The 144,179-nt window shown below is 41.5% G+C and overlaps 1 protein-coding gene across 1 annotated transcript; it reads left to right on the top strand.

The window, feature by feature from the left end:
- The first annotated feature begins 5,007 nt into the window (after positions 1-5,007).
- Positions 5,008-121,241, top strand: PAPSS1 (3'-phosphoadenosine 5'-phosphosulfate synthase 1). Its single transcript, XM_055434612.2, has 12 exons — positions 5,008-5,220; positions 21,448-21,562; positions 26,980-27,215; positions 32,845-32,983; positions 40,576-40,694; positions 60,152-60,265; positions 63,225-63,336; positions 65,648-65,853; positions 67,269-67,404; positions 79,394-79,662; positions 101,827-102,056; positions 120,539-121,241. The coding sequence occupies exons 1-12, from the start codon at positions 5,161-5,163 to the stop codon at positions 120,675-120,677; spliced, it is 1,875 nt and encodes a 624-aa protein (XP_055290587.1). The 5' UTR covers positions 5,008-5,160; the 3' UTR covers positions 120,678-121,241.
- Positions 121,242-144,179: the final 22,938 nt, after the last annotated feature.

Here is a 144,179-nt window from a genome sequence, read left to right on the forward strand (position 1 = left end):
TGCCAGCCCTGTAGGGCTGAGTAGCACCCCAGCCATATTTCTCTCAGCTGTTCATTGTGGTGAGAGCCAGCTTCAGTCCATTTTTACTCCTCATTCTTTATGAACTCTCCTTCTCCTTGGAAGCTTGTAAGGATTTTCAAACAACTTCAGAGCACTGGGGAACAGTGTTTGGAAATTTCACAGTGCTGTACTTTGTGTGCTTGATATTTATCTGTTTAGTTGGACATTCAGGGAAGGTCTGAAGTCCTTCAGTGCCAGGAAATTTTGTTGAATAATTTTCTTGGTTATTTCCTCTGGTGAGCTTTCTCTTTCTGCAACTCCTAGAGTTTGAATCTTAAAATTTCTAGACTGTTCTTTCAGTATTTCTCATCTTTTGGGGTTTTTTTGCTCTGGATCTGAAAGATATCAACACCTTTCTTCCACTCCTGCTATCTTGTTTTTAATTTCCAGGAGCCCAATTTTGTTTCCTGAATACTTTTGGCATTGCCATATTATTGGTAAATCTTTCAATATGTATGTCTAAAATTACTCCTTTAATAATAACAATGCTTTTATCACAACAGAAAAAGTTAAGTCTTTAACATCAAGAGTCTAGCGACTCTTTAAATTTCCTGTGTTAGAAAAGATTTTTTGTTTGAAGCTGTGTTCAAGTAAGTTTATGTATTTCAATTGCTTATTTTTCATGTTATGTTTTGATGTTTAGTTCTTCCTTGTTTATTTTTTCCAACCATTGAGTTACTGAAGAGTCAGGTCATTTATGATGTAGAGTTTTCCACAGTTTGGACTTGACTGATTGTATTTATGCTGATTTTACATCTTCTTCTTTCCTCTGCATTAACTATAAATTGATGTAACCTGAAGACTTTATTAGAATCAGATTTGACTTTTGGGGGGGCATTAATACTTTCAAGAAGCAAACAAGTTCTAATGTTCTTTATTTTTATGATTTAGCAGCCATTGATGATCACTGTCTTTATTATTTCATTTAATGGTATAAAATGATATTATAAACTTATATTTCTTTCTGAATTTATTAGCTGTATGTCTACAAACGAAAAATTGCTCTCATCAACTTTTTCATCACCTGACTTACAGTTAGTGTATGGTACAATTAGCAAATGTTTAATATTTTCCTTTTGTCAGTTTTCAAAATAATGAGTAGGTTTATTAGCATCTTCCAAGGATTACGATGAGTGCTTTTTAAATTGTCATCATTATGAACATCTAGATTTAAACGTATTTGATTTGTTTCAATACCTTATAGATTTTACCCTCTTTAGTCCTCTAATCGGAGAAGGCAATGGCAAGCCACTCCAGTACTCTTGCCTAGAAAATCCCATGGATGGAGGAGCCTGGTAGGCTGCAGTCCATGGGGTCGCTACAAGTCAGACATGACTGAGCGACTTCACTTTCACTTTTCACTTTCACACACTGGAGAAGGAAATGGCAACCCACTCCAGTGTTCTTGCCTGGAGAATCCCAGGGATGGGGGAGCCTGGTGGGCTGCCATCTATGGGGTCGCACAGAGTCGGACACGACTGAAGTGACTTAGCAGCAGCAGCGGCAGTCCTCTAATTGTGTAATTTTATTTTTAATTATTTATTTTTGGCTGTGTGGGGTCTTTGTTGTTATGCAAAGGCTTTCTTTAGTTGCAGTGAGTGGAGGCTACTCTCCAGTTGTAGTGCGAAGGCTTCTAGTTGTGGTGGCTTCTTTTGTCATGGAACATGGGCTCTAGGTGTCTGGGCTTCAGTAGATGTGGCACACCGGCTTAGTTACCCTGAGGCATATGCAGTCTTCCTGGACCAGGGATCGAACCTGTGTCCCTGCATTGGAGGCAGATTCTTCACCACTGGACCACCAGGGAAGTCCCTAATTGTGTGATTTTGACAGAGGAAAGCTTCTTCTGTTTGGCTTCTGAGTCCTTTTTACATAATCTTACTGTTTTTTTTTTTTTTTTGACAATTCCTTGTTTTGGATTTGACAAGTTGTTTCAGGCTCATTTTCATGATGCCTGAAATAATAAATTTGAATTGCTAGAATCAATGTAAACTTATGATACATTTTACCTGAAAAAGTCCATAAATATTGACTAACTCAGAAGCATTAAACACTCCTGGAAGCCTAGATTGTGATATCTAAAAAACATTTACTTCTGAAAACCAGGAATCCTGGGTCTCCTTAGAGAAATGGCTGATTCCAGATGTGGTGTTGTGTTTTCATCTGAAGCTTGGGATCCTCTTCCAAACTCATTCTGTTATTGGCAGAGTTCAGAAATTTATTGAAATTAAGTTCTATGTTCAGACTGTAATTGGAGAATCCCACAGAAAAAGCTATAAGGAACCATGGATAATTTGAGGATCAAATTTTTAGAGACACTACTCTGACAGCAGTGAAAAGAATGGAGTGCGTGGGCAATAGAAGCACAAGATGCCTATATACAGAGATTAGTTGTGATTCTTCCTGGATATGGGGAAGGCCTAACACTAAGACAGTAGCAGTAGGGTAAATAAACAGGGGACTGGTTTGCTAACTATTAAGGATGTATGACTATCAGCATAACTGATGCCAACTTGGGCATGTACACATTCCTATCCTTCCACTGACCCTACCCAGGACTGTACTCTGCAGTAAATCATTTTACTGTCATCAAGAGCTTTGTAGTTAATAGATACTATTTAATAATCATTAGGATCCAGTGGCTTCCCTGGTGGCTCCGGCAGTAAAGAGATAACCTGCAATGCAGAAGACCTGGGTCTGATCCTGGGTCAGGAAGATCCCCTAGAGAAGGGAATGGCAACCAACTCCAGTATTCTCGCTTGGAGAATCCCATGGACAGAGGAGCCTGGTGGGCTGCAGTCCATGGGGTTCCAAAGAGTCGGACACAACTGAGTGACTTTCACTTCAGGACCCAGTGGCCTCTATGCTATCTTAGTCCCTGAACAATGATGAAGACCTTTGCTGACATATTCCCAGAGCCCGGGAGACTAGTTGCTGCTGCTGCTGCTGCTGCTGCATCACTTTAGTCGTGTTCGACTCTGTGCGACCCCATAGACGGCAGCCCACCAGGCTCCCCCGTCTCTGGGATTCTCCAGGCAAGAACACTGGGGTGGGTTGCCATTTCCTTCTCCAATGCAGGAAAGTAAAAAGTGAAAGTGAAGTTGCTCAGTTGTGTCCGACTCTTAGTGACCCCATGGACTGCAGCCTACCAGGCTCCTCCGTCCACGGGATTCTCCAGGCAAGAGTACTGGAGTGGGGTGCCATTGCCTTCTCCTAGGAGACTAATTCAGTTCAGTTCAGTCGCTCAGTCGTGTCTGACTCTTTGTGACCCCATGAATCACACAGCACGCCAGGCCTCCCTGTCCATCACCAAATCCCGGAGTTCACTCAAACTCATGCCCATCAGGTTGGTGATCCCATCCAGCCATCTCATTCTCTGTCGTCCCCTTCTCCTCCTGCCCCCAATCCTTCCCAGCATCAGACTCTTTTAGCCGTCTATAAATCTTGATTTAGGAATGCACTTCCTGTTTCTAAGCACTACTCCCATTCCCTTGGCTTACTATAAAACTGCCCCAATGGCCCCTCAGCAGAGTATGCAGTGCATCTGCAAATGCCTCTGGATCATAGTCCTTCTGATCCCATCCTGTAAGTTACTGACTAATAAATCTTACATGGACTTTCCTGGTGACTCAGACTGTAAAGAATCTGCCTGCAGAGCTGGAAGCCTGAGTTCCATCCCTGGGTCTGGAAGATCCCCTGGAAAAGGGAATGGCAACCCACTCCAGTATTCTTGGCCTGGAGAATTCCATGGACAGAAGAGCCTGGTGGGCTACAGTTCATGGGGTTGCAAAGAGTCGGACAGGACTGAGCGACTTTCACTTTCACTGACTACATGGAGCTACCTGTTTCATTTTTTCAGTTGCAAGATACCTCCTCAGTTTGGTGGGCATTTTTCATTTCCTTTTGTCCTCCAACAAAGAGGCAGTAACGTCAGGTCTTAGCGATTGCTGTGCGCCTGTAGGGGAGTGCACTGGGTTATGGGGAAGCGCCGCAAACAACTACGAAAACAACCACCCTGAGAGTGGTGGTTTAGTCGCTAAGTCGAGTCCGACTCTTGCGACCCCAGGGACTGTAGACCGCCAGGCTCCTCTGTCCACAGAGGTGGAAAGGAAGATAACTCCCAGAGGAAGCTCCCTTCATCCCCAGCTTATCCTCAGGTGAAGTAGCCACGGAATTCTCAGGTGAGTTTGAAAATGTCCTCCACAGATGGGCATTCTACTCAGTGGTAACCAAGGGCTCTGCCTCAGCCTGGATTTCATTCCTCTAAGGATTTCATGAGAAGCTAATAAAATACATGCCCCTTTTTGACTTAGCCGGTGAGAAGGACCTGACAAATCTCAAGGGATGTCTTCTAGTGGGGACGGAGGCACCTGGCAGATAACCGCTAAAAACAGAAGAGATGTTAACTACTGATGGTGTGTTGACTTTTTTTTTAAAATTGTTGGGCAGAATTTCAAAACGAAGCGGAATGTGTGGACAATAAGCTGTTCAATCTTCTCTTTGAGATGCTGGAACATTCCTTTTTATATGTGCCCAAGCCGAGATGAGCACAGATTTGGAAGACAGGAAACTGGTGACCGGGCTTATGAAGGAAAAGACAGAGGGGCGGGAGACCACGTCAACTTCTTCTTTCTAGTAAACAGCAGCAGGGAGCCAAACCCGCCAAGAGCTGGGAGGCTGCTATCTTCCTTGTCTCTGGGTGGAGGCTTGGGAGCCGGGTCCAGCCTCCACGCATGCGCAGCGCAAGGTGCGATCCGGGGAGGGCCCGGGGAAGTTCCACGACTCCCTTCTCAGGCTCCGCCCCTTCTCAGCATCTAGGGGGCGGCGCGTCGTGCGCGCTCGCGTCGGTGCGCGCCCTGAAGCCCGCCCCCAACTGCTGCCTCCGGTCGCTCCACCCCACACACCTCTGCCCCGGACCCATTTGGGAGGCGCGGCCGACGCGGCGCGCAGTCAGAGCCCCGAGCACGAGCGCGTGCGTACGGCAGCGCGTGCCAGCCGCGTCGCGAGGAGGCCCCGCCTTCCCGCCCCGCCCCCGCCGGCCTCAGGTCCTCCGGCTTCGCTCCCGGCGCTGAGAATCCCGGCACCCGCGCGCGCTGTGTAGCCATGGAGGTCCCCGGTAGCCTGTGCAAGAAAGTCAAACTGAGCAATAACGCGCAGAACTGGGTGAGTCGAAGCAGATGTGCGGAGGAGGCTCTGAGAGAGGCTCCGGCTGCAGATCCATTCGGAGCCACTGCCCGCTCCTTCTGCATCCTGCTTGGAGAATCGGGGATGGTACCCGAGGCCGCGGCGTCTTCTAGCAGGGGCGGTGGGTGGTGCCGGGTGGCGTGGCGAGGCGTGGCGGGGGCGGGGGTCTCGGGCTGGGCTCTGCAGGCAGTCGGATCCACGGCCCGTGGGAAGAGCGCCCGCTTCTCTAGCTCTACGGCTCGGATGAGTCCTCGAGGACTATCTTTTGGGAGTGAGCTGGCGGCTGCTGAAACCTTCTCCCGCGAGGGGAAGCTGCCTGCATCCCTTCCAGTGGCCTGAAGGTCTGCAGAGGAAGCGGAGGCAGGCGCCTTTGGTGCATTCCTGTTTTATCTTGGCTCTGCCAGTGCAGTTAGCCCAGGTTTGGGTCCGTCTCCATGTTTTTCCATTTCTGACTTACAACATGAAGGGAGAGTACCCAACAATGTGGCCATTCATGAGTTGAGACTGCCCTGAACTGAGGTTCTTTGTGACTCGGTGTTAAATTGGAATATTTAACAAATAACGTGGAAACTAAAATGTAGGGGGAAACTAATGGTTTATAACGTTTAACAAGGATTGCCAGTTGGCTTTGATGGGGTAGTGTTCTGTCCTCAGAAGGTTGCTTCCTTCCGTAATTATTCTTGCTAAGAAACTGCCTTAAGCTAAGCTTTTGTAAGTGAGGTGGGAGTGGAGTGGGGGAGGTGGTGTCCAACTCTGGAGGCCGGAAAGGCCTTGGTTTTAAGTCTGGATGGAAATTTTTTTTCACAGTACAGCAAGATCATGAGGTTTAAATGCAGCCTTGTAAGTCATCATTACCCTTGGTGAATCGAAGAAAAAAAAGCCATTTCAGACAAGTGTTCATTTCAAGTCATTAATTTACCATTTCTGAGGTTACCAAGGATTCTCACCCAATTCCTTTCTCCTTTTAAGTTACTTCACTCTTCCTTTAGGTGATAAGGAGGGAGAGGGATAAAAGGTGAACATTGAGAAGGAGCCCCGGGCTACCAGTCTGGTCTCTGGTTCTAACTTTGCCATTTAGTAGTTATTTGATCCTGAGTGAAAACACTCGACTTCTTTAAACCTCAGGTGACTGAAAGATATAATAGCCTGTTCTTCCCTAGACAGTTTTGAGGAGTAAAGAAGGTAATGATTTGGAAAGGTCAGTGATACCACTGCTATGCAGTTGTTGATATAGCTCCTGTTACTCTGAGGTATTTCCTGGTTAGGGACATAGCGTTGGTTAAATTAGAGTATTTACAGGTCATTTCGGCTACACCGTCTGTAACTCATTTTCTGTTCCACTTGCCAAAAAGTGCATGTGCTTTGTAGAAGCCCTCAGAGAAGATGAGAAATGAGGGACACTATGCTTGCCTTCCAGCTGGTCATGGCCTGGTTGGGGTTGTAATTAGCATTTGCTGGGTGATGAATATATCATTACAGGCCCATATATTTTATCACAATTTAGAGGAGAGATTAGTTTAGTCTGGATGTTTTGGAGAGGATTTATGGAAGAGAGGCCTTCCCTGGTGGCTCAGACGGTAATCTGCCTGCAGTGAGGGAGACCTGGGTTGGGAAGATCCCCTGGAGAAAGAAGGGAATGACTACCCAGTCCAGTATTCTGGCCTCAAGAATTTCATGGACACAGGAGCCTGGCAGACTACAGTCCATGGGGTTGCAAAGAGTTGGACAGGACTGAGCAACTTTCACTTTTGTGGAGAAGTGTGCTTAGGTTTTTGAGGTAGAGGGAAGCTGTATGAATAAGGTCTAGGAACAAAAATAATTTATATTATTTATTGTAATATTATTATAACTACTATAAATAATAATAATAATGGAAAAGACTCTGATGCTGGGAAAGGTTGGGGGCGGGAGGAGAAGGGGACGACAGAGAATGAGATGGCTGGATGGCATCAGCGACTCGATGGACATGAGTTTGAGTGAACTCCGGGAGTTGGTGATGGACAGGGAGGCCTGGTGTGCTGTGATTCATGGGGTCGCGGAGAGTTGGACATGACTGAGCGACTGAACTGAACTGAACTGAACTCCAGGAACAATGAAGAGACCTGTTTATCTACTCTGGAGGTCTTTTGTTGACTGGAGATTAGCTTGAATAAGCAGTCTGGTGCTAGGCTATATAGTTGTTAATGTTTGACTGCTGAGTTGAGACTAGATTCTGTGAGAGATTTTTGATGAAGCTAGAAGTTTTAATTTTCAGGGCCTTGCAAATCTTTCTTTGCCACAATAGGAAACACCTATCATCTTTCCCTCTCATATACATCAACTGATAGCCACATGTATAGAGAATGCACACACCTTTCAAGTTCCCAACACGTGGTGGAATTGGTATTCCAGAGGGACTGGTCTGCTGAAGAAATGAGATGTTGTTAGAGCCCACATGTAGAAGTCCTGGTGAACAGACAGGGTTATAGTGAGGTTTAAATGAATTAATAGATTTGAAACATGCCTGTGCATCAGTTCAGGTGTTTTTCTTGTTAATTGCTATGAACTCATCCAGTCTTGAGGGTGCAACTGGAACAGGGTTAATGTGGTAGTGGTAAACAGAATAGCTGCCTTAACAGCATTCTAGGAAGAGTTATGAGGGACCTGACTAGAGTTAGGGAATGAAAGAGGGAGACGTGTTAAAAGATGATTTAGCCCTGGGAGTTGGGGAGAATAATTGTGGCATGCAGGGAATTTGAAAAACAGATTGAGGGCTGGAGTGATGGTGATGATAGTTAAACACTGAGGAAAGTTTACTGTTCGCTGGAGACAGTTTGACATTATTTGATAAATTAACTTACTGGTTTTTTGTAACGTTTTTGAGGTGAGTATCATGAGAGACAGTGGTTTAAAGCAAGGATACTGGAACTGACTGCCTGGACTTGATCCTGGGTTTCACGGTTTACTCGTTGTGTAGCCTGTGGCTAGTCACTTAATTTCTGTGCCTCTGCTTTGCTCATCTGTAAAGTGGGAGTGACAGTCTCACAGAGATATTGTGAGAATTAAAGGAGTTAATGTATGAAAATGCTTAGGACGATGTCTGGCATATAGCGTTATGTGTCTGTTAGCCCTGTTGCCTCAGTGTTGTGTGTGTTAGCTCTTATTGTTGCAGTTATCCTTTATTCCAGATGTTGTTCAGTCGCTCGGTCGTGTCTGACTCTTTGCGACTCTGTGAACTGCAGCACTGCAAGCCTCCCTGTCCTTCACCATCTCCCGGAGTCTGCTCAAACTCATTAATGTCTGTTGAATCGGTGATGCCATTCAACCATCTCATCCTCTGCCACCACCTTCTCCTTTTGCCTTCAATCTTGCCCAGCATCAGGGTCTTTTCTAATGAGTAGGCTCTTCACATCAGGTGGGCAAGGTATTGGAGCTTCAGCATCAGTCCTTCCAATGTATATTCAGGGTTGATTTCCTTTAGAATTGACTGGTTTGATTTCCTTGCTGTCCAAGGGACTCTCAAGAGTGTTCTCCAACACCATAGTTCAAAAGCATCAATTCTTCAGGGCTCAACCTTCTTTATGGTCCGACTTTCACATCTGTACATGACTTCTGGAAAAACCATAGCTTTGACTATATGAACCTTTGTTGGCAAGTCTTGTCTCTGCTTTTTAAAATCCTGTCTAGCTTTGTCATAGCTTTTCTTCCAAGAAGCAGGTGTCTTTTAACTTCATGGCTGCAGTCACCATCTGCAGTGATTTTGGAGCCCAAGGAAAATACCAGTTAGTGTCTCCATTTTATTGATGAAGAAGCTGAGGCACAGATATCATAGAGGTTGTAAGAGTTGAGCCCAGTATTAAGCGTGCTGCATGTAAGGGACAGGCAGTCTTAGTAGAGGTAGTCTGTAGAACAAGGCTACGTGTGTGCTCAGTTGCTCCATCTTGTCCAATTATTTGTGACCCTGTGGACTGTGACCTGCCGAGCCCCTCTGTTCATGGGATTTTCCTGGCAAGAATACTGTAGCAGGTTGTCATTTCCTTCTCCAGGGGTCTTTCTGACCCAGGGATCGAACCTGCGTCTCCTGTGTCTCTTGCATTGCTTGTGGATTCTTAATCACCCACTGGAGAAGCCTGTACAACAAGGCTGTCTAATGGCAGTAAAATGTGAGCCATATAATGTAATTTAAAATTTTCCAGAGGTCATATTAAAAATAAATTAAGAAGGAACAGATTGAAAAAAATTTTAATATTCATTTAACCCAATATAGTTAAAATTGTTGTTTTGTCTCTTAGTCATGTCCGTCTCTTTTGCGACACCATGGACTGTAACCTGCTAGGTTCCTCTGTCCGTGGGATTTTCCTGGCAAGAATACTGGAGTGGGTTGACATTTCTTTCTCCAGGGAATCTTCCTGACCCAGGGACAGAACGTGCTTTTCCTTCATTGGCAGACAGGTTCTTTACCCCTGAGCCATCAGGGAAGCCCACAGCTAAAGTACTGTCATATCAGTATAAAAATGAGTGTAGTACTGTCATAATCAATATAAATTTATTAAGAAATATGCATTAAAGTATATTTTACACTTAGCACACATCTCAGTTCAGACTAACCATATTTTAAAGCCTCCATAGGAACATGTAGATAGCCAATAGAAATCGAGTTAGGTGATGGTTGGAAATAAAGATTTGCTGGTTAAATTTGGGTTAGAGAATTTAGAGAGAAGGGCGGTATCTTCACGTACCTACAAGAATAGTAAAGAAAATCAAGAACGCAGAGGGCCCTGTTAGCCTCCTCTTATCTTAGTCTGACAAAACATCAGATGTAATGAATATCATTCTCCATCTTCTTGAACCTTTCTCTGCTGGGACTGGTTTTCATCTGCCTTTGGAAAACACTTCAGAGTGTGTGTTAGTTGGCCCTCGGTTCAGACCCGGGTGTCATGCACCATTTTGTAAACTCATGGTGGCCCAGATCCTTTGTTTGAACCTGCTTTAGGGTGGAGTTGGACCCTTGCTACCTGCAGACTAGTCTGAGACCTAGCACACTGTTCAGAAGCACATGCAGTCTCATCCTGGTTTGCCATTCCAGTCCCTTCTCTCCTCCACTCCCCAGATTCCTATAACCCCATATGTCCAGCGTCAGTTTTCTTCCTGTACCTTTCATTCTCAGGGTTTTACACAAGCTTTTCCTTCTGCCCTGAAGCCTGTTGACCTTTATCACTTGTAGAGCTCTTCAGAGCCTCAGACGCCTTTTGCAGAGCACTGTGGCCCTCCTGTGTCCACACACTGTAGTGTGCAGGATGCATTGTTTCTGCACCTCCGTGTTATGTTGCACTCTGCTGTTACCATGTAATCATATTTCGTTACTGAGGTTTTGTGTGTACACTGAGCTTCTGCTGATATAACAGGATTGGGATAAAGATTAGGGTGCAGAGTTAGCTAGGGTACTTCTGATATGAAAAGGCTTAGATAATTTACTAGTAACTTAGCACAGCTTAAATAAGAGAGTAAGCTCCATATGGGGTAGGATTAAAATTTCAGTTTTGTCACTTACTACCTGTGTAATCTTGGGCATGTTACCTAACTCCTCTGTGTCTCAATGTCTTCAAATGTAACAATGTGGATAATAATACATACCTTGTAGTGGAGCTAACAGTGCACACCTCCTAGGGTCATCAGTTCAGTCACTCAGTCATGTCCGACTCCTCGTGACCCCATGAATCGCAGCATGCCAGGCCTCCCTGTCCATCACCAACTCCCAGAGTCCAGCCAAACTTATGTCCATTGAGTCAGTGATGCCATCCAGCCATCTCATCCTCTGTCGTCCCCTTCTCCTCCTGCCCCCAATCCCTCCCAGCATCAGGGTCTTTTCTAATGACTCAACTCTTCGCATGACGTGGCCAAAGTGTTGGAGTTTCAGCTTTAGCATCAGTTCTTCTGAACACCCAGGACTGATCTCCTTTAGCATGGACTGGTTGGATCTCCTTGCAGTCCAAGGGACTCTTAAGAGTCTTCTCCAACACCACATTTCAAAAGCATCAAATTCTTTGGCGATCAGCTTTCTTCACAATCCAACTCTCACATCCATACATGACCACGGGAAAAACCATAGCCTTGACTAGACGGACCTTTGTTGGCAAAGTAATGGCTCTGCTTTTTAATATGCTATCTAGGTTGGTCATAACTTTCCTTCCAAGGAGTAAGCGTCTTTTAATTTCATGGCTGCAGTCACCATCTGCAGTGATTTTGGAGCCCAAAAGATAAAGTCTGACACTGTTTCCACTGTTTCCCCATCTATTTCCCATGAAGTGATGGGACCAGATGCCATGATCTTAGTTTTCTGAATGTTGAGCTTTAAGCCAACTTTTTCACTCTCCTCTTTCACTTTCATCAAAAGGCTTTTTAGTTCCTCTTCACTTTCTGCCATAAGGGTGGTGTCATCTGCATATCTGAGGTTATTGATATTTCTCCTGGCAATCTTGATTCCAGCTTGTGCTTCTCCCAGCCCAGCATTTCTCATGATGTATTCTGCGTATAAGTTAAATAAGCAGGGTGACAATATACAGCCTTGATGTACTCCTTTTCCTATTTGGAACCAGTCTGTTGTTCCATGTCCAGTTCATAGCAAGGTTTAAATCAGTTAATACATTTAAAGCTCTATAGCTGGTGTTTTAAATGGGCATTCTTATTTATTTAAGGCGTTAAATTTAAGGTGTTCTTGTTTATTAAATCATCAAATATTTAACACCTGGTTTGTATATGCCTTTGTCCTAGGTGCTGGAGATGCAGTCATAAAAAGACAGGGCCCGGCTCTCATGGATATTGCATTCTACCTGGGAGAGAGTTAATAATAAAAAAGCAAATAAGTGAATGAGATACTTTTCCCTTTTATCACTTCTCCTTCTCTGAACAGTATGTCCCTCATACTGTTCAAAGCCTTTCATAGAAGGCCAACAGCTCCTTCTGGATTTGAAGGAGGACTAGGTGATACAAAAGAGAAACAGGCATGCAGAAGTGGAACCATATGGCATCTGAAAAACCACATATTCCTCCTTCAGAGCATGGACCTGGCTGTGGGCAGGGGCAGGTATTGAGCTGGAAGTTAGGGAGCCACTGCTGGAAAAGTTGCCTAAAGGAGAAGGAAAGCTGGACTTCTGCCGAGAGTGTGCTCCATTGTTGACTGACCACAAGAATAGGAAGAATGGCAGGATCTAGATCTGTCCAATATGGTAGCCACTAGTCACCTGTGGCAATTTAAATTTAGTTAAAATGAAAAACTCTTGTGTTTCAAGTGCTACATTTTCATAGGAAGCTCATGGCCACTGTTTTGGACCATGCAGTATAGAACATTTTTATCATCTCGGAAAGTTCTATGGGATAGGGCAGGTCTAGAAAATAACTCTGGGATGGCTACTGACATTTTTTTCCTACTTATTTGTGTGTTTGTTTTTACTGTCTTCCTTGGGGAAGGAAATTTCCAGAGATGGTGGCAACTTTGGAATCATGATTTTGGGCAGTTCTGCTGTTCTGGCTCTAGCAGGGTACCCAGCTGTCAGTTAACCTCCCCTTAACACAGTGACTTCTCTAAAGTTGAAATGTGAAATAAGCTTCCCCAGCTTGGCTCTGTTATGTTGACCTTTAAGAAGTAGTTTTCTTCTTCAGGGATTCTCAACCAGGTAAAGATTCGCCACCCCTGGGGGTGTTTGGTAATATCTGGAGACATTTTTTGTTGTTACATTTATGTGTCTATGTGGACAGGGTTGCTTCTGACATGTGTTGGGCCGAGGCCAGAGATGCTGCTAGAAAAATCCTACAGTGCACAGAACAGCCCCCTCAACAAAGAATTATCACCAGTGCCAGGGTCCAAAAGTCGTTAATGCTGAAGTTGAGAAACCCTTTTCTATGCTTTGCATAAGAAAAAGGGGAAGTAAATTATATAACTCTGAAATGCAAAACTAGTACTTTAAAACAAAGTCCAGTTGATACTTGCCTCTTTTCATCCACCTGCCTGGATGTTCCTGTCTTTTGCTCTGAGATGAGTCAACTACCTGTAGCATACTGACAGCAAAGCCGTCCAGCACCCCCACTGAATTGTTTTGAAACATATTACTGAGTAATTAGTTCACATGAAGAGGCTGTATCTTTTTTGTTTCTGATTTTGGCATTCACCTAAGTGGTAATTTTTTCTATGTAATTTCCTTTCTCAAGGACACAGTTCTCTACTAAGTATGTTTTAACTGAATGAAAATAGCGGAAAGATCGGACACTATATAGAAATCCAGTGAGATGACTGCAGCCATTGTTGTTCTTCTCTCTAGTTTTTTTGATGCTTGCATCCTTGCCCTCTCTTTCTCTCTGTGTTTAAGAGTTCGGTTCTTTGCTTTGTAGTATATTCAGTTTTACAGCCATCACCAACCAATATCTAGTTTTAGAATATTTTCATCACTCCCACAGGAAACCCTGTAGCCATTAGCACTCATCCTCTGCCTTTCTCCTTTCCCCCTCTCTATCCCCTGACAACCAATAATCTACTTTCTTGTCCCTGAATTTCCCTGTTCTAGACTTTCCTCTGAATGAAATCATGCAGTATATCACCTTTAGTGTCTGATTCTTTAACTTAGAATAATGTTTTCAAAGTTCATCTCTAGTGTAGTATGTGTGGATACTTTGTTCCTTTATGTGATTATATAGTGGTATGTTTTACGGATGTATCACATTTTGCTTAATCCTTCATTAGCAGATGAGCATTTGAGTTTCTTCTGCTGTAGTTGGTATGAATAATGCTGCTGTGAACATTCATGCACAGCTTTTCATGTGTACTCTTAGATGGTTTGAGGTAGACATTAGTATATTTTTGGCTGCCCAGCCTCTAAATCCTCTTCGTGTATGTAGGAAATGCCCCACTGTGATGGGAGGCAGGGGCCTGTCACAGTATAAAGGTTTCTTTATCTGTTTTTTGTTTGTCTCCTTCCCTGAAATATTCTTGATCATTTTTCTCCCATATCTAGGAGGGATCAATCAACAAATAATGAATGAATGAACAGGTAGGTAATTGCAGACTCATTTCTGTTTTCTAGGAATCTCTTATGGCTGGGTTTCCCAATTAGAGGTCACCCAAGGGTCATTCCTGGAGAAAGCAATGGCAACCCACTCCAGTACTCTTGCTTGGAAAATCCTATGGACGGAGGAGCCTGGTAGGCTGCAGTCCATGGGGTCGCTAAGAGTCGGACACGACTGAGCGACTTCACTTTCAGTTTTTACTTTCATGCATTGAAGAAGGAAATGGCAGCCCACTCCAGTGTTCTTGCCTGGAGAATCCCAGGGACCGTGGAGCCTGGTGGGTTGCCATCTATGGGGTCACACAGAGTTGGACATGACTGAAGTGACTTATCAGCAGCAGCCTCAGCAAGGGCCATTCCATTAAAAGATATCTATTAAGTCAATATTTAAATGTTCTTTAATCTGTAAAACAGAATAGTTGGCAAGCCATAGTGTACATGCTATCTAGGTTGGTCATAACTTTCCTTCCAAGGATTAAGCATCTTAATTTCATGGCTGCAGTCAGCATCCGCAGTGATTTTGGAGCCCATCTAGTCAAGGCTATGGCTTTTCCCGTGGTCATGTATGGATGTGAGAGTTGGACTGTGAAGAAAGCTGATTGCCAAAGAATTGATGCTTTTGAACTGTGGTGTTGGAGAAGACTCTTGAGAGTCCCTTGGACTGCAAGGAGATCCAACCAGTCCATTCTAAAGGAGATCAATCCTGGGTGTTCATTGGAAGGACTGATGTTGAAGCTGAAACTCCAGTACTTTGGCCACCTCATGCGAAGAGTTGACTCACTGGGAAAGACTCTGATGCTGGGAGGGATTGGGGGCAGGAGGAGACGGGGACGACAGAGAATGAGATGGCTGGATGGCATCACCGAATCAATGGACATGAGTTTGAGTGAACTCTGGGATTTGGTGATGGACAGAGAGGCCTGGTGTGCTGTGATTCATGGGGTTGCAAAGAGTCGGACACGACTGAAGTGACTTAGCAGCAGCAGGGAGACCTGGCATGCTGTGATTCATGGGGTTGCAAAGAGTCGGACACGACTGAGCGACTGAACTGAACTGAACTGAATGTACATGCAAAGTGCATGCGTGACAATCAGTGATCAAATAAGCGTGGCAGTTTCTTAGCTGTGATTCAGGAGATCCGGGATATGACCAGGGATTCACTTTCTGATGAGCAGCCAGCTCTCTGCCAGCTTTGCTGTGCACCATGCTTTGAGGCAGCAAGGTTTTAAGTGTAGCCTTTACAAGTTGTTTTCTTAGCTCCAGGAACGTCTGAGCTTCACTTTTGCTGTTTGTGTTTGGCTTGTTAATGTTCCAGAGATTAATTTCAGTCATCAGTAACTCTGTGAACCAAAGCTGTTTTCTCATTGTACTCTTCAGTTTGTCCACATGGTACTTTACCGTCTCTCCAGCTTATTCACTGTAAATTGGGATGTAAAACAAACGTGCCTGTGACTGTGTCAGGTATTCCCTTTTGAGGAATGCACAGTTTGGCAGTCAGTTTAAGATGGATGGTGGGATGAGTGATAGATGTTGACGTCTAGAATTTCTCTTGTTATTTGGTATATGCTTTGTGCCTTTGCAAATTCGACTTAAAAATGCAGAGATCCTTATAAAATCAGAATAAACTCACAAACTTTGAAATTCTCTAAATATCATCATGGGAGAAGTTAGTTTGTTCCTTAGGGAGGTGGATAGAATAACGAAACATCCCATGTGGAAAGTGTTGCTCTGCTGTTTTTTTAGTTGCTAACATTCTTCTGTTTCGTGGACTGAAGCTCTGCCAGGCTCCTCTGTCCATGGCAAATTAAGGTGGGTCAGAAAAGGGGCACAGTCAGTTGTGTGGATGTTCAGGACAGCAGCAGAGGGCGCAGAAAATGTACGCCACAAAATGAGAGGCCCCCTGACTCTAGTCTGGTAATAGGACTGGTAGTCATTTAGTCCCAATCGAGTCATTTAGTCCCAATCAGAGAAAGAGAATTCTCTTGAAATGAATTGTCCCAGTTCTGCTGTTCTTAAAACTTGTGAATGTCAGTTATCAGTTCATTTGCAAGTTATACAGAGAACACAAATCACACTTTAAATGCCTTATATCTGACTTTTATTGAGTGCAGACTAGGCTCAAGAAAAGAGGTTGGGGGTTGTGAGAAACGCAAAGAATCTGTAACTCACAGTGCTTGATCAACCAACACTCCCGAGAAAGTAAAAAGTATATACAAAGAGACCCCTAAAGGAGTAAAACGACAGATGAATCCTGTGGGCAGTGACTCCCTGGCTGTATGTGCACCAAGCCAAATATTACTTTGGACCACCCAGACTGTCAGGGAAGAATACGCCTGACTTTTTGCTGTTCTGTGGCTAGAAACTAGGCCATTGAAGACTGAGAGCAGGAGTGGAGAGTTGGAAGGAAATAACTCTCTCCTGGCCCTTAGTCACTAATGTCAAGTTTTCCCAGTAGAATTATAGGCAGGTTTGGCTAGAGTGGGATGGAAAAGGAACAGAAGGGAAGAGGCCCTCGATTACATACAGAAGTGGCCTTTAGATTTTTAGTAAAATTCAGGCATATACCTACCATCTTGCAATTCTAACAGTTTAAAAATGTTCTTTGGTTTATTCCGAAAAACTGGGAATTAGGAGATTGTGGCAAATCTTTTTGAAAGTTTGTTTTTTAATATGAAGAATATCAAACGTCCATAAACAGTAAGCCTCCTTGTACTCAGACTGCCATATTGGCTGCCAGGATTTTTTTAAACGTAGGAGGCAAGAAGCCTGGAGGGAGCATACTTTCCTAGTGATTAAAACAATCTTTTATCCTGTATCTTCTGTCAGCCATATCCTCCGCAGTTTATAGCTTCTCAGTTTTTTGTTCTTTTTTTTTTTTTCTAACATTCTACTCAATTTAAAAAGAAAAGCAGAAGGTATTTTATGGTGCCAAAATGAATTAAAATTCATTAGATACATGTTTCTTCTTGCCCTAAAGCGAAGTAACTTGGAAAAACATCCCCATACCAAATGACCAAGTGGAACAGGTTTTGCAAGAGTAGACAGCTAATGTGTGTGGCACCCTCCTGGTGCCCCCATTCCTGTCGTGTCCCCTTTCAGCAGACTTAACTTCTGTCTCCTCCCAGGCTGCCCGGCTGGGAGCTGAAACTGGACACTTCAGGGGAAGAGGTGCCATTGCTTGCCAAGAGATGCAGATAGATGTCTGTGTCTGATACCCCATGTTTTGTTTAAAATCCTGGAAATGCAGAGCCAGAAAATTACGTCTGCCTCCTCAGTTTACTGGCAATGAAATGGGAGACCCTATTAGCATTCTTCCTGATTATTGGAAGTACATCTGTTAATGAGACAGTTAGTGGGGGAGGGATCCTTTTGGCTCCTGAGGATCCCGCCCACTCCCAAGGGCAAAGAGCTATAGACAGTAAGAGGTACACGGACAGAGGTGCTTTCTCCTGTACACCCCGGCCACTGTGCAGGGAGGTGAGGAAAGATTCTGAACCTCCGGCACTTTTTCAGGCTAGCCAGTTTTAGATAAGAATACATCTGGAAGTTGAAGATCTCATTGGAAAAATAGTCCCTTTTCAAAGTCCATGTGTGTATACCTGTGAGGGTGTTTGTTTCCCGTTTTGATGACCTCTGGCTCAAGGTTGAATCCACCTCTGACTGTTTCATGTGTCAGCCTGAGCCACTCGTGCAGCTGTGTAAGCACACAGTCATGGCCACTGCTCTGGCTTTAAATGAATGACTGCTGCCTTCAGATGCCTTGTTCCGGCTGCCCAGCAGTCGTTCTGGAGCTCCCTGTTACTTCTCGCTTTTCTCTGCACTTGCTGTTCCCCGTCTGGAAGGGGCTTCCCTTAGTGGTCCTCCGAGACCTTCAGTGCCTTCTTCTGGCTGAAGCCTTCCCTGGCCACCCTGTCTAAACGTCATCCTTCCTCTGATACTTCTCATTTTTGGCTTTATTTACATTCCTCTCCTGTTTGATACTGATTTCTAATTTACATAATTTCCATATTTATCTTGGTGTATTTTCCCTCTGTTTTTCCAGTGGGTTCTCAAACTTGAATTGGCATTGGAGTCACTTGAAGGCTTTAGAATGCAGATCATTGGGCTTCATCCCAAAGTGTCTGACTTAGTTTGCCTGGGATTGGTTCTGATAGTTTGCATTTCTGTCATTTCCCACGCGTGCTTGCTCAGTCACTCAGTGGTGTCCGACTCTTTGCGAGCCCATGGACTGTAGCCTGTCAGACTCCACTGTCCATGGAATTTTCCAGGCAAGAAGACTGGAGTGAGTTGCCATTTCCTTCTCTAGGGGATATTCCAGACCTAGAGATCGAACCTGTGTTTCCTGCCTTGGCAGGTGGATTCTTTACTACCATTTCCCAGGAGATGCCAAAGCTGCTGGTTAGGGACCAGGCGTTGAGAACTCCTGCCTTGGCAGGGAGGATTAGAAAGGCCTCAGGAGGACAGTGATTTATAGGAATTTTCATCAGGACCTAGAATAATATCAGGCATGTAGTGTGCATTCAGTAAATATCTTTGAATGAATGATGAATAAAACTGTGTTGAAAAAGAAGTTATATAAAGTATCAGATACAAACACCCAATTAAAAGAATGCTGACACTTATTTTATAAAGGCATAACTTGCTGGAAAGACCCTATAATTATGTTTTTGCTCCATGGGACGGCAAAGTGGAACCTATATGATTCATTTTTTTCAATTTTAGAAAACAACTTTATTGAGATAAATTTGCCTACCATTCAGTTTACCCACTTAAAATGTACGGTTTGTAAATACACGTTGTTTAGTATATTTACAGAGTTGTGCAACCATTGGCACAGTCAATTGTATAGCATTTTAATCACCCTAGAAAAGAACTCTGTTCCCATTAGAAGGCACTTAACATCCCAGTCTGAGGCAGTCACTAATCTACTTTCTATCCCTCTAAATTGTCCTGTTCTGGATGGTTCACATATTAACAAATGGAATTACGCAATATGTGGCTTTTGTTACCAGCATCTTTCACTTAGTATAATGTTTTTGAGGTTTGTCCACATTGTAGGAGGTATCAGTACTTCATTCCTTTTTATTAGCAAATAATATTTCCTTATATGGATATACCATACAATAAAAAAGGAGCATTTTGCTTAATTATTGTGATGCACAGTTGGGTTGTTTGACCCATTGGCTTTTGTGAATCATGCTGTTAGAACGTATGTGTACAAGTTTCATGTGGACTTGTTTTCACTGCTTGTGAGTATAAATCTCGGAGTGGGAGTTATTTGGTAATTACAGTTAATGTTTTGTAAACTGCTCTTTTCCAAAGTGGCTGTACGTTTCCGTCAGCGAACGTATGTGCATTCCAGCTTCCCCATATCTTCACTGGCACTTGTTATTGCCTGTCTTTTTAAAAAATAATTTTATTTTACTTATTTATTTTTGATTGTGCTGCATCTTCGTTGCTCTTGGGGCTTTTTTCTAGTTGTGGCGAACGGGCTATTCTTCGCAGCAGTGCATGGGCTTCTCATTGCATTGACTTCTATTGTGGCTGAGCATGGGCTCTAAGGCACACAGGCTTTGGTATTTGTGGTTTATGGGCTTAGTTGCTCTGTAGCATGTGGGATCTTCCTGGACCAGGGATCAAACCTGTGACTCCTGCATTAGCAGGTGGATTCTTTACCACTGAGCCACCAGGGAAGCTCCCTTGCCTGTCTTTTTGATTATAGCCATCCTAGTAGATGTGCAGTGGTATCTCATTGTGGTTTTGATTTTCATTTTTTGGATGGCTAATGTGGTCGAGCATCTTTTAACGTGCTTGTTTGCCATTTGTGTTTGTTCTGTGGAGAAATGTCTATTAAGATCCTGTTAAGCCTATGTAATTTTATACTTTTTTTGTTTAAGAAGAAAAAAATTTGGGAGAACAACAGTTGCATTCCATTTTATTTTTTTCATTACCCATTTCATGATACCTGCAGACATCCCTTCCACACCTCATTCAGGAATCTGCTCAGATGCCACCTACTCAAGAGGCTTTTCCTGATCATCCTGTTTAAAGAAGCAGTCACCCCCTATCTTTCTTTCCAGTTTTATCCTGTTTTATTTTCAGAGAGCACTTGTCACTCTCTGATTTAATAATTAAGTTTTAATCGTCTGTCTCCCAGTGGAATGTTAGCTCAGCGAGGGTCAGTTCAGTTCAGTTCAGTTCAGTCGCTCAGTCATGTCTGATTCTTTGCGACCCCATGAATCACAGCACGCCAGGTCTCCCTGTCCATCACCAACTCCTGGAGTTCACTTAAACTCATGTCCATCGAGTCGGTGATGCCATCCAGCCATCTCATTCTCGGTCGTCCCCTTCTCCTCCTGCCCCCAATCCCTCCCAGCATCAGAGTCTTTTCCAGTGAGTCAGCTCTTCGCATGAGGTGGCCAAAGTATTGGAGTTTCAGCTTTAGCGTCAGTCCTTCCGATGAACAGAATGAGGGTAGGGGACCTGTTTTGTTCACTTGGTGTGCAAGCATGGCCTCAGGAATCACTGGTGGAATGAGTGAATGAGTGAGAAGACTGGGCTCTGGAGTCTACCGTTCACAAGTTATGGGAACTGGGGCAGGTTATTTACGTTTTCTCAGGTTTAACACCTTAATCTGGAAAACCGTAGTAGTAGGACTTTCTGCATCTTTGGGGAGCTGTGCAGACTAAATCGGAGAAGGCAATGGCACCCCATTCCAATACTCTTGCCTGGAAAATCCCATGGACGGAGGAGCCTGGTAGGCTGCAGACTATGGGGTGTCTAAGAGTTGAAAACAACTGAGTGACTTCACTTTCACTTTTACTTTTCACTTTCATGCATTGAAGAAGGAAATGGCAGCCCACTCCAGTGTTCTTGCCTGGAGAATTCCAGGGACGGGGAAGCCTAGTGAGCTGCCGTCTGTGGGGTCGCACAGAGTCGGACATGACTGACGCGACTTAGCAGCAGCAGACTAAATCAATTGTTGTATGTAAAGAACTGGATACTGTGCCGGGTACTCTAAAGAAAGGAAGAGCTGTTAGTTTTCGTCTTTTTTCCTTGCTTTTATCATGTTACATAGGGCAGTTACTGTATGTTTGCAGGGAATATATGTTTATCTTTTAAGCGACTTAGGTAGACCAAAATTCTTTTTTTTTCCCCTCTTTTTTTCCAGGGGATGCAGAGAGCAACTAATGTCACCTATCAAGCCCACCATGTCAGCAGAAACAAGAGGGGACAAGTGGTGGGGACCAGAGGCGGCTTTCGTGGTTGTACAGTTTGGCTAACAGGTATGGTCCAGAGAGTTGAACCAGTGTTTCAAAAGCAGTGTTTATTATAGACAGCCTTGAGCTGGAAATAAGCATATTTCAATTTTGAGTCCTGTTGTATCTGGAGCATCATAATAAAGCTACTCAGCAATAACATATTTTCTTTTGGTAATTCTTCTTGTTCTTTATAAAATTGCTGTTAAAGGGGAAAAATCAGAGTGCATCTTAAAATTACTTTACATTCTGTTAACTTCTGCATGCAAATAAGAACTGGATTCTGCCTTCAAGATGCTAATAATGTAGACCATATGAGGAGAAAGAATGAGCGGTGAAGAATTTCACATTTTCTGTCACTCTTCTTTTGCTTTGGCCTCTGATTGATTCTTGTGTTGATTTTTTTCCAGAGTCTGTCTTGGAGAGGGTAAATTGATCCAAGTTTTGGAGGTAGTTTTAAAAATGATGGATCTTTTCACTTCTAGGAGTTTGATTTAAAATTTTGGTGCATCTTGCCAGTTTACCCATGTTGGAGGACAGAGGGAATGAAGAGTGCTTACTGAATTGAGAAGGTATCTTGAGGCTGAATAACAAGGCAGGCAGTTTCATATAATCAATGGATCAGTTTATTATAGGGTAACTTACTCACTGGGTGGGATCTGGCAGTGATGTGGAAGCATTCTCAGCTGCACTCTGCACTGCGGAGGGACGCCCTGGGACAATTGGATAGTTAACCTAGGGTACGGGCTTCCCTGGTGGCTCAGAGGTTAAAGCGTCTGCCTCCAATGTGGGAGACCCAGGTTCGATCCCTGGGTCGGGAAGATCCCCTGGAGAAGGAAACGGTAACCCACTCCGGTACTTTTGCCTGGAGAATCCCATGAACGGAGAAGCCTGGTAGGCTACAGTCCACGGGGTTGCAAAGAGTCGGACACGACTGAGCGATGGAACGGATGGGAGTACGTGCTTGGACATAGGAAGTGCATTCTTAAGTCAATATTTATGAATGGATAACTAGTCTTCCGGGTACCAGGAGTACGTTAGCTAAGGTCTTCATCATTGTTGGGGATTAACAGAGCATAGAGGCATCCTGGACCTAATCATCTTTAAACAGTATCTATTAACTGCAAATTCTTAAAGACAGAGAAGTGAAATATAGTCCTGAGTAGGATCAGTGGAAGGACAGGAGGAACTGTACTGGCCCAAGATGGCATCACTTATGCTAACAGCCACACAGCCCACTAAAATTTAGACCTATTTATTTTCCTAATGTGGACACGGGCTCATTTTCCAGTGTCTTGTCAACATGGGTATTACTCATCCTTAAAATTTTTGCTGATTGCCAAAAAGCAGCATTCCCGTTTTTTGTTTTTATAAATTAAAGTTTCAGTTGTAGATAGGTGGTATGTTTCTGTAGGTGGCACTTTTGCATTCTTCCCATCTCCTCATTCTTAAGTTGAGATTGATGTCAAATTGTTATGTTTGCATTGTCTAGACTTGTAACAGGCTTTCTAGGTGGTGCAGTGGTAAAGAATCTGCCTATCAGTGCAGGAGATGCGAGAGATGAGGGTTTGATCCCTGGGTTGGGAAGATCCCCTGGAGGAGGAAATGGCCACCCACTTCAATATGCTTGCCTGGAGAATCCCATGGACAGAGGCGCCTGGAGGGCTACAGTCCATGGGGTCACAAAGAGTCAGACTCGACTGAGCATGCTTGTAACATACTCTGTTCCAAATCTTAAACATACACAATTGTTTGTGTTTGAGTTCTGTCAGTAAATTGGTTCACCCTTACCACCTAATCATCAGTTCTTTTATTACGGCACGTCTGCTCGTGAGCTCTTTCTTTGAGTCACGTTTCTGTGGTCTGTATTTTTGAAGTGGTTTTTGTAAGATGGCTTTCTGTTAGATTCTGAATTCCCTGAGTTTTTATGGTGGAGAATGTCTTACCCGTCTTTTATGACAACTTGGTTGGGTAAAATATGTATTTGGTTCCTACTTTCTTTGTCTTAGAATTCTTAAAACATTACTCCATTTTCTTCCATTAAATGTTGTGACTAATCTGACTTTTTTCTGCTCCTTACGAGCTTTATTTTTTAACCTGCATTTGTGAAGAATTATTACTTTTCCTATAATTTCTTTCAGAAGTTTTGCTTTTCTCATTTAGGTTCTTTGTTGTTCAGTCGTTCAGTCATGTGTGACTGCGACCCCATGGACTGCAGCACACCAGGCTTCCCTGTCCTTCACTATTTCCTGGAGTTTGATCAAACTCATCTCCATTGAGTCTGTGATGCCATCCAACCCTCTCATCTTCTGTTGCCCCCTTCTCCTCCTGCCGTCAATCTTTCCCAGCATCAGGGTCTTTTCCAGTGAGTCAGCTCTTCATATCAGGTGGCCAAAGTATTGGAGCTTCAGCTTCAGCATCAGGCCTTCCAATGAATATTCAGTACTGGTTTCCTTTAGGATGGACTGGTTGGATCTCCTTGCAGTTCAAGGGACCCTAAGAGTCTACTCCAGCACCACTGTTTGAAAGTACCAGTTCTTCGGGGCTCAGCCTTCTTTATGGTCCACCTCTTACATCTGTACATGACTGCTGGAAAAGCCACAGCCTTGACTAGAGGACCTTTGCCAGCAAAGTCACGTGTCTGCTTTTCTAGGCTCTTTATCTTTCTGCAGTTGGTTTGTGAGTGTAGAGGGAGGGAGGATCCATTTTCTTTTTTTTCCATGTAGATAATCAGTTGTCCCAAGAGAGTATATTGATGAAGGTATCCTTTTTCTCTCTGATCTGCTATGCCAGCTGTCATAGATCAGGTTTCTAATTATGTGCGGGTTTGTTTGGGGAATTCTCATTGATTCCACTGGTATACTTTACTTGTCTGTTCCTCTCTCATTACCACACTGTTTTAATTACCATATGTTTGTAAAGGCCTAAAATTCAGTGGAGTAAATCTTACCTCCTTCATTGGAAATATCTGACTTTTTTTTTTTTTTTGGCTCTTTGTATTCTATGAATTTTGTAAACCGTTTAACCAATTCCCCCAAAATCTTGTTGGGATTTGGTTTGGGGTTACATTGTATCTGAAGGTCAATTTGGGGTGGATTGAGCTTTTAAAAATTGAGTACTGCTCTTCTTTAACCTAGTATATTCCCTTTATTTTACCACTAATGATGTTTATAAATACGGTTTATCAGATTTTTTTTTTGGTACTTACCTTCAGATCTAGGATGTAATCAATTTCATAATTGTACATTTGAAAAGAATGTATTCCCCTGATGTGGGCAGTATTCTATATAGATTCACCAGACCAGGCTGGTTAATTTAGTGTTTTGGTTTTTTTTTTTGACACTATTGTTGGATACAGAATTCATGACTTCTTTCTTTTTCTTCCAATTCAGTAGCTTAACTAAATCTGTCCAGGTTTGTACGCCATTTTCTTGAAACACTGCCTTTTCTCAGATTTTATTTCAGATCAGCTTTCTTTGTTGATTTTTTATGTTGATTTGTATATTATTTTACCAGGGCCACTGAAACAAATTGCTACCAACTGAGTGTCTTGAGACAACAAAAGTTTATTCTCTCACAGTTGAGGAGGCGGCTAGAGGCCTGAAATCAGGTGGCTTCCTTTTGTCGGCTCTGAGGGACAGTCTGTTCCACGCCCCTCTCCTGGCGTCCCATGCTTCTGGCAGTCCTTAGCTTCCCGGGCTTGTAGGCATACTGCTCCAGTGTCTGCTTTCGCCTTCACAGGGCCTTGTTATAAAAACACCGGTCCCTGGATTTAGTGCCCATCCTAGTCCTGTGTGACCTCATTTTAGTTTAAGTAACTGCGTGCACAGAGACCCTGTTTAAAACAACAATAAGCACAGGACAGAAATACCCATTCTCCCCAGCCTCTTTGTCCACTCATTGTTGATACACAACAAGTTACCCGAAACCTAGTGCTGCGGAACAGCCATTTTAATTCGCTCACCACTTTGTGGGTAAGGAGTCAGGAGGGCTCTGCTGGGCAGTTTCCCTCTGGGTCTTGCTTGGTTGCAGTCTTGCTGGCTTGGGCTCCAGTCATGTAAAGCCACAGCTGGTCTGTGTCCGCAGGAGCTTCACAGGAGGTGCTGCTTTTCAGCTGGGGTCTTAGCTGGCTAGGTTTATCAGCTACAGCACCTACTTCTCGTTTCTCCAGCATGTGGTCTCAGAGTATTTCACAGCTGTTGTGTAGTTACCAAGTCGAGTCTGACTCTTTCCGACCCCGTGGACTGTAGCCTGGCAGTTTCCTCTGTCCAGGGGATTCTCCAGGCAAGAATACTGGAGTGGGTTGCCATTTCTTTCTCCTGGGGATCTTCTTGACTGAGGGATCGAACTGGAGCCTCCTGCATTGGCAGGTGGATTCTTTATAGCTGAGCCACCAGGGAAACCATTTAACAGCTGGCTTCTCTCAAATTAAATATCCAAAGAGAAGCTGAATAGCTTTTTCTGACCCAGTCTTGGAAGTCCTGCATCGTCATTGTCACTGTATTTTTTTGGTTATAGGTGAGTCCTAAGTCCAGCCCAGATTCAAGGGCTGGGAAATATAATAGACTCTGCCTGTGAATGGGACAGTGGAGATGTCGTTCAGGCCATTGTTGGAAAATATACTACCTGCTGTGCTTGTTAATATACATTTTTAATGTAGAAAGCATCTAATGCTATATTGATCCTTTTAACATATCATCGTTTTTAAAGTTTATTTTTCAGTTTGCCTTCTATACCGACACGTCGAGAGGTCCATGAGGTTTCAGTGTTTTGTCTCATAAATGTCTTAGTTGTGAGTTCTGTAATAACATACTCCCTAAGATGGCACATATGAGTGCATAAATATACTCTTTCCTTTTCCTTCACTTGTCATCATTTAGTGACGAAACATCATTAGTAGAGGAAGGTGAAATGAGGATATTCTTCTCCTTCTAGATTAATTATGTTATAAATTAGATTTCAGTCACTTCTATCATGATAGCCTTTGGGAAGTGTCGATCCTGGAATCTAGAGGTAACTTTCTAATATTTATTTCACTGACTTCAGTCTTTTCTTTTTCTTCCCTCACCGGAAGTAATTTGGGCGTATAACTTTTTTAGAATTGGCATGCAGCTTTAGAACAGTGGTAACAAGAGGACATGGTGAATATCTGTGCTCAACCAAATGTAATACTTAGATTGGTTAAGCCTTTGTAGCTCAGTGATTTCTGGGATACCTTTGGATTTAGACAGGAATTGCTAAAACATAAATGCTTATTATATTGAAGTTATAGTTGTTTTTCTAGCTAAGACATAGTAAAATCTTATAGAGAAATATTGGATCAGAATGTTACTAAGAGATTGCTTTGCATGATGAATATAATTAAGCCTGTGATTAAAATTCTTTATTGCTAAGTAATTATCCTCTCAATTTTCTTTCTGAAATCTGTGGCTGTTCACTTTTAGGCTTATCTGGAGCAGGAAAGACCACAGTAAGCATGGCTTTGGAGGAATACTTGGTTTGCCATGGTATTCCGTGCTACACTTTGGATGGTGACAACATTCGTCAAGGTCTCAATAAAAATCTTGGCTTTAGTCCTGAAGACAGGGAAGAGAACGTTCGACGCATCGCGGAAGTAGCTAAGCTGTTTGCAGATGCTGGCTTAGTATGCATCACAAGTTTTATATCACCTTATACTCAGGTATGTGGCTTTTGCCCCATTGTGGTTCTGATTACATGTATTGAGAATATGGTGTTAGAAAAAGCAAATAATTTAAACGTTGACATGTACTTTGAGCCTAAATCCAAATTAAAACAATTAACCTACAGCATTTCTGTGCTGCAACTTTCTAAGTAAATTCATTTTTGAAAAGCTTGCTGTGACCCACTCATCCCCTGGCCCCTACCAAGTATAACCAAAGGTGTTGACCAAGTATAACCAAAGGTGTTGATCAAGTCAATGGCCAAATTATTTCAAGTTTGACTTTTCAGTTCATAAAACCTATAATAAAGACTCAACATACATTAAACACCAGGGAAAATGTTAGATTTCTTACCATGTGTCCTGTTGGGACTTTTTTTGCTCACAATTCCTGAGGCTCATGTTTCATCACATTTTTTCAAAGAATCCATAGCAGCACTAATTCACTTATTTGTATTTCTTTGAGAAAAATCATGTTGTTTTTCCTCATGAGAATTTCGTTTCCCTCTGCCTAGAAGGCGTTCAACTCCTTCCTCCTAGCCTCACCTCAGCATCAGTTGACCCCTGTTCATGCTCTGTTTTGGGTATCTCCTCCTCTCAGACTTTGCTGGTTATCTGTCTTGGTTGCCCTTGGTCTTGTACCATAGCACATTTTTTTTTTTATTTTTTAAATTAAATTTAATTTTTTTTTATTGGAGGCTGATTATTTTACAATATTATATTGGTTGGTTTTGCCATACATTGACATGAATCCGCCCCGGGTATACATGAGTTCCCCTTCCTGAACCCCCCTCCCACCTCTCTCCTCCCCTTATCCTCCCTCTGGGTCATCCCCGCATACCAGCCCCAAGCATCCTGTATCATGTGTCGAACCTGGACTGGCGATTCGTTTCACATATGATAATATACATGTTTCAATGCCATTCTCCCAAATCATGCCACCCTTGTCCTCTCCCACAGAGTCCCAAAGACTGTTCTATACATTTGTGTCTCTTTTGCTGTCTCGTATACAGGGTTATTGTTACCATCTCTAAATTCCATATAGTTAGTATACTGTATTGGTGTTTTTCTTTTTGGCTTACTTCACTCTGTATAATAGGCTCCAGTTTCATCCACCTCATTAGAACTGATTCAAATGCATTCTTTTTAATGGCTGAGTAATACTCCATTGTGTATATGTACCAAAGCTTTCTTATCCATTCATCTGCAGGTGGACGTCTAGGTTGCTTCCATGTCCTGGCTGTTATAAACAGCATAGCACATTTTTAAAGCGTTGATGACTTTTTGGCTGTGCTGGCTCTTGGTTGCTTCGTGCGGCTTTCTCTAGTTGTGGTGAGCGGGGGCCCCTCTTCATTGTGGCATGCAGCTTTCTCGTGGTGGCTCCTGTTGTGGAGCACAGGCTCTTGCTGGATGATGGGCTTCAGTAGTTGCAGCCCTTGGGCTCAGTAGTAGTGGCGTACGGGTTTTAGGGTGCATGGCTTGTGGGTCCTAGAGCGTGGTCTTAGTAGTTGTGGCGTACGGGCTTAGTTGCTTCATGCCACGTGGATTCTTTCCGGACCAGGGATCAAACCTGTGCCCCCTACATAGGCAGATGGATTCTTATCCACTGTACCGCCAGGGAGGTCACACTGTTTTATTATAAATACCAGTTTTTTAGTTGATGATACTAACAGCAGCGGCAGCAGTAATAACAGTGATGATGATAATAGTAGCAGCTAGCATTTACTGGACACTTACTATGTACTGATAACAGTTTTAAAGTGCTTTCATGTGAACTAGCTCACTTAGTTCTCATCACTAAATAAGGAGGGTGGAAGTGAGGAAACAGAGATGTAAATCACCCAGGCTCACACACTGCATGGAGCAAGGATTTGCTCCCAGACAGCATCACTGGGATCCATGCTCTTGCCCACTGTGCTTTGCTGTCTCTAAACCCCACTGGCTCCTTGAAGCTGGGGTTGCGTGTGATTTGTCTTTATAATCTTGACGCTAAGCCCAGATCCGGGAACACAGTAGATATTTGTTAAATGATAGCATAGCCTCTTAGGGAGCCCAGATATGTAAAAACAGGCGAGATAGCTTAGTGGTTAAAGATAGCAGCTTAGACGCCTGAAATAAGAGACTGAAATCTCGGCTCTCCCAGTTACTGTTAGGACCTTGGCCAATTTACTTAACCGTACAAGCTTAGGTAATGCCTACCTCGTAGGGTTGCTGTGTGTGTGTGCGTGCACGTGCTTAGTTGCTCAGTTGTGTCTCTTTGTGGCCCCACCAGGCTCCTCTGCCCATGGAATTTTCCAGGCTAGAGTTGCTCTGAGTATTAGGTAAATCATGGATTCACTGCTCTCAGCACAGTGCCTGATGTATAATAAGTATTCAGTGAATGTAATAAGTAATAGCACAATTCCATTATTGTAACATAAATCTGGACATGTTACGTAGACTTTTAAAAAAAATTTTAGCTGTAAAGATTATAGATTAAGTGTGAGGCTGAGTGTTAATCACAAAGATTCACTTAATTGAAGTGTGGCAGGAGTCATAAAAGGTTCTTTGAGGACTAGCTACTTTTCATTTTCCTGAAGCATTGGGATCAGTGTCAATACATCAGCTTAAGGTATCCTAGCAAATGAAATGTGTAAGAGAATGAGAATTGTTAGAGTTCCTCAATCCTTGGATAGAAACAGTTTTCACAGTGATATAATAATGGTGATATTCTTGCACCTTGTGGGAATCTTTGCAGTTCTTGGAAAAAGAAAAAGTCAGTAATACCTTTGGAAAGCTAGCAACTGAGACCTGGGTATCTAAAAGTATATGCTAATGTGCTTTTTTTGGCCCTGTTGTTTCCATAGCGTGGAACAAAACTTTCGTTGATCTCATGCCTAAAAGCACTGAGAATGGAAATGAGGTTTAGATTATGCTTACAGCACGTCAAAAATCCACGATGATATTTGTACCAAATCATATTATATAGGATATGTGTATTCTTCTAGGTCACCCCTGAACTTGGGCATCTTGGTTGCAAAAATAAGCCTGATAATTCTTATCCTTAAGGAGTTGGTAGGTGATCTGGTGGGAGCATAGAGATGTGATCTTAAGGCAAGAGATTGGTTACGTGTATGAAAATTGCTGTGGAAGATCCAAAGAGGTGGTGCTGCTTGAGGTGAGTCACGAAGGGTGACTCAGTATACCAGTTAGACCGGAGGGGGAAAGCTATTTCAGACAGAGGAGATACTGCAGTAGTTACAAAAGCATGGAAGTATGAGGGAATTGCACCTGGGGACTGTAGGTAGTTTGTTTTGGCTGCTCTGCAGGATAAACATGAGGAAAGATGAAGCTCAAGCCGTTTGCAGCAGCCTCACGTCAGACTCCAGACTGCTCAGGACTTTGCTCCAGGGATGGGGGAGAGCTGAGATTGTGCTGGGGAACGGTGTCTCTGGGTGTGTATTTTAGTGAGGTCACCGTAAAGCCTGGAATGAGAATGGTCTAGAGGTAGGAGACTAGTGAGGAGGCTTTTGGGGTGAATTCAGGCCCCGGCCGTGGGAATGGAAAAGACGGGGCATATTTGAGAGCTCTTGAGCATGCAGCATCAGTGGGATGTTGTGCCTTGATTGACTGCTGGATTTGGGGTGAACATGACGCAGGGTGCTTTCTGAAGAAAGATGGTCTGATTGAGTTAGAAGATGTAGAGTAGGAAGGGAGGAGAGGCCTGTGTCAGTTTAGGTGGGTTAGATTTGAAGTGTTGATGGCGTATCTAGGTGAAGATGACCACCGGGTTATTTGGAAATGTGTTCTGGAGCTCAGGAACGTTGCATAGAATTGAGATATAGTTTTGGAAGTCATTAACTCAATTAGTTGAAGCCTTGATGAAGCTGAGAAAACAAAAGAGTATAGAGAATGAGAAGAGAGTGACAGATGGGAGCTTGGGAACACCTTCATTTGAAAGGACAGGTGTAACAGAAGGATCACCACTGAACTGCTGTGCCAGAAACTCAGGTTATAAAGCTAGTGAAATTATTTCAGCACATTAGGATCCGTGACAGAGGTACATTGTGGCTACATTCCCAGATGGCACAGTGGTAAAGAATCGACCTGCCAGTACAGGAGACGCAAGAGACGCGGGTTTGATCCCTGGGTCCAGAAGATCCCCTGGAGTTGGAAATGGCAACCCACTCCAGTTTTCTTGCTGGAAGATCCCATGGACAGAGGAGCCTGGTGGGCTGCAGTCCATGGAGTCACAAAGAGTCAGACATGACTGAGCGACTGGGCACTGAGAACTCGGAGGAAGCGAGGCCCTCAGCCAGCCTGGACGTGTGGGGCAGCGTTCCTGAGGACTTAGCATGGAGCTCACTCTGAGGGAGCACACTCCGGTAGCCACAGGAGAGGGGTGAGCGTGTTTGCAGGGGGCATGGCAAAGGCGTAAGATCCAAGCAACCTGGTGGAAAGATTGGTATTAATTATCAATAGAACGTCAAATGCAAGACTTGAGAATGTTGGCCCAGGTGAAGGAGGCCTGTCATGTCACTCTGAGAAGTTTGGGTTTTATCCTGATGGTGATGGGGGGGTCTCTGAAGAGTTTAGTGACGTGGTTGAATTTGCATCATCTTATCATCCTGGGTAGTGTGTAGAGTGTGCCTTTGAGAAGATCAAAGCTGGAAGCCAATAGACTGGTTAAAAGGGTGTCACGCTTGTCCAGAGAAATAAGGTGGAACCAGAAGTTAGGCAAGGAGTGGGTTAGTGTGACGTCTGGAGGTAAAGTCTGAAGGACTTTGTGACAGAATGCACAAGATGGAGTGGCAAAGGGAAGGAAGCAGGAAGGCTCTGCGGGTCCCAGGTGAATAGTGTTATTATCCCCTAGTTTGGGCAGTATGGGCGGGAAAGGGAGCCTGGGAGAAAAGAGAACGCATTCAGTTTTTGGACATGTTTAAGGTACGTGGGGGATGTCCAGGAGGGTTATGGAGGAGGAAGTTAGAAAAGGGTGTTTAATTTCAGAAATGGACAGAGTTCAGGCTGGAGAGCTGCTGTGTATGTTGTGGTTTCCACTGTGAAAGCAGTTGAGAAGAGTGCTCCGGGACTATGGGGTGAGCAGTGGGGTCCTGATCGGGTGTGGGCACCACCGCGCTGCAGCGAGGGGTGAAGTGGCAGGAGCCCTGGGCAGCCTGCGCGGGATCCAGGGAGCAGCGTTGTTGGGATATGGACGGTTAGTAGTGGGAAATGTGGGCAGAATGGCCTGGCAAGTGCCCATGATGATGGGGATTTTTGTATCATTTGTTTGCTCACCCGTTTTTAATGGAAAATAGTGACTTTTACTTGTTTGTAAATAAGCAAATGAAGAAGAGAAGGTTGAAGATTCCGGATGGAGCAGGAATCGTGGACTGAGCAAGTGTCATTTGAGGGAAGGGATTTTTTATTTTTTTAACCTTAACGATGTTGTGACAGTTTCAGGTGGATAGCAAAGGGACTCAGCCATACATACACATGTATCCATTCTCCCCCCAACTCCCCTCCCATCCAGGCCACCACACAACATCAAGCAGAGTTCTGTGTCCTACAGTGGATCCTTATCTGCTTTCCGTTTATTAATAGAGTACCCTTGGTTCCTCTTTGTTTCGTTTCTGCGCGTCTTTTTCCTAAGGATCGCAACAATGCAAGGCGGATTCACGAGGGTGCAAGTTTACCTTTCTTCGAAGTGTTTGTGGATGCTCCCCTGCATGTTTGTGAACAGAGGGATGTCAAGGGACTCTACAAAAAAGCACGGGCTGGAGAAATTAAAGGTAAGTAATATGTTTTTTTTCCCAGTTGTCTTTCCTTAAGTATTTCATCTTACCATAGCTGAGACTGATAATATTTTCTGAGAGATGAAAGTATTCGAATGACTTGAAGACCCTTGAGAAGAGTAAGTGGCTCTTCCTACACAGTTGGGCCTCTCAGGCCTGGCCACAGTACCCGTTGGTAGTAAGTAGTACCGTGTATACTCGGTGTCATCCATCAGGTGAAATCCTACTCACAAGACAAATGTTAGAGGACTTGGACTTTGGGGGCTGGTGGAAACCTGTTTGGTGTAATTTGGTGCCTAGCACTTCTGTGGTCTTTGTTCCAGTGAAAATGTAAGAAATTCCATAGTGAATGGGGAAAATGCCTAACTTATAAGCATCTTGAGAGCTAGGAAAATGTCTCATTCTTATGTATATCATGTTGCTTGGAATGATCTGAAATTCATTCTATGTGTGATTGTTGCATTAGATTGAATTAACATATCAAAGTACATGCAGCTCGTATTTTCGGTTTTATAGTCTGCTCCCAGAGTTTCAACTCTGATGAAAATTTGACATAGAGACATTTAAAACTTGTTCCTCTGTGGCCTTTGATACCAGTCATTCTATTTATCTTTTAGACATCCTTTGACATTAGTCCTGGTCTGTTATTATTATTAACAGTAAGAGAGAGCATGCCAACATGAAAAAAGCATCAAGATAGATATTTAGTTTGCATTGTTTGGGATCAGTCATGCTGGTAACTTTTATTTGCCTTCCCAGCAGGGAATATGATAGCCTGGGACTATCAGAAGCTCCCAGGAGTTCTATGAAGTATAGATTTTGGCACCAGCTTCTGACCCTGAAAAGGAAAAGGTGGAACAGGAAGGAAAATGCTTGTTATGCTGGGCTCTTTTGTCTGGACCTGGGGACGTGTTAGCAGTTGGGGCGAGTTCCACTGAATCTGGTGGTGAATTTGGTTCCTTGGGTGGGCTTGTGTCCAGTCTTGCCTCCTTGGAAGCTTAGTTTCACCCATGAAGCCTGTGCTTTCTTGACTCAGGGAGAACAGTCCTGAATACGATGACAACAGGAAGGGAACTACTTTATCCGTTTAATTTCTAGGTCACCCTCTGGCTTACCTGGTAGCTCAGCTGCTAAAGAATCCGTCTACAGTGCAGGAGACCCCGATTCAATTCCTGGGTCAGGAAGATCCCTTGGAGAAGGGATAGGCTACCCACTCCAGTATTCATGGGCTTCCCTGGAGCTGGTAGGCTACAGTCCATGGGGTCTTGAAGAGTCAGACACGACTGAGCGACTTCACTTTTATGCATTGGAGAAGGAAATGGCAACCTACTCCAGTATTCTTGCCTGGAGAATCCCAGGGACAGGGGAGCCTGGTGGGCTGCCATCTATGGGGTCGCACAGAGTCGGACACGACTGAAGCGACTTAGCAGCAGCAGCAGCAGCTGGTGGCTCAGACAGTAAAGAATCTGCCTGCAATGCGGGAGACCTGGTTTTGATCCCTGGATTGGGAAGATCCCTGGAGGAGGGCATGGCAACCCACTCCAGTATTCTTGCTTGGAGAATTCCATTGACAGAGGAGCCTGACGGTCTGCAGCCCGTAGGTTTGCAAAGAGTCAGACACGACTGAGTGAATTAGCACACAGCTCTCTCTGCTGACGGTCAGTGTTCACTTCTGTTTGTTTGTTATAGAGATTTGCAAAGAGAAGCTGAAGGATGTGTCCAGGATCCCGATATCTGAATCTTTTACTTATTTTAACTATAGTTGGTTTTGTTGTTTTTGCAAGGATGGATTGGTGAGGGAGGTAGATTTGTCTGCCCACCTGGAGTAACCACTCTCTTTACCATTTTTTGTGTTATTAGAATTTAGCACAAAGCATGGCTTAAAAGTAGGAAGTCAAGATGTACCTGGAGTAATAGCAGGCTTGGCCTTGGAGTACAAAATGAAGCAGGGCAAAGGCTGACAGAGTTTTGCTATGAGAACGCACTAGTCATAGCAAACACCCTCTTCCAGCAACACAAGAGATGACTGTACACATTAATATCACTGGATGGTCAATATAAAAATCATATTGATTGTACTGATTATATTCTTTGTAACTGAAGATGGAGAAGCTCTATACAGACAGTAAAAACAAGACAGGGAGCTGACTGTGGCTCAAATCATGAACTCTTTATTGCAAAATTCAGACTTAAATTGGAGAAAGTAGGGAAAACGACTGGACCATTCAGTGGAAGTGACAAATAGATTCAAGGGATTAGATCCGATAGACAGAGTTCCTGAAGAACTATGGACATGGTTCATGACATTATACAGGAGGCAGTGATCAAAACCATCCTGAAGAAAAAGAAATGCAGAAAGGCAAAATGGTTGTCTGAGGAGGCCTTACAAATAGCTGAGAAAAGAAGAGAAATGAAAAGCAGAGGAGGAAAGGAAAGATATACCCATCTGAATATAAAGTTCCAGAGAATAGCAGGGAGAGATAAGAGAGACTTTATAAGTGATCAGTGCAAAGAAATAGAGGAAAGAAATAGAATGGGAAAGACTAGAGATCTCTTCAAGAACATTAAAGATACCAAGGGAACATTTCATGGAAAGATAGGCACAATAAAGGACAGTATGGACCTAGTGGAAGCATAAGATGTTAAGAAGAGGTGGCAAGAATACACAGAAGAACTGTACAAAAAAGATCTTCATGACCCAGATAATCATGATGGTGTGATCACTCACTTAGAGCCAGACATCCTGGTGTGTGTAGTCAAGTGGGCCTTAGGAAGCATCACTACGAACAAAGCTAGTGGAGGTGATGGAATTCCAGCTGAGCTATTTCAGATCCTAAAAGATGATGCTGTGTAAGTGCTATACTCAATACGCCAGCAAATATGGAAAACTCAGCAGTGGCCACAAAACTGGAAAAGGTCAGTTTTCATTCCAATCCCAAAGAAGGGCAATGCCAAAGAATGCTCAAACTACTGCACAATTGTCCTCATTTCACATGCTGGCAAAGTAATGCTCGAAATCCTCCAAGCAAAGGTGGGAGTGGGGTTCAGGATGGGGAACACATGTACATCCAGGACTGATGAATGTCAATATATATGGCAAAAACCACTATAATACTGTAAAGTAATTAGCCTCCAATTAAATTAATTAAAAAAAAATCCTCCAAGTGAGGCTTCAACAGTATGTGAACCAGGAACTTCTAGATATACAAGCTGTATTTAGAACAGGCAGAGGAACCAGAGATCAAATTGCTGACATCCGTTGTATCATAGAAAAAACTAGAGAATTCCAGAAAAAACATGTACTTCTGCTTCATTGACTACGCTAAAGCCTTTGACTGTGTGGATCACAACCACCTGTGGAAAATTCTTCAAGAGATGGCAATACCAGACCACCTGACCTGCCTCCGGAGAAATGTGTATGCAGGTCAAGAAGCAACAGGTAGAACTGGACATGAAACAATGGGCTGGTTCCAAATAGGAAAAGGAATACGTCAAATGGTATATTGTCACCCTGCTTATTTAACTTATATATAGAGTACATCATGCAAAATGCCAGGCTGGATGAAGCACAAGCTGGAATTAAGATTGCAGGGAGAAATATCAATAACCTCAGATATGCAGATGACACCATTCTTATGGAAGAAGGCAAAGAAGAATTCAAGAGTCTCTTGATGAAGGTGAAAGAGGAGAGTGAAAAAGCCGGCTTAAAGCTTAACATTCAGAAAACAAAGATCATAGCATCCAAAATAGATGGGGAAACAATGGAAACAGTGACACACTTAATTTTCTTGGGCTCCAGAATCACTGCAGACAGTGACTGCAGCCATGAAATTAAAAGACACTTGCTCCTTGGAAGAAAAACAATGACAAACCTAGACAGCATATTAAAAAGCAGAGATGTTACTTTGCCAACAAAAGTCTGTATAGTCAAGGCTATGGTTTTTCTACTAGTCATGTATGGATGTGAGAGCTGGACAGTAAAAAAGGCTGAGTGCCGAAGAATTGATTTCCTTTGAATTGTGGGGCTGGTAAACACTCTTGAGAGTCTCTTGGACAGCATGGAGATCAAACCAGTCAATCCTAAAGGAAATCAGCCCTGAATATACATTGGAAGAACTGATGCTGAAGCTGAAACTCCAGTCCTTTGGCTGCCTAATGTGCCTACTGATTGGAAAAGGTCCTGCTGCTGGGAAAGATTGAAGGCAGGAGAAGGGGACAACAGAGGATGAGATGGTTTGATGGCATCACCACCTCAGTGGACCTGAGCCTGAGCAAATACTGGGAGATGGTGAGTGACAGGGAAGCCTGATGTTCTGCAGTCCACGGGGTCGCAAAAAGCTGGACATGACTGAGCGACTGAACAACGAATAGCCCAAAGCATAATACTTAGTACATACACAGTAAGTGCTTGTTGGGTGGTATGGAAGGTGGGATAGAAATCATGTGTTCAGCACATTGATCTCCTCTGTCTGTTTGCAAAGTTTGTATTTGGTGCTAGGGATGTAAAGTTGAATAATAAGACCAAAGCTAAAATACCTTAAGTCACTTGCAGTTTGCATTCTGTATCTGGGAGTACGTTTGTATTAGTTCAGTGTTCTACGTGTTGTTTGTTTGCCAGCTATTTCTTAATTCCTCTGATTGGGCATTGATAAAATGTTCCTTAGGTTAATGTATACCTGTGTGCATAAGTGTACCCACATTTATTTATTTTAGGTTAGCCATGATACTAGAGCTCTTGACTGGGTAGTTTTTAGAAATCATTTACTCATTATTAGAATGGTGCTTAGAGAGTTTCCTAGCAATGACCCTTGATGGTAAACATTCAAGGACAGGTGGTATTACATCCATTCAGTGGACCTCAGGCTTTTATTATATGGCATTACTAATCTGTAAGTGTATGCCTATGTCAGATACTTTAATACCTAGATTATTTTCATGATTAATGCTTAAGTATGCTTTTGAACTGTGGTGTTGGAGAAGACTCTTGAGAGTCCCTTATACTGCAAGGAGATCCAACCAGTCCATTCTAAAGGAGATCAATCCTGGATGTTCATTGGAGGGACTGATGCTAAAGCTGAAACTCCAATACTTTGGCCACCTCATGAGACGAGTTGACTCACTGGAAAAGACTCTGATGCTGGGAAAGGTTGGGGGCGGGAGGAGAAGGGGACGACGGAGAATGAGATGGCTGGATGGCATCACCGATTCTGTGGACATGAGTTTGGGTGAACTCCGGGAGTTGGTGATGGACAGGGAGGCCTGGCGTGCTGTGATTCATGGGGTCGCGGAGAGTCGGACACGACTGAGCGACTGAACTGAACTGAACTGAGTTATAATCTACTTAATAAATGTTTTCCTCACAATGTACATTTATTATAATCACTGATGGGATAAATTAATTAGGAAGAAACTTCCTGGACTTTTAAAATGTTAAACCAAACCTCCTGACACAGTGATCTTCAAGCTTTGCTGCACACAAGGATCACCTAGGAGAACTTAAAAAGTCTAGCGCCAAGGCTGAACCCCAGACCAATGAGATTAGAGTCTCTTGAGGGTAGGACCTGGTGATTCCAAGTTGCAGCTACATTTTAGAATTAGAACTTATGAACTAGAGTATTAAATAACAAGATTTGTTTGCTCCCTACCTGTGTTACGTGACTCACCAGTAATACCGAAGGAAGTATCAGTAACGCAAAAATTTCTTCTTGGGTTTGGGACTTCATGTGATACCTGGGAACATAAGGTAGAAAAAGAATGAAATAGGTGGGCTCTAGACTTGTAGTGTTCATCTTAAATCTTCTTTGATACCTGTGCCTCTTTTTAAGAAAAAGAAAAAAACTTTGAATTTTATATTGGAATATAGCCAGTGAACAATGTTGTGCCAGTTTCAGGTGAATAGCAAAGGGACTCACTCAGCCATACATAATACATGTATCCATTCTTCCCCAAACTCCCCTCCCATTGAGGCTGCCACAAAACTTTGAGCAGAGTTCCCTGTGCTATATAGTAGGTTGTTTTGGTTATCCATTTTACATATAGCAGAGTGTCCATCCCAGACTCCCTAACTGCCCCTTCCTCTGATCCTTCTCCTCCTGCAGTCATTAAGTTCGTTCTCCTAGTCTGTGAGTCTCTTTCTGTTTTGTAAGCCAGTTCATTTGATGCCTATGCCTCTTAAGAGTAATGATTTTAAATTCATATTTCCCATTCTAACCCAGGAATTGGTGTTCTAAGGCAAACAGGCCCTGAATGACTTAGATATAGAATAATGTGAAAGACAGGAATAGCATACTTTTAGCTCAGCCAGCCCATTCTGTGGTAGCAACATGTATTCTTTCTCTTCTAGCAGTTACACCGAAGCACATATATGATAGGGAAAATCTAAATAGTGGTTAATACCTAAATTGGTTGCATTTGATTGTGGAACGTATTTGATGATAGAACAGGATTCCTCACCTACATTTTGCTTGAGCTAATAGTAGTTAATCGATCTTGATTAACTTAATGTGATCTTGAACACTTACTGTGATGTGAGAAGAAGCCTGCAGAGCTTTCATTTGGCTGCAGATAATCCTGGCGAATATACTGGACAAATTGACTTGGCATCAGTTTTTGCACTGAGAGGAAAAAAAAACCTTGATGAGGTTGGTTGTATGCCCAGGGCTTAGGCACTATATCCTGTGTCCCTGTGGAGAAATTGGATGCTCTGGGTCACTTGGTATTCATTCCTGTTTCTTCATTCAAGGCACTTACTTAACAGAGAAAAGGAAAGGTGATAGAAGTATTGTCTATCCTCATTATTTGAAGATTCCAGATCTGCACGTGTGCCTACTCACTCAGGTTTATTTGTAACCCCCACATCAGTGTACCCACAGTGCTTTGGCTTGTAAACACACACAGAGCAGCAGCATTTTAGTCACTCAGAGTACACACTCCCAGCTCAAGTTTGAACAGCGCCTTTGTGTTTCAGCTCTCATGCTGTAAAGGAGTGTCTTTGCGTGGCCTATTTAGTGCCATGTCTTTTATTTTTTAGCTTTTTGTTGGTGATTTTGCTTTCTGAAATGCACTCCTCTACCTTGGCACACTGCTGAAGTGTTGTCTAGTTTGAACTGCAGGAAAACTGACCTGCCTTGTGGAGCAAATACACGTGTTAGATAAGCTTCGGTCCGATGTGAATTCTAGTGCTCGTAGCCATTATTTTGGTGTTAACGAATCAACTATATATATATGTATAAAGAAATACTCATAAGAAGTTATGTATTAATTGGTTGATAAAAATTTGGTGACAGGAGGCTCACAGGAACCCACTTCCATGTTTCTCCTTGGAGCTGTGGTTTAGTATTCACTACTTACGTGTGTGTGGCAACTTACTGAACATGATCGCTGCGAATAAGGAGGATCGACTGTTTATGTTCAGAGAAGGAACAAAAGTTTAATTAGAGATCTTCTCCCCAGAAAGAAGTTTCAATAATATAACCCTGTAACCTGAAAGGGGGAGTGTAAGAATGAACTTCAGCATAGCAGAGACTTGCGCTGAAGAAGCAAAACCTATTTTTATTAACACCCTCTCTATCATCTGTTACCTTTTATAGGTTTCACTGGGATTGATTCTGAATATGAAAAACCAGAGGCCCCTGAGTTAGTGCTGAAAACAGACTCCTGTGATGTAAATGACTGTGTCCAGCAGGTGGTGGAGCTTCTACAGGAACGGGTAAGAGAATGTCAAAGAGCAAATTCCCAGAGAATAATTATGTCCATTTTATAACATTCCCTCTCCAAATAAAGGATGGTGGTAACATGGAGTAACATGTATATTTTAAGTTCTTTTTTTCTTCCAATTTTATTGAGTCATTATAGACATACAGCGTTGTATGTTTATAGTGTACAGCATAATGATTTGACTTACATCATGAAGTGACTATCACAGTAAGTTTAGTGAACATCCGTCATCTCATAGAGACACAGAATTAAAGAAATAGAAATGTTTGTGTGTGTGTGAGATAACTCTCAGGATTTACTCTCTTCGGAACTTTAGTATGTAACGTACAGCAGGGCTAATGGCACTTGTCGTGTTGTTCATGACATCCCAGTACTCACTCACCCATCCCTGGAGATTGTGCCTCTGGACTGCTTTCCTCCAGCTCCCTCTCCTCCCCACCGCTTCCTCTGGTAACGGCAAATCTGATCTCTTTTTTTGTGAGTTTGTTTGTATGTTTGTGTGTTTTTAAAGCATAATTGACCTAGAACCCTGGGTTGGTTTCTGTCACATAACAGAATGGTGTTTTTATACATTTCAAAATGATCACCCCAATGAATCTAGTTATTACATGTCACCACAAAAATATTACTTAGTTATTAACTATATTTCCCACATTGTATATTTCTCTTGGAGCTGTAAGTTTGTCCCTCTGCATCAACCTCACCTATTTCTTTCCTTCTCTCCGGTGCCCTCTCTTCTGGTAAACACCTTTTTGTTCTCTGTGTCAATAACTCTATTTCTGTTTTGTTAAGCTTGTTCATTTGTTTTTTTAGATTCCATGTATAAGTGAAATCATACAGTGTTTGTTTTTCTTTGTCTGACTAATCATATCCTCTGGGTCATCCATATTGTCATAAGTGGCAAGATTTTATACTCTTTTATGGCTAATATTTCATTGTATACATCTGCCACAATTTTATCCATTCATCTATTGATGGATACTTGGGTTGCATCCATATCTTGGATGTGTAAATAATGCTACATAAGGGTGTGTACATTTTTTATAATTAGTGTTTATTTTCTTTGGACAAATATGTAGGGGAGTTACTGCTGGATCATATGATAGTTCTGTTTTTAATTTTTTGAGGACTATCCATACTGTTTTCCATAGTGGCTACACTAACACATATTCCAGCAATAGAGTATGAGGGTTCCCTTTTCTACACATTCTTGACAGTACTTGTTATAACTTGTTGTGTTTTTGATAATAGCCATTCTGACAGGTGTGAGGTGATATCTCATGGTTTTGATTTGTATTTTCCTGATGATCAGTGATGTTGAGCATCTTTTCGTGTACCTGTTTATCACTTGCATGTCTTCTTTGTGAAGATGTCTGTTCAGATTCTCAGAGCCTGTGCCCATTTTTTAATTGTGTTTTTTTTTTATGTTAGTTGTGTGAGTTCTTTGTATATTTTGGATACTAACCTTATCAGATGTATCATTTGAAAAATATCTTCTCCCGTTCAGTAGGTGACCTTTTTGTTTTGTTGTTAATTTCCTTTGCTGTGCAGATACTTTTAGTTTGATGTAGTCCCACATGTTTATTTTTGATGGTGTTTCATTGCTGAGCAGACATGGCCAAAAAAAAAAAATGTTATTAAGGCCAGAGAGCATACTGTGTATGTTTTCTTGTAGAAGTTTTATGGTTTCAGGTCTTACATTTAAGACTTGAATCCATTTTGAATTTATTTTTTTATATGGTGTGAGAAAGTTGGCCAGTTTGATTCTTTTGCATGTAGCCATCCAGTTTTCCTAAAATTGTTTATTGAAGAGGCTGTCTTTTTCCTATTGTATATTCTTGACCCCCTTGTTGTAGATTAATTGCCCATATAAGTGTGGGTTCATTTCTGGGCTCTCTATTCTGTTTGTTTGATCTATGTGTCTGTTTTTGTACCATAATGTTTTGATGACTGTAGCTTTATAGTGTAGTTTGAAATTTTTAGGGAGCATGATATCTCCAGCTTTGTTCTTCTTTCTCAAGATTGTTTTGACTGTTTGGAGTCTTTTGTGTTTCCATACAAAATTTAAGATTATTTGTTCCCACTACTGTAAAAAATGCCATTAGTAATTTGTTAGGGATTGTATTGAATTTGTAGATTGCCTTGTGTAGTGTGCTCATTTTAATTGAATTAATTCTTCCAATCCATGGCCAAGGTATATCTTTCCATCTGTCATCTTCAGTTTCTTTCATTAGTGTCTTATAGTTTTCTGATAACAAGTCTTTTACTTGCTTAGCTAGATTTATTCCTATTTTATTCTTTTTGGTGTGACTGTAAATGGAATTGTCTTCTTAAGATCTCTTTCTGAGAGCTCATTGTTAGTGTATAGAAATGCAACAGATTTCTGTATATTAATTTTGTAACCTGCAACTTTCCAAATTCTTTGATTAACTCTAGTAGTTTTTGGTAGTCTCTTGCAGATTTTCTGTGATTTTCTGTGTTGAGTTTCCTTATTCTGTGGTTACTCTTAATGTCCTACAAGATTTCTCCAGTGGTGAGCTGTTCCACCTCGTCCTTAGTGTGGGATCTGGCCTGCAGAGAGCTTTCCCCAGTGTTTCTACTTTACCTGCAGCTTTTAGCCTCCACTCGATGCCTGTACTAGTGTTCTTGCTCCTCTCTCAGCAGTAAACGACTGTGGCTTATTACCACGCTTATTACCACTCATTACCTCATGCTAGCTGGGCTCATGATGGGGAAGTGGTGGTGGGTCCCAGTTCTAGTGAAGTTCCAGCTTCAGTCTTTTTTCTTTCTTAATAAAGGAGGGACAGTATTTTTTAAAATTAATGAGCTTCTTTCTTTTTATTTTTTTGACTGTGCTGGGTCTTCATTGCTTTGCACTGGCTTTCTCTAGTGGCGAGCAGGGGCTGCTCTTCATTATGGTACATGGGTTTTTCACTGCGGTGGCTTCTTTCGCTGCGGAGCACAGGCTCTAGGCATACGGGCTCGGTAGTTGTGGCGCACAGGCTTAGTTGCTCTGTGGCATGTGGAATCTTCCGAGAGCAGGGATGAAACGTGTATCCGCTGCCTTGGTAGGCAGATTCTTATCCACTGTGCCACCAGGGAAGTCCCAGCTTCAGTCTTCAGCAGGACCGGTGTCCCTAGGGCTTGAGGGGGTTCTTTGTCAATGTCTCTTCCCCTCCCTGCGTGGTAGCTAGCCTCTTCTTGAACCTGGGAGGTCTTGGAGGACGAGTCTTGTGCTCCTCACGTGTAGATCCTTGGTTTGTATCGGTTCAGGGTCTTGGGCCAGCACAGTTCTTGCCTCCTTTCGGTGGACCGTGCTTGGTTCTGTTGTTGCTGTTGTTCAGTTGCTAAGCTGTGTTCAAATCTTTGTGACCCTATGGACTAAAGCAGGCTCCTCTGTCCTCCGCGGTCTCCCAAAGTCTGCTCAGATTCCTGTCTATTGAATCAGTGATGCTGTCTAACCATCTCGTCCTCTTCTGGTCCCTTCTCCTTTTGCCTTTATTCTCTCCCAGCATCAGGGTCTTTTCACGTGAGTTGACTCTTTGCATCAGCTGACTGAAGTATTTAGCATCAGCTTTAGCATCAGTCCTTCCAATGAACACCCCGAGTTGATCTCCTTTAGAATGGACTGGTTGGATCTCCTCGCAGTCCACGGGACTCTCAAGAGTCTTCTCCGGCACCACAATTCAAAAGCATCAATTCTTTGGTGCTCAGCTTTCTTTATGATCCAACTCTCACATCTATACGTGACTACTTGCTTCTGGGAGACCTCCCCCAAAACAGTGGACCCTGGGCAGAGTGAAGGGTCCTTGCCACCCCCCATCAGCTTAAGGCTTTTGTGTTGGATGAGACAGTGTTGCAGAGGGCAGGCAGAGCCTTGTGCCTCCACCACTGAGGGAGCTCACTCTCCGGTCTCCAGACCTGCTCCTCATCTTCCTTCTGCAAACCTGTTATAGGCCCGCTTAGAGTGAGTGCAGAACTCCCAGTGTCTGCGTTCCCAGTGATAACAGCCTGCCACACAAGTCCACACTCAGCCATTGGAGTTTTTAAATCTTTAAAGCTATTTTCTTCTGTCTTTACTACAGCCATCTCTTCTTCCCAGCCTCTACTATAGGGAGATAATTCATGTGTCTTGACTTTTTTTGGTGGGACTTGTCACTCTTTGGAAGCAGTTCATGTTACTGCGTTAGGACCTTAGCTCTGTGATGGGCTCAAGAAAGTCTGATTTCATGGATTAGCTGGTCTTTCTCCTTGTTAGGTGGTGGTCAGTTGTGAGATCTGTTTCATTTTCAGTGTACTGTCTATCCTTACTCTACTTCGTGGGTTTGTCTATAGTTTTCTTATAAATTTGTATGAAATTAGTAAGGTGAAACTAGTGGTAAAAACCTTGCCTGCCAGTGTAGGAGATGTAAGAGACGCAGGTTCAGTCCCTGGGTTGGGGAAGATCCCCTGGAGATGGAAATGGCAACCCACTCCAATATCCTTGTCTGGAGAATCCCCTGGACAGAGGAACTTAGAGGGCTACAGATCGTGGAGTTGCAAAGGGTCGGACATGACTGAAGCAACTTAGCATGCACACACAGTAAGTATTCTATGTCATTTTCATTGAGCTGTGTTTTCAATATTTTTTCTTTCTTTCTTTTTAAATTTATTTTTGGCTGTGCTGTGTCTTTATTGCTGCATGGAGGCTCTCTCTCTAGTTGCAGCAGTCTGGGGCTAGTCTTCATCAGAGTGCACGGTCTTCTCATTGCCTTGACTTCTCTTGGGGCGGTGTGCAGGCTTCAGTAGTTCGGGTCATGAGCTCAGTAGGCAAGGTGTGTGGGCTGAGTAGTTATGGCACAGGGCCTTAGTTGCTCCGTGGCATGTGGGGTCTTCCCGAATCAGGGATCGAGCCCATGTCTTCTGCATTGACAGGTGGATTCTTAACCACTGGACCACCAGGGAAGTTCCTTACTTTATATTTTGATGTAATTTTGTTTGTATGTTTTATGTATTGAGCCTGTATTTTCTTTTTTAACTTAAGACTTGTCATATCAGTGTCGGAAAGTTATACATAGTTCTATTTTCTGTTAGTTTGAATTATCTATTTTTTACATCTAACTAGGGAGTCTGGTGGGCTGCCGTCTATGGGGCTGCACAGAGTCGGACACGACTGAAGCGACTTAGCAGCAGCAGCAGCAGTGATTCTTAGGTGTTTTATGAAACTTCAGAAAAATGCACATAGATATTGTAAACTTTTGGTTCATGAATCTCTGAATCCATTTTATGGGCTGTAGATAATTCCAGGTAGTCCAGACACTTAAAACGGATTAGTTACTTAATGTGTGATGGTCATCCTCCTGCCTTCCTTTCTTTCCTTCAATCCTAAACACGTCTTTGGGGCCCTGCTCAGAACAGCATCATTTGAATTTGACCCTTTAGTACATAGAGGCTATTTTTTTTTTTTTTGGTAATAGTGGTCAGATGATTTTTTTTTAATTGATAAAATTTTGTGACTCTTCTGTGAGTCTAAAAGTAGGACCGAGTTCTTAGATACCCTTCATTAGCTTCCTCTTAGGTTAGTAACTTGCATAATCATAGGTCGTTTCTCAGAACTGAAAAATTAACCCTGGTACTAAAGCACAAGCTTATTTGGATTTCACCAGTTTTCCCACTAATGTTCTTTCCTGTTCTCTGATTCAATCCAAGATTCTTCACTGTACTGACTTGTTTTTAACCATGATTCTGTAAAGTGAAACTGCAGGCTCACATGATGTGTGTTATGCACAGGATTTTGCTTCCCCCCCAACCCAGTGGTAAAAAATGCAGGATTGACTCTCACTGTAATTTTAGGCTCACGCTACTCGATATTCCCTCAAGTGGTCACCCCACCTCCAGTTCTATATGCCTTTTATTCCATTTTATGTTGTTGGCAGAATCCTCTTTCTAAAATGTAGTCTAATCCTTTCTGTCATTTACTCTAAAATATATATTGATTTTTCCCAGTGTTTATAGGATTAAGGTGGTTTGCGTTCAAGGTTCTCCATAGTTTGGTTTGAAGCTGCATTTTTTCTTATGTCTTTCACTACAGTGTTTACTTGTTTTTTTTTTTTTTTTTCCTTTTTTTGATGCTGTTACTTGCCTTAGTCTCTGTGGCCTTAATTATTGCCTTGCTCCTAATTTGTTTGTTCTTAATTAATGATTGTACCTATTATTCTTCCTTTTATATGGTCTATGTTTTGGTCTATTCTTCCTTTTATTAGTCTATATTATGCTTGCTAGTTCAGTTCAGTCGCTCAGTCGTGTCTGACTCTCCGCGACCCCTTGGACAGTTTCATTCAAGGTTTTGAAAAAAGGAATAGATACGGAAGTAATGTCTAATAAATGCTTGTTGTAAAGGACATGTGTGTGGGGCTTTGTTTTTTAAAATACTTGCTTTGATGATTAGAACTGGGGGAAGTGGTCTTTCTTCGACTTTAGCTTCTAACTGGTTCTCCCTTGAATTACTGTGGTGGTTTCCCGCTTGGTCTTTGCACTGAGTATATATGTTGTCTAATTGTATTCACACAGTTAACCTATGAGTATTTCAGAGATCTGTGCTAACCTGCTCGTGAATATATTGGATTCTGTATCTAGGACTCCAGGTGCATGAATTCTTAGAACTCATTTTCACGTGCCTCTGGCTTTTACTCTCAAGTGTCCTCATCACACCTCAAGTACAATATAAATAATTTTACAGCAGAAGGATATTCTGGCAATATTCTAGTTTAAGATAGAAATTTTCTTTTGAAAAATTATTCATTTGGGTGGTGACAAAAGAAATGTAAACACTTCCTTAATACAGTTGCTTTCTCAGGTACCACCCTTTTTGGGGAAAGATTTCAATTATGTGCTTTCCTAAGGAAATTACTTCACTTCACATTGAAAGTATGTATTTCAGCCTGTACTGATTGATCCTGTAAATTGATTTAGCAAATACTTGGTGCCGTACATACTGGGCACTGTTGCAAACCATTGTGATGTGGCAGTGATTAAACAGTGCAGATTCCTGCCTCATGAACTTTAATTTTTGGTCCTTTGTTGTTCAGTTGCTCAGTTGTGTCCTACTCTTTGAGACCCCCATGGACTGCAGAACGCGAGGCTCCCCTGTCCTTCACCATCTCCCGGAGCTTGCTCAAACTCATGTCCATTGAGTCAGTGATGCCATCTAACGACCTCATTCTCTGTCGTCCCCTTCTCCTCCTGCCTTCAGCCTTTCCCATCACCAGGGTCGTTTCTGGTTGGCTCTTCACATCAGGTGGCCAAAATATTGGAGCTTCAGCTTCAGCATCAGTTCTTCCAATATTCAGCATTGATTTCCTTTAGGATTGACTGGTTGGATCTCCTTGCAGTCCAAGGGACTCTCAAGAGTCTTCTCCAGCACCACAGTTCAAAAGCATCGATTCTTTGATGTTCAGCCTTTTTTATGGTCCAACTCTCACATCCAACTACTGGAAAAACCATAGCTTTGACTGTTGTTGGAAAAGTAACATCTCTGGTTTTTAACACACTGTCTAGGTTTGTCCTTCTTCCAGGGAGAAAGTGTATTTTAATTTCATGGCTGTAGTCACTGTCCACAGTGATTTTGGAGCCCAAGAAAATAAAGTCTGTCACTGTTTCCATTTTTTCTCCATCTGTTTGCCATGAAGTGATGGGACAGGATGCCATGATCTTCATTTTTTGAATGTTGAGTTTTAAGCCAGCTTTTTCACTCTCCTCTTTCACCTTCATCTACAGGCTCTTTAATTCCTTTCATTTTCTGCTATAAGTGTGGTGTCATCTGCATATCTGAGGGTATTGATATTTCTCCCAGCGATCTTGATTCCAGCTTATGCTTCATCCAGCCTGGCATTTCGCATGATGTACTCTGCATGTAAGTTAAATAAGCAGGGTGACAATATAGAGCCTTGATGTACTTCTTTCCCAATTTGGAACCTGTCCATTGTTTCATGTACAGTTCTACCTGTTGCTTCTTGAACTACATACAGGTTTCTCAGGAGACAGGTCAGGTGGTCTGGTATTCCCATCTCTTTATGAATTTTCCACAATTTGTTGCGATCCACACAGTCCAAGGAAATGGCAACTCAGTCCAGTATTCTTGCCTGGATAATCCCATGGACAGAGGATCCTGGCAGGCTACAGTCTATGGGGACACAAGAGTTGAACACGACTAAGCTTCTAAACCACCACCGCATAGTCAAAGGCTGTAGCATAGTCAGTGAAGAAGAAGTAAATGTCTTTCTGGAATTCTCTAGATTTTTCTGTGATCTAAGGGATGTTGGTGATTTGCCTCTGCCTTTTCTCAGTCCAGCTTGAACATCTAGAAGTTCTCGGTTTAGGTAATGTTGAAGCCTAACTTGGAGAATTTTGAGCATTACCTTGCTAGTATGTGAAATGAGTGCAGTTGTGTGGTAGTTTGAACATTCTTTGGCATTGCCCTTTTTGGGATTGGAATGAAAACTGACCTTTTCCAGTCTTGTGGCCACTGCTGAGTTTTCCATATTTGCCGGCATATAGAGTATAGTACTTTAACAGCATCATCTTATAGGATTTGAATAGCTCAGCTAGAATTCCATCACCTCCACTAGCTTTGTTCCTTACAACCTTTATTTTTGGATATTTGGTTCTTACAACCGTTATTTATAAGCTAGAATGACTATAATTTTTTTCTTTTATAACAGATATAATTTTTTAAAAATTCAAGAAAGAAATTCACACACATACATAAGTACTTCTCTTCTGATGTTTATTCTCTTTTGATTGACTTTCTTACAAAGTTGAATCTCCAATGAGCATTAGGGCACATGGGGAAACCAGTGAATACCTGACATTCAGCTCAGAGTTTATGGTGATACAAGGAGTTTGCTTGCCTGCAGCACCCTGATCACAAGGTGACTTACTATAATTTGCACTTTTTCTAAAAAACTTTCTACATGGTGATCCAGGAGTAGCCAATGCAGTTGAATTTTGTTGTCATCACAAAGACATTTGTTAGGGTTTCCAAAGGTGGGTTGTTCAGTTGCTCAGTTGTGTTTGACTCTTTGTGATCCCATGGACTGTAGTACTCCAGGCTTCCCTGTCCCTTCACTGCCTCCTGGAGTTTGCTCAAACTCATGCTCGTTGAGTCTGTGATGCCATCCAACTTTCATCCTCTGTCATCCCTTTCTCCTCCTGCCTTCAGTCTTTCTCAGCATCAGGGCCTTTTCCAAAGAGTTGACTCTTTGCATCAGGTGGCCAAATGTCACAAATATAGATTGGGAGTGGAAAGAATGAGTATGATGAATACAGTGGTATTTTAAAGTAGAGAATAGTAACCAAATCTCCATAGGTTTATAGTGTGTGTGAGTGGGGATATGAAGATTTATTAGTGGGTCTGTGTTGACCAGCATTATGGGTAAGAATGTAATTGTGAGTGGAAGGGGATGGCATGGACAGAGGTGGAAACCCACAACAAGAACTCCTGCGAGCTGGACTCTTACATGTGCAAAAGCCTTTGGTAGTCGCTTCAGTAGCATTATTGCATTGACTTTGTAAGACTCTGAGAAGTAGTTGTAATTTTCCTCGTTTTACTGATGAGAAAAATTCAGGAAGGTGAAGTTATTTGTCCTAAGATTGAGAAGTGCTGCCTCCCCTGGTGATGGGGTGGAATCTTTTCTATCTGCTGCTTGGTATTGGAGAGACTTAACGAAGTGAATTCTACCAGGTATTGTTTCTTCAGCATTCTTTACCACCAACAAAAAATTAATCAGTCCATCTAAGAAAGAAAGGGAAAATTTTTATTGGAGTCAAATGTGCTAAGTCACTTCAGTTGTGTCAATTCTTTGTGACCTCATGTACCGTAGCCTGCCAGGCTTTTCTGTCCATGGGATTTTCCAGGCAGGAATACTGGAGTGAGTTGCCATGCCCTTCTCCAGAGGACTTCCAAACCCAGGGATCAAACCCCGGGATCAAACCCAGGTCTCCCTGTTGCAGGTGGATGCTTTATAATACAGATTTTTATTTTATCATTGCTAATATATGGAAGTGGTTTTCACTGTCTGAGAAAAAATATTTTTAGGGTGCTCTACAATGGGTATTTTAGGATGAAGAGTATTTTGGTTCTGGCATCTCTGGATTGTCTTATTTCTTTTTTGATCTGGCTTATTTAGTAAAATTGGAATAGACAGTGTAGTCATTTATATATTTAATTTCTCACTATTTTGTCAGAGCATCTTTATTTTCTCAATGTGCTTAGGTTCACACATTTTTATTTAAGAAGATAGAAGACACTGAAAAATACTGAAGGTTTTTAAATTCATTGAAGTTTTTTCCTAATCCTTCAATGGTCACTAGATGGCCTGCTGGTATTGCATTTTCACTTGGCGGGTTATGACATAAGGAAGTAGGCTTCTTGCTGATGGTTTTAATCTAATGTGATATTTTAAATACTGTTTTTAAATCTACTAGGAACTCTAGATTTAGTAGTGCTATAAATTATTTAAAGGTTTGTCTTTTTATGAAATGGTGGTTTAGTGCTCTAAATGGATTTTATACTGTACATAAAACCAGACTTTGCAGCTCTGTTTTCAAGTGATGCCAGAATGTCATTTGGTGTTCATGCTTGGGATGCATGTAGTTTAGATAATAGAAATTTAATAGTTACATAAAAAAATGATTGAGCTCTAGTGTTCAAATCTGTTGAGCAGATTTGGCGTAAGAAAAAGTTCAGAATATATTTAAAGGAAAAATTTAAAATGTGAAGTCACTCTGTTTATTAACTTGTTCACAGTTAGGAACATTAAAAAGAGAAGGGAAGGACTCCTCTTTTCAGGGAGTGAATATTCTACCGGCCAGTTTCCAGGAAAAAAACGAGCAATTGTCTCTGAACAAAGATATGAATGCAACACGTTAGGTCTTAGATTGTATTTAGTCAATCAAATAAACAAACAGTTTTGTGTATCTATGTTACATATTAATTTTAAATTAATATTTGGATATTTCTAGAGCTACCTCATTAATGGTAGCATGTAAATTGTTTGTCAGCCAATTAGTCTCTCAGTCATGTCTGACTCTCTGTGACCCCATGGACTGTAACCTGCCAGGTTCCTCTGTCTGTGGAATTTTCCAGGCAAGAATACTGGAGTGGGTTGCCATTTGCTTCTCCAGGGGATCTTCCCCACCCGGGGATTGAACCCAGGTCTCCTGTGTTGCAAGCAGATTCGTTACCTTCTGAGCCACTAGGGAGGCCCCTAGTGAACTGTTAACTAACCTCCTATGCACAAGAACTCCTAGGAGCACCCCTGTTTTCTCTTTACCCTTAAGTGGTGACTGTGGAGCTGTTAAGATCTGAGGTAAGGGTTTAGGTGCGTAAACACCGGTGCCTGACCTGGCTTGTGATCTATTTTTGTTTTAAAGGAAGCTTCCTGATGTAAAGGGTTTTATATGTACAGGTTGCAGAAGAACACATTATTTTCTGATAGCTGCGTCTCTGGGAATCCTAATGAATCCCAAATAAAATGGACAGCTCATGTGGCAGAGACTTCATGTTCTGTTTTCCAGATATCTTGTCTCACTTTGAGGTGGTTTTGATCTTTTTTGATGTTTAATCATGGTTTTGGAAACTAAAAATATTTCAGTGATAGAAACTGGCTGTGTCCACATTTTAAAAACAGTTTGTCTTCCTGATAAAGAGTTCTTTCCTCTCTGCATGTTCAGTCTACAGAGAACTTGCTTCCTCCAAACATGTGTTCCATGTTCCTGTTGATTCCTGCTGTGTTTCGTTAATTCCAAAAATACTTGTGTTATGTACCTTTTTGAAGAGAAAAACAGTGATGACTTCTTGAACCTTTATTTTGCCATTGGTAAGGCATCAGAAGAATTTTATATCTAAGTTCTGAGGCTAAAATTCATCTTATGATAATTGCTGGGTGTGAATTTTGAAAAGGAAAGAATTTTGTGACATGCTTGTAATGAAAAAAATTAATACTTAAATTTTAATTAAGTTTTTATGGTATAAAATTTTATATAATTTAAAATTATTTTCTAGATAAAAGTAAAAAATATTCCTTCTTTCTTGCAGTCTTAACCACTGGACTGCCAGAGAAGTTCTAAATTCCCTCTTTCTTGAAAAGAAAGTGATTATAGAGGAATTCCCTGGCAATTCAGTGGTTAGGACTCAGAGCTTCCACTGCAGGGGTCCCAGGTTCTATCCCTGGTTGGGGAACTAAGATCCTGTAAACCATGTCGCATGGCTGATAAAAATTAAAAAAAAAAAATCATAGCCTCTATGTTCATGCAGATAAAATGGCTTGTTACTAAAAATGCATTCATCCTAAAATGGCACTATTAGTATACAAAACATTAAAAAAATAATTTGGCCAGGCTTATAATATAGATACTGCCCTTTCATGTTCAAACAAGTTCTCTTGGATTTGCTCACCAACTATTTGTACCTTTTGGTTTTTCACTTAGGGTGTGGTTGGCAGGAAATGGACATGATGTATAGAAACATTTGTTGATTCTCAGCTCTTGTTTTGAACAAACTCTCCTTGGAGGAAGCAGATTCACATACTGGAGTGTATACTCCAGCGTGGTATGTGATACAGAGGGGATTCCAGGCCCGAGGCAAGGCGAGGACAGACCCTGCCTTGTGCTGGGAGCGTCACAGTGGGCGGTGTGCACTGCTGCTCCTCATTAGTGTGTGTGGGCTGACGCTAGTGATGCTGGCTTAGGAAACCAGCTAAAAATGCCCTGTTGTATCCAACAGAGATCAAAAGATTTAGTCTGTTGGGTGCACTCCTCTGACCCTCCAGGATTGCTGACAACTGTTAGTGGTAAAGCAGGGGTGAGGGTGGAGGAGAGTCATCAATCAATATCCATCATGAAAGAGGCATCCCATCCTTACAAAGTAGTATGGGCTTCAGAGATGCCAGAGAAAGCTTTATGTAGAGTTGTTTGTATCAGTGAAATCCTTCTCTTCCCTGGAGTTGCTGTGTCATTTGTTCCCAGACTGTGGATTCTGTTCTTTAAAGTTTTAAGGGATCCAAAGTGGTGAGAATGGAGGTGTTCGATTTATTTACAGTGATGGGGCTTGAGAAAGTTTGTTGAAAATCATTCACTTGTTATTAATAGAAATGTTTAGGTGTAACTGAAATGTTGAATATCTTTACTTTTTGTCTACATCTTGATTAACACAGATCACATGCTGAAACCCTGGGAATTGTAAATGTTTAATAAAATCATGAAAATAAACTAAGACCTTTTTGTGTGACAGAATGTTTCATAACTTAGTTTTATGGGAGAAACAGTAAAGGTTTTATTTTTATTAAAAATTTTTTAAATTTATTTTTTTATTTGGAAGAGAATAGTGTTGGGACTTGAGTTGGAATCCCAGCTCCAACACTTATCAATTAACTATATGACCTTGGAAAAAATAACCTAATTTCTTTGGCTTCGATCCCCTCATCTGTGAAATGGAAAATAAAAATAGTACCTATCTGAAAATTGTTCTGAGAATTCTATTAATAAATGTAGCGTGCTTAGAACAGTTCCTGGCATGTAGCAAGCACACTGTAATGATTATTTATTGAGTATTTATCGTGTGTTAAGCACATTGGAAGACAATGTAGCAGGGATTGGGGGTAAGTTATTAACCTCTTCTGAGCCTCAATTTCCTCATCTATAAAAGAAGGATAGCAATAGTTTTTTTTACTTTCATAGGTAGGAATGCATGAAAATTAAATGAATTAATTCATGCGACGCCCTTAAAGGCATTGCTGGTTTTGTTGTTAGCATCCAGTACATGTGAGCCCCCACAGATTACATACTTTAAGGCACTTTTCACACAGCCATGTAACTGTATATGTATATACATGTACTCACACACATATATATTATACACACACACATACACGCATACCCTTGTTGTTGAACAGTTGAGAAAGAAACAAGTTGAGAAATGTAGATAACCTGTTCAGGGTTGCACAGTTAGAATTTGATCTCATGCCTTAAGTAGCCAAATCAGAAATAAGTGATCTATAGAGCTCTGTTGCTTTATTGTATCTTTTTGGTTTTGAAGGTGATGTTCCTCTGATGTTTATGTGATTCATATAAATATTTAATTTCAAGTGTGTTTTGTGAAATTTTATTTTTATTTATTTATTTTTTCCCAGTTCATTCTCATGATCCTGGCTCCTCTTCCTTTTTCTTTTTTTTTAATTGGAGACTATCTACTTTATAGCATTATATTGGTTGGTTTTGCCATACATTGACATGAATCCACCCCGGGTGTACATGTGTTCCCCTTCTTGAACCCCCCTCCCACCTCCCTCCCCATACCATCCCTCTGGGTCATCCCAGTGCACCAGCCCCGAGCATCCTGTGTCATGCATTGAACCTGAACTGGTGATCCGTTTCACATATGATAATATACATGTTTCAATGATATTCTCCCAAATCATCCCACCCTCACCCTCTCCCACAGAGTCCAAAAGTCTGTTCTAACATCTGTGTCTCTTTTGCTGTCTCGTATACAGGGTTATCATTTGCATCTCTCTAAATTCCATATATATGCGTTAATATACTGTATTGGTGTTTTTCTTTCTGGCTTACTTCACTCTGTATAATAGGCTCCAGTTTCATCCACCTCTTTAGAACTGATTCAAATGTGTTCTTTTTAATGACTAATACTCCATTGTGTATATGGACTACAGCTTTCTTATCCATTCGTCTGCTGATGGACATCTAGGTTGCTTCCATGTCCTGGCTATTATAAACAGTGCTGCGATGAACATTGGAGTACATGTGTCTCTTTCAATTCTGGTTTCCTCGGTGTGTATGCCCAGGAGTGGGATTGCTGGGTCGTATGGCAGTTCTATTTCCAGTTTTTTAAGGAATCTCCACACTGTTCTCCATAGTGGCTGTACTAGTTTGCATTCCCACTCTGTCTCTCAAAAGCCTTAATGAATGTCTGACTGTGTAACTTTTAATTTTAGCATTTGTTGTGGAAGACTTAAATTCTTTATTTTGCAAAAATATGTGTTTCTCAAGGCACCTTTGAGAGCTTTACACATACTCAAGAAGCTAATTGAACATATTGGGTGCATGTGCAGTTCACATAATGCACGTTATATTGTTCTGGGAAGCATTGATTCCGAATTTCTATTTTCTGGTTGGTGGAGTAATAAACTTTGTACAGACTACTCAAACTACCAATTGCTCTGTGATACACCTATGGGTGAAGACCACTTGGAGGGAAATATGCAAAAATGATGTTGATAACCATATATAAGGGTGATGGGTTTTTCTCATTTCCACATTTTCTTTACTACTATTTATTTAATTTAACTATTTATAAAATTATTATAAATTATTCTTTATAAAATAATCAATTTTCCAAGCTAATGTATTAAAAATAATTCCTGGAGTTAGAAGTATAAAATGGACTACCTTAAGCTGTTTCTCTTGCTAGATTTTAAAAAGAGACTTTAGCTTGTTGTATTGTGTTAATATCTATAAAGAGAAAATGGAAGCAGCCGGTGGAAGCTGTCTCTCTTCGTTCACCATTGTTCTTTGAGGCCCTCATGTAGTGTTTACTGTTAGTAAGCACAGTAAGTGGCTTCTGCTGTGGGTACCTGCTGCAGGCTTAGTTGCAAAAGGAGGTGTGGAAGGTATATGAAGCTCTCTGTGCTGTGCAGTTTGTGTTTAACACACACTTTCTGCTTTCCCCTGAGCAGTGGGATTCTCGAAGGACAAAGGGTCACCAGAGAGTTGGCTGAACATGGTATGGTAGCAAGCAGTGCTCCTTTATTTATGTCTTTTAATTTTATTATTTCTTTTTCTTTTTTCATATTTACTCTTCTCATTCATTCTGGAGTTTCTCCTGAGAAAGATCAGAGGCCTTCAATTTACTGGTAGGAGGAACTGGTAGGAGGAATGTTTTGGTACATGACTTAGCCAGTGCTGCTCCATCTTTATGGGCTTCCAAGGTGGCGCTAGTGGTAAGGAATCTGCCTGCCATTGCAGGAGATGCGGATATGATCCCTGGGTCGGGAAGACCCCCTGGAGGAGAACATGGCGACCCACTCCAGTATTCTTGTCCAGAGAATCACGTGGACAGAGGACCTGGCGGGCTGTAGTCCACGGAGTCACAAAGAGTCGGATACTGAAGTGACTTAGCACATATGTTCCATCTTTGAGGGAACAGAATATCGGAGAAATGTAGGAGAATAATTCTTTCTAGATTCACAGGACCCATGAGGGCTGCTTGAGTGGTAGCATTCAGACTTTCACGAGGTCATCTAGTTTTGAGACACATGTCTGACTCTGCTTTTTCCGTCTGCTGAACATATTAATATAAGTCCGAATATAAGTTGAAGTTTCTTTCCAAACTTTTTCCTCAGGAAAAGTGGTAGGTAGTGTCTTTAAACACTTGGTTTTTCCATTAATATTTGTTCTGAATTACCTGTTTTTGTTGTTGTTATGCATTTTTAAAAATAGACTTTATTTTTTAGAAAAGTTTCAGGTTCACAGCAAAACTTGAGTGGGAAGTATAGAGAATGAACTCCTTGGACTCCCCTCCCTGCCACACATGGCTTATCTGCTGTCAGCATCCCTCGCCAGAGTGCTACCTTTGTTATAATTGGTGAACCTACATTGATATGTAGGTTCATTAAACTCATTTGAGAAGATCCTGATGCTGGGAAAGATCGAAGGCAAGAGGAGAAGGGGATGACAGAGGATGAGATGGTTGGATGGCATCACCGACTCAATGGACCTGAGTTTGAGCAAGCTCTGGGAGTTGGGGAAGGACAGGGAAGCCCGGCGTGCTGCAGTTCATGGGGTCACAGAGAGTGGGACACGACTGAGCCACTGAACAACAACAACACTGATTCATTGTTATCATCCATAGCTCGTAGTTTACATTAGGGTTGGACATTCTGTGGGTTATAACAACTGTGTAATGACATTTACACACCATTGTAGTAGTATACAGAATAGCTTTACTGTCCTAGAAAATCCCCCCGTGTTCTTCCTACTCTTCCCTTCTCCCCTTCCCTCTAAACCTGGGCAACCACTGATGTTTTTACTGTGTCCATAGTTTTGCCTTTTCAGAATGTCCTATAGTTGGAACCATACAGTATGTAACCTTTTCCAAAGGGTTTCTTTGATTTACTCATCAACATGAAGTTTCCTTCTTGTCTTTTCATGGTTTGATAGCTCATTTCTTCTTAGGGCTGAATGACAAATATCCCATCGTCTGGATGTACTGCCGTTTATTCGTTCATCTACTGAAGGACTTCGCGGTTGTTTTCAAGTTTTGGCAGGCATGAGCACGGCTGCTGTAAACATCTGTGTGCAGGTTTCTGTGTGGACATAAGCTTTTAGCTCATCTGGGTAAATTCCAAGGAGCACGACTACTAGGTTGCATGGCAAGAGTGTGGTTCAGTTCAGTTGTTCAGCCGTGCCTGACTCTTTGTGAGCCCGTGGACCGCAGCATGCCAGGCATCCTTGTCCATCACCAACTCTCAGACCTTGCCCAAAACAGGTTGTCTTCTAAAGCAGCTGTACCATTTTTCTTTCCCACCAGCAGTGAGTGAGAGTTCCTGTTACTATCCCTCCTTGTCAGCATGTGCTCAGTGTTGTGGATTTTGACCATTCTAATAAGTATATTCTAGCTTAAAGCTCAGCATTCAGAAAACTAAGATCATGGCATCTGGTCCCATCACTTCATGGGAAATAGATGGGGAAACAGTGGAAACAGTGTCAGGCTTTATTTTTTGAGGCTCCAAAATCACTGCGGATGCTGATTGCAGCCATGAAATTAAAAGACACTTACTCCTTGGAAGGAAAGTTATGACCAAGCTAGATAGCATATTAAAAAGCAGAGTCATTACTTTGCCAACCAAGGTCCGTCTAGTCAAGGCTATGGTTTTTCCCGTGGTCATGTATGGATGTGAGAGTTGGACTGTAAAGAAAGCTGATTGCTGAAGAATTGATGCTTTGAACTGTGGTGTTGGAGAAGACTCGAGAGTCCCTTGGACTGCAAGGAGATCCAAGCAGTCCATTCTAAAGGAGATCAATCCTGGGTGTTCATTGGAAGGACTGATGCTAAAGCTGAAACTCCAATACTTTGGCCACCTCATGCAATGAGTTGACTCACTGGAAAAGACTCTGATGCTGGACGGGGTTGGGGGCAGGAGGAGAAGGGGACGACAGAGAATGAGATGGCTGGATGGCATCACCGACTTGCTGGACGTGAGTTTGAATGAACTCTGGGAGTTGGTGATGGACAGGGAGGCCTGGCGTGCTGTGATTCATGGGGTCGCAAAGAGTTGGACACGACTGAGCGACTAAACTGAACTGAACAGGGTTATCTCACTGTGGTTTTGAATTGCATTTTTCTGATGAAATATGATGTATTGTTTCATGTACTTATTTGTCATCTGTATAACTTCTTTGGTGAGGTGTCTGTTCAGCTCTCTGACCCATTTTCTAATAGGGTTCTTTTCTCACTGTTGAGTTTTAAGAGTTCTTTCCATGTTTTGGATAATAGTCCTTTTTCAGATATGCCTTTTGCAGATATTTTTCTCAGTCTGTGGCTTATCATTCTCTTGAGAATTAATGTATTTTAAATGAGACATTGTTTAGACATATATGAAAAACTTATCAGTGCCTGTTTAATATGCTTATGGAGATTACTTGATCGATTTGACTTTAAAAATTTAGAGTAATTAAACACATTTGGTAATTATTCCTAGGAGTATGACAGGTGTGAACAGGCTTCGTGAAGTTCCCTTGATGAGCAGTGTCTGAGAGCAGTGTTTCAGTTTGTGGTCATCACAAATAGATACTTGTGGGATAAATGAGAAAAAGCTTTGTTCCAGTATGATATAAATGAGTACTTGGAGTTGGGATAAAATTTCCAGAACGCACTTCATAGGAGGTCAGAGAGTGCTCTTTTTCAAGCTGCAGTGGTGGGAATAGAGCTGACGTGCTCTGGAGTACTGTATCACATGACTAATAAGGTGGTGTTAGTGACATTGCTGATACAGATGTGTATGGAAGCTGGAATAAAATGGTTCCGTAATATGTTACAGATAATAGTGATTTGTTTAGAGTGCTTTGTTTGTTTGTTTCTAAATCCTTTTAATCATGATTGCGTCCTTGAGGTCACCTCCTTGCAGCTGCCTGATTTTGACATACATGGTGGTGGTGGTACACTATGGGAATTTCTTTCGCACTCAGTAGTGGGAAATTATATGTAATGATTTCTTGCGTGTGGAATATTGTCTCCTTGGGAGTAGACCAACCGTCATTGGGAAAATTGATTAAATCTCTAATATATTTTTTTAAAGTCTCCTTTTGAAAAATTAATTTCCTTCATTAACATACCTTTTGGAGAACTCTAAATTGTTGGATCAAACATTTAATTTTGCTTTTGTTAATGTATAGGATATTGTACCTGTGGATGCCTCTTACGAAGTGAAAGAACTGTATGTGCCAGAAAATAAACTTCATTTGGCAAAAACAGATGCAGAAACACTACCAGCATTGAAAATTAATAAAGTAAGTGCTTTGTCCCTTTTTTTTGTATCAGGTGCTTTAATCATGTAGATGGATGTTGGTCTGTAGAATTTGTGATTTTGTTGATGTGTTTGAGGGCATGAGTGGTGGTGGTGGTGGTCAAAGTCGCATATATCACCGTTTCTAGGGGTGGGAAATATGTTTAATTTATGAAACCATGTTCCCAAATTACCATGGCTTTGATTTTATTTTACTCATAATATTTATTTTGAAACGCCAAAGAATAGAGGTTATGTAAGATTTTAGGTTTATCAGAAGGAATGGATTCTAAAAGACCTTTTAATAATTTAATAATTAAAATGAACTTTTTTCCCCTTAAACATGTTTCCTGATGCCAAGACCCTGATTTTCCCTTTCTTATATTGTGAAGAATAATTCTGTTCTGTATTGTAGCTCTAATAATATCATTAGGTGTTTTTCCCAATAAGAAACTGCTTAAACTGGATATGATGACAGTAGAGACTATAATTTGTCACTTTCAAATCTTAGAGCATTTTAAATTGTATCATTCAGATATACTTTAAAAATAGGTTTAGAAATAAGAACTTAAACTAGGAATAGAATTTCCCAGCCTTTCTTCTAGTGTAGTAAAAATCCCAGACACCCAGGGAGGTGCCAAATCTGAAAGTAAGGAGAAAGAGAAAAATAAAATCCCTAACCTTCTGAGGCTGGAGAAAGACTCTTCAAAGACTGACTCAAATTCCTGATAGGAGTACATTATCTAGGTGGTTTGTGTGATTGGGTTTCTAACCAGAAGCTAAGACGTGTTGCAGGGAGCAAGGAGAAGGGGGAGTTGGGGAGCAGAGTCACTCAAAGCTGACTTTACTAAGGAACAACAGATTTTGTCACTAACAGACTTTGTGTCAATTGAATAAACAGACACACACACACACATTGCGGTAGGGAGAGAGAGAGAGAAGAGAGGAGAAACTGAGGATGAATGAATCTGAATCCAGGTCAGTCAGACTCTGTAACCCAAAAAGATAGTAGCTTTTTCAAATGTGAACCTTTTTTCAGTACAGTGGTTTGTTCTTTGCTTAGCAGTATGAAAAATACTTAATTAAAAAAACGTAGGCTACGTCATGTAATATATTAACTCAGGCTGCCACAACAAAAACCGTAGCCTGGATGGCATAAACAACAGACATTTCTTTTCTCACGGTTCTGTAAGAAAGTCAGTCTAAGACCCAGGTGCTGCCTGACTTGGTCCCTGACAAGGCTCCCTTCCTGTCCGTCAGACACCTTCTCACCATGTGCTCAGGGTGTGAGTCAAGCTCTGGTGTCTCTTCCTTCTCTTATGATGGCACCAGACTATTGGATGAGGACCCAGTCTTATGACCTCATTTAAGCTTCATCACCTCCTTAGGGCCCTATCTCCAGTTCACATTGGGGGCTTCAACATATTTGGGGGGAACATAAACATTTAGTTTATAGTAGATACTGTCTAGAATTAGATTCCAGTAGAGACAAATAGCGGAGAAGGCAATGGCAAGCCACTCCAGTACTCTTGCCTAGAAAATCCCATGGATGGAGGAGCCTGGTAGGCTGCAGTCTGTGGGGTCGCTAAGGGTTGGACACGACTGAGCCACTTCACTTTCACTTTTCACTTTCACACATAGGAGAAGGAAATGGCAACCCACTCCAGTGTTCTTGCCTGGAGAATCCCAGGGACAGGGGAGCCTGGTGGGCCTTCGTCTATGGGGTCACACAGAGTCGGACACGACTGAAGTGACTTAGCAGCAGCAGCAGCAGAGACAAATAGCGGAGAAGGCAATGGCACCCCACTCCAGTACTCTTGCCTAGAAAATCCCAGGGACGGAGGAGCCTGGTGGGCTGCCGTCTATGGGGTTGCACAGAGTTGGACACGACTGACACGACTTTGCAGCAGCAGAGACAAATAGGGGCCATGTCAGAGGCTTAGGAAAAATTAATAAGAGAAGTTGAAACGATTTGGTGCACGAATATCATATTTTCCTGTGAATTGAAGGAGGGGTATCAGTGGAACATGCTGGCCAGCTTATTTTGGGAATACATGGTAAGCCACGTCTTACTGCACACCTCTTGGCCAGGTGCTTTATCTTTTCTCTTTTGAGAATCATGGCTATATATATACATATATATACCAAGGTAAAAGTGAGCATATCCAGCTTACATTGTTGTTGTTTTGTCACTAAGTCGTGTCTGACTGTTTTGTGACCCCATGGACTGTAGCCCTCCGATCTTCTCTGTCCATGGGATTTCCCAGGCAAGAATACTGGAGTGGGTTGCCGTTTCTTTCTCCAGGGGATCTTCCTGACCCAAGGATTGAACTAGCATCTCCTGAAGTGCAGGTGGATTCTTTACCACTTAGCCACTGTGGAAGCCCCCCCCCCCCCAGCTTACATTAATTCATCATTAATTTATCAATTCTTTAATATTCTGATCAGATACACTAGAAATCTTAAAGTTCAAGAAATAATACAGTGTTTGTAAAATGAATGTCATTGGTGAGGGACACTTTTGGTTAAGTATTTTTATCTAAAATTTGTTTTATTTTAGAACAGTTGTTGTCATAGTGTAGTTTCTAGAACATTATTGTTAACATTTTCTGGGTACCTGTTAAAAATGCAAATCTTTGTCCCCCATAGCAAACCAGCTAAATCAGAAACTGGTGTGGAGCAGTCTTCATTTAACAAGTCTTCCAGAGGTTTCTTACACGTATTGAAGTTTGAGGAATGCTGGTTTAGGAGATGCTATTCTTATTAGAAATGTTATTTTAATTTATTAAGAAAAACACATTATTTTCTTAGTGCCCTTGGTGTTTATTAGATTTGTATAACCTGTAATCATTCTTGAGAAGTTTGTTACCATTGCTTTCAAAATGAAACGCCAGAAAACCATTACTGCTTTTGTTCATGAGTACATGAGATAGAGCATTGTTCTTTACTGTCTCATTTATTAGGTGGACATGCAGTGGGTGCAGGTTTTGGCAGAAGGCTGGGCAACCCCGCTGAATGGCTTTATGAGAGAGAGGGAGTACTTGCAGTGTCTTCATTTCGATTGTCTTCTGGATGGTAAGACTTTGGACATTCAGGGGCATTGAGTGTGGAAAAGAAGGCACATAGTTGCAGGGATTGGTCACTGTTTATGGAGAGTACTGGTAACATCTTAGTTGGAGACAGCACTTTAAGACTAAGTTATATCAGTACTGAATATTTTAAGTATATCCTGAGATCGTCTTTCCAGTTTTCGTTTTCCTGATTGTGATTTATTGTGGGGGAGAAGGACAAGCTGGGGACTAGGGCTGAAAATGGATTTAAAAAACGAATGCAGTTTCCCTATTCTGTATCTACCTGATCACGGTAGAAAGCCTCTTCCGAAAGTGTACATCACTGAATTGTGTCGTACTGAAGCCTATGCCTGCTTATTAAGCCAGGTGTTCTAACAAGGAATCGGGGAGTCCAAGTTTAGAAATCCTGAAATAGGTGGCTGAAAGGATGGTTCTTCTTGTTTTAAAACACTGAAGCAATTGCCAAAGAAATCTATATTTAGGATATTGTTATTACATTCTAGCTACCTTAAACTTTGTATACTGTTGGTAACATTAATTTACTATAGTAAAGGAGATATTATTAAATTGTAAAGAACTCTAGTGCCGTATGATCTGGTAATTCCACTTCTGGGTATTTATCTGAAGAAAACAAAAACACTAACTACAAAAGATATATGCACCAATATGTTCATTGCAGCATTATTTATGATTACTAAGACCTGGAATCAACCTAAGTACCCATCAGTTGGTGAATGGATAAAGAAGACACACATACACACACACGAATATTACTCAGCTGTAAAAAAGAAAGAACTTTTGCCATTTGTTGCAACAGGGATGGACCTGGAGGTTATTATGTTAAAGTGAAATAAGTCAAACAAAAAAAGACAAATTTCCATGTGATTTCACTCATATGTGGAATTTAAAATACAAAAGAACAGACAAAACAGAAATAGGCTTGTAGTTAGAGAGAACTAACTCGTGGTTGCTAGAAGGAAAGGGGTGGGAATAGGCTAAAGTGAAGGGGATTAAGAGGTGTAAACGTCCAGCTATAAAATAAGTAAGTCACAGGCATATACTTATTATCATAAATATAATACTGTAATAATTTTATATGGTGACAAATGATTACTAGACTTGTGATCATTTCATGATGATTTAAATATTGAATTTGAATATTGTATTTAAATGTTGAATCACAGTGTTGTACATCTGAAGCTAACATAATATTATACGTCAGCTACAATACTTCCGTGTAAAAAGAAGTCATAGAACCCTACAAAATTGCAATCATGTTCTTCTGTGTTATGACTTCTTTTGACTAGGGAAGTAAAATAGATACTGGAAAACGTAATTCCTAATCCTTGTTCTCAAGAAACTTTATCACAAGAACATAAGGATTGAATTTTACTTTTTGATTTTCGTCTTTGGAAATAATGGTAAAAGTTACTATGGACTGCCTCCTTAGTAATGATTCAGTCTTGGATGTGGTACAAATCTGTCTATTAATTTTCCATTTTGAACTCTACCTTGTGGTGGTAATTTTAAAATAGTCAAGCAGTTATCACTGATTTTGTTGACATCTTTTGCCATGCCTGATGTCCAGAAAAATATGGTTTCTTTTTAATATGTAAATAATATCCACATATGAATTTGAGGATGCATTTTATTTTCCTAACCTGTACATGATGAGTGGGAAAAGAAGAAAACACTTTCAGCTTTTGAAAGGTTGGGAACCAGGAATGTGCCTTCAGTCTCACCAGCAGCATATTTTGGTGTAAATGGATACACTGATTATTTACTTGTTTCTTCACCAGTGATAGCTGACCTTAGCTCCATTCTGATCAAAAACCAAAAAAACGTTTTGAGTGTTTTTGCCTTCCTTTCTCAAGGATCTCGACCCAGGACTAGCAAGTATCTTCAAGTAACTTGCCACTCAAAATGTAGTTAGCATCAAGGGTTCGTATTTGTCCTGAAAGGGCCCTGAAGCACAGTTCCTAATCTTACTCGTACATTTTTGGTGACATTAGGTTTAACCAGCTGCTCCTCCTTGTTAACGTCTGTGATTCTTCCCCCTAAAGACAGTTTCACGAGTGGTTGTGAAGAGTAGTGCTACAAACAATTGATGTTCTTAATTTTTGCTGTTTTTTTTTTAAACCCTGAATTTGTTGCTTGTTCTCTCCCTGATTTTCTGTGCCAGGTGCCAATAGAACATATCGCTGGAATAGTAAATCTTTTATTGTTTGAAGAGTGTCTGCTGAAGTGTGAAAGGCAGATACGAGACCTGTTGAGTAACGTAAGCTGTGCGCTCTGTGTTCTTCTGTGCCCTGCAGGGGGTGTCATTAACCTGTCAGTGCCTATAGTCCTGCCGGCTACTCAGGAAGACAAAGAGAGGCTGGACGGCTGCACGGCGTTTGCTCTGATGTATGAGGGCCGCCGGGTGGCTATTCTTCGCAATCCAGAGTTTTTTGAGCACAGGAAGGAGGAGCGCTGTGCCAGACAGTGGGGAACAACGTGCAAGAACCACCCCTATATCAAGGTCCTGAGGCAGCCTTGCTGCGTTTTGTCTTGATTTGCTGATAATGCTTGTGCTGAAATGTGAGGCATTACCTGTATATCCGCTCTGCCATCGGAACCATTAATATTTTGCAGAATCAAGGCTGGAACTTATATTCGTGTGATGAGCATACGGGCTTGTCATTTTGGTGCTGACAGATGTTCAGCGAATATTGTTTAAACACCTCCTGTATGCCGTGCCGTGAGCTAGGTGCCAGTGCTGGGAACATAGGGCTGATGTGCCCAGCAGGCACAGTCCTTTTGTGCTTGGTGTGTGCTGTCTGGTGGTGGAGCAGATACTGATCTTGTATTTACAGGTAGGATGTGAGGCAGGATGCTATGGGAGCCCACAGCAGGGTGATTTTATCTAAGCTGGACTTCTAATTGAACATTGTGTTTCTGGTATGCAAACAGTGCAGTTTTAGCCTCCTCAAAGGGCCTCATGTTATTTTATGTATTGTATGTGAAATATTATCACTGGAGTCACATTTCTGTCCTTTGTTTTAAAGTAGACTTTGAACTGTAAAAGAAACTAAGTGAGGGAGTTCCCCGGCAGTCCCGTGGTTTGGACTCGGCGCTTTGACTGCTGGGGCCAGATTCCATCCCTGATCAGCGAACAAAGATCCTGCAAGCTTTATGGTGCAGCCAAAAAAAAAAAGCCCTAAGTGAAATTCTAGTAGCTCTGTATATCTAGAAAATGTATATAGTGTCTGTTTAAATCATGGAAGTGTGCTAAATTTTATTTCATTATCTTCTGTAGGACAAAAAAGAGCAATTAAAATTTAAAAATAGGCAGATATGGGACTTTGCTGGCAGTCCAGTGTTGAAGATGCCACACTTGCACTCCAGGGGGCTCAGGTTTGATCTGATCGTTGGTAGGGGAGCTGAGATACACTGACTCCTTTGCCCCTAAATGCCATTCACTGTACTCCCTGGACACTGTGTTCCAGTGCTGTTCGTTCTCTCTGTAACATTTATCACTAGCTGGTATTCCTCTGGTTTCTCCTGTCTTTTCTCATCATCATTACTTTAATTGCTCAAAAGTTTGGGATCGGAAAACACAAAGAGGGCAGAGTGACCCATTTTTCTCTTAATCAACATGCAGCAACAATTAAAAGAATGTTTTTGTTACTTAAAAAGTAATTATTCATTTAGATTTTATTTGCATTTCATATGCAAACATAATAGCTGTATCACAAATCCTTTGTAAAATTATAAAATGTATTCTAATTCTACAGCATTTCTCATTCCCAGTTCAGTTGATAAGCTAAACAGATTTACCATTAACCTTGAGATGAGTGCAGTTTATAGGTATATGTAACTTGTGTGAGAGAAATGTTCTTACTTATTTCAATCTTGATTCCTGTTAAAAAATTATTTTCTTTCTCTTGCCGTTAGATGGTTATGGAACAAGGAGATTGGCTGATTGGAGGAGATCTTCAAGTCTTGGACCGAATTTATTGGAATGATGGTCTTGATCAGTATCGTTTTACTCCTACTGAGCTAAAGCAGAAGTTTAAAGATATGAATGCAGGTAAGACATGGATCTGATTATCTCACATGGGACTACTTGGAGTCTCTGCTTGATGGGGAAGTTCTTAAGGATTTTTTTCCACTACTTACTAAAATGTAAGACAGATTGAGGAATAAAGATAAGTGTAGTTAGCAATGGAATATGTAAGGAAAGCTATTATAATCAGTCTGAATCCACCTGTGTAGTTCACTCCCATTCTGCGTAAAACAAGAGAAATAATGACATTCTGCAGAAAACAACAGAACAGCAATAACACGTTCACTGTTCATTCACCAAGTCTTCGTTGTTCATCTGTTGTATGTGCCGGAGTGCCAAGTGCTGAGCATTCATAAGTAAACAGGAGCTTATGGTGTATTAGAGAGAGATAGTCAAAAAATAACAGAAAAGTTATTGAAGAGTAGGTTAATAATGATTTCAGATTTCTGAATTAGGATGAAGTGGAGCATTGGAAGTGGAGAGTCTGTAGAAGCTCTTCTTTATAATACTGCCTTAGAAAGTGTCCCAGGACAGGGATTTTTATGTTAGACATCTGTGAGTAGCAGGTCTTTTACACAAAGGTAGGCAAATAATGTGTTTACACTGGTACACCCACAGGTGCCACAGTGTCTGCTGTAGATTTTGGGAGGCTTTTTTAAGGTCTGAAGATTTCGAGCCTCTTACAATCATACTACTTATGAATTCTCACTCCAGAAATGGTTAAACCCTAAGCATGGGTGCTGCTTTTTCAAATAACTTCTGGGTAGAAATTGAGAAGATAGCTCTGTTGTAGTTTGCTGGTATTTGATATGGTGTGAAATGGATCAGGAACTGGAGATATGATCTGGGCACACCCCTTCAGAGCTTCCAGCCTGCCTCATTCCCATTTCCTGCTTAGACACCTCAGGGTATTTGATAGTGTGGGACCACGTTTCTGCTTCTGAATTTTATTCCTCACCTCTGAATTTGAAGCACATATTTGGCCTAAGCCACTCGTGCAGGAATTTCTGTATGACAGTCGCTGCTTGCTTACACCGCAGCTTGTTTTCTTCCTTTTTGCTAAGGTGATTTGGGCACGGTCGTAGGGGACTGTATCGTGACTGTAAGTCAGTGATGGGGCCTCATTCTCTTTTGTCAATATGTGACTTAAAGGTCCATGTGTAAGTCTGTTTTGGCCTTTGAAGTGTAAGGAAGAGGGGCTTCTGGGGAAGGTTTTCCTTTCTAAAGAGAATCAGACTTAGGACAAAAAGTTATCTTTTTCCATCCTTCCTTTTCCTCTTGCTTTGGATGTGGTCATGTAAGGGTTCAGTGTTTGGAGCTCTGGCAGCCATTTTGTCACTATGAGAATCTTATACTGTTTGAGTTTCTAATCAACCCTCGAGTCCTCTATATCCACATTTCTTACGCAAAGACCTAATGCGTGTTTGAGTTATAGAAGACACTTCTAGTTGAGTCTTAACCTTGTTTGCGACCAGAAGCACCTGATAATTTAACATGTATAGACCTCTCTTTTCCTGGTAAACAGGAACATGTTTAACTGAGGACTTGCTGAGACCTGCTCGTTGATGTTTTTTTCCAGAATAGTTTATATCAGGAGCTCATGTTAATAAATAATTTTTTGGTGCTGTTGAAGGGTCTTATCATGAAATTATCATTCATAATCAGAGACTTTATGTTACATCTGTTTTGCATTCTTCCTTGTGGGTCCAAACATTTTAAATCATTTAGAGAATTTGTTGTATAATGAGTGATTGCAACGTTTGTTTAAAGTAGCTGGGAGCAGTTATTTGCCTTAAATCAAGCAAAAAAGGTGGTGGGGTGTTATTTTGTTTACTTTTCCATTTTAGGCTAAAGCAAATAAAAACAGATTGAAGACCTTCCTTTATAGTTACTACTCACTATTTCCGGAAACCAGTAACAAGTCATCTACTTGTGTGTACAAATCATAATTCAAGGGAGAGAAAAGAGGAAATTCTTTTTTTCCTTTTACGTAGGATTTCTTTTTAACCTCTTCCTCCTCCTTCCCTCATCGTAGTAGAACTCTGATTACCCTGTGTGGGCTATTGTCCTGTGCACATTGATATGATCAGTTTTCGTGTTTCTAAACCCTTCTGTAGCTGGAAGGATTGCAAGGTGTCATGGTTCCAGGTGGCAGGTTCTTTGAACCATTGATGATCGACCACTATCCTGGAAAGAATGAATTTCACTTAAGCCAATTAAGAGAAAAGTTAGTGTTTATTATACACAGTGGAGTCCTGCTGGGTTATGAAAGGAAACATTGACATAATTCCTTTCAAGCTAGTGCGTACTGGCACAGTGCTGAATAAATCTGAAAAAGCCTTATAGAGTTTCTTGAACCAGACCATATTTTAAATGAGTTGATAGAAACAGTAGATAGATATCTTAGGCAAAGTTAGGAATAATAGATGCATGAGGAAGCTGAGGCGGAAGCAGATCGTCTGCCTCTGAAGGCACTGCCTGCCGCAAGGCAGTGAGCAGGAGATGCTACAGTCTGAGGTTGGGTGACGGAGCCTCTATCAGCCAGGTCAGGGCACACTCAGACGAGGCTGTGAGCGTTATCTGACAAAGTGAGTATTTAAAGCCGGATGGTCAAGGTTAAGGGAGCTGCCAAGGAATGATGAGGCATCTGGGAACTAGCATTTGGGGTAGCAGTACTATTCCTGACACTGTTTCTTAAGTGGGGTAAGAGAAGGCTGGCGCTGCGGGGAGGGGCAGCGGGCAGGAGATAGTTGTCGGGGTGTGGGCACTGCTGTAGTCACTGTGCTGGGGCAGGATGCTACTGGGGCAGATGCTTTCTCCATCCTCTGCCTGCCTGTTGGTGTCTGCCTTGGGGAGGTAGGAGTACAGCCCTCCCCCTGCCCCTGGACACACATGTGCGCACACACACATGTATACACGCACAGGCACACTCACAGGAGACACGGACTAGGGGGGAAGGTGAATGCAGAGCAGACAGTACAGAGTATTTGCCAGAAAGCTTTATATTCAACATTACTTTTCACGAGAATTTGAAAGCACTTTTAAGAAAGAAAGCAACTTGCTGCCGTGTTTCAGGTATGAGAGTCCCTGTTTGTGAAAAGTTCTAGTCTATTCATATTTGCTCAAGTGGCCTGTCTCTGTCTTGTGGATTTTTTTTTTTATTCCCTCATGAGCAGTTCAAGTAAAAGAAAGACTGGTGATTTATGACAGGCCTGAGGGAGGAGGGGGATCAAACTGGTTTAATTTTGTTGTTGTTGTTTCCAACTCTCTTAAAAAATCTCCCACAAAAATAAGTGTAGTGTGCCCTCACCTTTCCCTCTCCCGCGCCAGACATAGCACTATTGTCAGGACTCTCTTGTTGAGCTACTACATGGATTTGAGGAAAATCAGAAATGCCTGTACTTACAGTTTTGGGGTAAAATGGCAGATGATAGAGGTTGCCTAGGACTGGAAGAGAAGACTTATTAATTAGTGCTGTATGTAGGACAGTTTTCAGAGAAGTTGAAAGGAAGGAAGCAGGAAGATGTTGTAATTCTGGGTTTAGTGGTTGGGATGCAGTCCAGGACTCTGCCTGTGGGCTGGGCAGCGAAGTGCAGTTCTGAGAAATCTGGGGGAAAGAGCTTGGAGCACTCCCCTGCTGACCAGTCCATTCGTTGCTCACAGCAGCTCTGCTGGGAACCTGCTGCTGTCCCTGGGCCCTCTGCTGAGGAACTGCAGCGCAGGGGCCCAGCCCGGGTGTTTTCAGTATGCCGCGTTGTGTTCCAGGGCTGTGATGCTCGGTCAGGCAGCCTGTGTCCTGCCTGTATCCAGGGGGTCGGGGTCCACCCTCCTTCCACCACCAGAAAACACTCCTTGTACCATTCCTTCCCCATCACATGTCAGTGCATCCTCAGAAGAACCTTCTCCACTGGCTTCTTCCCCTTCCACCTGCTGCAGGGAAGGGATCAGACTGTACTTTACATGATGTGTTGGCTCCTGGATGGCATCGAATCCAGAGGAGGAGGAGAGAAGCTGTACTGTGGGGTTCTTCCTTACTTAGGCATGAAATAGAGATGTCTGGGGAGCTGGGCCCGCTTTTGGCTTGAGATATGTGGGTAATAGTGAAGGTGGAGAAATTGAGTGGGTGGGAGCGGTAATGAGCAATATCTATTGAAATGTTTTTAGTAATAAGTCTCTGTAACTGATGAGTTGGAAGGTCAGGACTTAGAGATGCAGCTAACAGAAGCCATCTGTATGCACATGGTAATTGAATCCAGGCAGAGGGCTAAGTTTCCTGAATGAGTCTGTAAAGAAAGAATGTCATAGGACCCAGCAGTGAACCTTATGGTTCTGAGAGGACTACAAGATGTCAGAAACAGGTGATTAGACTAAAATGGGCCAAGCAGAGTATAAAATGTCATACGTATTTGATCACATCTGTGTAAAAATGTATGCATAAGGAGAAAAACTAGATACGCTGCAAAAAGCCAAAACCAGTTATATTAAGATCATGCATTTGGGTTGATTTTTTTTCTCTCCACATTTTCTTCAGTATTTCATTTGTATGTATGTGTTAGTCATTTGTGTCTGACTGTTTGCGACCCCTTGGACTGTAGCCTGCCAGGCTCCTCTGTTGATGAAATTCTCCAGGCAAGAATACTGGAGCGGCTAACCATTCCCTTTTCCAGGGGATCTTTCTGACCCAGGGATTGAACCCAGGGCTCCCATGTTGCGAGGGTAGCACGTCTTCACTGTTGCCACGTTGTTATGGTGTGTGACCCCCACTTGCAGTGTGCAGGTTGTGATCAGTCACAGGAGCCTGACTGTGTGCTGGGGGAGGAATACATTGAGTGAGCAGAGACAGTGGAAGCCTGGAGGATCGTTTATTTTATATGGAAAATGTGGGGCACATGTTTCTCTGCAGCAGCCTTCTGGTTTTGCTGTCTCTCCGCTCCACCCCATGACTCTCACCCACATCAGCCCTGCATAGTCTGCTAGGCCAGTTCTCTGTGAAATATGGCTGATAAATGCACAACCTCTGTTTGGAATGCAGTCCTGTGTTTCAGAATTCTATATGATATCACGTGCTAGCTTCGTATCCATCTTTGACAAAATGGATAATTCTGTGTTCTCAGACACATCTGCCTTCCTGCTTCCACACTTTTGATCTCACCAGGTAGCTTGGCTGCAGTGCTTTTACTTCCATTACCCAAATTTCATTTGTCTTTGAGAGGTCAGTAAATTACAGCCTGCAGGCCAGATCCAGCCTACTGCTGGCTCTTGTAAATAAAGTTTCATTGGGAAATATCCACTTATGCATCGTCTGTGACTGTTTTTGCGCTACTCGTGCAGAGTTGAGTAGTTGCAGCAGAAACCCCATAGCCTGAAAAGCGTAAAATATTCACTCCAGCTCTTGAAGGAAAAAGTTTGCTTTTGTGCACAGCATCAGCACCTTCACAGTGTACTTTCTATAAGCCAAAATAATAGAATTCCTGGTCCTTTCCCAGAAATGAAGGCAGAGGGCTAGAAAGAGATGGAAATCATAATATTCTTGCCTAGAGAATACCACGAACAGAGGAGCCTGGCAGGCTACAGTCCATGTGGTCACAGAGCATTGGACATGACTCAGCAACTAACGCATGAACACATACATGTCCCAGGAATGAGGATAGAGGGCTGGAAAGAAATAGAAATCATAAATGTTAATATTCAGTTTCAGTCATTTTGTAGGAAATGTCCCATTTTCAAACAAGTTGAAACTCTGATCTTTGGTAAAGCATTCAGTCTTAAGCCATAAGGAGTTATAAGTGAAAAGGTAAATATTTTATACCAGTTATGGTGGCAATAGGGAACTCACTGTCCGTTAGGAAATGGGGATGAGAATGTGAAAAATTATTGAAAGTTGCTGTAAGTATCAGTGGGCCGAGGTCCGTAGTAGCCCATTATTCTTTTTCCATCCTTGATGGAAAATTGATGGAGGAAAATTTAATAGTGATGCATGTTGGGTTATGTTAGTTGGGACAATACCTTGGGAATGTAAGCTTCCTATGGATCAGTTACTCCTGTTACATTGTTCATCCATGTAAGTTCTCTAGTGGAGAAACCAGATGGTAGGGATGAAAATGCAGTCTGCGGCTACAGACAGTTAAAGCCATTTGGGTAAATCATTGATAAATAGTTACAAGGGATTGAAAAGACTGGAAGTTTAGGATAAGCCTGGTAATACTGGGAAGAAAAAAATGGGCAGACCAAATGATCACTGCATTTCTGAATGGACCTGATAATAAGGAAATAATTCTACCTGGGAGAAATTTTGGCAGTAAAATCCTTTATATGACTGCTAATATAAACTTTTAAGAAGTCGTTCATCTTAACTTTATCTGTTAAATGTCCATGTGGAGCTAGATTAATTCTTTTTGGAAAGGAAGCCTAGGTAGGTGAATTATTAGAACCTGTGAAATATGTGTATTTGAGACATAATTTATTTTTTATGTTTCCTTTTGCACATCCTGTCACATAAATAATCTTGCTAAATGGCAATCTTACAGAATGAGATTTGCCCTGACTGAAGTCTAGGAATGTAGTCATCACACACCTGAGATGTATTACCCAGGGGTCCTGTTCACAGTTAGGCACCTGTTCCTTATTAAGGACAGTGAAGGCTGCATGTCCCAGCGCAGAGCTAATGCACCCTCATCTTTAAACATTCACTGGAGAGTTCATCCTGGAGTAGACCTGGAGCCACCAGTAGAACAGTGGGTTCAGTTTTCCTGCCAGGAACTTTTAGATATGGTGCTTTTCTGTTTTTTGTTTTTTTTTAAAGAATGAATTGTCTTAAGGAACTTAGATTTATTAAGTGACTGCAGTGTGCATCTCACCGTGCTGGGTACTTTATATTATCTTCATAACAGTAACTTTAGTATCACCCCACTAGGAAGATGTCAGAAGTGAAATTAAGACCTTAAAGACCACAGTCTATGGTTAAAAACTGGTAGACTTGTGATTTGAAACTGTAAATATCCTATTCCAAAACAATGCTTCTTCCGTGTGTATCTTTACTCTTAAACATTTTTAGAGAAAATTTCAGATATATGCTACTTATATTTGTAAGTAGATATATTAGGCTTCCTTGGTGGCTCAGACAGTAAGAAGCTGAAGCAACACTTTAAAGTAACACTTTACTTTTGTAATAGTATGAGTGAGTCCCCATATACCTCCAACCCAAATTCAGTTGTACCAACTGTTGACTAATCTTGTTTCACTTGTGCTGTTGCTTTCCCCACTGCGTTCCTGCATGTCATTCTGAAGCACATCTCAGACCTCATGTCATTTCCATCTAAATATTTCAAAAAGTATTTCTTAAAAGTTAGGACTTTAAAAATAGAGCCATGATATCACTGTTGCACCTAAATAATAATAGTTATTAATACTAGCAAATAGGCTTCCCCGATGGCTCAGCAGTAAAGAATCTGCCTGTAGTGCAGGAGGTGCAGGAGACTCAGGTTTGATCCCTGGGTCAGTTAGATCTCCTTAAGGAGGGCATGGTGACCCGCTCCAGTATTCTTGCCAGGAAAATCCCATGGACAGAGGAGCCTGGTGGGCTACAGCCTGTGGGGTCACACAGCATCGGATACGACTGAGTGACTGAGCACACACCCAATACTATCACATATCTAGTCAGTGATCGTATTTCTGATAATTTCATAGTAGTCATGTTTCTTGTTTTTATAGTTTGAATTAGGATCTCAGTAAAATTCACACGTTGTAATCAGTTCATGTTTCCCATCTTGATTTTTTACTTTGTTTTTTAACGTTTTGTTTTGAAATAATTTTTAAAATCTGCAGAAAAATTGTAATAGTACCAAGAGCTCCTATATATTTTACCCAGATCCCATAATTGACATTATGTCTATTTGCCTTTTCGTTCTCACTTTCTCTGAAAGTTGCAGACACAGTGTCTCATTACTCCTTAGTTATCTCCGCATGTATTTACTGAAAATAAGGACAGTCTCCTGCCTAACCTCAGTGTGCTCATCAGACACAGAAAAATACGCTGATGTGAGACAGTCTGATCTGCGTCCTGCACTCACGTCACGCCATTGTTCCAGTTCTTTATCACAGAGCCGACAGTGACAGCCTTTCATTGCGCTTCAGGATGTCGGTCGTGCCTTTAGTCTGCCGCGTTCAGAGCAGTCCCTTGGTCTGTGTTGTGCCTTTCGTGGACTTGGCCTTTCTGAAGAGTGCCTGTTATTTCCTTTCTTGACTGTCTCAGTTTTGGTTTATCTGCTGTTTCCTCGTGATTAGGTTCTAGTTACACATTTTGTCAGGAATCCCCTAGGAAGCAAGGCTGAATCATTGGCACATCATATTTTGTGGCTCACAATTTTGATGTGTCCTCTTACAGATGAGTTTAACCTTTTTAGAAGTTAACTTTTAGCGTTAAAGGTCATGTTTACCAGGTTTTTCCTACTGTAAAGTTAACAAGCGACTTCACTTTCACTTTCACGCATTGGAGAAGGAAATGGCAACCCACTCCAGTGTTCTTACCTGGAGAATCCCAGGGATGGGGGAGCCTGGTGGGCTGACGTCTATGGGGTCACATAGAGTCGGACATGACTGAAGTGACTTAGCAGCAGCAGCAGCAGCAGCAACAAGTATTTTGGGGGAGAGATTTTGAGACTTGATAAATATCCCATTGTTATCAAATTTTTATCTGTTTTAACACGCTGCAAATACGGTGATTTTTCTAATTCTGTCATTCTGGTTACGTTTGTTAGTTGACCTTCTCTACTGTAAGTTAGAGTTTCCACTTCTTCTTCATTGGTTTTTTCATTTATTTTCTTCTTTCTGGATTCACAGACTCCTCTTTTACTCGTTGGTTTTCAAACCATTCATTATTACTTACTTTGATGTTTAGCCTGTCCTGGGTTGGCTTCTGAGGCTGTGTCCCTTGGCATGTCCTGGTTGCTGTATCCTTTGACATGTCCTCATTCTTCTCTGAGTGCTTCCTTTCTTTATGGTACAAAAGACATTCCATCTCATGTTGTACTTTCCATGCCTGCCCCAGAATTGGCCATTTCTGCCAAGGAACCCTGGTTTATTTAAATAGGGGGTAGTATTTAGGTTGCAAAATTTGGGCTTTAGTTTTGCTCTTTGCCACTGGGTAGTCACTGCTTGTAGGACCTTTCAGTGGACAGAACCAAAAAATAAGCATATATACTCACACAACGGAGAAGGCAATGGCAAGCCACTCCAGTCCTATTGCCTAGAAAATCCCATGGACGGAGGAGCCTGGTAGGCTGTAGTCCATGGGGTCGCTAAGGGTTGGACACCACTGAGCGACTTCACTTTCAGTTTTCACTTTCACACATTGGAGAAGGAAATGGCAACCCATTCCAGTGTTCTTGCCTGGAGAATCCCAGGGACGGGGGAGCCTGGTGGGCTTCCGTCTATGGGGTCACACAGAGTCGGACACGACTGAAGTGACTTAGCAGCAGCATACTCACACAAATTTGTATCTATTCCTGAATACATCTATCCATACAGCTGAAAACCATGAGGCAGGTCATCCTGTTATTTTCAACCCTACTCCAGTACCACGTGGTCTTTTCTAGCCTTTCTTCTTTTTGGTATTTTTGCCTTTCCTCTCCTACAGTCAGAATCTGGCTCCCATTATCGTCAATGAATTTACTCACTTGCTGTTCCTTCATGTGCGTGTGCAGTCTCCCAGCCAGACGAGCTGCCTCCTCAGCCCTGGCCCCATTGACCCAACTCAGGCAGGCATCTCCTTGGCCCGGGTGCTGCAGGCTTGTGCTGGGCCAGAGTGCTCTTAGACTCTTTTCTCCCCGTGGTCCAAGCCTGAGCTACTTGCCCCCAACCTCCCCATCGTGCAGTAACACATCAGCCCAGGAGTAGGATTCCCTAATGCTTAGTAAGTGTCTCTGTTGTTCTTCAAGGCTGTTTACAAAGAATGGGTAAAGGGGAGGGGAGAGAACTAAGCTGACTGATGAGATCTAGTCCAGAATCAGAATGCGGGTTAAATGGAACAGTGGTAGTACGTGTGTTCAGGAGACATTCTTTGTTGTTTTTTGGAAAGACTGGAGTATGATAATTAGGAAGTAAGATTCACTCTTGGTCTTGGGCAAGGGGAGTTCTATGAAGTGAAGTCGCTCAGTCGTGTCCGACTCTTTACGACCCCCATGGACCGTAGCCCCCCAGGATCTTCGGTCCATGGGATTTTCCAGGCATGAATACTGGAGTGGGTTGCCATTTCCTTCTCCAGGGGATCTTCCCGACCCAGGGATGGAACCTGGGTCTCCTGCACTATAGGCAGACGCTTTACTGTCTGAGCTAGCAGGGAAGCCCAAGGGGAGTTCTATATAATGGCTAAAAGGGATGTTTTGAAATCTTTTGATATCTATAATTTGAAGTGTTTTCAGAAGGACAAAAACTGTGATATCACCCCTCCTCCTGTTTCCTTAAAGCAGGATAATTTTAGATAAGTAAGTAAGTAAAGTCATTCAGTCGTGTCTGACTCTTTGCGATGCCATGGACAGTAGCCTACCAGGCCCCTCTGTCCATGGGATTCTCCAGGCAAGAGTTCTGGAGTGGATTGCCATTTCCTTCTCCAGGGGATTTTCCTGGCCCAGGGATCGAATCTGGGTCTCCAGCATTGTAGGCAGATGCTTTACCGTATGAGCCACCAGGGAAGCCCATTAATTTTAGATACTTAGATATTTGTATCAAGATTTCTTTTTTGTACCTTATGTCCTGCTAGCTATTTCTTTGGTGTAAACCAGCCTTGTTCATTTATAAAAGGTAACTTGAGAACTTCATAGCATAGTGATGATGCTCTCAATCTTGGAATGTCACAGGATGTGTCTCCAAAAATCTCCTGGTCAACTCGGTGCCATAGTTTTCTTTCTGTGCCTTTTGTTGCTGTGATAGAAGAGGGTTAGAATTGAGAATAGACTGGGGATATTATATAATTCAGCTTAAAATTATTAGGGAAGGGGAAGATGTTCTTCTCTGAGTCTAGATTAGATTGACGTTGCATGATGATTTATCAATATTATGAGGGCAGCAAACACAGAGCTCCTCTTACTGGGTTGTTACTCTGTTCTGTAAAATTACTGTATGACCCCAGGGAGCCATGCCTTCTGAGAAAGGTCTCCTGATAGCCAGAGCCCCATGTAGGAGTGAAGCCAGGGTTGTAAACAGAAGATACATAGTTAACCACTTTAATTTATTCAGCACTTTTCAACATTTGAGTAATAGCAATGGTCCTTGTAAGGGATATTGTTGTTGCGTGGCTCAGATGATAAAGAATCCACCTGCATTGCGGGAGGCGTGGGTTCAGTTCCTGGGTTGGGAGGATCCCCTGGAGGAGGGCATAGCGACCCACTCTAGTATTCTGGCCTGGAGAATCCCATGGACAGAGGAGCCTGGCAGGCTACAGTTCATGGGGTCACAAAGAGTAAGACATGACTGAGCGACTTAGCACACAAACTATAATCCAAAATCTAGACCTGGCATCATGAAACAACTGGATAGCATTGCAGTCAATTAGAGTAATCAGTATAAATGAACTTATTTAGATAGTAAATTTTCTAACCCCTACATTTCTCTTTCTTTAATAAAGGACTATCTTAGATCTGATGACGGGATTGACCTGATGGGTTATTAAGGCATAGACTGAAAATTTATATGCATTGCAGGCCATTGAACTCAGATGTGTTCAGGCCAGACAGTCTGATTTTCATCCTCAGGTTGCCCATGAATGCAGAAAATAATTGTTATAAGTCCATTACTATTATGTGACACATCCTTAGGCTTGTAAAATTTGTAAAGTAATAATTATTGTATCAGGTTGCCTTGAAGCAAGTGGTCAGAGCAGTACATGCTTTCCCCCAGTTTCTGATTCTGAGCATGCATGTTTGCTTAATCCTGAGCATCGAGCTTCAAGAAGAATTGCTTATCTTTTGGAAGGTAGCATTAGAAATGCAGTGTTCTTGACTCTGGAATTCTCTTTCAGATGCTGTCTTTGCCTTTCAACTGCGCAACCCCGTGCACAATGGCCATGCTCTATTGATGCAGGACACCCACAGGCAGCTTCTGGAGAGGGGCTACCGGCGCCCTGTCCTTCTGCTTCACCCCCTTGGTGGCTGGACAAAGGATGATGATGTCCCTCTGATGTGGCGGATGAAGCAGCATGCTGCCGTGCTGGAGGAAGGAGTCCTGAATCCTGAGACCACGGTGGTGGCCATCTTCCCGTCCCCCATGATGTATGCGGGGCCGACTGAGGTAGGTAGCTTTTAAGAGTTGCTCTGCAGCAGTGTTGAAACCACTCCTACTAACACAGCAGGTGGCCACAACAAACCTATTTTTGGATATTTCCTCCAATCATAGATCTGTCCTGAACAGGAGGCTGGAGTACTCGCCTGCTCTGTTGGGGATGCGCTCTAGAGATTGCCCTCAGGAGGCAGTCTTATTAGGAATGGGAAGGCAGGGACGGGTGCTCTTGCTTTTATTGTGGTTTGTGGTCCCAGTTGTGAAGGAGGGAAAGTTCCTTGCAGACAAAGGGCTGGGCAACCTTGAGCCTGTATGACACAGGCTCTTGTCTGGCCCTTGTTACATAGATCTGACAGCATGCATCTTACACTTTAACAAAGTTCTAAGTCACTCTTCCCAGGGGACAGAATCGGCCTGATTTTTGCTTCTGGTATTTGAGTGGTATGAAAAGGATGGTATCTTTAGAGAAAACATTCTTCATCTGTTCTCTATTAAGGACTAATAGAGTCAGGAAATAAAATTGCTTCTTGATTTTGGGTGGAGTAGTCAAAAGGAAAGTTTTGAGATCTTTTTATAATCATATATAAGGAAGACTTAGGTTTTTGCTTCAAGGTAGAGTTGGCCTTCAAAAAATATTTGTTTGAATAAATGGATAAATCAATGAATGTCCTGAAAAACAGTGTGTGAAAAATTCCTAGCCAGCTTCCTATTCAGAGTTTAAGATTAAGAATGGAATGCCCATTATTACTGCATTATTTTTCGTTCCCACCTTGAAGGGAGATGAATTTACTTACTAGATATATTTGGGAGGCAAACCCTTTTAGAAGGATAAAAACAATTTAGTTGTATATACTCTGTGATAGCTTCCTTAAAAAAAATTTTTTTAAAGAAAATAAAACAGGTTTGGCTCTTCCTTGGATCAAGCCTAAAAATTTTTATTGGAGCTTAGTTGTGTGGTTGTATACTCTTTACCTAAGGAATACTGACAGAAAATTACAGTAACAGCAGGCTAAAAGTTTACAGGGTATTTGATTCTTCTCTTGGATCAGCCTGAATAATATATTAGAAGACATAAGGTAGAATTCCTCGTCATCTTCCCTCTTTGTTGGTATAAAATATTCATAAGAGTTGGGTGCTAAGAGCTGTTTCCGTTTCCCAGAGACCACCGTGTCTTTAGTTCTTACGTCTTTTTCTTCTCTATTTGTTAATATTTTATTTATGATTTTTGCATCCATATTTTTTAAGATATTATTTATATTTAGAGTTTATTTTCAATTGGAGGATAATTGCCTTACAATACTGTGTTGGTTTCTGCCATACATCAACATGTGTCAGTCACAGGTACATGTGCGTCCCCTCCCTCCTGATTTATTTTGGAAATAAAGTAACAGTTTTCAGTAGTTTCTCAGCTTCTTTTTTGGTGCTGTGTTCCCTGGTGGCTCAGATGGTAAAGCGTCTGCCCGCAATGCCGGAGACCCAGGTTCGATCCCTGGGTTGGGAAAACCCCCTGGAGAAGGAAATGGCAACCCACTCCAGTATTCTTGTCTGGGAAATCCCATGGACGGAGGAACCTGGTGGGCTGCAGTTCATGGGGTCGCAGAGAGTCGTACACGACTGAGCGACTTCACTTTCACTTTCATCACCATCATTTTAAGGGAATCATTTGGAATGAAGTTCTCCAGAATTACCAGGTGAGCGGTTTTCAATGCGGAAGTGATGCAAATGAATTTAGGGGTCAGGGCTGAGTTTATCAGTAACTTCATTAAGTGCCAGTGAGGAACATGAAAGAATTTATCTTGGCCTATTGAGGATGTATTTTTCCCATTTGTGTTTCTGATTCCTGTCTGAAAGGGAAGGTACGACATTTTATTACCTAAATAAACTAAAAATGGCTTTTGAGAAGGTGGCAACGAGGGGATAGACAAATAATAAAAACAGAAGAGAGAACACCACACAGGGTCAACCATGCTTTTTTGTCTTTATTCAAAAGGTTTTTAAGTCCTGTCATTTCAGAGCCAGATGTGTCTCTTGAGGAAAATTCAGAGATCAAGGTGCCTAAAGGTGCCCTTGGGATGCCTGCATTTTGGTGTTCCTCAGAGTCTTCCTTCTTGCAAGGCACAGCTGACGAGGTGAGCTGGCTGCAGCAAGCCCTCCCCCAGCCTCAGATTTGACTCCTGTTCCTACACCCGAGAGCGTGGTCTGATTGAAACAGCATAGGCTCTTGGACCATTCTTGGCCTGGTTTGCGCCTAATCTTAGGTTCGACTTCTCTGAGCTACGTTTTAATTGCACAGAAAAGGGTAATTTAAGGCATGCGCAGGGAGGTGGGACTAAATATTCTTTAAGGTTCTGTCTCATTCTCCTTATTTTCTTACTTGTCTTATTTGCTTTTAACTTCATATTGAACTGTAATATACAAAGGAGAAAGTGCACATTTCCCAGGTATACAATTACATGAATTTTTCCTGTTTGAACAGCCGTGTGACCAGCACCCAGACAGGTGAAAAGACTGTTACCAGCACCCTTGACGATCTGCATCCTGCCCTCTCCTCTCCCCCCTGCCCTCGTCCTCCCTGCAGTAGTCCTCACCGTCCTCACTTCTCATATCATAGATCCCGTGAGCTCGTTGGAAACTCTGGGAAGCAGACTCTAAGAGAGAGATGAGCCTTCAGGAGGTGTGTTAGGGATAGCTCTTGGAAGCAGCACTTGGGGAGCAGAGTTGGGCTGGAGGAGAAGCTGAGCTGCAGTTCGGTCTTAGTGGAAGCCTGTGTTGATCCTGTGTGGGCTTCTGGAAAGGCCCTTCCAAAGATGCTTTCAGTTGCACAAAAAGTAGTCACTTAAACCTCTTTGTTGACCAGTGGTTGGCTGCCCAGGGAGGGGGCCTGCCTTTGACTGCTGCTGCTTCTTTCTGTAGGGGCAATTTCTAAAGAGGGCTGGCAGCACTCCTCAAAGTGGGGAAGCAATCCTTCTTCCCTTGGGAGACCTGGGCATTGCATCTCGGCACCTAGTCCAGCCTTTCCTCGTGCTTTTATAACTGAAATCATACTGTGCATACTCTGGCATTTGGCTTCTTTCCCTTTGCATATGTTGGGGAGACTCACCTTACTGTTCTGTGTAGCTAGTTGTAGTTGGTCACTCTCTGTACCGTGGAGTATCCTATCATGTGACTGCACCCAGTACTGTTGATGGGCATCTCAGTTTCCAGTTGTTTGCTATTAAGAATAGTACTGGCATGAAGATTTTAGTGCATGACTTTTCATGGGCATTTCTGTTGGTTTAATACCTAGAATTCTAGATATTCTAGGGGTGAGCCTTTGTTAGCTTTAGTAGATGTTGCCAACCAGTTTTCCAGTGCGGTTGTAGTGATACATTCTCATCAGCAGTGTATTCTTCAGCTAAACTTGGTTACTTTCTTCATTTGAGCCATTTTGGTCCTCTGGCTCTGTGTAACCAAGTGTCCAGTATATACTTTTACTATTTCTTACCAACCTCTAAACTGTTTTCATCGAACCAGTTTCACTGAAGAGGAAATGGAGAAGTAAATGAGTTGTATGTATACACCATGATTGAGAATGTAAGAATAGCCTGTTTTTATTGAGCTCTTCCGGCAGACAATATTCCAAGTGCTGTACGTGTGTCAGCTAACTTCATCCTTAGAACGACACTAAGAGAGCAGGTAGATCAGTTCAGAGATGAGGAAACTGAGGTCGAGGGGTTAACATACCTGTTCAGGATCACACAGTAGGGTCGAGATAGTCTGGTTCCAGAGCCATGGGCTCTAACTGCCACAGAATGTTTTTCTTTTATCATATAAAATTAAAATATGTGGCCACAGATTTTTCGAAAACAGACTTGAAATAAATTCTTAAAATATCCTGTAGGTGTTCCGAAACGGTGAATTAGGATGGCCTTGGCAGAGGCAGACATTTATTAGAGGTAGAATCTTTAGTACAGGGCCTTTCAAACTTGTTTTTCATTTGTCACAAACCAGAGTTGTGTGTTGTGATTATCTTTGTTTAATCTGTGGGTGTGTGCTCAGTCGCTTCAATTGTGTCCGACTCTTTGACCCATGGACTGTAACCTACCAGGCTCCTCTGACCATGGGATTTTCCAGGCAAGAGTACTGGAGTGGGTTGCCATGCTGTCCTCCAGGGGATCTTCCTGACTCAGGGCTCAAACCCACCTCTCTTTTGTCTCCTGCATTGACAGGTGGGTTCTTTACCACTAGTGCTGCTTGCAAAGCCCTTGCTTAATCTGTATTCTTAACTCCTTTTTTTTTTGGGCACACCGCATAATGTGCTGGATCTTAGTTCCCAACCAGCAGTCAAACCTGTGCCCCTTGCATTGGAAGTGTGGAGTCCTAACCACAGTGCCGCCAGGAAATTCCCTTACTCTCTGTATTATTCTGATACCTACCTCATTGTTCAGTCGCTAAGTCATGTCCAGCTCTTTGCAATTCCATGCATTGCAGCAGTCCAGGCTTCCCTGTCCTTCACTGTCGCCTGGAGTTTGATCAAACTCATGTCTGTTGAGTCGGTAATGCCATCCAACCATCTCGTCCTGCCTCATGGTAGGAGTCACATCTGCCTATTGTTTTTAACTGTTGTTGTGAGAAGTAAATAGAATAAATATAAATCAGTAACACATTGCCTAGCTTGTGACAATACATGGTAATTAATATCAACTGCCTTAGAAAACAGGAACAAACTGTGTTGCTGCAAGTTCTAAACATCCCTGGGATTCTGTCCCTGTATCAGGGGAGCTGTGTACATCTCAAGGCTGCTCATCCATCTGTGTGAAGTTGTGGAGTTTTGGTTATGGCAGAGAGCCTGTGTTGACCAACTTCCTAACAGACTCCACATCAGAGCATGGATCCTCTGATTTGGAATATCCTTTGGTGTTTGACAGTATAATAGAAAGCTCAAATAAAGAATATGAAGACAAATGAAGATAACCATTTCTTGAATACCTGTATGTGTGGCTATCATATACCGAACAGATTCTTTGTGTATATTATATAACCTCATCCCCACAACAGCTCAGTGAGATAGCTGTTATTTCCATTTTACAGCTGATGTTACTGAAGCTCAGAGAAACTGAGTAATGTAACTGTGGTCTGTACAGAAAAACTGAAGCTGGACAGTAATTAAAGCAGTAAAAACAGATTTTTATTTAGGAACTATTGCAACATGGGGAAAAGAGACCTAAACGGAGACCTGGGCTCAGTTGAATACATCATGGTCAAGTGGGGATTTATAGCCAGCAAGCAGAGTGGTGGTCAGTGGCTGGAAAATTACTAGGAGGAAACATCAGAAACAACGGGCGTGGGATGATTCTGGTTAAATGGACCTAGAAGGATCCTTGCTGAAGGCAGGACAGCCTATTCACATATCACTTGGAGGTGGTAGGGATGAAGAATTTGATCATGTATTGAGGATGGAGGGGCTGTAGACTGACTTAGCAAGATTTTTGCCACAATTGGTAGTGTAAGCCCTACAAGGTGGATTCTGAAGGTCGGGGCATAGAGAGCTTGGAGGAACCTGATCGAAGTTATGTCAAGGAGGGAATCTTGGTCCTATCTTACAACCAGCAAGATGCGCAACTGGACTTGAAACTCGAGCTTTTCTGACTCCAAAGCCTGTGTCTTCTTTTCATCAGGCTCCTTGCTCCCTGGAAGCCTGTCAGGGGCCGTAGCAGTCGGTAGGAGGGCAAAGAGGTTAAAGATGCCCTGTGCCTACACAACTTCCAGGATTCCTAGAAGGGAATAAAGGCATATTAGAGCAGTTTCTGCCTGTAAATCTCTGGAGTGTCAGTTACATGCTAAGAGCTGTGGCTCCTGTCAGAAAGCACCGCACCTGGTACCCAAGCAAAGGCAATTTTTAACTTCTGAACTTTTACAGAACAAACTTAAGGAATTCTGACAAACACCTTCATATTTTAAACTATTAAATACTTCAGTGTTTATGATCTGGCAGGATTTAAGCTGTTATATTGAGTGGCTTTTGAAAACTGTCCATTTCTTTTTCTCAAGTGCCTCACTTGTGTGCCTGACTTATTCGGCTTATTCACAGCCTCAAATGAAGAATTTTTTTATAGTTAAAAAAAACACACACAACACTCTTTTTTGTAGCTTTTCCAGTGACATCAGGACAAAGTCTGCCAGTAGTGCTCATTTGCCAACTAATAATAATAAAATAAAAACAATGACTCTTCCTTTAATCATTTTCTGTAGGTCATTTAGAAGGCATTGGTACCAGATTTGTTTCTCCAGCACACATGCTTCTCAGAATGATGAGCAGCTGTTAGCCTATTTGGTTATCAACAGGATGTCCCTGATTTTCCAGTTGGTAAAGGATTTGATGGCTGGATTCCTAGATTCCATTTTAGGAGTTGGGTAGGTGGGGGCAGGGCAGCATGTGGTGGGAGAGCTACTTCTCTAATGCTAAAAAATTGTCCCGTCTCACTAAATGCTGTAATCCGTTTATATAAAGGACAAATAATGCTTTTTAAGACATGTTGCGTGAAAGTGCTGAAAGTAAGATATATCTTGGAATGTAGACGTGTGCAGTAAGTTTTCTCTTGGTCTTTAAGGCATTTGAATGAAAATTACCTGTTGAATTCTGGAGAAAATGTATCATTATAAGCTGCCATGAAAGTAATCAGTGCAGTTAGTAAAAGACTCCTTAGTAGCAACCGATTGTATTTAATTGAGCAAATGCCCTTAATCAGGGACAGTAGGAACAGACTGCCACATGATGCAGTATGTTTGTTTAATTAGTCCATGCTTTACACCGCTATCTGGAGCAGTAAATAGGATGTCTATTAGGGTTTAAACCCTGTTCCTCCCCATAAACACTTCCAAGCCTTTAACAAATAAAGGGACAGCTCTTAGGATCTGAGCCTAATTATAGGAGCCATAAACCCCCAAGTTTTAATTATAACCTTTGACTCTCTTTGAGCTCTTTGATCATTTTGTCTTCTGGTCATTTATTTTATTAATGTTTCTGGAATAGTGCAACACAAATTCACAGTCTCTTATCTGAAGTATTTGGGGTCATGTATTACTTAATCCTGCTTATGGGCCTGGGGCATAAAAACATTAGTATTTCTTAACAAAGTGAATGTTTTTTCACATTAATTGGGATCAGCAAAGGCTGCAGATAAACTTTGTCAGTTTTGATCAGGTTTTGCTAATGTTAGTTTAAAAAAAAACGGCTTTTGGATTTCAGATGGTTACTATAAGATTACTTAACACATCCATTTGGTAGTATGTACACGTAGAGAAGGAGATCCAACCAGTCCATTCTAAGGGAGATCGATCCTGGGTGTTCATTGGAAGGACTGATGCTAAAGCTGAAACTGCAGTACTTTGGCCACCTCACGCGACGAGTTGACTCACTGGAAAAGACTCTGATGCTGGGAAAGGTTGGGGTGGGGGAGGAGAAGGGGACGACAGAGAATGAGATGGCTGGATGGCATCACCGACTCGATGGACATGAGTTTGAGTGAACTCCGGGAGTTGGTGATGGACAGGGAGGCCTGGCGTGCTGTGATTCATGGGGTCGCAAATAGTTGGACATGACTGAGCGACTGAACTGAACTGAACTGAACTGACACGTATCACATCATCATGTTGAAAACTTTAAACTTACATAATGTTGCATGTCAGTTACATCTTGTTAAAGCTGGAAAAAAATGAACTTCAGATTTTTGGATAGGCAATTGTGGATCTTTATCACAAAAACATTTAGAGTCTGTTGATTTATTTTAAATATAATTTTGGGCTTCCCTGGTGGCACAGTGGTAAAGAATCCACCTGCCAATGCAGGAGTCATGGGTTCCATCCCTGGAGAAGGAAATGGCAACCCACTCCAGTATTCTTGCCTGGGAAATCCCATGGACAGAGGAGCCTGGCAGGCTACAGTCCATGAGATCGCTAAGAGTCAGGAACGACTGAGCGACAGAGCAGCAGCAGCGTCTGTTTTATAGATGTTTAGCATATATGTATCTTGAAAAGTAAAATCACTAATTTAATTCAGAGACATTAGATTTTATAGGTGTTTTAGATGCTTTTCCGGAGAAGACACTGGCAAGCCACTCCAGTAGTCTTGCCTAGAAAATCCCATGGACGGAGGAGCCTGGTAGGCTGCAGTCCGTGGGGTCGCTAAGGGTCGGACACGACTGAGCGAGTTCACTTCCACTTCTCACTTTCACACATTGGAGAAGGAAATGGCAACCCACTCCAGTGTTCTTGCCTGGAGAATCCCAGGGACGGGGGAGCCTGGTGGGCTTCCGTCTATGGGGTCGCACAGAGTCGGACACGACTGAAGTGACTTAGCAGCAGCAGTAGATGCTTTTCACAGGGAAGGAGGAATATGCCCTGTTTTGCTCCTGACTTTTCCATAGACTTCCAGCTCAGAATCTGTCTTTGTTTCTTACTCTGGCAGCATTAAGATCAAATATTGTCTTATAGTTTGGCCTTTCACTTTTCCCTGCAGTTGTAATCTGTGCTGCTTCTTCCTTAAATGTAGTCCTAGCCTGTATTTTCTCTCCTGCTCTGAGTCCTCTCTTGTAGGGCATGACACAGTTTCAGTAGCTCCTTGTGAGTAGGTGTGCATGGGCTTTGGCCTTGGAGAGACCCAATTTCAAATACTCCTTCTCTTAGTCGTTCAGTTTGCAACTTTGAATGTGTTATTGAAAGTTTTCTTATTTGTAAAACAGAAATATTGACTATCTTATTGATTTACTGTAAACATTAAATGAAATATTCGTAAAACACTTTGTTTTCATGTTCAGTTCAGTTCAGTCGCTCAGTCGTGTCCGACTCTCCGCGACCCTATGAATCACAGCACGCCAGGCCTCCCTGTCCATCACCAACTCCCGGAGTTCACTCAAACTCATGTCCACAGAGTCGGTGATGCCATCCAGCCATCTCATTCTCTGTCGTCCCCTTCTCCTCCCGCCCCCAACCTTTCCCAGCATCAGAGTCTTTTCCAGTGAGTCAACTCGTCGCATGAGGTGGCCAAAGTATTGCAGTTTCAGCTTCAGCATCAGTCCTTCCAATGAACACCCAGGATCGATCTCCCCTAGAATGGACTGGTTGGATCTCCTTGCAGTCCAAGGGACTCTCAAGAGTCTTCTCCAACACCACAGTTCAAAAGCATAAATTCTTCGTCTGTTTTCATGTTAGGAAGAACTTAATAACTAGTGTCTGTTTTTTTCTTCATTCGCCCCTGTGAAGGATCTCATGAAATGTTTTCCAGTGACATACCATCATGGTTGCCTTCCTGTGGTTCCTTAAAATAATAATCAGTGAGGGGCTGGAGAGACAGAAAAGAGTCAAAGACTTTTGGCATTTACAAAAAACAAATTTTGGGGTCCCTTGGCTTGGGAGGCCAGAGGGGGAGGAGGACTGTGGATTTGCTTTCTCTCCCATGACCCTCTTCACACCTGCCAGTGGCCTGGGCTCAACCAGGGCAAAGTAATTTATAGGGATAAAACAGTTTGGTTGCTGATGGTTCTGAACAAATCCTTCTCTTACATTTGAGTTATGTTTTTTTGAACCCTGAGACAGCTGAGGTTTATCCTTGAAGATAAAGGAAATCTTTGGGAAAGTCTGTATTTTGTGTATCCGGCCTCGATTCTTGATGTAGAAATCTTTGGGAAAGTCTGTATTTTATGTATCCGGCCTCGATTCTTGATGTTCAAAATGAAGGGTTTGGATTCCATAATCTAAACACTCCTTTTCAGCTCTTAAAATTGTGTAATGGGAGTAATTATAAGGTGTGTCTAATTCTCTTCTGCAAGCTGGAGAATGAAATGTGTAAGTAGATCTCATAATTTTCGCATTACAAATCAGAAATACGACTCTCATGATGACTGAATATTGTTCCATGTCTGTGCAGAGCTATGGGAATTGATAGAAGCGCTTAGAATGCTTAGTTGTGCAGCGATTGGAAATGATAAGTACCTAGGATCTACATGATGGCAAGGATAAACCTTGTCTTTCATTTGCCTCTCTAGATTTTCCCAGTCAACTTGAAGAGATTAAAATCGTTCTTGCCATTGAGAGATCAAGAGGCAGACCGTTAAGATTTGGGAATTTCAAGAAAATAGGTTAATACTAAAGTGTTGTGATAATTTATAACCAAGATGTGGAGGTATTTTAACATGAAATTCAAGAGATGAATGAAAATATGGATGTTTTTAACCAACAAAAATAGTTAATTGGTTTGACTTTAAAGAATGTATCTAAATGTAAGACCAGAAACTATAAAACTCCATGAGGAGAATGTAGGCAAAACACTCTCCAACATGAATCACAGCAGGATCCTCCATGACCCACCTCCCAGAATATTGGGAACCAAATTAACTAAAATAAACTAAATAATAAACTAAAATAAACTAATGGGGCCTGATTAAAATTAAACCAAAAATAAACTAATGGGGCCTGATTAAAATTAAACGCTCTGCACAGCAAAGGAAACTATAAGCAAGGTGAAAAGACAGCCTTCAGAATGGGAGAAAATAATAGCAAATGAAGCAACTGACAAATTAATCTCCAAAGTATACAAGCGACTCCTGCAGCTCAATTCCAGAAAAATAAACGACCCAATCAAAAAATGGGCCAAAGAACTAAACAGACATTTCTCCAAAGAAGACATACAGATGGCTAACAAACACATGAAAAGATGCTCAACATCCCTCATAATCAGAGAAATGCAAATAAAAACCGCAATGAGGGACCATTTCACGCCAGTTAGAATGGCTGCTATCCAAACGTCTACAAGCAATAAATGCTGGAGAGGGTGTGGAGAAAAGGGAACCCTCTTCCACTGTTGGTGGGAATGCAAACTAGTACAGCCACTATGGAGAACAGTGTGGAGATTCCTTAAAAAACTGGAAATACAACTGTGATGTGATCCAGCAATTGCACTCCTGGGCATACACACCGAGGAAACCAGAATTTAAAGAGACACATGTACTCCAATGTTCATTGCAGCACTATTTATAATAGCCAGGACATGGAAGCAACCTAGATGTCCATCAGCAGACAAATGGATAAGAAAGCTTTGGTACATATACACCATGGAGTATTATTCAGCCATTAAAAAGAATACATTTGAATCAGTTCTAATGAGGTGGATGAAACTAGAGCCTATTATACAGAGTGAAGTAAGCCAGAAAGAAAAACACCAATACAGTATGCATGCGTGCGTGCTAAGTCACTTCAGTTGTGTCCAACTCTGTGTGACCCCACAGACAGAAGCCCACCAGGCTTCCCTGTCCCCGGAATTCTCCAGGCAAGAACACTGGAGTGGGTTGCTATTTCCTTCTCCAGTGCATGAAAGTGAAAAGTGAAAGTGAAGTCGCTCAGTCGTGTCCGACCCTCAGCGACCCCATGGACTGCAGCCTTCCAGCCTCCTCCGTCCATGGGATTTTCCAGGCAAGAGTACTGGAGTGGGGTATACTAACGCATATATATGGAATTTAGAAAGATGATAATGAAAGCCTGTATACGAGACAGCAAAAGAGACACAGATGTATAGAACAGTCTTTTGGACTCTGTGGGAGAGGGCAAGGGTGGGATGGTTTGGGAGAATGGCATTGAAACATGTATATTATCATATGTGAAACGAATCGCCAGTCCAGGTTCGATGCATGATACAGGATGCTCAGGGCTGGTGCACTGGGATGACCCAGAGGGATGGGATGGGGAGGGAGGTGGGAGTAGGTTTCAGGATGGGGAACAGATGTACATCTGGGGCGGATTCATGTCAATGTATGGCAAAACCAATACAATATTGTAAAGTAATTAGCCTCCAATAAAAATAAATTAAAAAAAAATTTTTTGTAGCATTAAGACAAGTACATTTTTGACAATTTGGAAAAGAAAATTTGCATTACAAAAACAGCTTCTGTGTCTGAAGTTCTTTTTTTTTTTTTATTCTTTATTTTTTTTTTTTAATTTCTAAAAAAGAATTTTATTAAAAAAGCACAAATGCAAAGAAATGAACAGAGGAAAATTTATGTGTCGAACCTGGACTGGTCACTTATGATAATATACATGCTACAATTCCATTCTCCCCAATCATTCCACCTTCACCCTCTCCCACAGAGTCCCAAAGACTGTTCTAAATGCCTATGTCTCTTTTGCAGTCTCTTATACAGGGTTCAGGTTACCATTTTTCTAAATTCCATATATATGCGTTAATATACAGTATTGATGTTCTTCTTTCTGGCTTACTTCACTCTGTATAATTGGCTCCAATTTCATCCACCTCATTAAAACTGATTCAAATGCATTCTTTTTGATGGCTGAGAAATACTCCATTGTGTATATGTACCAAAGCTTTCTTATCCATTCATCTGCAGATGGACATCTAGGTTGCTTCCATGTCCTGGCTATTATAAACAGTGCTGCAATGAACATTGGAGTACATGTGTCTCTTTCAATTCTGGTTTCCTTGGTGTGTATGCCCAGGAGTGCGATCGCTGGATCATATGGCAGTTCTATTTCCAGTTTTCTGAGGAATCTCCACACTGTTCTCCATAGTGGCTGTACTAGTTTGCATTCCCACCAACAGTTCTTTCACAAACCTGTTGAATATATGAATTTGGCTTTATGATGTGGTTACTTTAATAGACTTCATTACAGTTAAAGAAAATCTTGATGTGAAATGTATAAAGAAATAGGTGATTTAAGTAGGGACTTAAATAAATGTTCTGTTTGTTATCTTCAGTATCTTTAATTAAACAAAATTGAAAATATTATATGCTTAATCTGCCAGGTTTCTAGGACAGTGGAATTTCTCCACTGTGGGGTAGGAAGAAGATGGTATAGTACTAGTGGTGTTATATATTATGTGGTATAGTCCAGATTTATAATTTTATGATGTAATGTAATTTTAAATTTGAAAAATAAGTTTTTTTTTTCTCTCAGAAGCCACTGAAAATTAAATTTACCAAAATCTTTGGTAGGTTTAAGAGCGGTAGATACAGTATAGTACAGTTCAGTCGCTCAGTCGGGTCCAGTTCTTTGCAACTTCATGGACCACAGCACGCCAGGCCTCCCTGTCCATCACCAACTCCTGGAGTTTACTCAAACTCATGTCCATTGAGTCGGTGATGCCATCCAGCTACCTCATCCTCTGTTGTCCCCTTCTCCTGCTTTCAATCTTTCCCAGCCTCAGGGTCTTTTCAAATGAGTCAGTTCTTCACATCAGGTGGCCAAAGTATTGCAGTTTCAGATTCATCATCAGTCCCTCCAATGAATATTCAGGACTGATTTCCTTTAGGATGGAGTGGTTGGATCTCCTTGCTGTACAAAGGACTCTCAAGAGTCTTCTCCAACATCACAGTTCAAAAACATCAATTCTTCAGCACTCAGCTTTCTTTATAGTCCAACTCTCACATCCATACATGACCACTGGAAAAACCATAGCCTTGACTAGGCAGACCTTTGTTGGCAAAGTAATGTCTCTGCTTTTTGATATGCTGACTCGGTTGGTCATAACTTTTCTTCCAAGGAGCAAGCATCTTTTAATTTCATGGCTGCAGTCACTATCTGCAGTGATTTTTGGAGCCCAAAAAATAAAGTCTCTCACTGTTTCCACTGTTTCCTCTTCTATTTCCCATGAAGTGATGGGACCAGATGCCATGATCTTAGTTTTCTGAATGACGAGCTTTAAGCCAACTGTTTTCACTCTCCTCTTTCACTTTCATCAAGAGGTTCTTTAGTTCTTCTTCGTTTTCTGCCATAAGGGTGGTGTCATCTGCATATCTGAGGTTATTGACATTTCTGCTGGCAGTCTTGATTCCAGCTTGTGCTTCCTCCAGCCCAGGGTTTCTCATGATGTATTCTGAATATAACTTAAATAAGTAGGGTGACAATTTACAGCCTTGATGTACTCCTTTCCCTATTTGTAACCAGTCTGTTGTTCCATGTCCAGTTCTAACTGTTGCTTCCTGACCTGCATACAGATTTCTCAAGAGACAGGTCAGGTGGTCTGGTATTCCCATCTCTTGAAGAATTTTCCACAGGTTGTTGTGATCCACACAGTCAAAGGCTTTGGCATAGTCAACAAAGCAGAAATAGATGTTTTTCGGTAACTCTCTTGCTTTTATGGTGATCCAGCAGATGTTGGCAATTTGATCTCTGGTGCCTCTGCCTTTTCTAAAACAAGCTTGAACATCTGGAAGTTCATGGTTCACATACTGTTGAAGCCTGTCTTGGAGAATTTGAACATTACTAGTGTGTGAGATGGGAGAAGGCAGTGGCAACCCACTCCAGTACTCTTGCCTGGAAAATGCCATGGACGGAAGAACCTGGTAAGCTGCGGTCCATGGGGTCGCTAAGGGTCGGACACGACTGAGCGACTTCACTTTAACTGTTCACTTTCGTGCATTGGAGAAGGAAATGGCAACCCACTCCAGGGTTCTTGCCTGGAGAATCCCCGGGACAGTGGAGCCTGGTGGGCTGCCGTCTGTGGGGTCGCACAGAGTTGGACACGACTGAAGCGACTTAGCAGCAGTAGCAGCAGCATGTGAGATGAGTGCAATTGTGCGGTAGTTTGAGCATTCTTTGGCATTGCCTTTCTTTGGGATTGGAATGAAGACTGACCTTTTCCAGTCCTGTGGCCACTGCTGAGCTTTCCAAATTTGCTGGCATAATGAGTGCAGCACTTTCGCAGCATCATCTTTTAGGATTTGGATTAGTTCAATTGGAATTCCATCACCTCCACTAGCTTTGTTCGTAGTGCTGCTTCCTAAGGCCCACTTGACTTCTCATTCCAAGATGTCTGGCTCTAGGTGAGTGATCACACCATCGTGATTATCTGGGTCATGAAGATCTTTTTGTACAGTTCTCCTGTGTATTCCTACCACCTCTTCTTAATATCTTCTGCTTTTGTTAGGTCCATACCATTTCTGTACTTTATTGAGCCCATCTTTGGATGAAATGTTCCCTTGGTATCTCTAATTTTCTTGAAGAGACCTCTAAGTCTTTCCCATTCTATTTTTTCCTCTATTTCTTTGCACTGATCACTGAGGAAGGCTTTCTTATCTCTAGTTGTTATTCTTTGGAACTCTGCATTCAAATGAGTATATCTTTCCTTTTCTCCTTTACTTTCTGCTTCTCTTCTTTTCACAGCTATTTGTAAGGCCTCCTCAGACAGCCATTTTGATTTCTTTGCATTTCTTTTTCTTGGGGATGGTCTTGATCCATGTCTCCTGTACAATGTCACGAACCTCCGTCCATAGTTCTTCAGGTACTCTATCAGATATAATCCCTTGAATCTATTTCTCTCCTCCACTGTACAATTGTAAAGGATTTGATTTAGGTCATACCTGAATGGTCGAGTGGTTTTCCCTACTTTCTTCAATTTCAGTCTGAATTTGGCATTAAGGAGTTCGTGATCTGAGCCACAGTCAGCTCCTGGTCTTGTTTTTGCTGACTGTATAGAGCTTCTCCATCTTTGCTGCAAAGAATATAATCAATCTGATTTTGGTAGATGATAGATAACTATTTTCTAATGGAGTCAGGGAGCAAATGAGACTTTTATGTTTATAAAAAGGGGCATGAATTAAACATCATATTGCGATGATTCAAGAACTATTCTAATTCTAAAGTGTTTACATTGTAAATATTCTGTGTATGGAGATAAGTAATTTAGGTTCCTATATGTCACTGATTTTTGGTTTGTTCGTTGCGTAATATCTTAGTCTGTGATGGATGGCAGGGAGAACCATAACAGGATTTGCATAGATCAATCTTATTTGAGAACTGATTATAATTTGAATTATGAATACTCCCCTTTTAGCACTGCTGCTGTTGCTGCTGCTGAGTCGCGTCAGTCGTGTCCGACTCTGTGCGACCCATGGTTTGCAGCCTACCAGGCTTCTCCATCAATGGGATTTTCCAGGCAAGCGTACTGGAGTGGGGTGCCATTTCCATCTCCCCCTTTTAGAACTATTGGGTAGCAAAACTTAATTCTTACTTGTATTGCTTACATTGTTGAAGTAAGTTATGTAGAGTCCAAAAAGCATTAGTTGCAAAAATGTACTTGGGGAGGAAATTCTGAAACAAATACCGATTTTTTTTCAATGACAGTTGCTGATTGTGAGTTGTTATTCTCCCATCCTTTTGATTTGATTTGATTTACAGTATTTTGTTAGTTTCAGGTGTCCGGCTTCCGATTCTCTTCCATTATAGGTTAATTCCAGATAATGAATATAGTAACAATACAGAATATACTGTACTGCTATACAGTAAATTCTAATTTATTTTATATATAGTCATGTGTGTCTGTTAATCCCATAGTCCTAATTTATTCCCCTCTCCCCTTTCCCCTTTGATAACCATAACTTTGTTTTCTATGTCTGTGAGTCTGTTTCTGTTTTGTAAGTAAGTTCATTTGTACCAATATTTTAAGATTCCACATATAGGTGGTATCTTTTAAATGTCTTTCTCTGACTTACTTCAGTTAGTATGATAATCTCTGGATTCGTTCATGTTGTTATAAATGTCAGGATTTCATTCTTTCTTGTGGCTGAGTAGTATTCCTTTGCATAAATATACCTGTTGAGCCAAGAAGGCAGAGATTGGGTTTCGGGGCTGCTGAAGCAGTGAGACTTGCAGCACAACCGAGGCAGGGCTTCCCTGGTGGCTCAGTTAGTAAAGAATCTGCCTGCAATGTGGGAAACCTGGGTTCAGTCCCTGGGTCAGGAAGATCCCCTGGAGAAGGAAATGGCAACCCACTCCAGTAATTTTGCATGGAGAATTCCACGGACAGAGGAGCCTGGTGGGCTACAGTCCATGGGGTCACAAAGGGTCGGACACGACTGAGTGACTAACGCTTTCACTTTCAGGCAACGGAAGATGTGAGGGTGTCCCCAGGGCTCCTTGGACTGCATTTGTGCAGGACAAGACTCTGAGGCCTGGTTGAGAGTGGTACAATAGGTTTGAGAGTGGATTGAAGGTACTAGGGGTTATTCACTGTTGAATGATGACATTCCAGCCTAGCTAAAGTGGAGAAATCTTGTTAACATCTTAGGTATGTAACTAAGACACCAGAAACACATGCTTTTGGAAAATAGGACACACTGTACAGAAAGCATGTTGGCAATTTGTTTACAGTCAGGAAGTGGGAAATCACACAGAATTGGACAGGAGAAGTTTAAAGAATTGTTAAACTTTAATAGAGAAGTAGCTAAAAAAAAAAATGTCCATGTATGGCAAAACCAATACAGTATTGTAAAGTAATTAGCCTACAAATAAAACAAATAAATTTATATTAAAAAATAATAAAATAAACTTCTAAAAAAAATGCAGAGTGAACTCTAAAGGGTACCCTAGGGCTGAGGGAGATTACCAAAGAAAGGGTAGAATTGGAAAAGGGATCCTTTCCCCAAGGCTAGGCTTCAGATCTCATTGGAAAAGGCATGGTTTCATCCCACTGGATGGTGAAGTTGAGTGGACTCGCTGGACCACACTGGTTCACAGATAGCAGATAACAGGAAACAGCCCTCTCTCTGGTTCACAGGCTAGCTGAGGCTAAAGACTGGTGAGCTCAATGGGGGTCAGGGCATTCATTGGGAGCTGGCCTGCTGCCAGATTGGTGCACAGTGTGAGATACCCATGTTGCAGTTAACGCAGGAAGCATCTCTCTGAGGCACAGCTGAGCACAGCGGGATACACGAGAAAGCAGAGGGAGTCCGGGAGCTGCTGGTGGGAGGCTTGCAGTGCACTGGTGTCTGCATTAGGAGGACTGTGGCGAGGTGATCTCTGGACTCAGGCTGGGGCTTTGAGGTTGTTGAAGGAGTGTGCACTTTGGGTTTGCTGCTGGACCCCTGTGCCACCAGATAGCCCCATGTTCAGGGACCACTGCACACCCTTCCTCCTGCAGCGTCCCTCTGATGCCCTCTGATGATTGAACATTGTGCTCACTGTGAAGGAGAAATGCTTAGTTTTCGATCCATTTTCTCAGCAAATACTAAGGGTGAATTTTCAGTTGAAAGGCAGTGGGTTGTTAATTGGTCCAAAAAAACTGGACTGGACCTGCCCAATAGAGCTTAAAATTGAGCCTCAAAAAGATAAGAAGAGGTGCCTGCTGGAATCAGGCTCTTAACATTCTAAAGGAAAACAGCATTATTCAGACTCCTTAAATCATTCACAAGTCCAGCATACAGCAACAAATTATTGGAAATAAGCAAAGAACTGTGATTTATAATCCAGAATATAAACTTTCACTAGAAACATGCCTTTAGATGATGCTGATGTTGGAATTAGCAAATAAGAACATTGAAGCTTCTGAAACAAAAATATTGTCTGGATGGGGAATCTCAGAAAAGTGGAAACTGAAAAAAATCAAGTGGAAAACCAAGGGCTAAAAAAGTATAGTATCTGAAACAGAAACGTTTATTGGATAAACTTAAAAGCTGACTAGAGTTGGCAGAAGAAAAAGGTCAGTTTTATTTATTTATTTATTTATTAAAACTCAGTGTGAATTTTTTGAAAAAGGAAAATAAATGGGAGAAAACAAGCAGAGCCTCAGTAACTTGTGGACAATCTCAAGCCATCTAACTTATGTATAAATGAAGTTCTGAAAGAGAGAGAGAATGTGGCACAAAAACTTTTTGAAAAAAAAGTGGTTGAAAGTTTTCTGCAATTGGTGGAAAACATCAGCCTACAAATTCAAGAAGCCCAGTAAATACAAGAAAGGATAAATCCAAAGAAAACCACAGTTAGAACCTGGCACATAGTAGCCAACCTGTTGAAAATTTATGATAGAGAGGAACCTTAAAAGCAGAGAGATGGGGAGAGGAAGAGGAAACAGTAGGGGAGTAATAAGAGTGATGACTGTCTTCTCAAGCACATTATGAGCTAGAAGCAATGGAGTAGCATTTTTAAGAGAGAAAAAATGTAGAAACATGTCTATTAATCTAGAATTCTATAGTCAAACAAAAATAAAGGTGAAGTGAAGACATTTCAGGTGAGTGAAAGTTGAGTTTTATTAATGAGGAAAAAAAGTTTTTCAGGAATCCTGTAGACAGCTTCCCAAGAGATTGTTATTTGCTCAGGCACCCATGCTGTATTGCTGGGAAAGCAAGGACATAACATTTTCATCAAGGGGGAGGTTTCTGCCATCAAGGAATAGGGAGATCAGGACAGAGAGAAATCGGTTGTTGTGGAGGCAGCGAGCAGTGTTTGCCACATGTGAATTAAATTAATCTTATAATCAGAAAAAAATGACAAAGCTATTTGTTCTTTGCTACACAGACGAAAGTAAAGCAGAAAATAAGTCATTTGTTGTTAGGTTGGCCATTTACAGATTCTTATAGGGGTTCGTAGAAAACTTTTAGGCATCGTCTTGTAGCCCTTCAGTATGCATTCAGTTTCCTGATAATCATGCTAGCCAGTGGCATAAAAAGTAAGGAACGGAATGCATCTTGACCTCAGTCTGCCGGATGGACAGACCGTTCTTTCTGGGCTTTAACAACCATCTTCTGGGCAGCGTGTCATCCTTCAGAGAGGAAAGCAGTTTTCTTTAGAAATTCTGGTCAGGAAGCAATTAATTCAACTGTGATTGTCAGGAAATACTTCACAGAGTAATAGTAATAGTGGCAGTAATAATGACTTTCCTTTATTGAAGACCAGGTAGTATCCTGAGTACTTGCAAAACTTCCAACAGTCTTATGCATTAAGTGTTATCATTCTCATTTTTATAAATTAGGAAACTGAGGCTTGTATAAGGAAATTGCTTAAGATCCTTCCATCAGTGAGGGGCAAAGCTAGGATTCAAATCTAGGACAGCCTGACTTGAAAGCCTGTGTTCTTAACCAGATACCAGTGGCCATGGCTGACTTGCATTCACTTCATTAAAACATATTACCTGTTCAGTAGTTTATAAGTTGATTCACACTAGGCTTTCTTGGAAGAATGACATTTCCTTTGCTTACTCATGGCTGTTAAAAATCATAAAGTTTTCTAATAAGGGAACCATTCATTAAAATATACATTGAAACCATTTAGGTCACCTGCAGGAGAAAGCTGACTCCATGTTTGTTGTGTTTACATTTAATTTACTCATATAACTTCTAAAAGAAGTCAGAGAAGCAATTAAATTTTCTGACAGTTTTATAAGGCTGAGTTATAACTGGCCCATGTCACCAATATACTTTTGAAATATATTCCTGGTTTATTGACCAGTTGGCACTTGAATGATTTAAGCATCCAGACATAAATATATAATGAGCAAAGTAAGTTCACCGAAGTTCAGAAAACTTAGACTGCCCTTTTAATTTAACTCTGTAATCAGTAGCTATTTTTCATGAGGCAGAAAAGATTTTACATTTAAGTGGAATTGCAGAGTACTTAATTGATGATTTGATTCTGACTGACCCCTTGATACAAATTGAGTCTGAACAAATGGAATTCTTCTGTGTGTCTGCTGCAAAGGGGCAGAGGGAAATGAGCAGATATTTCATGAAGAGCTGAGTCTGGGGTGGATGGAGGAAGAGGTGGTGTATGTGGAGAACAAAGGTCTTCTAGCTTCATGCTTTGCCATCTGGTGCATACAGAACTACACAGCTCACTGCAAGCAGAAGTAATACTGTAGTGGAAAAAGAGGTAGTTATAGGGCCTTGGGGTTCTTTCTCTTTAGCTGGCTCATGAGGAAAGCAAACTCGGCTAGTGCTCAGGAGACTTTTTAACGATCCACGTCTGGATGTGGCACACATCACTTTGGCTTTCATTTCTTTGGTCAGAACTCAGTTGTAGGGAGACTGAGAATTGTATTAAACTATGTGTTTAGGAAGAAAGATAGTACAAGGTATATAGAAACACAGGTCTATGGAAAACTAAGCAAGCAGAAAACAAATTAAGGCAGTTATTAACTCTAGGAAAAACAGTTGTACAAGGAGAGGAGTAAAATAAAGATGATAACAGGCAACATTCTTTGTGTACTTATTCTGTGCCAGGTACTATTCTAAGTCCTCAGTTTTTTCATATGTTAATTTTATTAAGTATATACAGTAAATATGATTGTAATCCCCATTTTACAGATAAATAGTTATTTCACCAAAGTATTGATACCACAGTGTTTATTGAATAAATGGGATAGGGAATGAAGATAGTGGAGTAGGAGCCAAATATCTTCTTTTATAGTAGGAAATAATGATGTGGAAATTATGTCTATAATTTTGAACATGACAAATTTGAACTGTGTAGGTCCACTTATATGCAGGTTTTTATCCAGTAAATGTGTACAGTACTACATGATTTGTGCTTGATTGAATCCATGGATGCAGAGCCTTGAATATGGTGGGCTGCTGACTATGGGACTTGAGCATCCCCAGATACTGAGGGATGACAGTATATAATATCTAAAATTAACAGTCAAGTTACAGCTGTACACACATACTGTTTAGAAATACAGAGGTAAGTATCAGTAGAAACAGCTAGAAAAGTTGAAAATCCTCAGGGTGACCTATTCAAATATAGGGTATGGGGTTGCCTTCATACTCTTGGACTTTCTGAACTATGTTGATGTAAAAATAAAGTACTTGGTAGAAGAGATGCTATCAAGAGAGATGAAATGAAATGATATGAAGTGGTTGTCATTTATACATCTGTTCACATAGAACTGAGATGGTTTTGTAAATCACTAAATAATGGAGCTGTACACTGAGAGGGAACTGAGACCAAACGTGTGGACCTGGGTTTGTCCTACACTCTGTTGGCTGAGTCACTTAACCTTTGAGGATTCACTTCCTTCTTGTTTTTAATGATGCTCTCTTCCAGTTACTTTAACTTCTAGATTTCTATAGTTCTAGGTGTTAGACCAAGTGATTTTTGTTTTTAAACAGTAAGTCAATGTGACGGTATAGGCTACAGAGCTACCTTTGAAAGCAGCTGGCTGTTAAGTCACAGCCAACACCTTGTTTTCTGCTTCCCAGATCCATATACGTATATACTTGTAGATTTTTTTTGGAAGGGGAGAGGTTGCCAGGTTTTTTTTTTTTTTTCTGGCTTCCCAAGATGATGATTTTAATCTGTTGAAATTTTCTACTGATAGATGTTGATTATATAAGAAGTATATGCATTTATTATCCACTTACTACTTCTAAGTGCTGGTCATGAAATCGTGGTTGTCTAATATGACCATTTCTGTTCTAGGTCCAGTGGCATTGCAGAGCACGGATGGTTGCGGGAGCCAACTTCTACATTGTTGGACGAGACCCTGCTGGCATGCCCCATCCAGAAACAGGGAAGGATCTTTATGAGCCGACTCATGGCGCCAAAGTGCTGACCATGGCCCCGGGCCTGATCACCTTGGAGATAGTTCCCTTTCGGGTTGCCGCTTACAACAAGAAAAAGAAGCGGATGGACTACTACGACTCTGAGCAGTAAGTCTCACACTCTCTGCATAAATCTGTGAGACACCTCGTGTTCTAAGCTGCTTCTAGGGTTTTAGTGTATTGCTTCATCCTTACAACAGCTTCCCAATGGCAGGCTTTGTTGTACCAATTTCAGAGACAGGCAAACCAAAGAAACTAATTTCTCAATACTTTAGAAGTTAGAAGTAGAAATAAAAATTGAATCTGGTTTCATGGTTCATGATCTTAGGAATTTTGTTGGGAAGTGTTTTAAGGCAGTGATGACATTTCTGTCTGCCCTATAGAAGTAGTCCAAGGACTCAGCAATGACTTTGCTAGTTAGCACAAGGGATCTATGTAATAAGAGAGTGACTAATGTTTGTGCAGTCATTGTGTGACAGGCACTGTGCTAATTGCAGTATAGGTATTAAGTTAATACTTGTAATTAATGCCCTATACTAATCCTGTGAAGTAGGTGCAGTTATCCCCATTTTGTAGATTGGTAGTAAACTGAGGCGTACAAAGTTCAAATACTCTTGTAATGTCACAGATCCAGTGAATGGCAGCTCGCTGGGTATGCTGACCACTAAGAGTGCAACTTCATTCTTCAAAGATCTTAGAAGGAGCAAAAAATGAACAACCTTTTCGTGCAAATTATTGGTAATGTTGAGCATGTATCTATCTTCTTTTGACTGGCAAAATTTTATTAGTTGCTATCTATAGATAATATCCATACAGGTATACCTCGAGATATTGTGGGTTCAGTTCCAAACCACTGAAATTAAAGTGAGTAATCCCAATAAAGCAAGTCACATAAAATTTTTTTGTTTCCTAGTACAGATAAAAGTTACGTCTACATATTCTATAGTATATTAAGCACACAGTAGTAGTATTTCTAAAAAAGTAATTTACACACCTTAATTTAAAAAACTTTATTGCTTAAAAATGTTAACCATCCTCTGAGCCTTCAATGAGTTGTGATGTTTTTGCTGGTGGAGGGTCTTGCCTACATGTTGATGGCTGCTGACTGATTAGGGTGGTGGTTGCTGAAGGTTGGGCTGTGGTAGTATCTTAAAATAAGACAACAGTGAAGTCTGCCACATCCATCAACTCTTTCACTGATGAGCTCTCTGTAACACACAATGTTGTTTAATAAAGCTTCTTTCAAAATTGGACTCAGTCCTTGCAAACTGTGCTGCCGTTTTATCAGCTAAAGTTTATGTAATATTCTAAATTCTTTGTTGTCATTTCAAAATCTTACCAGGAGTAGATTCCATCTCAAATAACCACTTTCTTTGCGTGTTAGAAGCAAGTCTTTAGCCATTTAGGTTTTATCATGAGATTGCAGCAATTCAGTCACATCCTCAGACTCCACTTCTAATTCTGTTTCTCTTGCTGTTTCTACCACACCTGCAGTTCTTTCCTCCACTGAAGCCTCGAACCCCTCAGGTCACCCATGACGTTTGGAATTAGCTTCTTCCAAACTCCTGTGAATGCTGGTATTTTGACCTCTCCCCAGGAATCACAGATATTCTTCACAGCATCTAGAATGGTGAATCCTTTTTAGAAGGTTTTCAGTCAACTTTGCCCAGATTCATCAGAGGAATCACTATCTGTGGCAACTATAGCTTTATAAACTGTATTTCTTAAATAAGAAAACTTGGAAGTGGAAATTAGTCCTTTATCCATAACTTTAGCAGGCGTGAAAATAACATTAATCTTGTTGCACACCTCCATCAGAGCTCTTGGGTGACCAGGTGCATTGTCAATGAGCAATGTCAATATTTTGAAAAGAATCTTTTTTTCTGAGCAGAAGGTTTTAATAATGGGCTGAAGATGCTCTGTAAAACCATGTTGTAAAAAGATATGCTGTCGTTCAGACTTTGTTGTTCCATTTATACAGCAGAGGCAGAGTAGATTTAGCATCGTTCTTAAAGACACTGGGATTTTTGGAATGGTCCATGAACACTGACTTCAACTTAAAGTCATCAGCTGCAGTAATCTCTAACAAGAGTCAGCCTGTCCTTTGAAGCCGTGAAGCTAGGCATTGACTTCTCCTCTCTAGCTATGAATGACATCATCTAGACGGCATCATCTTCCAATAGAAGGCTATTTCATCTACATGGAAAATCTGTTGTTTAGTGTGAAAGTATTAGTTGCTCAGTTGCGTCTGACTCTTTATGACTCCATGGACTGTAGCACACCAGGCTCCTCTGTCCATGGAATTCTACAGGCAAGAGTACTGCAGTGTGTTTGCCATTCCCTTCTTTAGGGAGGGAATGAACCCAGGTCATCTGCATTGCAGGCAGATTCTTTGCCGTCTAAGGCACCAGGGAAGTCCGTTGTTTAGTGTAGCCACCTTCATTAATGATCTTAGCTAGATCTTCTGGATAACTTGCTGCAGCTTCTATATCAGCACTTGCTGCTTCACCTTGTACTTTTATGTTATGGAGATGGCTTCTTTCCTTAAACCTTATGAACCAACCTCTGCAGGCTTCAGACTTCTCTTTTTAATCTTCCTCACTTCTCTTAGTCTTCACAGAATTGAAGAGCGTTGGGGCCTTGCTCTGAATTAGGCTTTGGCTGAAAGGTTTATTGTAGCTGGTTTGATCATCTATCCAGACCACTAATACTTTCTCCATATGAGCAATAAGGCTTGTTTGGCTTGCTTATCATTCATGTGTTCGATGGAGTAACACTTTTAATTTACTTCAGTAACTTTCTTTGCATTCACAACTTGGCTGCTTGACACGAGAAGCCTAGCCCATCTCAGTTTTCAACATGCCTTCCTCACTAATAAGCTTAATCATTTCTAGCTTTTGATTTAAAGTGAGACATGTGCACTTTTGACTTGAAAACTTAGAGGCCATTGTAGATTATTAATTGACCTGGTTTCAATATTGTTGTGTCTCAGGGAATAGGGAGGCCTGAGGAGAGGGAGAGAGATGGGGGAACTGCTAGTTAGTGGAGCAGTCAGAACACATACATTTATTTAGTTCACCATCATTATATGGGCATGGTTCATGGGGCTCTAAAACAATTTCAGTAACCTCCAAGATCACAGATCACCAAATATAATAGTAATGAAAACGTGTGTGTGTGTTAGTCGGTCAGTTGTGTCCGACTCTTTGCGACCGCATGGACTGTAGCTGTCCAGGCTCCTCTGTCCATGGGATTCTCCAGGCGAGGATACTGGAGTGGGTTGCCATTTCCTTCTCTGATTTTAAGAACTAGGTAAGCCAAAAAAAAAAAAAAAAAAACCAATTGCAAAATACAGGACTTTAAGAAAAATAATAAACATTAAATATTTCCTAGAATTTTGAGATGGAATAGACCTTAGATATCCTTTAGACAAGCCATTAGTTTTATCAGTAGAGAAACTGAATAACTTTAGCAAAGATTGCATTAAGTCTTCTTCTCAACTAACACCGTTTCTCTAGCCCTCTATTTTTCTTATTATTTATTTAGATCCCAATTAGAAAATTTAAATTTATTTTTAACATCTTGTTTAATTTGATCTAAAGACCTTTCAGCTCTTTTAATTGCTGATTCTGTCATCCTTGCTGTATGCTAATTAAATTTTTAGATAACATGACTTTCAAGGTTATTGTTCAAGTCATTATAATAGAATTATTAAACTAGACTTCATAGAGGACAGAACTCACTAGAAACCTTACGATGTACAATTCAGCTTCCGTTAGACATAGTATTATTCAATTAAATACAAATCCTCAAAATTATATTAGTTTCCAGCTCCCATTTTTATCATGTCTACAGAGATGATGTAGTTTGCTAGGTTGAGTTTCTGGTTTTGGGGGAGTCATAACAGTGATAGATTAAATATTTTTTTTAATTATTATTATTGTAGGATTGGATTCTTTAAGCTCGGAGGGAGGGGTCGGGAGGAACGGGGAGCGGGAAAGATCCGCCGGGCCGCCGGCACGGCCGGGCCTGCCCCGGCCCGCCTCGGGTTGAATCCTCCGGGCGGACTGCGCGGACCCCACCCGTTTACCTCTTGACGGTTTTGCGCCCTCTTGAACTCTCTCTTCAGGGTTCTTTTCAACTTTCCCTTGTGGTGCTTGTTGACTATCGGTCTCGTGCCGGTATTTGGCCTTGGATGGAGTTTGCCACCCGCTTTGGGCTGCATTAAAAAAAAAAAAAAAAAAGCTCGGAAAACAAAATTATTGAATGTTTCTAGGGAAAACTAAGATCATGGCATCTGGTCGCATCACTTCATGGGAAATAGATGGGGAAACAGTGGAAACAGTGTCAGACTTTATTTTTTTGGGTTCCAGAATCACTGCAGATGGTGATTGCAGCCATGAAATTAAAAGACGCTTACTCCTTGGAAGGAAAGTTATGACCAACCTAGATAGCATATTAAAAAGCAGAGACATTACTTTGCCAACAAAGGTCCGTCTAGTCAAAGCTATGGTTTTTCCAGTGGTCATGTATGGATGTGAGAGTTGGACTGTGAAGAAAGCTGATCACCGAAGAATTGATGCTTTTGAACTGTGGTGCTAGAGAACTCTTGAGAGTCCCTTGGACTGCAAGGAGATCCAACCAGTCCATTCTAAAGGAGATCAGTCCTGGGTGTTCATTGGAAGGACTGATGCTAAAGCTGAAACTGCAATACTTTGGCCACCTCATGCAGAGCTGACTCACTGGAAAAGACTCTGATGCTGTGAGGGATTGGGGGTGGGAGGAGAAGGGGACGACAGAGAATGAGATGGCTGGATGGCATCACTGACTCTGTGGACATGAGTTTGAGTGAACTCCGGGAGTTGGTGATGGACAGGGAGGCCTGGCGTGCTGTGATTCATGGGGTCGCAGAGTCGGACACGACTGAGCGACTGAACTGAACTGAGGTATTACTCTGATCTCTTTTCCTTGATTTTAATTCTGTTACTAGTGTTGATCCTACACACGCAAATTCAAGTCTCTTTTCTGTCCTTCCTCTCTTCGTTCTGCCAAAATGATGTTTTTTTCCTTCTAAGATTTTTGATACTTTTACTTTACTGATCAGTTTCTTTCTGTTCAGAATTAGATCTAGAACAGTTTCCCCTAGAAATGTCTCTATTTTGTTATGCTAGAGTCGGAATAGCAAAAGAGCGCAGTCTTTGAAGCCCAAGGGAATGGAATCACATTCCTGCCCCACCACTCCTGTAGCTGTGTGACCTCGGGTAAATCACTTTCCTCTTCCTGCCCTACTTTCCTCAGCTTCAGAATGGGGTATAGTGATCGTGCTGTATGTATCTTCATAGAGTGGTTGAGGATCAAATCAGCTCATATATGTCATTTGCAAAGAGTGTTAACTGGAACCTAGTAAGTACTAGAAATGTGTATATTGTTATCATATATATAATATATATAATGAGAAGGTATGAACAATTGTGAGGATTATCAAAATGTGCCACACAGACACAACCGGAGCAGACACTGTTGGAAAAATGGTGCCAATAGACTTTCTCAAGCAGGGTTGCCACAGACCTTCTATTTGTGCAAGATACAGTAAAGTGAAGTGCCGTAAATGAGGGAAGCCCGTAGGCAGTACACCCTGTAAGTGCAGAGCAGCCGGGTGAGGCTCTCGAGGCAGAAGTTATGCGTGCTAGCCCCATGCTTGCTGAGTGACTTGAGATTCCTGTGTCATCTCTGGCCTTGTTTCTTCATCTCCAGAAGGGTGGCAGTGGATGAACTGATTTCCTTCTAGCTCAAAATCTGTAGTTCTTTCCATAATCTGTAGCTCCTAGCTATTTTCCGTTAGTAGGAGTTTCATGGCTTGTTGATTAATGCTTATTTCATGCAAATTGCACCTGCTTATTTAGTACTCTTGCTTTTTTAGTATAAATTGCACTTCAGGCTGAGCAAGTAGTTGCCTCTTAGTTTCTGTGAGGGCTGGTTCCAGGACGCTTGCACAGATACCAAAGCCTTCCGATACTTGAGTCTCTTATATAAAATGGTGTAGTATTTGTATATGGCTTACACACATCCTCCAGTGTACTTTTAATTATCTCTAGATTATTTTTAATACCTAATACAATATAAATGCTACGTAAATTATATATATTGTTGCCTGCCCATGATAAATTCAGGTTTTATTTTTTGACTTTTTTTTTTCAGTGTCAGTTGTTATTTATCTTCTTTCACTTTTTATTTTGTTTATTTGGATCCTTTCTCCTTTCCTCTTGATGAGCTTGGCCAGAGGTTTATTGATTTTGTTTACCCTTTCAGAAAACCCACTCTTGGTTTTACGAGTTTACATTTTGGGGACTTTCTGGAACTCTCTTATCGCCCCCTGAAAGAGGTTGTTTGAATCCTTGGATGCAGAAACCATGGATTTGGAGGACCAGCTCTCTTTTTTAATTTTTATTTTCTCAGTTCATCTCTACTAATGGGGGCTGATTGAAACTTAAGTCTTACAGCTTCTCATCTGAGAAAACTCATCCTTTTTTCCATGATACTGTACAGTTGACTGCGTTCAGGAATAATGCTGATCCTAACCGTGTGTCCTCATTTAATGTGGCCTGTTTTGTAATGGTTCAGACAAGAAGGAAAAAGAAATTAAAAAAAATAAATCTTTTGTTTCTGAAAGGGAGATAAATTCTGATGTCATTTAATAAAATAAGTTACCTTCAAAAATAAATACTATTGATAACAGTGGAGCTTGAGGGATTTGTTGACTTCTCATTTAATGACAAATAATTCTGGAGAAAAATGCATACTCTTAGATGATAGCAGACTTTTCTGAGCAATGGACTCTAGAAAAACACAGGAAAACCCCATGAGTCAATGAACAAAAAAGGCTTATTGTGTAACTGATTTGGGGAAATGTGAAAGCACTCCTGACTGTGCTGAATGGCCTTGGTGTGGAATTCAAGGCAAGACCCATTCTAGACCATTATTTTCCTTTTATGTATTTTAATTGGAGGATGTTGATTCTTTTTTTTTTTGCCATACATCAACATGAATTGGCCACAGGTATACATGTGTCTCCCTCACCCTTAACCTCCCCTCCCATATCCTTCCCCACCCTACCCCTCTGGGTTGTTCCAGAGCATGGGCTTTGGGTGTTCTGCTAGACCGATGTTTTCGGAAGATCTGAGTTGTGGCCCAGGTTATGGTATACTGCAGAACCTCACCGTGAGAAGAATTTGCAATAAACCAGAAATGTACCATTTTTCAGTTCAGTTTAGTTGCTCAGTCGTGTCCGACTCTCCGTGACCCCATGAATCACAACATGCCAGGCCTCCCTGTCCATCACCAACTCCCGGAGTTCACTCAAACTCATGTCCATCGAGTCAGTGATGCCATCCAGCCATCTCATTCTCTGTTGTCCCCTTCTCCTCCCACCCCCAACCTTTCCCAGCATCAGAGTCTTTTCCAGTGAGTCACTTTGTCGCATGAGGTGGCCAAAGTATTGGAGTTTCATCTTTAGCATCAGTCCTTCTAATGAACACCCAGGATTGATCTCCTCTAGAATGGACTGGTTGGATCTCCTTGCAGTCCAAGGGACTCTCAAGAGTCTTCTCCAGCACCACAGTTCAAAAGCATCAATTCTTCAGCGATCAGCTTTCTTCACAGTCCAACTCTCACATCCATACATGACCACGGGAAAAACCATAGCCTTGACTAGACGGACCTTTGTTGGCAAAGTAATGTCTCTGCTTTTTACCCTTGTACAAAATTCGGGTTTGCCACTACCTGGAAATCGTTCTAAATCATGCATGGTGTGTTTTGTTTTGGCTTAAAAATAGATGTGTGTGTCTCTGTGTGTATTTGTATATGTATCTGTTTGCATATGTATATATGCTTATATACATGCACACACACACACTACAGTTTCACTGTCTGAAAAAAGGTGCAGCTATAAAAGCAATGTGATGAGTTTCAAAGGGTCTTTTTCTACCAAAGAGATGCCTTAGAAGGTTAAAGACAATTTTTTTTAAAGAAAAAGCAATTAGAATAAACTTTGAACTATGTTACTGTATAGGTGATTGAAGTGAAAATATAAATTAAATATTAAGGAAAACAAAAAAGCTTCAAATATGTCCTTTTGTGGTTCAAAACATGTAGGGTCACCATCAGAGAGTTTAATTTTCTTAGTCTGGGGCGGATTACCTATTGGCAATTCTTTTGGTAGCTCCTCCTGCCATTGAGAACCCCCACTGAGGGTAGGCTTGTTTTCCTACAAATAGATAGAATGTACAGTGCCGGGGTGGAATGCTGGGCAGGGCAACCCTTCACTTCTCACCCAGCATGGAATTTGTGTGGTTTAAGTACAAATGTTGTGAGTGAAACCTCGTTCTGAAAGTAACAATTAGTCACTTACAGAGTAAGAGGTGAGAAGTAGAGTTGCTCTGCAGGTGGCTGACTGCTTAAAACTTAGATGAGTTTGCATTTTGATGAGTTAAGGAAGCAAAGCTAGAGTTGAGCTTTTTCACTTCTTGTGCGGATGTGTTTTGTTACTGTGGTTTCCTTGCTTGATCAGTTGATTTAATCACACACAGGACCATAGAGTCCATCTGTATGTAGTTGAATGATGTGCTGGGAAGCCCTTGATAACTTTCATGTTTTGTTAAGTCTGTGTAGTATTGCTTTAAGTCTCTTTTTAATCATTCAAAAGCTAAATAATTACATCAGTTCTCATAAGATTTTCCAATGATGAATTCTATATTAGTTGCATGACTGGCTCATTTTCTTGGAATTTTTTTTGAGTTACTAAATCTTAATAAATTGTAACTTGGGAAGCTTTAAAACTGCCTTAGTTTTCTAATTTTTTATATTCCTGTTCAAGTGTAATTAAGTTGATGGGAATATGTTGGAAAGTGATTAAAATTTTGTGGAAAGGCGATAGTCTTTGATGTAGTGAGAAAACACAGTTATTAATTATGCACATATGAGGTTGTCTTATGTTTGATTAATGGATGTTATTTAATGCCAGCTTTTATGTAATTAATGATTTTATAACTTTGATTTGACTAAATACCAGTGTAAGACAAGGCTTAGGGATTAAAAAAACAAACTTCATGAAGATTATAGGCGAGATATTATTGATAAGAATTATGATAAAAATCATCTGTTTCTACTTAGAAAGTTAAGTAGGTTCATATTAGCTGTAATAATGACTCAAGGAAATTTAGTTTTAGGACCACAAGATTAAAGCCCATTCTTTCAGCTAATACAAACTTTTAGAGATAATTCAACTATTTGTAATTTTTTTATGCTTTAGCAATAATTCTTCTTTGTATTTGGATAGGTTAATGCAAAATTTTGGTTCGTATTTTTGAACTAGCAGCTCACCAAAAAGAGAGTGCATGTGAGTCAGAGTGCCTGGTGGAAATGGGTCGGTGAGGGAACAGGTGGACATCAGGGTTCGCTTTTGATTGTTGCCTTGTTATCAGTAGAGTATTTCTTTCCTATTTTTAATTCTGAAGTACGCCTTAAATCATGCACTACTACTACCGTCTTTTTTTTAAGCACTCTACTTACAGACATCCTTCAAGGCTTTTCTCATATATTCTTCACTCTTTTATATGCTTTCCACAGGAGAGCTCACCTGCTCTAGTGGTTTCTGTGTGGTGACACTTAAAGCTATTCCTCAGTATTTCCAAGTGGCTAATTATGTTAACTTTCTATTGCTCTGTAACAAATTAACACAAATCTAGTGGCTTAAAACATTACCCATTCATAACCTCACAGTTCCTTAGGTCAGAAGCCTGGGGTAGCAGTTACAGTAGTAAAAGATCACAGATCACCAAATATAATAATAATGAAAATGTGTGTGTGTATGTTAGTCGCTTAGTTGTGCCTGACTCTTTGTGACCCCGTGGATTGTAGCCCCCCAGGTTCCTATGTCCATGGGATTCTCCAGGCAAGAATACTGAAGTGAGTTGCCATTTCCTTCTCCAATTTTAAGAAATCGGTAATCCAAAAAGGAAGAACCAGTTGCAAAATACAGGACTTTAAGAAAAACAATTAACATTAAATATTTCATAGAATTTGAGATGGAATAGACCTTAGATATCCTTTAGACAAGCCAGATGCCCTTGTTGGAAAAATTCAGTTCCTTATGGTTATAGGACTGAGGGTCCCCATCTTCTTACTGGTTAATAGGGGGATCCTTCTCTGCAGCTCAAAGCCACATTGCAGTTTTTCCTTGTGGGCCCCTTTATCTCAGTGTTAGAACCTCCCTCAGGTCAAATCCCTGAGGCTTCAAATCTCTGACTACTGCTGTCATCTGAGAACATTCTTTGCTTTTAGAGGGCTTGAATGATTAGGCCTCTAATTAGTTAGGCCCACTCACATAATTTCACTGTTTTAGGTCAATTGATTAGTAACTTTAATTGCTTCTGCAAAACTCCTTTTGCCATATAAAGACATATCATGGTAGTGACACTTTCATGGGGTGAAGGTCATGAAGGCCATCTTAGAATCCTATCTACACAGAAATGGGTGTTTCTGCTTAGATTTCATGATGTTATTTAAAATGTCCAGAAGCAGCTTTACCTTTCCCTTCAGTTCAGTTCAGTCGCTCAGTCGTGTCCAACTCTTTGTGACTCCATGAATCACAGCACGCCAGGCCTCCCTGTCCATCACCAACTCCCGGAGTTCACTCAAACTCATGTCCATAGAGTCGGTGATGCCATCCAGCCATCTCATTCTCGGTCGTCCCCTTCTCCTCCCGCCCCCAACCTTTCCCAGCATCAGTCTTTTCCAGTGAGTCAACTCTTCGCATGAGGTGGCCAAAGTATTGGAGTTTCAGCTTTAGCATCAGTCCCTCCAATGAACACCCAGGATTGATCTCCTTTAGAATGGACTGGTTGGATCTCCTTGCAGTCCAAGGGACTCTCAAGAGTCTTCTCCAGCACCACAGTTCAAAAGCATCAGTTCTTTGACGATCAGCTTTCTTCACAGTCCAACTCTCACATCCATACATGACCACTGGAAAAACCATAGCATTGACTAGATGGACCGTAGTTGGCAGAGTAATGTCTCTGCTTTTTAATATACTATCTAGGTTGCTCATAACTTTCCTTCCAAGGAGTAAGCGGTCTCATTTAAAATCTTACTATACCTTTGGATCATAATAACAGTACTACGTATACTTTCGAAAGTCAAATTATATATTTTATATATGCCGTATCTTCTTTTAAAGTCAACATTTACATTGAAATTAGGATAAACCTTTCCAACTTTGCTATTCTTTTATTCATTTATTAACTACATGTTGATCCTTGTATGTAGAGATAAGCATGTGCAAAGGTGCTGAGGTGAGAACACCCAGAGGGCTTGGGAAGAAGGCCAGGGTGGATAGGAAAAGGGAGTGAAAGGAGCAGGATGAGATAGGGACTTGATAAAGCAGTTCTTTGAAAGGTGAAAACTGGAATAGATTTTTAAAAGATAGTGTTGTTACAGTGTACATTAGATACTGGGAAGTTCAAGTTTTTGGTAATTAGGTAAATTGGATTATACTGACTGATTCTCCTAAGAAATTAAAAATTCTGGTTAAAGGAAAATGTTTTCAGAAAAGTATTATGGCACTGATAAGATGATAAGAATTGTAAGGGTAAACTATTAAGTGAAAGTTAGAACTTCTGTTAACTTGAGTGTTGAAGTTCTGGTGAACTTAGGGAACTTGAGTGTTGATTTCCATGGTCCTGACCAGGGCGGGGAGTCAAACAGGAGACATTCCTGTTAAGCTGGTACTCCCTCTCACCTAGGTGTTTAGAGAGAACCTGAAGTGAACCCCACCCATTCCTCTACCCTGAGAGACTGAGCAGAGCACTGAGCTTTAGGTGCAAAAGCTCAGACCTGCTCAAATGGGCCAGACTCAGATTACCTTGTTGTTGCTGTTGTTTAGGCACTAAGTCATGTCTGACTCTTCTGTAACATGGACTGTGGCCTGCCAGGTTCCTCTGTCCCTGGGATTTTCCAGGCCAGAATACCGGAGTGGGTTGCCATTTCCTCCTCCAGGGGTTCAGGTATCAAAGCCCTGTCTCCTACATTGGCAGGTGGGTTCTTTACCCTGAGCCACCAGGGAAGCCCTCATATTACCTGGATTATATAAGAAAAAATCAACACCCCAAAAACCCTCCAGCCATGAAATCAGTTTTTGGTGGTTCTTAACTGGGCATGCCTCTTAAATATTCAGCAGAAGCAAATGTATACTCTCACTGGATTGTTACGCCCTCGTCCTCAATCTCAACTTATTCCCACAAATAATTATACAGGCTTAATAGACAGTTTAAGTCAAAAATGATAAAATATACAAGGAAACAGAGCCAACAAAAGAAAAAAAAAGGGAAGTACCTTCGGCACAAGCAGGTTTGCAAAGACTTCACATACCAGAATTCCCGGACGTGGATTACAGAGTAGCTATACTTGCAGTGTTTGTTAAACACAGACACATTTGAAACTGCTGCTTGGCACTTAAAAGTACAGAAATGACCTAGCAGTACAGAAGAGAGAATGGTGCGAGGGAGGTCAGTGTGGAGGTGGGCACTGGTGCAGGCACACCATTAACTGGTTCAGGTTAATGAGATGATGGTTGAGGCAGCTTGCAACGTGGAGACTGGAAGAAAGACAAGTAGGCATTCCCTGGAAACTTCTCATTTGACTGAATATCTGATAGGAGTTGTGCTCTAGCTTTTACTTAAAGAGTTTTGAGGGGAGGAAAACATGATGAATTAAGGATTTGGGTAAATTAGTTTGAGATAATTAAATTTTTCACGTATTTCGATTGGTCTTTGGTTTGGAAATAAAACATTATTAAATTTGTCACATATGATGTCAACCAATGCTTTTTGGTGCCTGGAAAGAAAGCCATAAACAGCTAATTATCTGGTTTTGAATAAATTATTTGTATTTGAAGAGAATTCTTAGTATTTTGATGTTCACTTTATATATGAGTTTCTTTCAAGTTAGATGAAAGTTGATTAGCCCCCAAATAGTTAATTAGATTCATTTATAAGTTACTACCATCATCTTCAATTCTGTCAGAGAAGCTTCTCTTTGCATCTCTGATTGCTTATCGTCTAATTAACATTTTTTTGAAAAGCCAATTGAATTGAATATGAACTTTTGAAAGATAAATTCAAAGGGCCCCTCTCTGACCCCAGCTTCTTGTCTATCTGAACAACTTGTGCTGGTGGCTCTGATGGTCGCATATGTGAGAGACAGCAGATGGTTGTAAAGATTTAAAATCTTCAGCACGTGGCCATGAGTTGTACTTTGGAGTTGTACTTTGGTCAAGATGCTGGCCATATGGAGTTAGTGTGTCGTCCATGGGACAAGACGCTGCGCCCCAGGGTCCCACATGGTCTGATGGCTGGTGTGCCTTTTCCATCCTCGAGTCCTAAAACCCCTTCCCCTTCGGTTGTTTTTTGTTTTGTGTTTTATTGTTTTTTGGGGAGAGAGAGAGTGTGTGTGTGTCTGTTTTAGAGGAGTCATTCTGTCAGCTGTGGATTGTAAGAATCTGTGACCAAGTGGTTTTGAAAAGGAAAAAAAAAAAAAAAAACACAGACCTGCGTTTCTTTTTTCAGGTGCACTGGATATCCGTTACCGAGTATAATCAGATGGGCTAACTGGAATTGCTTTGCAGTGAAAGCCTGTGCTGTACTTAGTTGCTCCGTCGTGTCTGACTCTTTGCCACCCCAGGGACTGCAGCCCGCCAGGCTCCTCTGTCCATAGGGGATTCTTCAGATAGGAATACTGGAGTGGATTGCCTCGCCCTCCTCCAGGGGGTCTTCCCAACCCAGGGATCAAACCCAGGCCTCCTGCATTGCAGGCAGATTCTTTACCAGTTGAGCTATGAGGGAAGCCTTAGGTCCTTTGTTTAGTAGCCTGACCTGCTTCTGGCAGATTCCCGATTACTCACAGGTAGGGTTCAGAGATAGTTTTTAGGTCATTCCGGGAAGAACTCAGTTTTTACTTTATTTTTTTCTGTAGAAAGCTATCCATTCAAAGCTGTGATTGTGAAAACTGTGATTAGATTACAGATAGTGACTCTTCTGTCAAGTCCTTGCCCCTGACTTCTGATAAAAAATAAAATCCTTATGTGATGGATCGAAGTACAAGTATGCTGCTGCTACTGCTGCTAAGTCGCTTCAGTCATGTCTGACTCTGTGCGACCCCATGGACGGCAGCCCACCAGGCTCCACTGTCCCTGGGATTCTCCAGGCAAGAACACTGGAGTGGGTTGCCATTTCTTTCTCCAGTGCATGAAAGTGAAAAGTGAAAGGGAAGTCTCTCAGTCATGTCTGACTCTTCGCGACCTCATGGACTGTAGCCCACCACGCTCCTCTGTCCATGGGATTTTCCAGGCAAGAGTACTGGAGTGGGTTGCCATTGCCTTCTCTGGTACAAGTATGAAGCAGAGGGAAATAAATGTGTTTTCCCTAGCCAGGGTGGAGTGGAACCACCAGCTTGTGGAAGCAGAAACTCCCATTTCATGTGATGAAGAAATGCTTGTGGCATGCGGGGCAGATGGAGTGTGAAATAGGGTCGGAAAAGAGGTACCCAGGGACTGTGGTTTTAAAGTGCAATTTCAGAAGGAATGCAAGCCGACTTCTGGATTTCAGACTCTTTGGCATTCTGAGGAAAGAGAGGACTTTAATTGGTCTGGCTTTTTTCCTTTAATCACAAAGTCAGGACAGAGTCATTCTGCAGACTGCTCCCTCATTTTCTTTCTCATTGCCCATCAGGAACAGGCACTTTCTACACAGATGTGGGGTTTCCTTTTTTGAAATAAAAATTTTAAATTGACGTGGCCAGAAAGATCTAGGGTCATAATTTTCCTTAATGGGGCTTATGGAAGGAATTATTAAGTGAACCTCCTAAGGAACAGAAATGTTCAAGCAACTTTTGTCAAATGATTGTTAGCCGAACTAATCAGTTGTACATTGGGTTGGAATGAGTGTTTTTGGACACAGTTGGAGAGATCTGGATCCCTGCCGGCCCTTGACTTCCTCTCCAGGTGCTGCTTTGCTAAGCTCTGCCTGGAGGGGTAACCTCTCTGGCTTGGAGATAAAGTCACTTAACTGCATTGATGGATCTTATTATCAGTCCCTACCACACAGGTTCTGGGTTCCTCTCAGGAGATGATCTTACATCTTTATTGAGAAGGTTGAGACCATATTGCATTAACCACCTCATCTCTTGCTAACTACAGAGCATCACTATTTCTTTTCTTCATTCTTCAGTCTCCTTGTCAGAGCTTCTCTCCCTGTGTTCTTCATCCCAGACTTTCTTCTCCAGCTTTCATACATATCTTTGCTGTTTCTCTCTCCTGGCTTTCATTCTCCTCCCTTGTCTCATTCTTGCCACTTGTTTTCTCCTGCCTATATACATGGTAAGACCTCCCCTTTCCTTTAGAAAAATCTCTTCTCCACTCTATATCTCTGCCGCTTTACCACTCATCTCTTTCCTTCATCATCTGCTTTTGTTGTTGTTCAGTTGCTTAGTTGTGTCTGACTTTCCGCGATCCCATGGGTTGCAGCACACCAGGCCTCCCTGTCCATCACCAACTCCCGGAGTTCACTCAAACTCACCTCCATCAAGTCGGTGATGCCATCCAGCCATCTCATTCTTTGTCGTCCCCTTCTCCTCCCGCCCCCAATCCTTCCCAGCATCAGAGTCTTTTCCAGTGAGTCAACTTGTTGCATGAGGTGGCAAAAGTATTGCAGTTTCAGCTTTAGCGTCAGTCCTTCCAATGAACACCCAGGATTGATCTCCTTTAGAATGGACTGGTTGGATCTCCTTGTAGTCCAAGGGACTCTCAAGAGTCTTCTCCAACATTCCTTTTCTTAAGTATACTCTAATGACTGTGTACCTGTACTCAGGGATGTACATAGTTTACTTAAACCTTCAACTGTCATCATTTACATTTTTACATAAAACAACTTTAAATAACTATCTTTATGCATAATGTTTGCAGGCCTCTTCAATTATTTCCTTTACATAGATCCCTAGAAACCGAATTATTAGTTAAACCATACCTGGCATACCTGTAGAAGCAAGGACCGCTTGGCAGTTTATGATTTCACTTCATTCCCAAGTTAACTCCACATAAAGAAAAGTGGGAAAGGAACATACAGTCACTAATGAGGAGTACGCAGGGCTTGTGATCTGGTGAGCTGGATGGCCTAGAACTCTCTCTGGGTTCTTGTCTGCTGCCTAATCAGTCTCCTTGTTTGACGGAAAAGGTTGAAATTACCAGTAGACACTGTGTGTCTCAGCCATAGTGCTCTGTACTTAATGGTCTAAGGGCTTTTGTGTGTTTTGAAAGTATGAAGGTGAAAAGAGCAAACACTGCCTTTGTGTAATACCTTATCAATGGAATAATATTAATCATTGCTACTTCAGTTCAGTCGCTCAGTCGTGTCCAACTCTCTGCGAACCCATGAATCACAGCACGCCAGGCCTCCCTGTCTATCACCAGCTCCCGGAGTTCACTCAAACTCATGTCCACAGAGTCGGTGATGCCATCCAGCCATCTCATTCTCTGTCGTCCCCTTCTCCCGCCCCCAACCTTTCCCAGCATCAGAGTCTTTTCCAGTGAGTCACTTTGTCGCATGAGGTGGCCAAAGTATTGGAGTTTCAACTTCAGCATCAGTCCTTCCAATGAACACCCAGGATTGATCTTTAGAATGGACTGGTTGGATCTCCTTGCAGTCCAAGGGACTCTCAAGAGTCTTCTCCAACACCACAGTTCAAAAGCATCAATTCTTCAGCGATCAGCTTTCTTCACAGTGCAACTCTCACATCCATACATGACCACGGGGAAAACCATAGCCTTGACTAGACGGACCTTTGTTGGCAAAGTAATGTCTCTGCTTTTTAATATACTATCTAGGTTGGTCATAACTTTCCTTCCAAGGAGTAAGCGTCTTTTAATTTCATGGCTGCAATCAGCATCTGCAGTGATTTTGGAGCCCCCCCAAAATAAAGTCTGACACTGTTTCCACTGTTTTTCCATCTATTTCCCGTGAAGTGATGGGACCAGATGCCATGATCTTTGTTTTCTGAATGTTGAACTTCAATCCAACCTTTTCACTCTCCTCTTTCACTTTCAACAAGAAGCTTTTTAGTTCTTCTTCACTTTCTGCCATAAGGGTAGTGTCATCTGCATATCTGAGGTTATTGATATTTCTCCCAGCAATCTTGATTCCAGCTGGTGCTTCTTCCAGCCCAGCATTCCTCATGATGTACTCTGCATATAAGTTAAATAAGCAAGGTGACAATATACAGCCTTGACGTACTGCTTTTCCTATTTGGAACCAGTCTGTTGTTCCGTGTACAGTTCTGACTGTTGCTTCCTGACCTGCATACAGGTTTCTCAAGAGGCAGGTCAGGTGGTCTGGTATTCCCATCTCTTTCAGAATGTTCCACAGTTTATTGTGATCCACACAGTCAAAGGCTTTGGCATAGTCAATGAAGCAGAAGTAGATGTTTTTCTGGAACTCTCTTGCTTTCTCCATGATCCAGCAGATGTTGGCAATTTGATCTCTGGTGCCTCTGCCTTTTCTAAAACCTGTTTGAACATCTGGGAGTTCACGGTTCACATATTGCTGAAGCCTGGCTTGGAGAATTTTGAGCGAAGGAAATGGCAACCCACTCCAGTACTCTTGCCTGGAGAATCCCACGGACAGAGGAGCCATCCTGTAGGCTACAGTCCACGGGGTCGCAAAGAGTTGGACACGACTGAGAGGCTTCACTTTACTAGCATGTGAGATGAGTGCAATTGTGCGGTAGTTTGAGCATTCTTTGGCATTGCCTTTCTTTGGAACTGGAATGAAGACTGACCTTTTCCAGTCCTGTGGCCACTGCTGAGTTTTCCAAATTTGCTGGCATATTGAGTGCAGCACTTTCACAGCATCATCTTTCATTGCTACTTACTTGTTTATTATTTTTCAAGTTCCAGTTTTTCTCTTACCGTTCTAAAATGCATTTCGCCTTTCAGATTCAGACTGTCTAAAATTTTTTCAATAGGTGCTAGTTAAATTAGATGTTTTTCTAAAAAAAAAAAAAAATCCTATTTCTAAATTTTTAGTTGCCAAGGATTGGGGAGGAGGGAAGGAAATATGTATGGTTATAAAAGGGCTTCCCTCGTAGCTCAGTCGGTAAAGAATCTGCCTGCAATGCAAGAGACCCAGGTTCAATTCCTGGGTTGGGAAGATTGCTTGGAGAAGGAAATGGCAAGCCACTCCAGTATTCTTGCCTGGGAAATCCCATGAACAGTGGCACCTGGCAGAGTATAGTCCATGGGGTCACAAGCATCGGATATGACTTAGTAACTAAACCAACAATAAAAGGGCAGTCCAAGTGATCATCGTTTTATTTTTTAATTTTTAATACTGTGATGTTTTTTGCTTTGTGACAAACCTGAAATCAGGTTGATGTTGATAAGTATTATGTTTCATCTAGATTTTTTTCATTAAGCTTCTCTACCATGAACAGAAGGAACAGACATTTTTTAAAATGTGAATTAATTTTCTTTTTTCTCTCCCTTTCAGCCATGAAGACTTTGAATTTATTTCAGGAACACGAATGCGAAAACTTGCCCGCGAAGGCCAGAAACCTCCTGAAGGTTTCATGGCTCCCAAGGCCTGGGATGTGCTGATGGAGTACTACAAATCCTTGGAGAAGGCTTAAGCTGTTCACCTGACACCACGCTGAGTAACAGGAGGGGACCAGTAGTTATGTTGGCGTTTCTTTGTGGTGGTATCTGTCCAGACGTGCATCCCCCAAACAGACCCTTTTCCTTAAGTATTAACAGCATCAGTGTGGTCTGCCTTATGAGTTCTGTTCCGAACTAGTATAATACACTCCTGGTTTTAATGTATCTTTTTCAACTTATAGTTATATTCCTACAGTACAGTTTTAAAACCTTGTCTTTTTGTATTATATTTATGCTTCTGTCTTATCATTTTTTCATGCTCTTATATCAGTTGTAACCAATAGTATACACATTAAATCTCACTTTTCATTTCTTGAAAAAAGAAAAAAAGATCCACTAAATAATAAACTTGGTTAGATCTTGTTTTGGGAATTTTATAAGACATCTGTAGCAATTAGATATTTTTTTTCCTACAGTGAAAATGTAAACTGCTTTCTTCCTTCCCCTCAGCTATTGATCTGTTATAATCTACAGTATATTAATATCTATGTAAACTCTGAATGAACTTTCTTGATTCAATAAAATTAAACTTTTCGGCTTCTTATTTATGTGATTTTTAAAAAATACTGTTTACACATACCCTTCATGTGAAAAAGTTTCTGATGGAGAAAGGAATCTAATAATTACTAGAATCTAATAATTAGTTCCAAGATTATTAGATTGTTAGATTATTAGATTACTAGAATCTAATAACTAGTTCCAAGTACTGTTTCATAGTGAGTTTTAAGTGGGAAAATAATGATGCATTCTCCATCCATCCAAAACCTCAACCTGTTTTCCCAAATATCTCTAATATTCTTCAATACCTCAGATGCTGGTACTAGTAGTAGAGACATGATGGAGAGATGTTAGGGTTTGCCAGTCAGCTCATCTGGAGTGGGGGGCAACATAGCATGTTTGCTTTTGTAGAATATCCTGAATACTTGATTCCTGGTTTCATGGTGGCGGCGATGGAGTCAAAATTCTGGGGGCAGTGAGTGTCCAGTGGTGATGGCACCCATGGTATTTGGCTCTCCTGGGCAGTATTATCCCATCTCAGATATTCCAGTGGAATGACCTCGGCTGAGTCCTCTGCCTCTAACTTCTCATTCCTGACCATTTTCTAAGCCTTATTCTCTTGCCTTTTCCATCGGTTCTGTAAGATACCCAATAGTTTTCCTATATATGCCTTGGCTGCTTAAATTATCTGGAGTTTCTGTTTACCAAGAGCCCTGGTCATAACAGGTGGCATGTGGGAAAAAAAAATGTGTATTTCACATTAAGATCTTGATACTGCTAAATTGAAGCTGATTTTTACTGTTTACTTTTCTTTAAAGGTTTATTGTTTTATTTTGCTTCTAACTGTGCTGGGTCTTCACTGCTGTGCATGGGCTCTCTCGAGTTGCGGTGAGCTGGGGCTCCTTTTGGTTGCAGTGCTCAAGCTTCTCGTGGTGGCCTCTCTTGCGAAGCATGGGCTCTGGAGTGTATGAATGTACAGTTACGGTGCATGGGCTCAGCGGTTGAGGCGTGGTTCTCTAGGCACTCAGGCTTTAGCAGTTGTGGCATACGTGCTTCGTTGCTCTGCAGCATGTGGGATCAAACCCATGTCCCCTGCATTGGCAGGAGGATACTTAACCACTTGGCTGCCAGGGAAGCCCTACTGTTAACATATTTTAAAAGTGTAAATACAGAGGAAAGAAGTTTAGTTCTTGGCACCCAGAAAACTTAACCCTTTTAAAATTACAAAAATATATTCATAAAATCAAGATGAGAACATGAAGAACAGAAATCAGTGGCAGTAAGGTAAAATGTGGTTGAAAAAGTAGCTTTGCGTTCTACCATATAATTGTGGTTCCTGAGTGAGTCGTGTTCTATCATATAATTACCGTTCCTGAATTAGTCCCACTGTGGTATTTGACCTCATCCCACCAGAGAGGCACAGGATGAAACCATGATTCTAGGACCCTATGCTCTTGGAATTGGCCAGCCACCTGTGTGTTCTGGAAAGATGGAGAAGAAAATAAAAGTCCCCAGTGATTTCTACAAGTCCACAGGTTGGTATATCTGTCTTTAAGCTACAGTTATATGTAGAAATTTTATTTTTTCCTTTCCAGTTCATAAAAATGAGCCCAAACCAATCTTTAAAACCTTCAACCCTTACACCAAGCCTCTCCTGCCAAGTGGTCTTGGAAATCTCAATGCCATTTTTATCTATCCATCAGCTGGAAAAGTGAATGGAAAAATAATTATTTTTTTTCTTGAAGGAAGTAAAAGAAAGTGCAGTCATCTTGGCAGAAGTATAATGTTTTAAATCTGTCAATTCTCTATTCCACTCTGATAATCAAGACCATGGATTTGCGTTTCATTTCCATCCAAGAGGAAAACAATTATGTGCATCTCTTGGAAGTTCGCATTTGAATACTTTATCAGGAAAAATTCAGAAGTCATGCTTCCCACATATGGTATATTTTTATTAGCACATATGCATCCAGGGCTGAGTTGGCTCATGAAATAAGGAAGTATTTGCCCACTGGGCTTCCTTTATGTGTGGGCTATATTACTTAGAGGGCCTGTAAGCCTCTTTGTATTTCTGTGGGTTCCGTTTCCTCCTCCACAGTCTCGTCCTGGATATAATTATATGTAAGTTGTGCCAAACACATTCTGCCCACCTAACTCGGTCAGTCTCTCTGGACTGAGGTAGAAGCTGGGCTTCCTAAAGGTAAGTACTTGAGAACCATAATTGAGTAGGGGTGTGTTGAGATTGGAACATTTTTTTCCTAATTTCCCATTTTACCAGATTCTTAGGAAAATGGCATCAGAGTTTAAGGCCTGGATTCAAGGAGCTGAAATTAGAAACAGGGAAAATCTCATCACAGACCTTTATCTCCCAGACCTGCACCTGCACTGAGCAGCTATGATGACCTTCCTTTGTTAAAAAAATTTGGTTACCAGAAAAGGAAAGGTGGTGGTGGGGGTTGGGGGAGGGAATAAATTGGCAATCAGGGATTAACAGATACACATTGCTACAGGGAACTGTATTCAATGTCTTATAACCTATGACAGAAGAGAATGAAAAGAAAACCATAGATACATATACATGTGTATATAACTGAATCACTTTGCTATACACCTGAAACATTGTGAGAGTTGGACTATGAAGAAAGCTGAGTGCCGGAGAATTGATATTTTTAAACTGTGGTGTTGGAAAAGACTCTTGAGAGTCCCTTGGAGTGCAAGGAGATCCAACCAGTGCAACCTAAAGGAAATCTGTCCTGAATGTTCATTGGAAGGACTGATAATTGAAGCTGAAACTCCAATACTTTGGCCAACTCATGCGCAGAACTGACTCATTTGAAAAGACCCTGGTGCTGGGAAAGATAGAAGTCGGGAGGAGAAGGGGACGACAGAGAATGAGATGGTTGGATGGCATCACCGACTCATTGGGCATGGGTTTGAGTAAACTCTGGGAAATGGTGATGGACAGGGAGGCCTGGTGTGCTGCAGTCTGGTGTGGTCGCAAAAAAGTTGGAAACCACTGAGAGACTGAACTGAAACATTGTAAATCTACTATACTTCAATTTATAAAAGAAAACGTGTCCACTGAAATCAATTAGAACACTGACTTGCTCTCTGCTTTGTTTCTACCAGCTCTAACTTGTCCTTTTTGAGAAGTATTCTCTCTGAGCGTATAACCGCTTCTATTGCCCAAGAGATAGTATCTGTTAAAAAGTAAACTGGAGCCTTGCTGCACAGTTGGATCCTCAAGAATAAAGCCAAATGAAGGAGAGACAGTTCTGTCTGACCTGTGACTGGTTCACCCCTTGACTGCCCACATTGCCCCTGTGTGTGGCTAGTGCTATTTTGTGTGATGTAGAGGCACATCTGTATATTCTACTTAGGTTTGCAGTTATAGCAAATTTGACTTTTGATAAGTTGAGGGCAATTCCAGTGGGCTACGTACTTGGGCTCTGCAGCCATTAAGAGAGTTTTGAGTGAAAAGCAAGTTAAAACTTAAGTTATTTAGGAGATGTGTAGACTTAAGCAGAGACACAAGTTTAAAAGAAAGTGTAGTTTTGTGGTTAAGAATTCAAGCTCTATGGAAAACAGTGGGGAAGTTCCTTAAAAAACTAAAAACAGAGATACCAGCAGGCTTCCCTGGTGGCTCAGATGGTAAAGAATCCCCCTGCAATGTGGAAGACCTGGGTTTGATCCTTGGGTTGGGAAGATTCCCTGGAGGGGAGGGCATGGCAACCCACTTCAGTATTCTTGCCTGGAGAATCCCACGGACAGAGGAGCCTGGTGGGCTATAGTCCGTGGGGTACAGAGAGTTGGACACGACTGAGTGACTAGGCACACAGGACACATGACCCAGCAATCCCACTCCTGGGCCTATATCTGGAGAAAACCATAATTTGAAAGGCATGCACCCTGATAGCCACTGCAGCACTATTTACAACAGCCAGGATATGGAAGCCACCTAAACGTCCATTGATAGAGGAAAGGATAAAGAAGATGCGATACACATAAAATGGAACGTTTCTCAGCCATCAGGAGTGAAATAGTGCCATTTGTAGAGACATGGATGGATAGAGAATGTCAGAGTGAAGTAAGCCAGAAAAAAATATCATGTGATACTGCTTGTATGTGAAGTCTAGAAAAATGGTAGAGGTGAACTTACTTTCAATGCAGAAACGCAGTCACGGATGTAGAGAACAAACTTACAGTTACCGAGGAGGGAAGAAGAGGGTGGGATGAATCAGGAGACTGGTGCTGACATACACATGCTACTATATATAAAATGGATAGCAAATGAGAACCTACTGTATAGATCAGGGAACTCTGCCGGGTGCGCTGTGGTGACCAGAATGGGAAGGAAATATTTAAAAAGACTGTACAAGCACTGCTCTTTATTATTATTTAAAGATGTAGTTTGTTGGCCAAGCAACACAGTGATACCAATGTTTATGAGACTAGACCTTGTGATCTTTGCTTCGTAATACCATTCTCTAGCCCACTGAGCGAGAAGGCAATGTCAAGCCACTCCAGTACTCTTGCCTAGAGAATCCCATGGATGGAGGAGCCTGGTGGGCTGCAGTCCGTGGGGTTGCTAAGGGTCGGACACGACTGAGTGACTTCACTTTCCCTTTTCACTTTCACACATTGGAGAAGGAAATGGCAACCACTCCAGTGTTCTTGCCTGGAGAATCCCAGGGACAGGGGAGCCTGGTGGGCTCCCGTCTATGGGGTCACACAGAGTCGGACACGACTGAAGTGACTTAGCAGCAGCAGCAGCCCACTGAGCAAAGTGACTAAATATACTATGTTAGATACAAATCTAAAGGCAGTCAAAACACAGTATCCCTGTTTTAGCCCCACTTTCCCCTCACTTTTCCCCTGTGTCCAGCTTCGCCTATGTTTCCTAGATGAAGAAAACAAGTACATTTTTGCAAAGAGAAAAATCAGAAAAATACATACATTTGCTTAAAGTAAGCATAGACCAATCCTATGAAAAACTGATAGTACCTTGGGAAAGCATCATCCAGAGAAAGATCAAGATTAGAAAGGTCAGTTAATTAATAAAGATGAGTTTATGATCAACATTAATAAAGAAGATCTGCTATAATTAACTTGGTCATTACTTAACGTTAAAGCTGCATTTTACAAGTGTTAACACTTTTCATTTAAAAGTTCAGCTTATTGATATGTCTGATAAAGCATAAGATCTTAAATATTTTAACTTTTAGAATTGAACTATAAGTGGTGTTTCATGTACTAGAGAATTTTTTATATCTTCTGTAGATATAACAGGAATAAAGGTATTAGGAATATGAAGTACAAGATTGTATACCATTTCCCAGAGGAATTCCCAGGAATTTTTTTTTCCTATTTGTATAGTCAAAAGATCTCATAGCTAAGAGTAGGATGATGAATAAATAATGAATAGCATAAAATTTCAGTATATCTTTAGTAAACAATAAAAATCATAATAGTCGCTAACATTTACTAAGTGCTTACTCTTTTATTTGCCAGACGCTGTACTAAGTCCTTTACATGTTAAGAAAGGAGAAGAAAATTTTTTTCAAAGAAAATAAAAATTAACAGTAAAGTCTTATTAGAGAAATTGACATGTGCAAAAACCAAAAGCACATAAATGTGCAAAAGTAAAAATCTCTGTATTAACAATAATTGAAATGAAACAATGAAACAATACAAATGAAACAATTAACAATACAAATGAAAATGTCTGATGGAGAGGTCATCAAGAGGACATGACTGCCAGGTAACCTGTGAGCTGGATGCTGGAAATCAGAGATGCCTTGTCTCTGTTCACCCTCGGAATGTACATTCTCCTTACCATTCCCACAACCAGAGCCATTTTAAGGATGCAGCCCTGAGAGGGAACGTGTTGTTGAGGCCATCTGGACAGTATGCGGGGCTGAACCCTGTTAAAGATGCTGACCAACTCAAGATTCTGATGGGTGGGTGTGGAGCTGTACTCATTGCACAGCCTTCGGAGACAAGCCTCCCAAGTTAAGTCCCGTTGCTTAGTAGGACTGGCGCCTAGTAATCGAGAGTGACTGCCTCATTCCTCTTCCCCTACCCTTTGTGTTCAGGAGCTGTTTTCAGATTTCACCTGGGAAATTCCTGAGTTTGTGAACCAGCGATGTCCCAATAATGACAGTCAAACAACCTATAAAATAGGAACAAAATTGAAAAGAAACAGGGACTACTTGAGTAAAACTATAATTTTATGAAAAGTCATAAAAGCACGATCTAAAAAAGTGGAACAGTTTACCATGGTCCTAGGTGAAAAAATATAAAAATATCAGTCTTCCAGAATTCATGATTTTAAGGCAATTAAAACCTCAATGAATTTTTTGGGAGGGAAATTAGATAAAATTTTATCAGTTCATTTGGAATTGACGAATACCAAAAAGGCAAGATAATTGTAAAAAATGAAAGGAGACAACTTACCTACTGACTCAAAGACTCAGGAAAAGTATTAGGAGTTGTTTTAAGCTGCTGAGTTTTGGGGTGCTCTGTTATACAGCAATAACTGCTTAAGACAGGCCTTACAGCTCATGTATCCTAACTCAGCTGTACTCACCTGAGACAGGACTGGGGAAATTTGAGTTACGGTAAAGGTGAAAAAAAAAAAAAAAGGCAAACTGGAGTAGGACCTAGAAGCTTAATGATTAGAAGAATAAATGATAGAATCAATTAAAATAGCAGTGACAAGATAGAAAACAGAATTAGACAACGATGTATATATAAAAAGACTGTTCAGTTACAGAGTTATAAAATGCAATATATCCTTGATAAAATAAATGATAAGCACAGGAATTGGCAGACTGTGGTCTGGCTTGCTGCCATTTTTGTAAACAAAGTTAAATTGGAGGGTAGCTGCACACATTGAAGTATTCTCTGTGGTTGCTTTTGTGCTTTAGCAGCAGAGCTGAGTCGTTGAGACAGAGACCCTGTAGCCTGAAAAGCTGAAAATGCTTATCATCTGGCCCTTTACAGGAAGAAATTGCCAACCCCTGCTCCTGGCTGATGATTGCTCCTACAGCATGGCGTTCCCATGCAGAGTTCCTACTAACAGGAGAGGAGAGACTCAGGGAATGGAGCAATACACTCGATAGTTAGTCTGTTTATCTCACCCTTCTATTCCCTTCTTCAAGTTGGATGGGAGTGAGATGGCAACGAGGGAGAGACTCGGACCCTCAGCAGATTGAACCTTGTGAAGTCAGAGTGGTACGTGCTCAATTGCCTCCTATCATGGAAGTGAGATTGGAAGCGTAATGACAGTAACATGTCCAAATAATTCGATTAAGTGTCAGGCATGCTGTCTGACTAGATTTGGAGCTATATCGACTGAATTGTTTACTGAATAGGACAGTTTTCAGCATTATGTTGATGCAGAAGCATTTCTTCTAGAGATGGGAACTAAAAATGTGTGAATCCTTAACCAACAGCATCCTACTGTATAGCACAGGTTATTCTGCTCAATGTTATGTGGCAGGCTGGGTAGGAGGGGAGTTTGGGGGAGAATGGATACATGTGTATGTATGGCTGAGTCCATTTGCTATCCACCTGAAACTGTCACATTTTTAATTGGCTATGTGCATGCTGATCTGATCACATGGACCACAGCCGAATGTGGTCCACTGGAGAAGGGAATGGCAAACCACTTCAGTATACTTGCCTCGAGAACCCCATGAACAGTATCAAAGGGCAAAATGATAGGATACTGAATGAGGAATTCCCCAGGTCGGTAGGTGCCCAGTATGCTACTGGAGCTCAGTGGAGAAATAACTCTAGAAGGAATAAAGGGATGGAGCAAAAGCAAAACCAATACCCAGTTGTGGATGTGACCAGTGATAGAAGCAAGGCCCGGTGCTGTAAAGAGCAATATTGCATAGGAACCTGGAATGTTAGGTCCATGAATCAAGGCAAATTGGAAGTGGTCAAACAGGAGATGGCAAGAGTGAACATAGACATTCTAGGAATCAGTGAATTAAAATGGACTGGAATGGGTGAATTTAACTCGGATGACCATTATATCTACTACTGTGGGCAGGAATCCCTTAGAAGAAATGGAGTAGCCATCATGGTCAACAAAAGAGTCCGAAATGCAGTACTTGGATGCAATCTTAAAAATGACAGAATGACTTCTGTTCGTTTCCAAGGCAAACCATTCAATATTACAGTAATCCAAGCTATGCCCCAACCAGTAATGCTGAAGAAGCCGTAAGTTGAATGGTTCTATGAAGACCTACAAGACCTTTTAGAACTAACACCCAAAAAAGATGTCCTTTTCATTATAGGGGACTGGAATGCAAAAGTAGGAAGTCAAGAAACACCTGGAGTAACAGGCAAATTTGGCCTTGGAGCATGGAATGAAGCAGGGCAAAGTTTAATAGAGTTTTGTCAAGAGAACGACTGGTCACAGCAAACACCCTCTTCCAACAACACAAGAGAAGACTCTACACATGGACATCACCAGATGGTCAACATGAAATCAGATTGATTATATTTTTGCAACCAAAGATGGAGAAGCTGTATACAGTTAGCAAAAACAAGACCAGGAGCTGACTGTGGCTCAGATCATGAACTTCTTATTGCCAAATTTAGACTGAAATTGAAGAAAGTAGGGAAAACCACTAGACCATTCAGATATGACCTAAATCAAATCCCTTATGATTATACAGTGGAAGTGAGGAATAGATTTATGGGACTAGATCTGATAGATAGAGTGCCTGATGAACTCTGGACGGAGGTTTGTGACATTGTAAAGGACACAGGAACCAAGACCATCCCCATGGAAAGGAAATGCAAAAAAGCAAAAAGGCTGTCCAAGGAGGCCTTACAAATAGCTGCAAAAAGAAGAGAAGTGAAAAGCAAAGGAGAAAAGGAAAGATATAAGCATCTGAATGCAGAGTTCCAAAGAATAGCAAGGAGAGATAAGAAAGCCTTCCTCAGTGATCAATGCAAAGAAATAGAGGAAAACAACAGAATAGGAAAAACAAAAGATCTCTTCAAGAAAATTAGAGATTCCAAGGGAACATTTCATGCAAAGATGGGCTTGATAAAGGACAGAAATGGTATGGACCTAACAGAAGCAGAAGATACTAAGAAGAGGTGGCAGGAATACACAGAAGAACTGTACAAAAAAGACCTTCACGATCAAGATAGTCACGATAACATGGTCACTGACCTAGAGCCAGACATCTTGGAATGTGAAGTCAAGTGGGCCTTAGAGAGCATTGCTACGAACAAAGCTAGTGGAGGTGATGGAATTCCAGTTGAGCTATTTCAAATCTTGAAAGATGATGCTGTGAAAGTGCTGCACTCAATATGCCAGCAAATTTGGAAAACTCAGCAGTGGCCACAGGACTGGAAAAGGTCAGTCTTCATTCCAATCCCAAAGAAAGGCAATGCCAAAGAATGCTCAAACTACCGCACAATTGCACTCATCTCACATGCTAGTAAAGTCATGCTCAAAATTCTCCAAGCCAGGCTTCAGCAATATGTGAACCGTGAACTCCCAGATGTTCAAGCAGGTTTTAGAAAAGGCAGAGGCACCAGAGATCAAATTGCCAACATCCGCTGGATCATGGAGAAAGCAAGAGAGTTCCAGAAGAGCATCTATTTCTGCTTCATTGACTATGCCAAAGCCTTTGACTGTGTCGATCACAATAAACTGTGGAACATTCTGAAAGAGATGGGAATACCAGACCACCTGACCTGCCTCTTGAGAAACCTGTATGCAGGTCAGGAACCAACAGTCAGAACTGTACATGGAACAACAGACTGGTTCCAAATAGGAAAAGGAGTACCTCAAGGCTGTATATTGTCACCTTGCTTATTTAACTTACATGCAGAGTACATCATGAGGAACGCTGGGCTGGAAGAAGCACAAGCTGGAATCAAGATTGCTGGGAGAAATATAATAATCTCAGATATGCAGATGACACTACCCTTATGGCAGAAAGTGAAGAGGAACTCAAAAGCCTCTTGATGAAAGTGAAAGAGGAGAGTGAAAAGGTTGGCTTGAAGCTCAACATTCAGAAAACGAAGATCATGGCATCTGGTCCCATCACTTCATGGCAAATAGATGGAAAAACAGTGGAGACAGTGTCAGACTTTATTTTTTTGGGCTCCAAAATCACTGCAGATGCTGATTGCAGCCATGAAATTAAAAGATGCTTACTTCTTGGAAGGAAAGTTATGACCAACCTTGATAATATATTAAAAAGCAGAGACATTACTTTGCCAACAAAGGTCCGTCTAGTCAAGGCTATGGTTTTTCCTGTGGTCATGTATGGATGTGAGAGTTGGACTGTGAAGAAAGCTGATCGCCGAAGAATTGATGCTTTTGAACTGTGGTGTTGGAGAAGACTCTTGAGAGTCCCTTGGACTGCAAGGAGATCCAACCAGTCCATTCTAAAGGAGATCGATCCTGGGTGTTCATTGGAAGGACTGATGCTAAAGCTGAAACTCCAATACTTTGGCCACCTCATGCGACGAGTTGACTCACTGGAAAAGAGTCTGATGCTGGGAAAGGTTGGGGGCGGGAGGAGAAGGGGACGACCGAGAATGAGATGGCTGGATTGCATCACCGACTCTGTGGACATGAGTTTGAGTGAACTCTGGGAGTTGGTGATGGACAGGGAGGCCTGGCGTGCTGTGATTCATGGCGTCGCAGAGAGTCGGACACGACTGAGCGACTGAACTAACTAACTAATGTGCATGCTAATTTTCTTGTCATGTCTGACTCTTTGCAACCCTATGGACTTTAGCCCATCAGGCTCCTCTGTCCATGGGGATTCTCCAGGCAAGAAGACTGAAGTGGGTTGCCATGCCCTCCTCCAGGGGATCTTCCAGACCCAGGGATCAAACCCACATCTCTTCTGTCTCTTGCATTTTTGACAGGCAGGCTCTTTACCACTGGCACATAAAATAAAAAAGTTTTTAAAAGAATCAACACTATTTAAATAAAAAACCAAAATATAATGTATGAATCCAAATAACTATGTTTTAAAAGTAGATACAAGGCAAAAAATAAAAACAAATATGAATTTGATTAAAACAGTGGTTTCAATAGTAGTTCTTTCACTTTTGTGCATTGTGACTGTCTAAGCAATTACAGATTCCAAATGATTGGTGATAGGGACACCAGGTTTATCAGCAGAAACACCAAATACGTAATGCTGACAGATCATCATGTATGTGTTCAGGGCATATAAGCTAAGATTCCTCTGAGAACGTTCTCCTTTGCATTTCCTGACTTCCATGTTTAAACATGTATCCTGTGCATTGTGTTAACATTTTTCTTTGTATTTAGTTTCCTTTTAAAAAATGAGAACAAAAGAAAAAATTTAATATCCCAATCCCTAAGGACAGTCACCATATACCACATAATAGCTGCTTTGAGGGACTTAAGTTTTTTATAATTTTAAATCTTTGGAACATAGGGAAGGTATTTGGTTCCTTTTATTCATATCTCTAATAGATTAAAAGTATTGTGCTCAAAGTTTGCATAAAAATTTTTCTTTTACTGCCAGAAATAAATGAAAAAGAATAAAGGATCTCAATCAAGAAAAGAAACTGTAATACAGCTTAGAGACGAACTTGGAAACTCAGTTTTAAGTGATTAAAATATATGAATTTAAAAGGCCGTCTTTTTAGAAAAGGAACTGAGGTGATGACATCGTCTGCCATGATAACTCTGAAAGAGAGCACAGGTGGTAAGGTAAAAGCAAGGGACTTTGGGGCAGTATAGTAAGTGAGATTTTTAAAAATATGAAAGTCCTTGTTCCAGACCTTTCCATATAATAGGTATTCAACATATGTTTGCTTCCTCCCCTTTCGAGGGAGACACTATGCGTTTCCCATACTCTCCTGTAGCTATCATTGGCCATGGGACCAATTTGGGCCAAGGAAACATAAGAGGGATTTTGTTCAGGTTGATCCCCAGGTTGGGAAGATCTCCTGGAGAAGGGAAAGGCTACCCACTCCAGTATTCTGGCCTGGAGAATTCCATGGACTGTAGAGTCCATGAGGGTCGAAAAGAGTCAGACACAACTGAGTGACTTTCACTTTCTTTTGTATAGCTGGTCACATAATATTTCCTTTTTTGTGTGTCTGGTAGGCAGACCTCAGAATGCTTCTTCGGCAAGCTCTGTAACAAGATATGGTACATGGTATTTAGCAATTTCTGTTGTATTTGAACAAAGTTTGTATGTTTGTTTAAAAGTTATGCTTTGATTTGTATATGCATTCCAATTAAAAATTTTGATAAGCTTTGGACTTGATTATCAGCTCTGGAAAGTGGGGTTTATGGAGAAGCTATTGTCAAGAACCACTTAGTAAAGCCCTGATTCTTTGAACATTTTGAGAAATGTGTTGAGAATTTGCCACTAGAGACAGAGGTGGATCAAGGATGGTCCTCACCTGAACTCGGGCTTTGGTAAGTTTTCCTCCTTTGCTAAAAGGTTGAAACTTATCTGCTCTCCCATAAATAATTCTCAAGGATTCCTGAAACACTAACGGCCCATATAATCTTTTTAAAGAACAGAGCAAGACTACCACTAACAATAGGACATTTTTTAATGTAGTTTTTTTTTTTATCCTAGATTGCCTTTTGCAGTTTGATTGGTTCAAGACTGCATCCAGAAAATGACAAACACCCTCTAGATAGCCCAGGCTCCTTGAAAGCCATATAATCAATTCAATGGGATTTTAACTTTTCAGAAGGAAAAGTTAACAGGGATATGAAGTACCTCTAGACATCTCTAGATTTCTCCAAAGTCAGTCCTACATTAGAAGACCCTCCAAACTAGGGAAATAAGCTGATGTAACCCTACAAGGTGTAAAGCTTCCTGTTGTCCTTTCAGCTGAGGTTTTGGGAACTTGGGGCTTCCCTGGTGGCTCAGATGATAAAGAATCTGCCTGTAATGCAGACGACCTGTGTTCTATCCCTGGGTCAGAAAGATCCCCTGGAGAAGAGAAAGGCAGCCCACTCCAGTATTCTTGCCTGGAAAATTCCATGGACAGAGAAGCCTGGTGGGCTACAGTCCATGAAGTCACAGAGAGTCAGACATGACTGAACGACTAACACTTCCTGAAACTCAATACAGACATTTTTCTCTTTAGGGTCAAGCCGTCCTCACATTCTCTGTATTTCCAACTCTCTTTCTTCATGGCAATCCTGCTACACTAGAGAGGTTTTTAATATGAGGAAAAAGAACACTTCAGTCTCAGAAAGACGCTTAACATCAAAGTCCTCTAGGCAAGCTCTTAAACGTTTGCAGTTTTGTTTTTTTAAGTTTTCTTGATGCTCTGAGGAACACGAGGCAGTTCTCTCACGCCTCCTACGGTCTGAGCATCCCCTTCCCTTGAGAGACATCTCACTGCTGCTGTGGCTGCCAACAATCCCTTGTGAAAGGTTTCCACCTTCCTCCAGTCCTGAAGTCACCACAGGGCAGGGTTATGGAAGGACTCGATTATGGGACGCGATTATAGGAGAGTCTCAGAATCTGTCCAAGCAAGTGACTTTTTATAACCAGGGCTTCCGGTTCCTGGAACTTACTTAAAAATGAAATCAATTGGAAAAAGTGTTAGAGAAAATCTTCTTCACAAAAAAATAAGAATAAAGTATAACCAGTGGAAAAATACAAAAATGGGAAAATTTCCAGCTACACTAGATTTTTTTAAATTGCTTCCTAAAGGTTTTAGTATTTTCTTTTTCTTTACAATTCTTTTGAGCTTTATTGAGATATAATGGACAATCAGAACTGTATAAATTTAAGGTATACAACATAATGATTTGACTTTCATCATGAAATGATTACCATAGTATGTTTAGTGAACAGCATCATCTCATATAGATATGAAATTGAAGAAATAGAAAAAGATGGTTTTCCCTTGGGCTGAGAACTCAGAATTTACCCTTAGCAGCTTTCATCTGTAACTTACAGCGGTGTTAATTATATTTATCAGGTTGTACTTATTTTATAACTGTAAGTTTGCACCTTTTGACCACGTTCATCCATTCCCACGCTTCCCTACTCCCTGCCTTTGGTAACCACAAGTCTGATCTCCTTTTCCATGAATTTTTTTTTTTTTTAAAACGGAGTTGGTGATGGACAGGGAGGCCTGGCGTGCTGTGATTCATGGGGTCGCGAAGAGTCGGACACGACTGAGCGACTGAACTGAACTGAATACCACACTGTATTAGTTTCTGTTACACAACATACTGATTTGATATTCCTATAAATTTCAAGATGATCAACACAAGTCTAGTTTCCATCTGCCACCATACAAAGATATTGCATAATTACTGACTATATTCCCACCCTGTAAATTCCATAGCCATTAGATTTCTTATTAATGCAAATTAAAATGTCTTGTTTTATTCTGGCTAGGATGCACTGAAATGAGTGTGAGAGGTGTGAGAGCCTGGGGAAGTTTTGATGCCTCCAAGACCTGTAACTGGGCCCTTGAGTGTTCAGGAGAGCATTGTTCTGCTCTACCTCCAGCAAGTTGGAGGATTACTGATATCCTTTTATTTATTTAATTTTGTCTGTGCTGGGTCTTTGTTGCTGCGTGGGCTTTTCTCTAGCTGCGGAAAGTGGGGGCTGCTGTCTAGCTGCGTGCATGGGCTTCTCATTGCAGTGGCTTCTCTTGTTGTGGAGCTTGGATCCCAAGGCACGACCTTCAGTAGTTGCGGCTCCTGGGCTCTAGAGCAGAGGCTCAGGTGTAACGGCCCATGGGCGCAGCATGTGGGATCCTCCCGGAGCGGGGATGGAACCTGTGTCTCCTGCATTGGCAGGCAGATTTTTTTTTTTTTAACCACTGAACCACCAGGGAAGCCCACTGATATTCTTAACGAGAAGAAGTTCACGCGTGAGGAGGGGTGAAGTTGACTGCAGTAAGAATGAAGCATTTACATTGGCCCCAACAGGATCAGCCAGGAGTGTGACTTGAGCAAGCAGGGTTTCAGGTAAATAATTGGTCATGGTGTGCTGAATGGAGAGGAGGAACTGCAGAGGATTCACTGAAAGAGGTTCATATATTTTCAGATAGGATGGTGAGGAGGGGGCCACTATAGGTGTTAAGAGAAGCGATGTGGTAGGGAGTGTACTTTGCCATCTTCCCAAATAAATCCTGGAGCTCAGAACTCTGTCTGACCTGTTCTCTGGTGACCACATAGGCTTTAATGTCATTGGTTCACTAGTGGGTGAGCTTGTGACAATAGGATTTCAAATTTATTTCTGTTGTGACAGCTCCAAATACCAGATGTGTCTGCTTTTAGGGTCTGTGTCTCAGGAAAGCCTCTGGTGGCCTTTCTTCTCCCTCTTCCCTGGTGGCCTATCTCTAACCGCTCCAGCAGTACCGTCAAGTTACAGGACACGCCCTCTGTATACTAAGAACACCTGTGATGATACCAATTTACCATTGAATTTCTAGATTGTTTCTTGGAAAACTGCAGATGTCTTTTCCTAATCAGAATTTCAGGATGTAGGAGAAAGAGTCCTGAGGAAATAATGCTGATAGGTAAGATTTACTGTGGGCTCCAATGTACTTGGCATTGGGTGAGGGGTTTTACATACATTAACTCCTCTAATCTTCACAACTCTACAGGCCATGGGAGGGGCTGCTTCACAGGCATCTCAACAAGGGGCAGGGTTCTGGCAGGTTCTGGTCTACCACATGCTTACCAGCCTGAGCTCAGGCTCTCGACTACCAGCTGCAGCAGCTCTGCACACGCCTGGTGCCGCCATCTTAAGTCAGTGTGGATCGTGGCATTTCTATGGGACGACCACAGAGTTGAAGTGTGGGGCTTCCCTGTTTATCAGAGGGATTCTGGTGAGTGGCACCCTGCGAGCAAGTGAAACTAGACCAAGCCAAAGGAAAAAGAAGGTTTAGACTTTATTTTATTATCCAGAATTTTTTTTTTTTCCTCCTGGGAGTTGTTAATGGGCTTTGTCTGTGACAGGTATATTTAATCACTTTCTGTTTATGAAAATCATTAAAGTTGGTGTTAAATTTTTCACATAAAACAATGTTCTGAGGAGCATTAATAAAAATGTAAATTTATTTAAAAATATAGATTATATTATCTTTTTCAATTTTAATTTTCTGTTTTTATCTTTCATAACTAGGACTCATTGCAGTGGAAATGTGTATAAAAATAAAACCACATACATTAAGTTGGATATTATTATAAAAATAAAAAATAGTGTTGGTGAGGATGCAGAAAAATCGCAAGCTTAATGCACTGCTTTTGGGAGTGAAAAGTGGTGCAACAGCTACAGAAAGTAGTATGTTGGTTTCTCAAAAAAGTTAAACGTTTACTGCCATAAGGTCCAGCACCCAGCTTTTAGTTATACACCCAAAAGAATTAACAATAGAGACTCAGATATTTGGGCACCAGTCTTGGGAATTCTGCCCAGAAAGGGAAACATACCCTTGGACTTAATGACTTATACATTTGTATAATTTGCTAGGATTTCAAAACTTTTTTTTCCTACTTTTGTTTCCCGATCTTAAAAGATAGAATAATATAAATTTTCTTACTATATAATCAGGATCTGCTGCTGCTGCTGCTAAGTCACTTCAGTTGTGTCCGACTCTGTGTGACCCCATAGACGGCCTCCTACCAGGTTCCCCCGTCCCTGGGATTCTCCAGGCAAGAACACTGGAGTGGGTTGCCATTTCCTTCTCCAATGCATGAAAGTGAACAGTGAAAGTGAAGTTGCTCAGTCATGTCCGACTCTTAACGACCTCATGGACTGCAGCCTACTAGGCTCCTCTGTCTATGGGATTTTCCAGGCAAGAGTACTGGAGTGGGGTGCCATTGCTTTCTCCATAAGCAATGCTAACTGCTGTAAAAGTAATATCTAGATCTCAATGGCTTAATACAAATACAGTTTTTTTTTTTTTTTTCTAGTGCCTATCACAGTCTTTAGGTAGATGTAGATCGTTCCATTTTCTGACATGGTTACTATCAATCTGTGGCTTCCTTGATCATTGTGGAAGAACACAGACAGCAGATACAATCATGCAAGGGCTTTAGGACCAGGCCTTGAAAGTGGCCTTTATCTTGTGCTCTCTTCATTTCATTGATCAGGATTGGTCACATGACTGCAAACCAACTTTGTGGAATTCTGAGAAATGTAATCTTCTTGAATTCTCAGGAAGCATTCAAGGAATTATTGAACATTCGGCTAGTCTTTGTCACAATTAAAATGTTTTCCTAATTTTTTTTTTCCCGAAAAGATTTGAGTTATACTCAACCAATCTACTCTAAAGGAGATCAGTCCTGGGTGTTCACTGGCAGGACTGATGCTGAAGCTGAAACTGCAATACTTTGGACACCTCATGCGACGAGTTGACTCACTGGAAAAGACTCTGATGCTGGGAAAGGTTGGGGGCGGGAGGAGAAGGGGACGACAGAGAATGAGATGGCTGGATGGCATCACCGACTTGATGGACATGAGTTTGAGTGAACTCCGGGAGTTGGTGATGGACAGGGAGGCCTGGCGTGCTGTGATTCATGGGGTCGCAGAGAGTCGGACACGACTGAGCGACTCAACTGAACTGATGAGGATTCAGATGAGAAAACATGATAAGGTAACACTTGAATGAGGACAATTAGAAAATGAAAGTGAGATATTTTGTACTAGGCATTTATGTTTTATGAGCTTGAAACCCTTTCCTTACATATCATGCAACCATGATTGCTATTCCTTTCCTCATTGTGACAGCTCAGAATTCATATACTAAAACAATTTCGGCTGTGCCTGAGTCAAGCAAGACATCCAAATGAAAATTGTTTGTTTAATTATCTCATCCACATGACTTATTTTTGCTCTTGATATAAACATAAGAAGTAGGAAACAGTCTTATATCACCCTTCCTACTCTATAAAAAACAGAAGCGTAGAAAACTTAGCTAAGATTGTCGTGCGAGCAATTGTCATAATGCTTACATTCCCAAGACAGATGGAGAATGGGTCTGGAGGGGCTCCCTTAGCAAAGCTGTGTTCATGGATCCTGAATTTAAGCTCATAAATTAGGTCTTTGATTGTGTGTCATGCTTGGTTATGGTTAGAAAGCTTATTTCAATATGGTGTTGTTGTTGTTTAGTCACTAAGAGTTGTCTCCGACCTTTTCGTGACCCCGTGGACTGTTGCCCGCCAGGCTCCTCTGTCCATGGGATTTTCCAGGCAAGAGTACTGGAGTGTGTTTCCATTTCCCTGTCCAGGTGATCTTCTGATGCAGTGATCAAACCCACATCTCCTACTTGGCAGGCAGATTCGCCACCACTGATTCACGTGTGTGTGTGTGTGTGTGCGCGCTAAGTCGCTTCAGTCATGTCCAACTCTTTTTGACCCCATGGACTATAGCCTGCCAGGCTCCTCTGTCCACGGATTCTCTCTACTGGAGTGGGTTGCTATGATCTTCTCCAGGTGATCTTCCCAACCCAGGGATCGAACCTGCCTCTCTTATGTCTCCTGCATTGGCAGGCAGGTTCTTTACCACTAATGCCACCTGGGAAGCCCTATTGCAGTATGACTTTGTAAGAGACATGGCTTCCCTGGTGGCTCAGATAGTAAAGAATCTGCGTGTAAGGCAGGAGACTTGCATTCAATCCCTGGGTTGGGAAGATCCCCTGGAGGAGGATACAGCAACCAATGGCAGTATTCTTGCCTGGAAAATTCCATGGACAGAGGAGCCTGGCAGGCTACAATCCATGGGGTCACAAAGAGTCTGACATAACTGAGTGACTAACACACACTGAGCCAAATGCTCTATTTCTCTGATAAGGGTCAAGGGCAAGCGTGATATGGGCAAAGTTATTTTATGTCTCTGACCTTCTCAGTGTTTTCTTGCCTATAAAACAAGGATCTCACAGAGATTTGGGGGTTGGTAAGAGGAACTCAAAGGCCTCTTGATGAAAGTGAAAGAGGAGAGTGAAAAGGTTGGCTTGAAGCTCAACATTCAGAAAACAAAGATCATGGCATCTGGTCCCATCACTTCATGGGAAATTGATGGGGAAACAGTGGAAACAGTGTCAGACTTTATTTTTTGGGGCTCCAAAATGACTGCAGATACTGATTGAAGCCAGGAAATTAAAAGACGCTTACTCCTTGGAAGGAAAGTTATGACCAACCTTGATAGTATATTAAAAAACAGAGACATTACTTCGCCAACCAAGGTCCGTCTAGTCAAGGCTATTGTTTTTCCTGTGGTCATGTATGGATGTGGGAGTTGGACTGTGAAGAAAGTTGATTGCCAAAGAATTGATGCTTTTGAACTGTGGTGTTGGAGAAGACTCTTGAGAGTCCCTTGGACTGCAAGGAGATCCAACCAGTCCATTCTAAAGGAGATCAGTCCTGGGTGTTCATTGGAAGGACTGATGCTAAAGCTGAAACTCCAATACTTTGGCCACCTCATGCGACGAGTTGACTCACTGGAAAAGAGTCTGATGCTGGGAGGGATTGGGGGTGGGAGGAGACGGGGACGACAGAGAATGAGATGGCTGGATGGCAACACCAACTCGATGGACATGAGTTTGAGTGAACTCCGGGAGTTGGTGACGGACAGGGAGGCCTGGCGTGCTGTGATCCATGGGGTCGCAAAGAGTCGGACACGACTGAGAGACTGAATTGAACTAACTGAAGGTTAAAATATTTGAAAGCAGCTAACTCAAATTTCCTGGCACATAGTAAGGGTTTCATAAGTTTCATTCTGAATTTTATTGTCGTCCTGTGTTTTTTAGTCAGAGCTGCATCTCCATCTGATGTGGCACTTAAGTAGGCAAGAAAGACATAGACCATGGTGCAGAGGGAAAAAACATCAGCTTAAGCACTACAACTTGGCCCTCTGACTCTGTGCTGTAGCAGATGGTAATCAGCTTGTTCGGTAACAAGCTGTGAGATTTATAACCTGAAACATCACCAAGTTTGAATTCAGTTTTTTAGTCCTGTGGAGTTGAAAGAGGAAAGAATGATGGGGTGAGGGGAAACATAAATAGACTTATAGTCCTAATCCAGTGAGTATGTTTGCTGATATGGAGGGAGGATGAGACAATATGGCCAAACACGTATGAATGAATGATGACCTGGCCCAGTGTGATGTGCTGGGAGCTTCCTGGCAAGCGTGTCATGGAGCATGTCAGGGCCCTGAGGATCTGTTTTGTTCTCTAAGTGTCTCAGATCCACTTGCCAGCGAAGATCTGAGCAAGAGAGGTTGGTCTTATGCCTGGAGCTGTCTTATCAACTTTGTATTACTCTATTTCCATTTTCATCCATCTGGGTCCAGGACTATGTACTGGGAAGAAGTAACTGCAAAGAAAACCTTCAGTTTCTCTTGGATGCAGTTGTTCCGTTCCGTCGCTCAGTCGTGTCCGACTCTTTGCGACCCCGTGAACTGTAGCCTACCAGGCTTCTCCGTCCATGGGATTCTCCAGGCAAGAATACTGGAGTGGGTTACCGTTTCCTTCTCCAGGGGATCTTCCCGACCCAGGGATCGAACCCGGGTCTCCTGCATTGGTGGCAGATGATTTAACCTCTGAGCCACCAGGGAAGCCCAGTATACAGGGGCAGTAGGGGTTTATCATTGGCCAATCATTTCACCTTTTTGGGTGTGGGAAGGGAAGGATAAGATATGTTTTGAAAACTTCACAGTGGACAACCACTGGTGCTCATTCTACTGTCATTGTCCTTTGCTGTGGGATTTTAGTGATGCTTGAGGAAGAAAAATGTTTGTCCTAAACACTCCTTTCTGCATATTTAAGCTGTGTTTATTTATTTTTTAAAATAAACTTTTAAAAATTTATTTATTCTTAAAAATATATTTATTTTTACAAATAATATTCAATGAAAATGTATTACTATTTTATTATTTTTTTAAAAAACATATTTGTCTGGATGCGCTGGGTCTTAGTTGTGGCACGTGGGATCTGGTTCCCAGGGGTTGAACCTGCACTGGGAGCATGGAGTCCTAGACACTGGGCTTCCAGGAATGTCCCTTTTCCAGCTATTTAGATACTTTACAGTACTAGCCTGCTACTGTCTAGAGTTCATGTTCGTGTAGGCAATACAAAACCAGGGTTATATGGACAGACTTCATGGATTTTATTAATTAAATAGAAAAAAAAAACCCCTCACATATGTGTGTGTAGGTTTTTTTCTGGCTTTCAGCAGATTCTCAAAGGCATCAACATCTTCCCCCAAAGTGCTGAGAATCACTGGTTAGCATATCTGCCTGGTAAATCTGAATCTCACTATTGGACATTGATGCTGTATTTTTTAGAGAAGATTTAGAGAAGTATTTTTTAGAGAAGAAGTTGCTGTTATTCTTATTTGTGAATAATCATGTTTGTGTCACCCTAAATTAAGAAGAATGGGTTCAAATTCTGGCACTCTTGCTTCCTGATTTTGTGACTTAGGCCAAGTAACTTAATGTCTGTGTGTCTTTATTTCTTTAGCTGACCAAGGAATACTAATCCTTCTTTAGAAGATTCCTAAGAGTCTTTGACTTCCTCCTTTTGCATTCCAGTGCCCTATAATGAAAAGGACATCTTTTTTGGGTGTTAGTTCTAAAAGGTCTTGTAGGTCTTCATAGAACCATTCAACTTACGGCTTCTTCAGCATTACTGGTTGGGGCATAGGCCTGGATTACTGTAATATTGAATGGTTTGCCTTGGAAACGAACAGAAATCATTCTGTCGTTTTTAAGATTGCATCCAAGTACTGCATTTTGGACTCTTTTGTTGACCATGATGGCTACTCCATTTCTTCTAAGGGATTCCTGCCCACAGTAGTAGATATAATGGTCATCCGAGTTAAATTCACCCATTCCAGTCCATTTTAATTCACTGATTCCTAGAATGTCTATGTTCACTCTTGCCATCTCCTGTTTGACCATTTTCAATTTGCCTTGATTCATGGACCTAACATTTCAGGTTCCTATGCAATATTGCTCTTTACAGCATCGGACCTTGCTTCTATCACTGGTCACAACCACAACTGGGTATTGGTTTTGCTTTGGCTCCATCTTTCATTCTTTCCGTAGTTATTTCTCCACTGATCTCCAGTAGCATACTGGGCACCTACCGACCTGGGGAATTCCTCATTCAGTATCCTATCATTTTGCCTTTTGATACTGTTCATGGGGCTCTCAAGGCAAGTATACTGAAATGGTTTGCCATTCCCTTCTCCAGTGGACCATATTCGGCTGAGAGTCCCTTGGACTGCAAGGAGATCCAACCAGTCCATTCTAAGGGAGATCAGTCCTGGGTGTTCACTGGAAGGACTGATGCTAAAGCTGAAACTCCAATACTTTGGCCACCTCATGCGAAGAGTTGACCTACTGGAAAAGACTCTGATGCTGGGAAGGATTGGGGGCAGGAGGAGAAGGGGACGACAGAAAATGAGATGGCTGGATGGCATCACCGACTCGATGGACATGAGTTTGAGTGAACTCCGGGAGTTGGTGATGGACAGAGAGGCCTGGCGTGCTGTGATTCATGGGGTTGCAAAGGTCAGACACGACTGAGCGACTGAACTGAACTGAACTGAAGAGGCTTTGAAGAAGCATGACATTTGAACCTCCAACATGTTGTATAGTTAAATATAAATATGTCTTATTAAGTCATGGTTGTATAAAAGGTCTCTCCAAACACAAAGAAGAAATCAGCTATAACATACTATCCAAACTTGCTTTTATCATTTTACCATGTCTTTCAAGTTTTATTTCCGTGGATAGAATTTTTTAAAAAAATATACTACATTTATAATTAGATTAGATCATTTTAAAAACAATTTAAGCCATTTTCCTTTTTGTTGGATTTTAAGTTATATTACTTTCCAAAATAGTAATAATTTTTTTCAATGAGTATCATGAAAAAGACATTTTAAAGAGATTAGATCTATAAAGTAGATTTCCAAAGGTGGAATTTGAGGGCCAGAAAGTACTTGTCTT

Source organism: Moschus berezovskii, chromosome 5 (genome assembly GCF_049115385.1).
Source record: "Moschus berezovskii isolate FMDL1 chromosome 5, NW_MosBer_1.0, whole genome shotgun sequence".
In the NCBI taxonomy this organism is placed as follows: Eukaryota; Metazoa; Chordata; class Mammalia; order Artiodactyla; family Moschidae; genus Moschus; species Moschus berezovskii.

Coding starts and splice junctions, on each gene's coding strand:
- PAPSS1 (XM_055434612.2), top strand. CDS start 5,161: ATGGAGGTCCCCGGTAGCCTGTGCAAGAAAGTCAAACTGAGCAATAAC. Junction 27,216..32,844: donor TTATATCACCTTATACTCAG/GTATGTGGCTTT, acceptor CTTTTTCCTAAG/GATCGCAACAATGCAAGGCG. Junction 40,695..60,151: donor TGGAGCTTCTACAGGAACGG/GTAAGAGAATGT, acceptor GTTAATGTATAG/GATATTGTACCTGTGGATGC.